This window comes from Bufo gargarizans, chromosome 5 (assembly GCF_014858855.1).
Source record: "Bufo gargarizans isolate SCDJY-AF-19 chromosome 5, ASM1485885v1, whole genome shotgun sequence".
Taxonomy (NCBI): Eukaryota; Metazoa; Chordata; class Amphibia; order Anura; family Bufonidae; genus Bufo; species Bufo gargarizans.
Genome location: NC_058084.1, coordinates 33,789,997 through 33,934,175, shown reverse-complemented (window position 1 = coordinate 33,934,175; position 144,179 = coordinate 33,789,997). Strand labels below are relative to the sequence as shown.

The 144,179-nt window shown below is 46.0% G+C and overlaps 2 protein-coding genes across 11 annotated transcripts in view; both read right to left on the bottom strand.

The window, feature by feature from the left end:
- The window catches only part of GEM (GTP binding protein overexpressed in skeletal muscle), an 11,367-nt gene extending 9,064 nt beyond the window's left edge, over positions 1–2,303 (bottom strand). The window contains exons 1-2 of the mRNA XM_044294341.1: positions 2,149–2,303; positions 622–958 (exon numbers count right to left, since the gene is read on the bottom strand). Of these exons, the coding sequence (XP_044150276.1) occupies positions 622–949 (328 nt within the window). The 5' untranslated portion in view covers positions 950–958; positions 2,149–2,303. The remainder of the gene's footprint in view (positions 1–621; positions 959–2,148) is intronic.
- Positions 2,304–68,774: 66,471 nt separating this feature from the next.
- RAD54B (RAD54 homolog B) lies at positions 68,775–142,828 on the bottom strand. 10 transcript variants are annotated; one of them, XM_044293208.1, is made up of 15 exons: positions 141,302–141,369; positions 140,162–140,301; positions 132,372–132,519; positions 115,714–115,920; positions 113,544–113,813; positions 106,754–106,916; positions 104,639–104,864; positions 103,649–103,856; positions 94,014–94,153; positions 91,268–91,558; positions 87,967–88,127; positions 84,712–84,973; positions 81,267–81,333; positions 76,633–76,833; positions 68,775–71,370 (listed from the first exon to the last, which is right to left on the bottom strand). In XM_044293208.1, the coding sequence occupies exons 2-15, from the start codon at positions 140,288–140,290 to the stop codon at positions 71,183–71,185; spliced, it is 2,661 nt and encodes an 886-aa protein (XP_044149143.1). In that variant the 5' UTR covers positions 140,291–140,301; positions 141,302–141,369; the 3' UTR covers positions 68,775–71,182. The 10 variants fall into 10 exon arrangements, 9 of the variants coding, with proteins under 9 accessions (XP_044149143.1, XP_044149142.1, XP_044149144.1 ...); XM_044293207.1 differs by having other exon boundaries at positions 141,311–141,369; XM_044293209.1 differs by having other exon boundaries at positions 140,162–140,297; positions 141,311–141,360.
- Positions 142,829–144,179: the final 1,351 nt, after the last annotated feature.

Below are 144,179 nucleotides of genomic sequence, written 5' to 3'. Positions count from 1 at the left end.
AGTTATTTTGTCCAGATACAGACAGGAACTATCAGAGAGGCCAGATTTCATCCTGTCCACTTCCCCCTGGAGATAAGCACCGCTAGATATCTAGCAGCAGCTTCTCTTCTTCACACTATTGAAATACACGCATGACCAATCCAAGTGCATGTTATGGAGGGGTCAGGTATGTCTATGGCCAGCCTATGACCCCAGCTAATAAGCTCTTGTAACAAGGTGTGAAAGTTGCCAGGCAATGTCTGAGGGCCCAAAAGGTGAAGAACTCAATCAGATAGCTCATCAACTAAGTGGCTCACATAGGATGTCCATACTTTCCAAAAGTCCCAAATTACATGGACTGTCCCTAATTTTCTGAGACAGTTCCTGCAAATTCTGGTATCCCAGGTCCATAAATGAGTGTGGCTTGTGTAAGCCTCTCCTACATGTGGGCGGTCCATGTGTGTTTGGCATGTCCAAGATGAAGCTTAGATGTCCCGAATTGCCAACTACAATGTTGACAAGTTTGGACATCACCATGCCAAGTGCAGTGACATCACTAGCCCTAGCCACCCCTACTTGGTGATGTCACTCTACCATACAATATAATAGTCAATAATAATAAGCTGTGTAAGTAAAACCTACCTCCCAGTAGGTCACTGTCCAGGGTATCTGGCACACCTGCGAATATGCTGGCCAAGGTAGACTTGCCGACACCATGTTCTCCGATGAGCACCACGCGGTAATAAGTATTGCCAGATTCGGAGGAGATGACGGAGTCTGAGGAGTCCGAGGACCAGCTGCGTCTGTAGTACTCCTCCGGTCTCATGGAGTGGTTTATGGTGTAGTTTCGATTAAGGTGGACATTGGGATTTTTTTGGACATGAATGTTCTTTCCGTCGGCCGGGATGCTCCAACGTTGCTGATTCTGCACTGCCGTGCTGCTGCGCCGCATTGTCACATTGAGGGTCATCGTATTTCCCTTTTTTTAAAACAGATAGGAAAATAACATTTAGTTTTGTGCTCATCGTATAAGCGTTTATGTCAAAGCTTTTCATTTTTCCATTTATTTATGTATTTATGTATGGAATTAATAAGCCTAAAACTAAAAGAGTTTTACAGTACGGCCTCCAGATAATGCGGATCTTTTGCCCCAAGGGCTACTTAGCTGCTCCTTGACTCCATAGCTTGTAATTACACAAAGTGTCCACTAGAGGACCATGGAAAAAAGTTCATCAAGTAATGCCTGTTAATACAACAAATCACAGCAGCCAAGCAGGTTAGCCCTGATTGTCTAAACATGCCCCGCAGCAGCATCTGTGATGTGTACCTCTTGGATTTGGAGAGCATCGTCTCCTTCTACTACCATCTTTAGTAAGATCACAGGCCCAGTGCCTAGTAATAAATGACAGCTACTTAATACCAATCAGTCCGTACTTGATATCCAGTAAATGCATAAAAAACAAATATTCTAAAATGAACTAAAAATGTATTTCAAGATTCACAATTTTCAAAATATTCTGCAGATGCAGCAGAGCTGGTTTTGTTATTTAAACATTTGGGACTGCATTGTTGGCAAATCTTCAGAATAGTAGGTTTACGTGCAGCCCTCTGCTCAACTACATTGTGATAGCTGTGCAAAATGACAAAGTCGGCTCTGCTACACTTGTATTCTTAGTATGTGGTAGTAATTTACAATTCAGAGGCGAGCGAGTATCCAGAAGTTTATAATTACAAGCTATCTATCTCATATCTATCATCTATCTGTCTCATATCTATCTATAATATACCGCTATCTGTCAGTCTGTCTGAGTTTGTCATTTGGCACAGGTCGCCATGTTATCACAATGCGGTATACTGTATGGTAACACCAGTTATCACATCAAATCAAGCTGTTCAGCTCTGCTACATCAGGACCGATTCAACCAAATTGCTAAACCACCAAAACTATTATGCTGCATAAAGAAAATAACTTTACGCCAAATCCATTCTTTTTGATCTTTTCATGCACTTAATAATTAAAAAAAATAATAATTTCTTCTCTAAGGAATTGCTTTTCATTGGTGATCATTTTGTAGCAGTATCTATAGAGGGATTACGTGGTAATAATCCAGTCTCAGTACATCACTAGCTCCTGGGTTTCCTCGTTGCATTGCAATATAGAAAACTTACCAATAAAAGTTTTGTCTGCAGCAAAGTCCAAGTCAGATGAGCTTTCTGCAGATGGAGTGGGACTCGGGGACGCGGGGTGAAGCAGATGGGTTAGGTCCTCTCTGTTACGGTGCTCTGTCTTTCTCTTAAGTCTTTCTCAGCTCTTCTGGTTTATATTAGGCACCACTGTACAGAGACGGCTCTTTTCCGTGATGTCAGCTGCGTCTGAATCTGCAAGGACCAGCCCACCACAGAGGGAAAGTAGCAGTGGAGTGGAGACATGCCGAGGGGGCTGTCAGGATAACACAAGGACTTAATCCCAATCATTCCTGTTTACCAGTTTCAGATCATGTCCTTTTTTTTTTTAAGGTTTCCAGTAAACTAATCCTGCACGATTATTCCAAATCGTAATCGCGAGATTGGAAAAGTCCCTGTCGTTAGCATCGTGTGACGGAACAAAATGCAAAAATGTCAGATCGTGAGAGATCACATATTACAAAATCACGTGTAAAGTCATTTCCCGGAGTCCAAGAGGTCCTTTCGATTGCACTAGGATAGTTCTGTGACCTTGCTGGGGATCCAAGCCTCTGTGGGCTCCTCCATAGTCTCAGATCAGACTATAGAACCTTTAGAGGTTCACATTGATGACCTGTCGTCATAACTTCCCTAATTTATGTTCACTGGTCCAGGACTGGACGAATGAGTAGAGCAGGGGTGGATTGGGAACTTAAAGTGGACCTGGAAAAAAACTAAAAGTGGTCCCATGTTGTAGGCAAGTCCGAATTGACAGAAGGCAGGACAACACAAGTCACATTAAGGCCTCATGCACACGACCATTCCGTTTTTTGCGGTCCGCAAACCGCAGATCCGCAAAAAAAAGAAGCCGCCCATGTGCCTTCCGCAATTTGCGGAACAGAACGGGCGGCCCATTGTATAAATGCCTATTCTTGTCCGCAAAACAGACAAGAATAGGACATGCTATTTTTTTTTTTGCGGGGCCACGGAACAGAGCAACGGATACGGATAGCACATGGAGTGCTGTTCGCATCTTTTGCGGCCCCATTGGAGTGAATGGGTCCGCACCAGAGCTGCAAAAAATGCATCTCGGATGCGGACCACAACAACGGCCGTGTGCAAGAGGCCTTAGTCAGGGACAACAGAAGTGGACGGGGCCAGCAATACTGTAGTCCTGCACAAAATACCGCCCCCAGAAAAACCAAATACCACAGTGCAGCATAAAATATTGCCCTATAACCGTACTGAGGACCAGGGCCGTTACAATGTGCAGGTAGTACTGTACTACTAACCCCTCCATCCACCCCTACATACAGGGTAATACAGCGCCACATACCTCTTACATCCAGTGACGTCTCCTTTGATGTAGATGTTCTCCTTCCTCATCTTCTCCTCTCAGACCTTCAGACCAGACCACCATTTTTCAGCCACTTCTCTTCTCTGCAGTTTGACAAACAAAGTCTTAGTTTACTACTTTTCCATCATCCTCCCATCTTCTGGACAAATCATCCTACCACCCCCGATACTGTGCCACTGTGCTCTCCAATACTATACTGCAGAAACAGATACGGTAGACCCCCTGATAATAGTAGTAGCATGCAGATAGTGCCCTTCAATAATTATTGGCACACAGTGCCCTAAAATAACTGCGCCCAGCAAATAGTGCCCCTGACACTAATAGTGTAAACATAACATCCCCCAAAAATAATTGTGGTAAGCTGATACTGTGCCAAGATGCCCCCACAGTAATAGTGCTCCCAAAAGTCCCACCAATAGGAATAATTCTCTGCTGGAGCGCACATGGTAGTAATAGTGCTCCTACAGTGCCCCCACAGTAATAGTGCTCCCAAAAGTCCTACCAATAGGAATAATTCTCTGCTGGAGCGCACATGGTAGTAATAGTGCTCCTACAGTGCCCCCACAGTAATAGTGCTCCCAAAAGTCCCACCAATAGGAATAATAATCTGCTGGAGCACACATGGTAGTAATAGTGCTCCTACAGTGCCCCCCAACATGTCCCCACTGCACTGTGCCCCAGAAGTAATAATGCTCCCATAGTGCCCATTCTAGTAATCATGTTCCCTATAGACCCCCAGTAGTAATAAAGCCCATCGTAATACCCCCCAGTAGTAATAATTCTCCTTATAATGTGCCAGTGCAAAAAATACCCCCTTTTAAAGCCCCCAGTTGAGCTAATGTCCCCATAGTGCCCCCATAATGTGCCAGTATAAAATGCCCCTATATAGTGCCCCCAGTCAATGCCCCATAGTGCTCCTCTCCCCCCTTCTGCATAGTGCCCCCCATAATGTACCAGTATAAAATGCCCCATATATAGTTCCCCAGTAGATGCCCTCAGTGTCCCCTATAATCTGCAAGTATAAAATACCCCTTCTTAGTGCCCCCAATAGATGAGCCCATAGTACTCCTCTCTCCCCTTCCCCATAGTATCCACCATAATGTGCCCCAGTATAAAATGCCCCTATACAGAGCCCCCATATGAAATACCCCTTCTTTGTGGCCTCAGTAGAAGCCCCATAGTTCCCCCAATAATGTGCCAGTAAGAAGTGCCCCCATAGATGCCCCCCAATCATGTGCCAATAACAAGTACCCCCATAGATGGCCCCCAATCATGTGCCAGTAACAAGTACCCCCATAGATGCCCCCCAATCATGTGCAAGTAACAAGTACCCCTATAGATGCCCCCAAATCATGTGCCAGTAACAAGTGCCCCCATAGATGCCCCCAATCATCTGCCAGTAATAAGTGCCCCCATAGATGCCCCCCAATCATGTGCCAGTAACAAGCGCCCCCATAGATGCTCCCAAATCATGTGCCACACTTTTTTATAAAGCTAAAGTGCCATGCACAATGCTGTACTTTAAGCCTCACCAATTAATTGTGCACGACAAACATGGTAGTATGAAAACAAGTAACTGCTTTATTAATACATATAATAACAGACATAGGCGATAAAATACACAGGACAAAAATAGGCACCCAATATTCAATGGAAATATTGATAAGACTGCTATCCACCTACAAGCATGTTCAAGCAAGTACTTATACCACCCCATAAGCGACAGCTTCACAGTGATAGGATATAACAAACAGCAGCAGCATGCTACATAAAGTGCCAAGTGCATATCCAACATGTGGAGATAAAAGCAGGTTGTGGTATACTAACCTTAGAAGGTCCCAGACATCCCGACGCACGTTTCACATTAGCTTCCTCATATCCCCTTGACCTTCAGAAAGTCACCTGTGGCCGATGGCCAGGTGCATAAGTACCTGATGCTACTAGCATTAATTACTACTGAGAGCATGAGATCATTATGTACCTGGCCAGTGGCCATGAGGCAGCTCGTGCCGCCCCCTGGGCAACGGCCCACTGGGGAATTGACCTATAGGGTTTATAGCCAGTCCGCCCCTACAGTAGAGGGTAATCTAAGGCGTAGCTTGCAAGCTAGACTGTGTGTAGGCATCAAGTTGCCCCACAACCTCCTTGACGCTGGATTTGTCTACTTATGACTACATTAAAAAATTACCACACAAAGTACCAGTGACTGAACATTGCTATCCTAGTCATCCGTCTAGAGGTATGTAGCGGTAAATACATTCCAAGTAAACTGGTCCCATCCCTCCCTTCCCCAATGAATTTCAAAGCTCCTGGCTTAGGTGGTCTGCTATGTCAACCACTATATCATATAAAAGCCTCTGCGGCCTCCAACCCTTAACTGTTCCACGATACCGTTGACTGTGCCAGTGCTACACAAAGTGCGCCCTATGCTCTGGACCTAGTACCTAGTGTTAAATATGGGCCTGAGGGTAGGGGGCACAGCAGCTGTTGTGGGAGTCAAGCAGCCAAGTACCGACTGTTAAAGTAGTAACAAATGTAAAGTCGCAGTGAGAGAGAATAAATGCAAGGGAAAAGTTCAGAAACATTGTTCAATAGGATTAAACTTGCAACTACCAGAAGATAATGTAATCTGCTTTACTGAATATTTGTCAGACTTTTGATGAATTACTCCTTTTTCTAAAGGGTAGAGGAGAACCACTCATGATATAACATGGAGGAGCACTTATACGCTTACATGTTATGACCTAATTTACACATTTTCCCATGGAGCATTGCCTGAAAATAAGATCATAGATCCGATATGTCTCCTCAATAAGTACCAGTATCCCCCTAAGCAGCATCCGAGGAGTATCCTCCAGCCAACTGGTAGCCGCTGTACACTGACATGGGGACAAGAACCTGTCAGGCACTTACCTAGCCATGATCCTGTCCATGTCTGTTTTAGTAGGGTTGCTATGTCAACCAGCCAAGCCCCAGCTGGTCAACCTATCTGTGAGTCTGGACACCAATCAGTGTCCAATCCCTGAGCTAGGCAGGTGATATGTCTGGCAATGTCTGTTTTTGCCTCTGATTTTGTTTTCGGTTCCTATTAGTATTGTATGCTCAGAACAGTACTGCATTTCTGTGTACTGACTTTGGCTTGTCTCTGGATTAACCTCTTATCTATTGATTTGGTTTCTATTGTCTCTGGTGCACTAAATCTGACTTGTCTCTGGACTAACTCCTTGTCTACCGATCTGGCTGTTATTGTCTCTCCTGGCACACTAAGTTTTGCTTGCCTCTGGATTAACGTCTTGTCTACCAATTTGGCTCCCACTAACTTTCCTGGCGTAGACCCTGACTTGTACTCCTGCCACTCCTTGGCATTTCATATTTCTGATACCTGTAAGCTTGCACCAGTTTTCTGCTGCCTTTCTCCAAAGACAAAAACTAGGTCCCTAGCAGCCAAGTCCAACCAGCCTCGCGGTGGGCACTGGTGAACACTTAGGGGTAGCCTTAGCTCTACTACTTGGAGTGGTGAAGGAAGATAGGTAGCAGAATTAGAGTTTGCTGGTGGTGGTCCTGGATGGTGACCCTGTATTCTTCCTCACCTCTATCTTTTTACAGAACCCCAATAAAAGGAATGTCTACAGATAGGTCAATCTTCATTTAGAGAAGTATCTGCTTTGACTGACATGAACTCACTTGCAAACTCAACATCTGTGCACACTTTAGTTCTTTGCTAAACAATAGAAAATCTTTTGGGATTGTATTACTATAGCCTTTAATAGTCAAGTCTGAGTCATTTTCGTTAACCTGAGGACTGAACTTTCAAAGCTGGTTTCATCATCGCACTGCTGCACTGAAAACAGCGTGTTCCATAACAATTATATGCTAGAAAGCAGAAAATACTTATCAAAGGGGGAAGATAAGGTATGCTGTGTACCGCATATAAATGCATTAGTACAGTCCAGCACTCTATAAAATGTGTCTACATCACATAACTACTAAACATTCTGGAAATACCTAGGGAATCAGAATGCTAAAAGAAATGCAAGACCGCACCAGTCAAGCTTGGACTGGCCCACAGGGGAACAGGTGAGCCCCTTAGCAAGCTGGGCCCCTAGTCCCCTACCCCCTGCTCAAGTGGCACATGGCACTGTAGACTGACTTATAGAAAGGCTGTCTGAGATGCTATACAGTACATTGCCTGTGTCCATATAAAAAAAAATGGGTAGTGTGGGCAGGTAGTATACACATGTAGCTTTTCAGTGGGCCCCCAGAATAAATTTTACTGGTGGGCCCTAAGTAGCGCAGTCCGACACTGGCACCAGCTATGACATTGTCACCCAGAACATTATTGGTAGCACATGGTTAAAAAAACAAAAGCCCTTATAAATGTTAGAACCAGCTAGCGCACATCACATTCAGAAATTCTCAAGTGACAATTACAGAGGAGATCATTTTTAAAAATTAGGAACCACAATAGTATTAAATCCTATGAATGTACAAAACTGAAAAACAGCATAAATCAGGAGGTTGCATGGCGTTCAAAGTGATGGGGGTAAATGCCCCATGGTGATGTCCACAGGAGGACTGAAGCTGGGGTGTGACCCTTTACTACATCATGTAATGTGATGTCATATGTAATAGTAAATACAGACTCTAGAGCACTGGGGCTTCCTACATTTCCATTTCAAGGGTTTTCTGGCTTAGAAATTACTTTAGTTTTTAGAGGTATCTGTGACCAGTTTTATATGGTCGTATCTGACGGCAACATATACTAGGGAAAGAGAGCCCGATTTAAATGTTGGCTCACTCATTTTTTTGGCCCAGTGGTTTTTTTTTTAATCCCTATGGATGAGCAGCTCCAGCTCGAGCCAAGTCCATGTCCTCGGGAGTCCGCATGAGCTTTGGCTCCCCCACTACCCCCAGTTGTTCCCCTATTCCCGCGGATGATTGACAGCTTTTTTCCTTTACTGTGTTTAGGAAGAAAGCTGTCAATCAGGAGCTGGGGGATGGGGTGGCGGAAGCAGCTCATGAATACAAGGTCTCTTGATCTTCTGCAGTACATCCAGCACTGGTCTCATACTGAAGATTATTTATAGGGATTTTAGGAAAAAAGTTAGTGACCCAATGTTCTAATCAGGACCTCTGTCACTGCTATATGCTGCTCTCCAATACGGTAGTATAAAAATAGTGACAGAGTCGCTCTAAATGGTCATGTTGAATTACTACAAGGTTCCTACTCTATAAGCTAGAAGAACCTGGAGGAACATCTGGAGACATCTAGAGATAAGGATGAATACATGCTGAAGGCCAGAACTAGAGGCCATAACACCTTTTCCCAGTTCATAAGGAGGCTGCAAAGAGAGAGATGACACTACTATATGCAGAGTCAAGGCAGATTGATGTCCACTCTGTGATAGAGGCCTGAAGCTAGTCTGGCCTGGATGTTGTTTAGGTAATGGGTGTCTGTACTGTATTTCCCGTTGTAGCTTCTATGATGGAAGCAATTTTGGTTTTCGGAACCTCTCTGGAGTAATGGTCTCACATGAGAACTAGATAGGTCCCTTGAAGAAGTAGCTCACGTATGTGCTTCCTTCTGGAACTCCCCCTCCTGGAAGGAAGCTCACTCCCACCAAGAGGGCAGGATCAAGGTGGTTAATCCTAACATAACTAACAATTACAGATACCCCAGGTCTGGGGTATTGCAGTTGGATTCAGCCACATGACATGTTGAATGCAGAACATGAATTCACTAGTAGCATTTCTGAGGCTTTATACAAAAGATGCACATTTGCCAACACCAGTTTTTGTTGTCTGTGTGTCATAAGAAGACGCAAAAGTCTTAAAGGAAGACTCCAAGCAATTACGTATCTGTGCTGTGTCCAATGCAGACCCTGACAGCGACATTTAAAGACTAACCAGGATCCCTGTTTCATGCTCCGCCCCTCAGGCCCCGCACTAGAAATAATAGTGAATCCATTTTTCACAGAGAATTCCTTTAAACCATTTTTCTGTGCACCATTTCCTACAAAATTTCCCGATAACCTTCCTTTAGATGCTGGGGTGCACCACGAATGAGGCCAGGTGAGGCGATCGCCTCAGGCAGCACCAGGTAGGGGCAAGAGGAGGGCAGCGGAAGGGACATGGGGAATAAGCACTTTCATTGTGGCAAAGGGGTTAGGTTAAGAAATTGGCATGGGGGGGCATTTTAGTTTTCGCCTCAGGCAGCAGAAAGGCTAGGTGCACCCCTGTTTAGATGGCTGTCCCACTGCAAACTGATCCATTTGCAATCTACATAATATACTTATTAAATCCCATCAGCATAGGCATTGTGGAAATGAAACTTTACCTTGAAAAATTAAATCTTGTTAATCAAGCTTTCTATTTCAGGAAAGAAAATAGAAGAGGAATTCATGGACTGGCAAAATGCATAATTCACAAGTCATCCGTAAGATGTAGTTGGCATTTTAAATCCTGCGGGTTCATCAGGCGTAAAGCTTTCCCTTTGCTTATAAAAGAATTGTTGCATCACTGCCAGTTTAATTTCATCAATCTTAATGAGATGAAATGAGAAACCACCTGTCTGCGGATAAGAAGAGCAAGAACTTAACCGCGATGGAAACTGGGGTGGTAGGAAAAATGAAACCAGAAGTAAGGAGGAGATTTGACCATATATAGGATAAAATATACCGTACTCAAACTGAACTGATTACTGACGTGCTGCTCCCCGCAGTTACCAGCTCTGTCCACTACACAACCGATGGAGCTGCGTAGTTTTACGGCTGGAGTGCGGGGTGTCGGACCCCTGCCAATCCGATTTTGATAACCTATCCTAGGGATTGGTCATCAGTTGTTAAATCCTGAAGAACCCCTATGAGAGAAAGGCTTTATGACTGGTGCCATACAGTCTTGTTCTTAGGGTCCATTCACACATCCGCAATTCCATTCCGCATTTTGCGGACCCATACATTTCCCGCACTTCCTGGTCCGCAATTCCGATCCTGAAAAAAACAGAACATGTCCTATTCTTGTCCTCAATAGCGGACAAGAATAGGCATATTCTCTTAGTGCCGGCAATGTGCGGTCCGCAAAATGCGGAACGCACATTGCCGCTGTCCGTGTTTTGCAGATCTGCGGATCCGTGGATCCGCAAAACACACACGGATGTGTGAATGGACCCTGAAAAGGGTATTCCAGTTTTAATGATTACATTTATTTATTTAGTCAGAGAAAAGGCTGTTGAACAGTTTTCTAATATAAATCTATTAAAATTTGGTTTGTGGACGTTTATTATATCCATACAGTGGCCTCTCCATAAAGAAAACAAATGATAGGGCCCATTTTAGTGCTGTAAAGCGCATCCTTAGGACTAAACATGGTGTTAGTCATGTGACCTAACTTTCCGTTAACTCTCCAGGTATTTAACAGGTGAATAGTAGCGTATTGAGGAGCAGAACATGTACAGTATTACTACCTACAGAAGTATCACATCACGTCTTTTAGTGGGACCTCCACCGATCTAATAGTTATCCCCTGTCCTGTGGATAGGGGATAACTTACTATATCTAGAATACCCCTTTAAAGACTACAGAGCTTATTACTAGAGAGAGAATTAGGTAGTACGGAGCTATAGGCTCCCTCTGTGCAGCCATATGGCGCCAAAGTGCTTCTAGGGGAGAAATCCTCTGTAAGTAATGCGGCATCTGGTTCATTTGGAATTTGAAAAAGAAGCCTCTGTATGAAATCAAGGTACAATATATCCCCACTGACTTGTATGGACACCCTATTATGTCCGTAAGGCCTTAGATTTAAACCCTTCTGATATTATTAATCCAGTTCTTCATTAATATCCTAGCTCTAGAGTATCACACAATTCTACTTGACCCTTAACACTCTGAGCGGTCATATATATAATGACATACTGCCATGAAACTGTGTCATGATGGATAATCTGGCCATGGATCATATGTCTGTTTCTACAGCATGACGATGAGTTATCTTTAAGTATGTGAGCCATAATACTTTTATATGGCTGATGTAATAATATGCAAAGAAGCAAAATGTCCCGTGACTTTAGTGACGAGGGCCACTGCAGTTTATAAATCATTCCTGACACAAGTTCTGTACTATTTTTGTCGCTGATGACTTCTGTGATGCTTGAGAGGAAGAACTGATTGGGCATCATCAACCCATTAAAGTGAGCAACTAGGATGGTAATCAAAACAACTTGAAGGTTTGTTAACGAGGCCTACAAACCCGACTGTGGAATTTAGGCCAAGTGCCATATTCTGTACCACTGGACTGAGAACCCAGACCTCCAAAAGTCCATTCCACACTTTATAACGTATCATAATTCAATGCTTTAAAAAAATACACAAATAACGTCTTTGTCTAAAAAGGTCCTTGTTTATGCAGCGTCCTGCTCCAGAGTCGCAGTGCACTGCAAAGCACAAAAGACAGGGTTAACAAAATGTGTACACTTTGATATAAATATTGCCTCTATTGTATGTATTTGCACAAGGCATTAATGCTGACAGCTCAGCCTGTCCTGGACCTGGCACCACCCAGGACAGGTCTGGGACAACTACCAAAAGAAAGCCAGATGACAGGAGAGGTTGGGAGGAAGTCCAGCAGACATAACTTTTGTGAAAAGGATTTATAGGCTCTACAGCACGTGTCCAGAAGTTAGCCTCTGGTGCCTGGGTATGCATTTAAGCAGATTGATCACTTGTTAAAAAAAACTAAAAAAGTGAAAAATAGTTTACCTGCCGTGACGGGATCGCTCTTTGGTTGCATTATATTGTCTAAAATACATACTTAATGTATGGAAGCTTATGTCAGAGTCAGGTAGTGGAGTGCAGAGTAAAAAAAAGATTATATTAAAGAGACACTTTGGCCTAGAAACTACCTCTGCAGTCGTGAAACCTGTAACATCTGTGGAAAGTGCATTTTACATGTCAACTGCCGGTCCATGCATGCTAAGAACTGTCCTGATCTGTTTTCATTTGACTTGCCTTGAACCTCAAAATTACCAACACCAAAGAAACCTCAACCATCATCAGGCAGGAGAACCCCAGACCTGGAGTGTAACCCGAATTGGAAGAACAGGTGCGCTATTCCGCATCAGTGCACGCTGGCCCAAGGAGCATCAAAACCATGAGTACAACTACTGCACCCATCCAGCCACTTTCTCACATGCACGCCCCTGCAGCCTGGTCACTGCACTTATATAGGAAAGTACACCAACTATTAAAGTAACACGATCAGTGCGTGGCCCAAGTCCAATACACCACCATAATACCACACCACTATTCATTATTTAAACATCTTTATTTCAAATAAATATATAAAAAATCACAATACATAACACAACTAATGGATAAAAAAATGGATACCGATGTGATAGTAGGTGGCGGGACAGATACAATTCGGTCATATAATCAAATACAGAGGAGATAAATAATTACTTATGTAATTCTTATATGTGCAAATGTACAATAATTACAATATCCCCCTGAGACCACATCACTCCCCCATAGACAATAGACTGCATACAAAAGTAACAACGGGATAGCAGAATCACATAAGGAGGAAGGTAGTGACACATATACACACATATATAAATGCGCAAAAGTCCAAATTACCTCCCTATGTTCTCTCCCGTATCATTCACCTACCCCACTGTGTGAGCATACAAAAGACACAAAGCGAGTATAATAAGAGGAGTTAAAAAGTCATCCCTCTCACCTGTGTCTGATGAGCAAAAAGAAGGGCAAGGTCCCTGCGATGCAGGGCTCTACAGTGAGGAAAGTGGATGGTTAGTATGAGCAAATCATGTGCTAATCATAATGGAGGAGCTACAGAGGTCAACAGACAAAAATACACAATACAGACCGCAGTACTGATGTGTCACCGCCACTTCCCCCAGTGGCGGTGACACATCAGCACTGCGGTCTGTATTGTGTATTTTTGTGGGCATGGATGTCTGACCTCTGTGAGGTTTTACGCAACTTTGAGAAATCAACACAGATGTTGAGTGGCGATGGCGCTATTATCAGCGTAACCATCCCACTTCTGTGTCTACTGAAACGCTCGCTGCTCACAATGAAGAGGTGGAAATGGGGGAAGACAGTACACAGGGTGATAGCCAGACCACCCTCAGGTCGTCTTCTCAGCGTGAATTGGATGATGATGAGCAGTAGACGGTTGCCTCCGCTACGGAGGGTAGTACCCATAGCAGGTTTATTCCATCTGTTCAGCATGGATGGGCTGAAAAGGATGAGGAAATTGAGAGTGATCCTCCTGATGAGGACAGCGAAGTCTTGTCTGTTGGGACTCCGGCACACATGGCTGACTTTATGTTAGGCTGCCTTTCCCGTGACCCTCGCGTTATACGCATTTTGGCAAACACCGATTACTGGTTGTTCACCCTTCTCGACCCCCGCTACAAAGAGAACTTCTCATCTCTCATTCCTGTGGTGGAGAGGACTAGCAAAATGGTGCAATACCAAGAGGTCCTTCTGGAAAAATTGCTCCAAAAATTTCCAGCTGACAACGCTGGCAGCAGAGTACGCAGTTCCTTGGGCAACCGAGGAGGGGAGACGAGGGTAACACACAGCAGTTCCAACAGAGGCAGAGAAACACTCTCCAAGGCCTGGGACAGTTTCATGAAACCCCACCAGCATCCTCACCCTGATGTGCGGCCTAGTGTCACAAGGAGGGAAAAGTTTTGGAAGATGGTGAAGGAGTATGTAGCAGACCGTGTCAGCGTCCTCAGTGATCCCTCTGTGCCTTACAACTATTGGGTGTCCAAGCTGGACACGTGGCACGAACTGGCGCTCTACGCCTTGGAGGAACTGGCCTGCCCTGCCACCAGCGTTTTGTCAGAGCGGATATTTAGTGCTGCTGGGGGCATAATAACTGAAAAGTGCATCCGCCTGTCAACTGAAAATGCTGACAGGTTGACTCTTATCAAAATGAACAAGGCCTGGATTGCCCCGACTTCTCTACTCCACCAGAGGAAAGCGGCTGAACATAAAGGCACTTTAAATGTGTCTTTTATGGTGTATTGAATACACTGTATTCGCATGCACTCCTTCTACCACTAAAAGGGGTATATGGTTCAATCTCCCTTTTCTCATCCTCCTCCTCCATCATATCAACATGCTTATTAGGCTGCCCTCGCTCCTAATGTTTTAGAGGGTCAGCTCAGCAGCAGACCCTCACCCCTAAATGTTTTAGATGATAGGATCAGCAGCAGACCCTCACCCCTAATGTTTTATAGGGTCACCAGCAGGCCTTCGTCCCTAATGTTTTAGATGGTCAGATCAGCAGCAGGCTCCTAATGTTTTTGAGGGTCACCAGCAGTCCATCAATCATAATTTTTCAAGGGTGTGTATGATTCCCTCCTTTAGGTGTAATAAAGGGTGTATTGGAGCGCCGGTTCAATGTAATTTTTGGCAGCCCTTTCACTTAGTGCATAGGCTTTATGAGTGTAGGAGTCCCCCTACCTGAACAATTGTACCACAATGTGAATGAGGCCCTCCTTTATGTGAAATACAGGTTGTATCGGGAGTGCCTCTTCCTTGTAATTTTTGGCAGCACTTGCACTTCATATACAAGTAAATATACAGGAAAGAATGTTTCCTAACAATTTTTCCTCTAAATCGATTTTATCTTCGGTTTTGTGTGTATTATTGTCAGTCTGTAAAAGTGGCGTACTACTCGGACAACATCGTTCCCAGCAGCGACCTGGGAGTCCAAAATGCATCCAGACATCCTCCCCATGCTGTTCCCGAACCATTTCAATGGTGTTTCCATCAATTTCTGACCTTTTCCTATGAACCATACACCCTTCCCTCTTCCTACACCTGAGTTCCACCATCAGCTTCTACATAGGGGGACTGTCACGATCAGTGTGGGGGGAAAACTCCACACTGAACACAGGAGGGAAGGGGAATAGTAACTGGGCCTGGAAACTAGGGAAGGAACAGGTCACCTCCTAAACAACCCTAATCCGGGCCCTAACCACCTATCAATATGAATAGACCTTGAAGGTAGGAATATTCATATGCAGGATACCTGGGCCCTTATTTCCCTATAAGGCTCCAGAATAAGGTTAGGACCAGAGACAACCCATTCCTCCCCAGATGGACGAATGGAAGTCTCTGTCTCAGGCCCAGATACAAACAGGGAATATAACAAACACAAACAATAAGAAAAGACAAGACTTAGCTGAAAGTAGAAAACTGGCAACTCCAGAAGCTTCACAGAGTACAACCTACCAGCAAGTAAGAAGACAGGAAGAAAATCTATAAACCCCACCTCCAAGAGTGAGAAGAGGCTACTAATGGGGAAGGTAAATTACCAACAAGTAACACCTGAAGCAAGGGGTGTGGCATTCACCAAAACACAGACACAATAAGATTCACAAAGAAACTAGTCAATTTAACCCACGTGTTGCCAGTCTCTGATCTCCTGGTACCTGCCACTGAAACGTCCGTGACAGTACCCCACCTTCTACGGGTGACTTCCAAGCACCCAGGACCAACCTTATCCGGGTGAGATCTATGAAAGGCATTCATAAACGATTGGCATTAACGTTGGATGCCGGCACCCACATCCTCTCCTCCAGTCTATAACCTCTCCAGTGGACAAGTTATTGAAGGGATCCATGGAGAACTCGAGAGGCAACTATTTTCGCTATCTCAAATTACAAATTACCGTCCACCATGACCAGGCGGGTGGCAAGGAAGATGGCTGTAAAGGTTCCACATATTTTTTCAACAAAGACCTATGGAACACATTATGGATTTTCAGGGCCTGAGGAAGCTTAAGACAAAAAGCTACAGGATTAATAATGGCTGTGATCTTATATGGGCCAATAAACCTTGGACCCAACTTCTAGGAAGGTACCTTCAACTTAATGTTTCTTGTGTATAGCCACACAGAATCACCCACTCTTAGGTGGGCCCCAAAAAACGGCGAATCACCAGTGGACTCCTGACTACGATTGTTTATGGCAAACTCTGCCAAAGACAAAAAGGAAGACCACTCCTCCTGGTTCTCAGATACAAAATATCTCAAGTAAGTCTCCAGACTCTGATTAGTGCGCTCCGTCTGTCCGTTCGACTGAGGATGAAATGCCAAAGAAAAGGAGAGTTGAATTCCCAGACGAGTACAGAACGCCTTCCAGAACCTGGAAACAAACTGAGTGCCGCCATCTGAGACCACTTCAGAGGGAATGCCAAGGAGTTTCACAATGTTGTCAACAAATACCTGTACAAGGGTTTTAGCATTAGGTAGGCCTGATAATGCAATTAAATGTACCATTTTACTAAAGCGATCAACTACCACCAGAATAACTGTCTTTCCTGAACAATTAGGTAGATCAGTGATAAAGTCCATGGATACATGAGTCCATGGTCTGGACAGAATGGGTAACAGAAGTAAAGATCAAGAAGGTCGAGTATGTGTCACCTTGGCATGTGCACAGGTAGTACAGGCTGACACATAGTCCTTCACACACTTACGCCGCCCCGGCCACCAGAATCTACGAGATATGAGGTTGGCAGTGGACCTACTCCCAGGATGTCCCAGGATGTCCTGTAAGAACCGTACAATGATGTTCCTCCAACACCTTGTGATGCAATTCTGGTGGCACAAATGGTTTCCCAGAGGGACACGAGTCCGGTGCGTCTCCCTGAGCCTCTAACACCTTCACCTCAAGGTCAGGGTAGAGGGCGGATATCACCACCCCTTTAGACAGTATGGGACTCAGATTTTCAAAATCACCACCTCCAGGGAAACTGCATGACAAGGCGTCCGCCTTGACGTTCTTAATCCCAGGACGATAGGTGACAGTGAAATTGAATCTGGTGAAAAACAGGGCCCATCTGGCTTGTCTTGGGTTCAGTTGTTTCGTCCAACTCCAGATAAGCCAGATTCTTGTGATTAGTGAATACTGTGATCGGATGAATCGCCCCTTTCAACCAATGACACCATTCCTCAAAAGCCAATTTAATGGCCAGTAACTCTCTGTTACCCACATCATAATTTCTCTCAGCGGGGGATAGTTTTTTCGAGAAAAATGCATATGGTCGCCATTTACCAGGGGATGAGCTCCTACCCCCACCTCGGATGCGTCCACTTCCACAATAAACGGTTGTGACACGTCTGGCTGCACCAAGGAGCACAAGAGAAGAATTCCTTAATCACAGAAAAGGCTTGCAACGCTGAATCAGACCATACAGAGACATCTGTCTCTTTCTTAGTCATGTCCGTTAAGTCCGGTAATAGTTGGTGAACCCTAAAAACTGCATAAGAGCCTTCAGATTTTCGGGTCGATCACAGTTCAATACAGCACTGACTTTCTCGGGATCCATTCGAAAACTCAAAGATGACAGCAGGTAGCCCAAAAACTGCACCTTGTGTACCGCAAAAACACACTTCTCTAATTTTGCTAACAATTTATTATCCCTTAGGATCTGTAACACCTGCCTGACATGATTCTGATGTGTCTCCATGTCTGGAGAATAAATAAAAATGTCATCCAAATACACGACAACAAACCTCCCCACCAGGTGATGAAAGATGTAATTCACAAAATGTTGGAAGACCGCCGGGGCATTGGTCAACCCGAAAGGCATGACCAGGTTCTTAAAGTGCCCCTCAGGAGTATTAAAAGCCATCTTCCATTCATCCTCTTTCTTGATCCTAACCAGATTATATGCCCCCCTTAAATCCAGCTTGGAGAACACCTTGGCACCAATAATCTGGTTAAACAATTTGGGAATCTAAGAAAGAGGGTAAAGATCACAGATAGTAATCTGATTGAGTTCACAGAAATCCAGACATGGCCGAAGACCTCCATCTTTTTTTTTGCAAAAAAGAACCCTGCAGCCACTGGAGACTTAGAAGGTCTTATGTGCCCTTTCTTCAAACTCTCGGCAATATATTCTCTCTTGGCCTGTCTTTCAGGTTCAGAAAGATTATACAACCTAGATTTAGGCATAACTTTTTGATGAAAAAAGGGTCCATTCACACATCCGCAAAATGGGTCCGCATCCATTCCGTAATTTTGCAGAACAGGTGCGGACCCATTCATTTTCAATGGGGCCGGAATGTGCTGTTTGCATCCGCATTTGCGGATTCGCACTTCCAGATCCGCATAAAAATAGAACATGTCCTATTCTTGTCCGCAATTGCGGACAAGAAAAGGCATTTTCTATGAGAGTGCCGGCAATGTGCGGTCCACAAAATGCAGAACGCAAATTGCTGGTGTTCATGTTTTGCGGATCCGAAAAATACATACGGACGTGTGAATGGACCCTAAATCTGATATCATGCAAAACTTGCGACAAGCACCTCTAAGTAAGAGGGTCAGAATCAATAGCAAATACCGGAATGTTTTTTTTTATGTACTTAGTGATAACCCGTGTATGCGGACAAACTGAGCATCAATCAGGTTCACCCCGGCCCCGCTGTAGATAAATACTTCAATTCCCACAGTTTTTAAATCTAGCGCCACCTCAACAGTCAGGAGAAATTGGGTACTACCAGCAAAGGACAAATACACATTCTCTGACTCCCCATTCACACCTCTGATAGTCAGATGGGATTTAGACATCCCTTTTTGGAGCTGAATGCTTGGACATATATTGATAAAATGTCCCCTTTGACCGCAAAAAAAACATACTCCCTGCTTGCGACTCCTACTTTCGCAAGCAGATCCAGGAGTTGCTCGCCCTAATTGCATGGGTTCCTCCCTAGGTATAAGCTCAGGAGTCTCTTCACCCAAAGAGTCAAAGGAATACTGTACTTTATGTAATAGAATGTCCTGAGCGAGCGGGCCCTTAGATCTCTCTCTCAGGTGTCTATCAATACGTACAACCAAAGACATAGAGGCTTCCAAAGACTCAGGATTCTCATCCGCATCCGTTGCTCCGTTCTGTGGTCCGCAAAAAAAATATAACCTGTTCTATTCTTGTCCGTTTTGCAGACAAAAATAGGCAGTTATATTAATGGCTGTCCGCGCCGTCCTGCAAATTGCGGAACGCACACGGACGCCATCCATGTTTTGCGTATACGCAATTTTCGGACCACAAAACACACAACGGTCGTGTGCATGAGGCCTTAGGGTCACTATTTTTTCTGCAGTATAGTACCTGGGACATTGGGGGGCACGACGGGCACAGTATTGGGGGTGGCAGCAGGATGACACTGTGGGGACACCAGGATGTGGGGGTTGATGGAAAAACTGAGAAATCGAATGTGTCTGTGTTACAAACTCTGTAGAGACGAGATGCGGCTGAAATAATTTGCCATGGCGGTCTAACGGAGGAGAAGAGGAAAGAGATAGTCCACATGAAAGGAGATGTCCCTGGATGTAAGAGGCATGTGTTCCTATATTCTCCTCCATGTCTTTTTTATTATACATATATGTATTTTAAATTTGGCGACCAAATTTTTCAGCTTAGGACCCAATTTGGGGTAATTTGGGGTATTTTTTTTAGTCTGAATATGTCATATGGCCTAGGAAGAGACTGTGGGGCTCACGAAGCACCGCAGCCTCTTCATACAAAAAAACTAAACTAAAATGGAGGGAGGGGCCCAAGTTGGGTAGACAGCCCTGGGCCTATCATGCACTTAATCCGCCGCCGTGGTCATCATAGATGAGAATTAAAACTCAGAAAAATGCATCTACTGGTCGGAGAGACTGTGATTCGGTCGGCAGAGAAAAAGCCTAAGACTGGGTGTTCCCTTTAAGCAACGAAATAATCACACCCACTGTCTGGCTCTCAGCCCCAGTTGAGTGTGGACGCAGCTTAAAGTACCATTTGCACACTTCCCTGAACCGAATGAAATTATCACTCCTCCCCGAGAATCTATCCGGGAGAGCAACTTTAGGTTCAGGACAAGTCAGGTAACCATTACTAGGATCAGCCAACAGTGGTCTCTGCATCTGTGATATGGTCGAGCAGGGGTCAGTTACCTCCAGAGACAGCCCCTGCAGCTGTCCGGTCAGTGCAGCGATAACATCCATGGCTGAACTGATACAGACAACAAAATGACGGTTTTTCTGCGGTTTATAATGTCACGATCAGTGTGGGGGGAAAACTCCACACTGAACACAGGAGGGAAGAGGAACAGTAACTGGGCCTGGAAACTAGGGAAGGAACAGCTCACCTCCTAAACAACCCCAATCCGGGCCCTAACTACCTATCAATATGAATAGACCTTAAAGGTAGGAATATTCATATGCAGGACACCTGGGCCCTTATTTCCCTATAAGGCCCTGGAATAAGGTTAGGACCAGAGACAACCCATTCCTCCCCAGATGGACGAATGGAAGTCTCTGTCTCAGGCCCAGATACAAACAGGGAATATAACAAACACAAACAATAAGAAAAGACAAGACTTAGCTGAAAGTAGAAAACTGCCAACTCCAGAAGCTCCACAGATTACAACCGACCAGCTAGTAAGAAGACAGGAAGAAAATCTATAAACCCCACCTCCAAGAGTGAGAAGAGGCTACTAATGGGGAAGGTAAATTACTAACAAGCAACACCTGAAGCAAGGGGTGTGGCATTCACCAAAACACAGACACAATAAGATCCACAACAAACTAGTCAATTTAATTCACGTGTTGCCAGTCTCTCTGATCTCTTGGTACCTGCCACAGGAACGTCCGTGACAGGGACTTAGTCCCTCGTTGCTGTAATGCAACTGACCTCACGACAAAAACTCTAAAAACTCACATAACACCTTAGAAGAGACCCCGAGTGCGGGAACGGCCCGCTGCACATCCCCTGCCCTTCTTCCTGGGGCTGATCATTAGGGATGAGCGAATCGACTTCAGATGAAACATTCAAAGTCGATTCATATAAAACTTCATTTGAATACTGTACTGAGCAAGCGCTCCGTACAGTATTAGAATGGATTGTCTCCTATGAGCTGAAGTTATTACTTTGTGAAGTCTCGCAAGACTTCGGGTAATAACTTCAGAAACTTCAAGTTGGAACCGAACCTGAGTAAAATGTTTTTTACAGTAGAAATTAATTTATGAAGTTATTACCCGAAGTCTTGCGAGACTTCGCAAAGTAATAACTTCGGTTCATAGGAGCCAATACATTCTAATACTGTATGGATCGCTCGCTCCGTACAGTATTCAAACTAAGTTTTATACGAATTGACTTCGGATGTTTTATCCGAAGTCGATTTGCTCATCTCTACTGATCATCTTTCCTAGGCAGCTGAAAATCAGGAAGAAGCTTAATCAGCCTATGACTGGAGTGGACATACCTAGGGTAAGAGGTCCTAGAATATACGGTCTTTAGAACCTTTATCTTTTTTGAACATACTGATAGATAATAGTAATTCCTGAGTGGCGCCCCCGATAGGTTACTTGTTACAGTACAGCAGAATTGCAAGTTTATCTAGACATACTACAAATATTGTGTGCCCAGAGTGTTTCATTCTCCATCCAGGTCATCTCAGTCAGGATCATACTGCCCACAATAAACCTGGCACCAGCCCTACACAAGCACTGTTGGAGAGGCAAGCATAATCCTTTTGACAAAAATACACTATTAAGCTATATTTATTTTACGTGACATACCCAAGAGAGGCGGTAGAGCTTAGAACAACAGATGAAGGGGGAAAGGATTATATTTTCTGATTACCCTAGAACTGTTCCCCGTCACTGTGCACGGATATCACCTCTGCGTCTAGCAGTAGGGTGTGCGCTTGTAGCAAGGCACGCTTAGATTGACAATAAACTGTTCCCATAAAACATGAATTGTGCAGTTTATTACGTATATAATGTCAAAAGCTCCGAGAAAATACTGGAAGATGATGAAAGACTCTCCAGATCTCCGTGACGCAGTGATTAATCACTAGCAAGATCCGAGCTCCTCTACATTCAATCCAATCACAAGAACATGTAACTGGACCAGGGGCGTAGCTAGAAATGACTGGGCTCCATAGCAAAAAAAATGTATGGGCCCCCCCTCCTTTATCTCCCACCCTCACATACCTCTCAGACCTCCCACCCCTTCCAGAGCTCCCACCCAAACACCCCTCCAGGACCTCCCACCCCAACATCCCCACACCCCTCCTAGGCCTCTCACACCCATCCTTAATCTCCCACCGCCAGTCCCAAGATATAACGATTCAGACATGAATGCTCCCCCCTCCTGCCTATGTAATGGTCCAGACCTCCAGGTTCCTGCTTCCCCCTACTCCCCATATATAATGGTCCAGACCTCCTGGATCCTGCTTCCCCCTACTCCCTATATATAATGGTCCAGACCTCCAGTGTCCTGCTCCCCCCTCTTCCCTATATAATGGTCCAGACCTCCAGGTTCCTGCTTCCCCCTACTCCCCATATATAATGGTCCAGACCTCCAGGATCCTGCTTCCCCCTACTCTGCATATATAATGATCCAGACCTCCAGTGTCCTGCTCCCCCCTCCTCCCTATATAATGGTACAGACCTCCAGGGTCCTGCTTCCCCCTCCTCCCTAAATATAATGGTCCAGACCTCCAGGGTCCAGCCCCCCTAAATAGAATGGTCCAGACCTCCAATGTCCTGTTGTCCCCTTCTTAAATATAATGGTCCAGAACCTCCAGGGTCCTGCTCCCCCTTCTTCTTAAATATAATGGTACAGACCTACAGGGTCCTGCTTCCCCCTCCTCCCTAAATATAATGGGCCAGACCTCCAGGGTCCTGCTCCCCCTAAATAGAAGGGTCCAGACATCCAGTGTCCTGTTTCCCCCTTCTTAAATATAATGGTCCAGACCTCCAGGGTCCTGATCCCCCTTTCTTCTTAAAGAGGACCTTTCACTACTCTACAAACGAAAAACACTAACTTGGCAGCGGAGACCGGGGCCCCCGATACTAGCAAGTCTGGGCGCCGCCCGTTCGCCAGGTTAGGTCGTGTTGCGCTCCTCTGACTGTTATTGTAGGAGGGTTTCCCTGCGCATTCTGGCAATCGCAGCGCACAGCTCATAGCCATGATGAGCTGTCGCTGCGTTTGCCAGCAGTGCAGCAAGGGAGAAGCCTCATACAGAAAAACAGTCAGAGGGAGCGCAGACACGGATCATACGGGGCGAAAGGAGCGCGCCGACTTACTAGTAAGTGTCAGGGTGACCCCTGGGTCGCTCTGCCCACAAGGTATAGTAGTTTTCGATGTAAGTATAAAGGTCCTCTTTAAATATAATGGTCCAGCCTCCAGGGTCCTGCACCCCCCCTCCTCCCCAGATATAATGGTCCAGACCCCTCCTCCCCAGATATAATGGTCCAGACCGCCAGTGTCCTTTTCCCCCCTATATAATGGTCCAGACCAGACCTCCAGGGTCCTGCTCCCCCCTTCTCCTTAAATGTAATGGTCCAGACCTCCAGGGTCCTGCTCGCCCCTCCTCCCCAGATATAATGGTCCAGGATTCCAGAGATCCCTGTAGCTACGCCACATGAATTATAAAAAAAAAAAATCCTCAGCCGGCGCTCCGGGCCCCCAGTGGCGTAGGGCCCCATAGCCATTGCTATGGCTGCTATGGTGATCCCTACGCCCATGAACTGGACCATCGCCATATAGCATACGTGGTTTCAGGTTAGTTTTCTCCATACTGTTATAGAGGCTGCTTCATAGGAAGACTACATGTCGTTGTTATATTCCGGCCCGCACTCATTATAGTCAATGGGGCGGCACGCGTCCACTAGCGGCAGCACGGATCCGGCAGGCTGTTCACCCACTGGAACAGCCTGCCGGAGAAGGCTGCCGCTAGTGTGAAAGTAGCCTAACTCAGGTATACATGACTAGCTCTAATAAACTAGCAAATAAAAAAAAAATGACAGTTACACTTTAAGGATTTTTGGCTCATCCAAGGCCTGTTTCATTTCATATGTTAATACACTTTTACAGCCATAGCTTAACATGTATTTATTGCGGTTGTTCTGCATTTACACAGTAAATGAATGGCATTGAGAGCAAAATGATGAAAACTGATGTGCCTGTAGCCACCGCTAGGGGCAGTTTAATAGCTTACTGCCAAGAGCATACATATCAAAAATTTAAGGCTAAGGCCCCTTTCACACGGGCGAGTATTCCGCGCGGATGAGATGCGTGAGTTGAACGCATTGCATCCGCACTGAATTCCGACCCATTCATTTCTATGGGGCTGTTCACATGAGCGGTGATTTTCATGCATCACTTATGCGTTGCGTGAAAATCGCAGCATGCTCTATTTTGTGCGTTTTTCACGTAACGCAGGCCCCATAGAAATGAATGGGGTTGCGTGCAAGTGCAGATGCGGTGCGATTTTCACGCACGTTTGCTAGGAGACGATCGGGATGGAGACCCGATCATTATTTTTTTCCCTTATAACACGGTTATAAGGGGAAATAATAGCATTCTAAATACAGAATGCATAGTAAAATAGCGCTGGAGGGGTTAAAAATAAAATAAAAAATAATTTAACTCACCTTAATCCACTTGATCGGGCAGCCGGCATCTCCTTCTGTCTTCATCTTAGCTGTGTGGAAGAACAGGACCTGTGGTGACGTCACTCAGGTCATCACATGATCCATAACCTGTCACCACCAGACATCTGAGAAGCTCTGACAGACATTTTTTAGAACCTCCTCCTTGAGGTTCCTTTTGTTTTGCTTTCGGTTTCTCATCTCGTTAGCCTCTCTCAGCTGTCATGTAGTTGCACTGATTGCATCCCTTCCCATACTGCATCACTTTGCGGTTTATACAACTTCCTGGAGTGTATGCATGCTGGATGCTACTACTGAGTCTTCTACAGATAAGTTTTGTTCATTCATTTGTATTTTCCTGTTTGCTGGATCCCAGGTGACCCTGACTCCCTCCGTATCAAGTGTAGGGAGCCGGTAGTCGTGGTCTTTCACTGGAGGTAGAATATCTCCGGAGAACTGTCTCTCAGTTTGAGGTGACCGTTTCTGCTTGCGTTCATGGAATTTGTTCTGAGCCTAAAATCTCGCTTCCGGATACGTTCTCCGGGGGTAGTGAGAATTTGGTTCGTTTTAGAGAGGCTTGCAAACTCCATTTTCGCCTACTTCCCCATTCCTCTGGTGATGAGGAGCGGAGGGTGGGGATCATCATCTCGCTGCTCAGGGATAACGCTCAGTCTTGGGCCTTTTCGCTGCCGGTGGGGGCACGGCCCCTCCGTTCAGTGGATGAATTTTTTTTAGCCCTGGGTCAGATATATGATGATCCGGATCGTATTGCTCTGGCTGAGTCTAGACTACGTCTTTTATGTCAGGGTAAACAATCCGCAGAGATATACTTCTCAGAATTTCGGAGATGGGCAGCTGATACTGGTTGGAATGATGCTGCACTCCGAAGTCAATTTTGCCATGGTCTTTCAGAGGGATTGAAAGATGCATTTGCCTTTCATGAGAGACCTACCTCCTTGGACTCTGCCATGTCTCGGGCCGTTCGTATTGACAGGCGTCTTAGAGAGAGAGGAGAGATCACTCCTTCCTGTCATACTCAGTCCAAGGACAGTGTGGCGGTCTCATTCAGTGCACAGGGGTCTCAGTCGCTCTCAATCCCTTATGAGCAGGGGCCCATGCAGCTGGGTTTGCTTGCCTCTGACAATAGAGGATTCAGCTCTCATAGGAAGGTTTGTTTCTGTTGTGGAGGTATAAATCATTTACAAATGTTTGTCCCTCTAGGAGATTCAGGCAGTTTTTTGAGAGTAATAAAGAAACAAAAAGAAAAAAATCCTCTAAAAACGTTCCATCTGTTACTATTGGCAAGGTTGATGTGGAAATTGAAGGTTTTCCGTTTGCTTGTAGTTCCCGTTTTTTCCTACCTGCTAGAGAGCAAGAACATTTTTTGTGAGATTTTTGTAGATAGTGGAGCAGCTGTCAATCTCATTGATAATCAATTTGCTATAACTCATGGTTTCCAGGTATGCACTTTGGGAAAGGATATACCTGTTTTTGCTATTGATTCCGTTCCACTTTCTCAGAAATCGTTAAAGGGCATAGTTCACAATATCCGTTTGATTGTGAGTGATACTCATGTTGTGGATGTGTCATGTTTCGTCCTAAGCGGGTTGCCTACTCCTCTAGTGTTGGGGCTACCCTGGCTCACTAAACATAACCCCACCATTGATTGGCAAGCGAGGCAAATAAATGGTTGGAGTGACTTTTGCAGAGAGAATTGCCTCACGACATCTGTTTCTGAGGTTTCTACTAAGACTGTACCATCTTTTCTCTCTGAATTTTCAGATGTGTTTTCTGAGAGTGGTGTTCAGGACTTGCCCCCTCACAGGGAGTACGATTGCCCTATTAATCTCACCCCAGGCGCCAAGCTGCCTAAATCTCGTTTATACAATCTCTCCCAACCTGAAAGGGTCGCTATGCGTGCTTATATCTCTGAGAGTCTGAGAAAGGGACACATACGACACTCGAAGTCACCTGTTGCCGCTGTTTTTTTCTTTGTTAAGAAAAAAGATGGTTCTTTTAAGACCATGTCTGGATTTCAGGGAGCTGAACAGTATCACAATTCGTGACCCTTATCCGCTTCCTCTGATCCCTTTAACCAGATTGTTGGGGCTAAAGTTTTTTCCAAGTTGGATCTAATAGGGGCATACAACCTGGTCAGGGTCAGAGAAGGAGACGAATGGAAGACGGCCTTCAATACCCCTGAGGGCCATTTTCAGAATTTGGTTATGCCTTTTGGTTTGATGAATGCTCCAGCCGTCTTTCAGCATTTTGTGAACAGCATTTTTTATCATTTAATGGGGAAATTTGTATTAGTGTATCTAGATGACATTTTGATTTTTTCTCCTGATTTCAAAACTCATAAGGAACACTTACGTCAGGTCTTGCTCATCCTGCGGGAGAATAAATTGTACGCTAAACTGGAAAAATGTGTGTTTGCGGTTCCAGAAATTCAATTTCTGGGGTTTCTTCTCTCCGCTTCTGGTTTTCGCATGGACCCCGAGAAGGTCCGTGCTGTGCTTGAGTGGGAGCTTCCTGAGAATTAGAAGGCGCTGATGCGTTTTTTGGGTTTTGCCAATTATTATAGGAAGTTTATTTTGAATTATTCCTCTGTTGTTAAACCACTCACTGATATGACTAGAAAGGGGGTAGATTTTTCCTCCTGGTCGGTAGAGGCGCGTAAGGCCTTTTCTAATATCAAGGAGAGTTTTGCTTCCGCTCCCATCTTGGTACAACCTGATATTTCTCTACCCTTCATAGTTGAGGTTGATGCTTCTGAGGTGGGTGTGGGTGCGGTCTTGTCTCAGGGTTCCTCTCCTGCCAAATGGCGACCGTGTGCCTTTTTCTCGAAGAAACTCTCCTCCGCAGAGAGAAATTACGATGTGGGAGATAAGGAGTTGTTGGCCATCAAGTTAGCTTTTGAGGAATGGCGCCATTGGCTAGAGGGAGCCAGACACCCTATTACCGTGTTTACTGACCATAAGAATCTGGCCTACTTGGAGTCAGCCAAGCGTCTGAACCCGAGACAGGCCAGATGGTCTTTGTTCTTTTCAAGGTTTAATTTTGTTGTCACGTTCCGCCCTGGGGTTAAGAATGTGAAGGCAGATGCCCTGTCACGTTGTTTTCTGGGAGGTGGGAATTTTGAAGACCCGGGTCCCATTTTGGCTGAAGGTGTGGTGGTCTCTGCTCTTTATCCTGAATTGGAGGCAGAGGTGAAGGTAGCCCAGTCAGAGGCTCCTGATTTTTGTCCTCCTGGGAGGTTGTTTGTGCCTCTCGCTTTAAGACACAAGATTTTTAAGGAGCACCACGATACTGTCCTTGCTGGGCACCCGGGGACAAGAGCCACAGTGGACCTCATCGCTCGGAGATTCTGGTGGCCGGCGCTTCGTAAGTCGGTTGAGGGTTTTGTGGCAGCCTGCGAGACCTGCGCTCGTGCCAAAGTCCCTCATTCACGGCCATCAGGTCCTCTCCTTCCGTTACCCATTCCTTCCCGTTCTTGGACACATCTGTTCATGGACTTCATTACGGACCTGCCTCGTTCCTCGGGGAAGACTGTGATTCTGGTGGTGGTGGACCGTTTTAGCAAAATGGTGCATTTCATTCCTTTTCCTGGCTTGCCCAATGCTAAGACGCTGGCGCAGGCATTTATTGATCACATTGTCAAATTGCATGGTATTCCTTCAGACATAGTCTCTGATAGGGGCACACAGTTTGTTTCCAGATTCTGGAAGGCTTTCTGTTCTCGCTTGGGGGTTAGGTTGTCATTCTCTTCTGCTTTCCACCCGCAGTCGAATGGCCAGACAGAGCGCGTCAATCAGAATCTGGAGACATATCTGCGCTGTTTTGTGGCGGAGAATCAGGAGGATTGGTGTTCTTTTTTGTCCCTTGCTGAGTTTGCTTTAAATAACCGTCGTCAGAAGTCCTCTGATAAGTCACCATTTTTTGCTGCAAATGGGTTTCATCCGCAGTTTGGGACATTCTCTGGAGAGGGGTCTTCTGGTTTACCTGATGAGGACAGATTCTCCTCGTCTTTGTCATCTATTTGGCAAAAGATTCAGGATAATCTAAAGAGCATGAGTGAGAGATATAAGCGTGTGGCGGATAAGAGACGTGTGCCTGGTCCGGACCTGAATGTTGGTGATCTGGTGTGGTTGTCTACTAAGAATATCAAATTGAAGGTTCCCTCCTGGAAGTTGGGTCCTAAGTTTATTGGGCCTTACAAAATCTTGTCCGTCATCAATCCTGTTGCCTACCGTCTTGATCTTCCTCAGACTTGGAAGATCCATAATGTTTTTCATAAGTCCTTATTGAAACCTTATGTCCAACCCATTGTACCCTCGTCTTTGCCTCCTCCTCCGATTGTGGTTGATGGTAATCTTGAATTTCAGGTCTCTAGGATTGTGGATTCTCGTGTTGTCCGCGGTTCTCTCCAGTACCTCGTTCATTGGGAGGGTTATGGTCCTGAGGAGAGGATGTGGGTCCCAGTGACGGACATTAAGGCCACTCGTCTCATCAGGGTTTTCCATAGGTCCCATCCTGAGAAGGTGGGCTCTGAGTGTCCGGAGTCCACTCGTAGAAGGAGGGGTACTGTCACCACCAGGCATCTGAGAAGCTCTGACAGACATTTTTCAGAACCTCCTCCTTGAGGTTCCTTTTGTTTTGCTTTCGGTTTCTCATCTCGTTAGCCTCTCTCAGCTGTCATGTAGGTGCACTGATTGCATCCCTTTAAATCCCTTCCCATACTGCATCACTTTGCGGTTTATACAACTTCCTGGAGTGTATGCATGCCGGATGCTACTACTGAGTCTTCTACAGATAAGTTTTGTTCATTCATTTGTATTTTCCTGTTTGCTGGATCCCAGGTGACCCTGACTCCCTCCGTATCAAGTGTAGGGAGCCGGTGGTCGTGTCCCCTCACTATTATAGGGTGTTCAGGTGTTATACAGTCGAGGTACGAGGATATGCGATCATCTACCATTGAGATTTTTGCATAGGCTGAGCAGTTAGGGAGAGAGTCAGGTCTGTTGCAGGGCTATCCCTTTGGTTCCTTAGTTTTGGATCCAGTCAGTCGGATCTTCATTTTGTGTCTTCTAGTTTTCTGTACACCTTCCGTGACATAACCATGGTAAAAGATCATGTGATGGATCATGTGATGACCGGAGTGACGTCCCCACAGGTCCTGTTCCTCCACACAGCTAAGATGAAGACAGAAGGAGATGCCGGGCTGCGCGATCAAGTGGATTAAGTCATGTCGCCCTTTGCAATGCGTAGGGTAAAATCCACAGCAGATCTAATGTCAAATCCAATGCAAATCTATATGATTTTGCAGCAGCACTGTTCTCCGCTTTAGTCAACCCCTACTTGTTAGACCTCATTCACATTTATATGTCTGTTTGACATCCATGAAAATATCAGTCCGTATTTCATTCACGACTCTCCTCACCTGAAAATTAATTTCCAAAGGGTCTCCTATCGGTGGTCAGTGGAAAATAGACCAAACACAGACGCCATCTTTGTTGCATCAGTGATTTTTCACAGACCCGTAGACTGCAATGGCCAATGTGACCATAGAGCACAGTAGTTTATGTCGCCGTGATTTTTTTTTTTTTACTCACACACGATAAAGTAGGTAGCACTAGAGGCACGGCTTTCTTTTCTTTTTGTAAGAAACATTGCATGGGCTATAAGACTCCTTATGCCTACTACGTGCTCTCCACAAGGGGAAACAGTACCCCCTGAACACAGTTAAGTCAGTTCTCTCTGTTCTGCACTGATGAGGGGCAATCAAGAGGTGGGCAAACTTTTTGAATCGTGGGTCACAATGGGTTCATATATTGGACCCGGAGGCCGGACCAAGAGTAGATGGATGGGGCATTTGTGTGAATTAATATAAATTAAATTTAAATTTCGTAACATTAAAGGTTTAGTTCAATTAAAGTTAGAAAAGCATAAAAGAGTTATTGTACAAAACTTTTATGCAATGTATTTCTTTCATAACATAGTATGTATAACTCACATTCAATTTTAGTGGGAACAGTGTTGTTGGTCTCCCTTTATTGCTAAGGCATCAAAGTCTGGAGTTAACTTTGTTGTTGCAATTTGCAGAATAGATACTGTGCCAGTATATAGGGTCCCCATAGTGTCCCCCATAATGTGCCAGTATATAGGGCCCCCATAGTGCCCCCCATACTGTGCCAGTATATAGGGTCCCCATAGTGTCCCCCATAATGTGCCAGTATATAGGGCCCCCATAGTGCCCCCCATAATGTGCCCCCATAATGCTTCCCCCCTTCTCCATAGTGCTCCCCATATTGACAGTATATAGGGCCCCCATAGTGCTTCTCCTCTTCTCCATATTGTGCCAGTATATAGGGCCCCATAGTGCTTCCCCTCTTCTCCATAGTGGCCCCCATACTGCTCCCCCATATTTTGGCAGTATATAGGGCCCCCATAGTGCTTCCCCCTCTTCTCCATAGTGGCCCCCACACTGCTCCCCCATATTTTGGCAGTATATAGGGCCCCCATAGTGCTTCCCCCTCTTCTCCAAAGTACCAATCCATATTGTGCCAGTATATAGGGCCCCCATAGTGCTTCCCCTCTTCTCCACAGTGGCCCCCTCAGTGCTTCCCCTCTTCTCCATAGTGGCCCCCATAGTGCTTCCCCTCTTTTGCACAGTGCCAGTCCATATTGTGCCAGTATATAGGGCCCTCATAGTGCTTCCCTTCTTCTCCATAGTGGCCCCCATAGTGCTTCCCCTCTTTTCTATAGTGCCAGTCCATATTGTGCCAGTATATAGGGCCCACGCCCCCCTTCTTGCCACAGTATACTATAAATAATAAAATCAATAAACACATATACTTACCTTATGCTGCTGTCAGTGATGCGATGCAGGCCTCTTCCAGCCTGTGTCCTGCTCTGTACGGCCTCTGATAGGCTGCAGGCCTAGTGTCTGTAGCCTATCAGAGGAACGGGCAAGGGAGACACCTCTCCCCTGTTACTCCGCACCATTCATCTGTATCGCTGTCCTAAGGACGGCGATACAGATGAATATGGAGATGAGCGCTTCCACAATGGAAGCGCTCATCTCCACTTCTGCTGCCTCCGGACAGCACTGCGGGCCGGATAAAAAGGTCAGCTGGGCCGTAATTTACCCATTACTGGGCTAGGCTATAATTTATATCTTAGGGCTCATGCACACGAACGTGCGTTGGCCAAGCCTCTGCTGCGGACCGCAAATTGCGGTCCACAATGCAGGGGCACCGACTCTGTGTCCGCTGTCTGCAGACGAGTGCCCATTAACTTGACTGGGGTCTGGGATCCACATCGATGGTCTGCACCACAAAAAAGTAGTGCATGCACTACTTATTTGAGGTGCCGGGGCACGGACAGAAACCCCACGGAAGCACTATGGCTTCCAATCTGTGCCTCCGTTCCACACCGCACCGTATCATTGGGATTGCGGACCCATTCCAGTGAATGGGTCCGCATCCGTGATACGGTGTGCATACAGCTGGTGCTGGTATATTGCAGACCCACTGTTTCCGGCTGGGTCCTCATCTGTGATACTGCACAATACCAGCAATGTAAGAAATGTCATCCACATTGTAAGATCCTCACCTGCTTTGCACTCCAGGGGAACCAAGAGGGGTCCTCGTGGAGTTGCGGGACAGGTTATGCGTGTCTCTGATGCACCAGCGCTGACCCCTTTGCGAGCCAGTGCGGAGATGCGTTCGCGTGGACATCGGAGGGGAGGACCGTCGGAGTCCCGGGGACAGAGTGGCCAGGCGAGTGACAAGACGCCGCGGCCAGGGTTGTCTCCGGTGTCTCCTGCGACTTCCGTTTCCGCATCTGGGTCCACGCGCTCGCATACTCGCGCTGAGTCAATCATGCGTCCGTGCGTACGCACGAGGGCAGGTTCGCAAAGGGATACACGGTCGCGAGTACGCGCTTCTTATGCACTTCGTCGACCAGTGGCGCATATTATACTGACTCACAAGAGCAAAGTGGATTAGGGAGCCAGCCATGGGTTAATCAACTTGTGATTGCCTTAGGCCTTGTCCTCAGGTGCAGGGCAATTTGTTTACCTATGGTAGTGGACACTTGGCACCCTGGGATTGGTCAGCAGGCATTTAAAAGGAGGTCTCTCAGGGTGATCAGTGCCCACTGTTATTTTCCCTCAACCAGGTATAGGTCACAACTCCTAGTGACTGAAGACTGGCAGGAACTTTGTCCTTACAGCGGACCCAAGATCTGGAGTGACTCGACTGCCAAGTGCACAGCATCATTCAGCACTGGTTGGGACTATTCCTGGAATCTCCTTGCCTGGTTTTTTGTTATTATTCCTTGTTACCAGCAAGTGTCCTGGACGTCTATGTTTCTGGTGAATAAACACCTTTTTGCTTTCATCACTGGTCTGTTTGTTGGTGCTTTGCATTACACACATGTTGTGAAAAAATCTGACCTGGAGTGCGTTGATTTAATCCCCAGCATGTTAAGTCATGTCGCCCTTTGCAATGCGTAGGGTAAAATCCACAGCAGATCTAATGTCAAATCCAATGCAAATCTATATGATTTTGCAGCAGCACTGTTCTCCGCTTTAGTCAACCCCTACTTGTTAGACCTCATTCACATTTCTATGTCTGTTTGACATCCGTGAAAAAATCAGTCCGTGTTTCATTCATGACTCTCCTCATCTGAAAATTTATTTCTAAAGGGTCTCCTATCGGTGGTCAGTGGAAAATAGACCAAACACAGACGCCATCTTTGTTGCATCAGTGATTTTTCACAGACCCGTAGACTGCAATGGCCAATGTGACCATAGAGCACAGTAGTTTACGTCTCCGTGATTTTTTTTTTTACTGACACACGGTGAACAAACATATTAAAATCAATGGGTACACGTGCTGTCCGTGGAAAATGCGGACAGCACGCGTCAGTTAAAAAATGGAAATGTGAATGAGGCAGCAAGTCTCCATTTTCCCTGCAGCTCCACCACAGGGGCCATTAATTATTGTACACAGCATCCATTCAAATCAATGGGCTGTCTGGGTAATGAAGGACAGGTCCTCTGGAGAGCAAGACAATCTGTAACTGCTCTCTACGGTGACCGAAGGATGAGGACCCTAAAACGGTGATCCCCTCTGTTAATTCAGAATTCCCTAATAGGTTCTATGAAAATGGATTATTTCAGTAGACAACCCCTTTAATTTGTGGCAAGAACCAGTACAGGGATATGATCTCCATCAGTGATTCACCGTCAACAAATAAGGAAAACATACTCCAGCCATTAGAATAGGATGGGAGATAACAGGTCGTTAGGAATCAGTTGGCTTCATACAGCAAAGTGGTGCCGATATTCAGTTTTGAACTTATTATTTTTTTAGCTCTGTATCATAAAAACAGACCTTAAATGGTGTAAGTGTAACCCGGGCAGAGAAAGCAGTGGGTCTAGAGCAGGGTGCACAACCTGTGGCCCGGGAGCCACAAGCGGCCCTTGATACCATTCTGTGAGGTCCTCAACCATCTGGTAACAGACATGTATGTCTATGACTTGCGGCTGCTCACTTGTATCTTCCGTGTATTTCTCCCATTAGATGGAAGTCCTGGAACTGTAGCTAGACATTTATGGTATATAGTACTGTGTGTACAATCTGCCATAAATACAGTATTTCAGTTGTTAATACACCTTTAAATGTTATTTTCAGTGCTCATCATTGGTTCGGTCTGGAAATGTGGCCCCTAACCAGAAAATGTTGTGCACCCCTGCTCTAGTGGATGGTACTGCTGCCAAGCGTGGACTCACAGCAGCAGGCATTAGTGCTGATTCTTCTGAGGTGAAGTGGACTACAAATCCCATGAGCACAATATCAGGGGGGGGGGGAGGCTAAGGAAGGATGAAGGACAGCAGCCATTTTAGAGAAAGCAGTATGGCCAGCGGATAACCCTGAACCCTGCTTTTGTGCAGACATTACAGCATAGCCCAAACAGCTCCTGTGTGAGAAGAGAAAGCTCAGCTGCTGCATTAACCCTACAGCCAAACCTGCCCCCCAGGAGGATCTTGCCCCCAACTCCTCTGCCACCAAAGCTTTTAAAAGCTGCAGCCTCCAGCTGGTTCCCGGGCAGGACAATAGAAGGGCATCAACATTAGCGTACTAACGTTTTCTGCAACCGGGCCCCAACGTTCGGACGGGGTTAATTGCTAGACAGTAGGGTATAGTAAGAAAAGACTACTTTCACACTAGCGTTAATATTTTCCGGTGTTGAGATCAGTCATAGGGTCTCAATACCGGAAAAAAAAACGCTGAGCTGAACAGAACGGAATGCTCCAATATTCATTCCGTTCCGCTCTCATACCGGAGAGCAAACCGCAGCATGAAATGAAAATAATATCATGAAATGAAAATAACGAAAATATAAAAATAATTTTCTTATATACGAAAAACGAGTGCCGTGGTCTCCTTTTACTGTAGTTTGCTTTCCGTTCTGGGATGTGGAGCAAGACGGATCCGTCATGACCTACAATGCAAGTCAATGGGGACTATGTGGATGTGGAGCAAGACGGATCCGTCATGACCCACAATGCAAGTCAATGGGGACTATGTGGATGTGGAGCAAGACGGATCCGTCATGACCCACAATGCAAGTCAATGGGGACTATGTGGATGTGGAACAAGACGGATCCGTCATGACCCACAATGCAAGTCAATGGCTATGTTAAAGATAATACAACCGGATCCGTTCATAACGGATGCAGACGGTTGTATTATCAGTAACGGAAGCGTTTTTGCTGAACCCTGCCGGGTCTAATAAAAATGCTAGTGTGAAAGTAGCCTAAGTGCTAGGAGCAGATAGCTGGGAAGATTATACTGTCTTTATCTTCCAAAGTAGAGTGTGTGTGACCACCATCACTGCTTACTATTAAGGATAGCCACCCCCTTCACCAGGGCTTTTCCTTGGACAGATTTGCAGTCTGTGCTTTGTTGCTTTCATCGCATTATCTTTATGTTCTTCCCCATTGTTCTGTTAACTCCTTCCTGGGGTGAATGTGTACTGCGCTGGGCAGGGGTTTCCCAAGTGAGCCCCTGGCAGAAGAGAAAGACCCTCCTGCTATCCTATAGAGCTCCAAGCAAGGTTTGGGTGGAGGCACTGTGCTATAGTGAGGGGAGAACCACCATACACCCTGCCTACCGAGGGCTGCCCAAAGGGGTGTTCCAAAAAATATATTTTAATTAGTGTTGAATTCCGAAGTAACATTGGGTAAAAAATTAGATATTCCCTTTAAACAGAAGCAGTCACCTCTCCTGACATGTCTGTTTCGTCACTCCTCTTGTAACAACAATTCTGCAAAAATCTATTCGTATGACTTTATGTTGTCCCATTCTTTTATTCTTCCTGCTAGAAGGTATGAATGAGTTTTTAATGCAGGTCCAGCTGGGTGTTACCAGTTGGGGGGAGTGTCCCTGCACAGTCTGACACTATCCAATGCAGAGACATGCATCTGCTTATATATGTCTGTGAAGGTTCTCATTTATCCAGGTCATGGTATATATCTGTAAAGAATAAATCAAGGCCACTGGACGTACTGTAGATTTCTTGAAAACGTTTCACTCGTTCTTCCAACGAGCTTTCTCAATTCTGAGTGACTGTACAAAAATTCTGGGAATAAATATGTAACTGAATCAACATCTGGTAATTATACCCAGCATTGGGGGGGTTAGACATGTCTTGACACCTTTTTCTGGGAAGTCTTTATCACCTACTGACTCCAATTAGAATAATGGAATCAACACCTTTGACCCAATGCTGGGTATAATTACCAGATGTGGATTCGGTTACATATTTATTCCCAGAATTTTTGTACAGTCACTCAGAATTGAGAAAGCTCGTTGGAAGAACGAGTGAAACGTTTTCAAGAAATCTACAGTAAGTCCAGTTGCCTTGATTTATTCTTTACAGATATATCTGCTTATATAATTTAGCAGCGCTCACCTTTTTATATCCAAGGTTGCCTATGCCCCGGTTGGAGCCCAGTTACAGCTACCCTGTAGGCCATTTTACGGTGGACTGTCTCCGCTCCTCTGTCGTGAAGAGGCGATGCAGTGCAGCAAGTTATTGCACGTTCATGGAAAGTTCCAGACTCCGCTTCTTAGGTTAAGATAACCTTTTTCCATCTCAATCAATGGGGATTATCTGTAGGCGCTGACATCTTGTATACATATGGTGCTGGTGATGAATATCCTCCAATTACAACCAGTAGTCTACTGTGTATGAGAACACTGCTAACGGTTATACATTTGGGACCATCAGTGTCACATGGAGATGTTACACAGCACAGCGTTAAGACCCCAACATCAGTCTCGGTGGAGCTCCCTGGACTTGCTCACACACTGCTACCTGTCACTCTGTTTTGTCTCATGTTACAGAAACTATGGTCCATCTTTCATATATATACTACCGCCTCACACCATAGAATTAGTCTTTCTTTGCAAGAAGAACTCTGATTTAAACCACTGACATACGAACCTTCACGGACACTTGAGGGGACATCTGTGCTACAAGCTATAAAAGTAAAAAAGCACAATAAATATATCTGTATATGGTCTAGTGGTAGCAGCATTGAACTTGTACAGTAGGTGACCCATCAGCTCCGTGCTACAATGAATACAATGCATTCGGAAAGTCTGCAGACGCTCTCACATTTTGTTATGTTGCGCTAAAAGAAAAATAAAAAATCCAGTTTTCCCATCATCCTGCACTCAGTACCCCATAATGACAAAGTGAAAACAGAATGTTAGAAATCTTTGCTAATTTATTGAAAGGAAAAATTAAAATCTTGCATTGACAAAAGTAGTCTGAATAATTTTGTCAATGCAAGATTTTAATTTTTCCTTTCAATAAATTAGCAAAGATTTCTAACATTCTGTTTTCACTTTGTCATTATGGGGTACTGAGTGCAGGATGATGGGAAAACTGGATTTCAGACCCTTTACTCAGGACTTAGTTGAAGCCCCTTTGGCAGCGATTACCGCCTCCAGTCTTCTTGGGGATGAGGCCACAAGGTTTGCACACCTGGATTTGGGGATTTTCTGCCATTCTTCTCAAGCTCTGTCACATTGTATGGGGACCGCCAGTGGACAGCTATTTTCAGGTCTCTCTGAGATGTTCAATTAGGTTTAAATGGTTTCTGTCACCAGAATTAACCCCATTAAGCTGGCTGACATTAGCGATGTGCTAATGTCAACTGAACCTAACTAGTCTATTCCTACTTTTATCTATGCCCCCGTTACTGCAGAAATATAACTTTTATAATATGCTAATTAGCCTCTAGGTGCAGGGGGGGTGTTGTTCTTGCTCCTAGAGGCTCCGTTCTCCCACTTCTGGCCACGCCCTGCTACACTAGAATGACAGGGCCAGGCAGTGTTGGTCTCCTACGCAGAACATAGAACATGCTGTGATTTTCACGCAACACAGAACTGATGCGTGAAAAACAACGCTCATGTACACAGACCCATTGAAATGAATGGGTCAGGATTCAGTGCGGGTGCTATGCGTTCACGTCACGCATTGCACCCGCACGGTGTGAAAGGGGCCTTATATGAACCCGTAAGAAACATTAACTGAAATTATAAGATTACAATTAAAATCACAATAATCCTCATAAGTTCTTCTACCTTCAAAGGAAATCACACACATCACATTTTTCACATACACTGGAAAAGAAAAGTCTCCTATTTTTATGGATTGTCCAGGAATTTACAGATGGTTGGCAACCTCTGCCTTGTGGTTTATGTGTTTCCATGGAATAGGAGTGACCCACAAAATATTGTTTACTTGTCTGCAGGTATTTGACTTGGTGTGACCAAATTACAGCTTCATAAATTCCAAAATGGCTGACTGTGGATATTGTCACTCACAAACTGATGCACTAAAAATCAAACTATTAAAAGGATGATTCATAAGCACAAGTAAAGTTTTATTACTTGGGAGCAAAGCTGTATATTCCATTGAGGCAGTCCATGCAAATGGTATAAGACCTTTGGAGAGAGGGAGCCAAATGTATTGGACTTTTCCCTTTTGTTATTAGGTGGTGTGAGCCAGAACAAGGTTAGCAAACAAAGACGTAAGGAGTTTGCCCGGAGGTCATGGAAGAGAGATGGAGGGAAAAAAATAGCCAGCCTCTTCTGTCGTAGAAGGCAAAACCAAAAACCATAATGAGGGACGCCCTGTTTAATCTTTACTATGGGACCCTTTTTATTCCATTTACACTATTGTTTGAGGAGAATAGCTAATTGTTTAGCCTATAAGACTCCTTACGCTGTCCACAAGAAGACATAGTAACCCTTGGATCCTGACAAAGGCCTCTCACCTAGCCAGTTTTATCTGCTTTACACTGAAGAGCGGCAATCACTCCTAAACAGCTGTCTGCAGATGAGGTACTGGCTTGACTATAATCCTAAATTATGTCTTTAGGCCTGTGTAAAGGTCAGACATTGGCTTATAGCATTGCTACCTACTATCTGGCGGCACTAGAGGCACAGTTTTCTTTTTGAAAAGAGAGATAATTTGCATACTTTTTTTCCCCCCCAAAGAGCATTGTCTGGCCCATAAGACTCCTTACACCTACTAGACACATGCACAAGGAGAAATAGTATTTCCCTATGACTTAGTTAAACCAGTTTTCTAATGAGGGGAAATCACTCCGAAACAGCTGTCTGCAGATGCGATACTGGCTTGGCTATAATCCAAGTTATTTTTTCAAGGCCTGTTTAAAAGGTTGAACGTTGACTTATAGGATAGCTACCTTCCATCTGCTGGCATCAGAGGCTCAGCTTTCCTATCTTTTTGGAAAAAGAGACAATTTGCATGCCGTAAGAAGGTACCTGGAATCATCGTGGATGGAAGGTATGCGTCACTGAGGTTCCTGGCCTCGGTGAAGTAAGACCCGGTATTTTATGTGTCAGCAGCAGCTATTGCTAATTGACACCATGAGATTTAGCATGGCTGTCATAGCTAATCTGGGACGGCTCTTACTGGGAGTAGTCAAAGTGCTGGGTGGGTGACTACTCCCCATGTTCCAGGCCAGGTTTTGCCAGGCATAAAAAAAACAGCCAGCACTGCCAGGTGGGTGGATTTACCTCCCTCTGACAGTCTGTGTGCTAGGATTTGAGGTTTTAGCCGGGCTGGAGGACTCAGGCCCATCTAAAGGTGAACGGGCCGCTTATGGACATGAAGAGGATGAACTGCTAACAGGGTGTGAATTAACACCCAGAAGAAAAGGTGACTTTTATTGTTTATGGACTTTCCTTGTGTGTGAACAAACACCAAGCCACCTGCGGTTTGTGATGCACCTTATCTGCATTTTGTTATACACCAAAGTGTGAATAAACACCGCTGTTTGATTCAAGAACTGTGTACTTTGCCTCTATACTGCATCCGCTAGTGCTAACTACCAGAGCGAATCCCCACAATAACCTTTTCCTGACACAATTTACTATTATTATCCAAAATTTCGCTATGTAGCCCTAGCCTAATCTTTAGATCAGGAGCACAATTGCTTGGCAATTAACAAAGAAAAAGAAAAGGCATAGTGTACCATATAGCTGACTCCGCACCTTTAAAATTCTTCACTGACCTCAGTCTGAATGACAGAGGCATTGGCGCTATAGCATAAGCATCCGACAGAAACTAAGAGCCATTTCTCATAAATCATGACGTCAATGGCAACACTTCATATACAGAGAAGCTGAGCAATTTTATGACTCCATATGATTCACCTGATAACAGGTCTTTCTGAGGAGTTTCCATAAACTACAACTCTCATCGGCTCAGGCAGTTCGTTTGTGAGCTGATTATAATCTAAACCTAAATATTTAAATCGCTCTATTTAGTTTTACCAGTAAAATGAACAGTTTCCAAGCATGTTATTCCAAGTGGGTGGCAGGTTTTCAGAATTGGCGTAAAAATCTCTTTATGTGTTTAAACAAAAAAATCACTATATAGAGAACACTGCATAAACGTAAAACGATTGTACAGGATTAAAAGGACATAGCCAACTTCTACCAAAACAGCGCCACACATAGCCGTGGGTTGCATCTGACATTGCAGCTCAGTCCTATTGAACTGAATGGAGCTTTATCTGCAATACCGCACACAACCTGTGGACAGGCGTGGCACTCTATTTGGAAGAAAGCAGCCATGTTTTTCTAATTCTGCACAACCCCTTTAAGGGTGTGTTCACCTATGAGAATGTGCCTGAGCAATAAGGTCAGTCTGGTCCTGTAAAGGTGCGCTACTGTGTCGTCCTAACCTCCCATGGCAAAACTCTGCCCGTTTACCGAATTGACCCTGTGCTGCTTGCTCTGACTCCTGCCTGACTTCCACACCAACCCTTTGCCACCTGCCTTGATCTTCTGCCTTCCTCAACCTCGGTTTGTCCTTTGACTTCGCTCTTGTCTGTCACCATGGTGCTGCGCATTGGTTTCTCTTGACCTGCCTGGGCCAGATGTTAGTAAACAGAGGCTACTTCAATAGGTAGCAGCCTGGTGGTTCCCCTGCAGCAGAGTCCAGATAACTGTAAAAGGTGACGACCAGGGAGGGCCCACAGATAAATCTGTTCAGTGACACAGTGGATCCACACCCACTGCGTTAAACCGTCCACTCAATACATACCCAAAATTTTTGCAGAATTAAAGAAAAAAGTGGAATCGTACAGGGCCAGATATATCTAATTAGGAGGCTGAGAAGACTTTTCAGTGGCCTTCTGATAATACATACTACCATATTTCATAATCTGCCCCATTGTTTTAAGGGCGTCTGTCAGCAGATTTGTACCTATGACACTGGCTGACCTGTTACATGTGTGCTTGGCAGCTGAAGGTCTGTGTTGGTCCCATGTTCATATGTGCCCGCATTACTGAGAAAAATGATGTTTTAATATATAAAAAAGGAGCCTCTAGGAGCAATGGGGGCGTTGTCGTTACACTTAGAGACTTTTCTCTCTGCACTTTCATTGATCGGGACAGGTGTGATGACGTTTTCACTGCCTGGTCCTGTCAATCAAAGTGCAGAGGGTGCGGCAGTTGCAGAGAGAGTTGAGCCTCTAGGTGTAATGGCAACGCCCCTGTTGCTCCTACAGGCTCATTTGCATATATTAAAACATCATTTTCCTCAGCACACCATGCAACAGGTCAGCCATTTTCATAGGTACAAATCTGCTGACAGCTGCCCTTTAATGCCAGGCTGTTACTGAGTATAACAAGCAGGCGTCTGATGTTGACCTTCATTATATCAATGATGTTTTACTTCGCTGCAGAACCCATTTCACGTGATATACATGACAAGCCAGCAGCTCTGGACCAAACAGTGTCCTGTATATGATGCATTGTGTGTGGTCTCCTGATGCAAATAGTAAGAGTTTCTATAATTAGGCATCTGTGACATTTCACTGTCCTGAAAAAAATCTACTTGTGTATGCTAAGAATACATACAGTTACACGTAAAGTTCTGGAAAAAGTCCTACAAAGGTGGCATCAGAGGCTCTGGGGAAAAAAAATGATGCTTACACAGGGTGCAATTTAAAGGGGCTCTCCAGTTTGACAATGCCATTTTTTATCTACCCAGAGTACCCCAAACACTGTATATTTGTGTCCCATATACCTGTTTTTCATGTCAGCACTTTCCTTACCCTATTCTCAGTTTCACTGCACCCTGGCAGGATGTTTACATGCAGAACTTCCTGTTTTCCTCATCTTCCTGCAGGTTTTTCTAATCAAACCCAGCATGCTTTGCTCTGTCATGTTTCTCAGAGCTTGAAAAGCCTGCCACCCTGTTCCCTCTGCAGTAGTCCCCCCACCTGCATTTCCCTTCTCTATGATAGCTAGGCAGAGCAAGCCCTGTGAAACATTACAGAGCAAAGCATGCCAGGTTTGTTTAGAATCAAGCAGGAAGCCGATGAAAACAGGAAGTTCTGCATGTAAACATCCTGCCAGGATGCAGTTTGCTGCGTTTCCGGATTATTCGGGTCTCTGGGGACCCGATAACCCGGAACAGGATGATGATCGGTGGTGTGATAATACACCACCAATCACCAGGATCATCTCCGATTGGCTGCAGGGGAGGGCGGGCGGTTCAAATTACAGCAGCGCTCCTCTCCTCCTCCTTTCTGTGTCCTGACCCAGCACCCCCAGAACCCCCTTCTGACCCTCCACAGTGCCATCTGGCACTAAAAGGTATTTAGGGAAAGGTTAGGTTAGGCAGGGATATTCAGGGAAAGTTTAGTGTAAAAAAATGTTTTTTGTTGCATCACCCTAAATTGGGTGTCTGGGGTCCACAGCACAGCTGTGTGACCCTAGACCCCCCCCCCCAGGGGTGCTGCCCCCCCCCCCCTCCCCCTACAACTTTTCTGGGGCGCAAGCAGTTTTTATTTTTTTTATTCTGCGTACGCTGACTGTGGCCGGCACTCTTAGCGTCCGGCCACTGTTAGCACATCGCACACCCCACCGCTGATCAACTTCGGACGGCTGATCAGCGAGTTAGAATTTTTTTTCACTTTTTTTATTTATTTGTTTTTCTGTTAGGTTTAGGGTAAGTACATGAACACCCGTGACCCCACACACACGCACACCAAATAAAGATTTCCACGCACGCACGCGCACACACACTCCACTATGGCCCGCCGGATGTTCTTGGCCGAGGAGGCATACGCCCAGCTTGCCTCCGAGTCTGAGAGCCCCAGTGAGGACGAGGATGACCCTACTTTCCTTTTGTCATCCACGTCCTCCTCATCATCTAGCGATAATGATGAGTCCCCAAGGCGGCGGAGACCCTGCCAGGCGGAGCAAGGGACCGCCATGCTAGGGACCCTGTGGCCCACACTAGTACGAGCAGCTCTGGGGCCCCCTATTGGTGAACTTGCATGGTGTACCCCAGAGCATTTTGAGCCTGCGATTCCTGATTTTGTAGGCCAAGCAGGAATCCAGATTCACTGAATAAGACTTTTTTTCAGTGACCACTTTGTGAACCTGATGGTGGAGCAAACGAACCTGTATGCCCAACAGTTCATTGCTCAACACCCGGGCTCCTTTTTGGCTAGGCCCGGTGGCTGGACTCCGGTCAGTATAGCCGAGATGAGGATGTTTTGGGGCCTTGTGTTGCACATGGGCCTAGTAAAAAAAAAAAAAAGAAAAAAAAACTGTCAGAAATGACTGGAGTGGGGACGTCCTCTACCAGACCCCACTTTACAGTACGGCCATGACACGTACCCAGTTTGAGGCCATCCGGAAATGCCTGCATTATGCAGATAATGCAGCATGCCCCCCCTACCGAGGTGATCCTGCCTATGACCGCCTGTACAAAATCAGGCCGGTCATCGATCTCTTCGGGGCCAAATTTTTGGAGGCCTATGTACCTGGAAGGGAGGTTGCGGTTGATGAGTCTCTCATTGCTTTCAAGGGGAGACTCATTTTCCGCCAGTATGTTCCCTCTAAGTGGGCGAGGTATGGCGTGAAGCTGTACAAACTTTGTGAGAGTACCTCAGGGTACACTTACAAGTTTCGTGTGTACGAGGAGCGAGATTCCCGTATTGAACCCCCAGAATGTCCCCCCACTCTGGGTGTTAGCGGGAAACTTGTGTGGGACCGTATGCACCCACTGCTAGATAAGGGTTACCACCTGCACATGGATAACTTTTATACTAGTATCCTCTTGTTCCAGTCCCTCGCCGCCAGATCCACATCCGCTTGTGGGACCGTGCGGAAAAATCAACGAGGCCTCTCTACCCTCCTCCTCCAGGTACCTATCCCCAGGGGTGAGACCCGTGCCCTTACCAGTGGAAATCTGTTTCTGGTCGGATATAAGAACAAGAGGGATGTCCTTGTACTGTCCACAATTCACGGTAATAGCATCACCCTTGTCCCAGTGCGAGGTACCGTGGCAACGGTCCTCAAGCCCGATTGTATCGTCGACTACAATCGGTATATGGGAGGAGTTGATATCTCTAATCAAGTCCTCAAGCCATATAACGCCATGCGCAAAACCCGGGCATGGTACAAAAAAGTCTCAGTCTACTTGGTACTGGTTGCCTTGTACAACTCTTTTGTGCTGTCCCGGAGCGCTGGCAACACAGGGAAATTCCTGCAGTTCTATAAGGCAGTCCTCAAGGCCCTGATCTTTTTGCCAAAATAGTGGCAATAAAACCGTCCTCTCATCCCGCAAAAAATGAGCCCCTACCTAAGATAATCGGCTAAAAACGAGAAAAAAAACTGACTATGGAGATACAAAATTTTTTTTTTGTTTATAAAAGGATAATATAGTGTAAAACCTAAATAATTTTTTTTAAAAAGTAGACATATTAGGTATCGCCACATCCGTAAGAATATGCTCTATAAAAATACCCCATGACCTAACCCCTCAGATGAACACGGTCAAAAAAAATAAAATAAAAACGGTGCCAAACAGCAATTTTGGGGCAAATTTTCAATTTTAAACAGTTTTTTCCAGTAACAAAGCAAGGGTTAACAGCCAAACAAAACTTAATATTTATTACCCTGATTCTGCAGTTTACAGAAACACCCCCCTATGTGGTCGTAAGCTGCTGTATGACCAAACGGCAGGGTGCAGAAGGAAAGGAACGCCGTATGGTTTCTGGAAGGCAGATTTTGATGGCCTTTTTTTGGGGCACCATGTCCCATTTGAAGAACCCCTGATGCACCCCTAGAGTAGAAACTCCATAAAAGTGACCCCATTTAAGAAACTACACCCCTCAAGGTATTCAAAACTGTTTTTACAAACTTTATTAACCCTTTAGGTGTTCCTCAACAGTTTATGGCAAATAGAGATGAAATTTCATGGTAACCTTGCCTCACAAAAATGTAATCTAGAGCAACCAAAAATCATATGTACCCTAAAAATAGTCTCAACAAAACTGCCACCTTATCCCGTAGTTTCCACAATGGGGTCACTTTTAAGGAGTTTCTACTCTTGGGGTGCATCAGGGGGGCGTCAAATGGGATATGGTGTAAATAAACCAGTCCAGCAAAATCTGCCTTCCAAAAACCACATGGCGCACCTTTCCCTCTATGTCCTACCGTGTGCCCGTATAGTAGTTTACAGCCACATATAGGGTGTTTCTGCAAACTACAGAATCGGGGCAATAAATATTGAGTTTTGTTTTGCTGTTAACCCTTGCTTTGTTACTGGAAAAATTTATTAAAATGGAAAATTTGCCAAAAAATTGAAATTCTTAAGAGGCTTCTGTCACCCCCCATTGTGCAATTTTCATTAGCCGACATTAGCTATTTGCTAATGTCAGATGTGTGCAATCATACATGTCCTACCTTTGTCTGTGCCTTATTTCTTGTTAAAAATCCTACTTTTATCATATGCAAATTTCTTCACTACCAGCAAGTTGGGCGTGTACTTGCTGGTAGCCGCCGCATCTGTCGCTTCTAGATACGCCCCATCTCCTCTTGATAGACAGGGCCAGCGAGCGCTCTCCTCCTCCCGCTGGCCCCGTCTGCTGCTGAATTCCCGCGCCTGCTCCTTCCTCAGTGCGCCTGCGACGATTACGTCACACTACACCCGGAAGAGAAGACTGCGGCAGATGCGGCGGCTACCAGCAAGTACACGCCCAACTTGCTGGCAGTGAAGAAATTTGCATATGATAAAAGTATGAAATGTTTGGTAAATTTCGTATTTTTTATATCTAAAAATAAAAAAATTTGACTCCATTTTACCAGTGTCATGAAGTACAATGTGTGACGAAAAAACAATCTCAGAATGGCCTGGATAAGTCAAAGCGTTTTAAAGTTATCACCACATAAAGTGACACTGGTCAGATTTACAAAAAATGGCCTGGTCCTTAAGGTGAAAATGAGCCCGGTCCCTAATGGGTTAAGAGGGGATTTTTTTTTGCCAGAAGCTGCTTTTTATGAAATGATAATAGCAGTTACATAAGAAGACAGTAAATGAATTAGATTATCTAAGCAACTTGAAATACATAGCAATAAAGTACTTGGAATATCATGTAAATAGGTTCATTAAGCCTGGTATATCTACGCCACACATCAAATTACTCATAGGCGTCAGCAATGTGGCGGGGGATCTGGCTGACAGACATTCTGTCACTGATCTGTATATGTTCTATAATCAGGTAGAGTATGTGTGGATACAAGTGAATTGTCATTGACTGCAGGCTCATGCATTTCAGCTTCTCTGATACATAGTTAGAACAAGAAATGTGCCGGCAAATCACAGCATATCCATCCCATTTAGGCTACTTTCACACTAGCGTTCGGAGCGGGTCCGTCTGATGTTTCATCAGACAGATCCGCTCCTATAATGCAGACGTTTGCATCCGTTGAGAACGGATCCGTCTGCATTATAACTTAGAAAAATTTCTAAGTGTGAAAGTAGCCTGAGCGGATCCGTTCAGACTTTACATTGAAAGTCAATGGGGGACGGATCCGCTTGAAGATTGAGCCATATGGTGTCATCTTCAAGCGGATCCGTCCCCATTGACTTCCATTGTAAGTCTGGACGGATCCGCTCGCCTCCGCACGGCCAGGCGGACACCCGAACGCTGCTTGCAGCGTTCAGGTGTCCGCTCACTGAGCGGAGCGGAGGCTGAGCGCTGGCAGGCGGATGCATTCTCAGTGGATCCGCCTCCACTGAGAATGCATTAGGGCCAGACGGCTGCGTTCAGGGCCGCTTGTGAGCCCCTTCAAACGGAGCTCACGAGCGGACACCTGAACGCAGGTGTGAAAGTAGCCTTAGATGTACCACATAAGTGATAAAACTCATTAAAGCACATATATCATACTGGTAGACCGCCCGTCCCAGGACGGCAACTATAATAGAAATTCCATTTACTTAAAGGGGTTGTATCATCTCATACATTGGGGGCATATTGCTGGGATGGAGGAGGGCGCACCACGCATGTGTGGCCACCCTCCATTCATTTTCTCTACACTTGACTATTTTCTGCAGTCCCATTGAAATGACTGAGAAGCGCACACCCACCACTCCATTCACTTCTATGGGGCTGATGGCAATAGCTGAGCCAGAGCTCACCTGCACTGAACAAAATAATAAACGCAACGCTTTCGGTTTGGCTCCCATTTTGCATGAGCTGAACTCAAAGATCTGAAATAATTTCTACATACTAAAAAGACGAGACGGTTTCTGCAGAAATTCTTTGGTTATGCAAACCGATAGTTGCTGCAGCTGTCTGGGTGGCCGGTCTCAGATGATCATGGAGGTGAACATGCTGGATATGGAGGTCCTGGGCTGGTGTGGTTAAACAAGTTCTGCGGTTGTTAGGCCAGTTGGATGTACTGCCAAATTCTCTGAAACGCCTTTGGAGACGGCCTATGGTAGAGAAATTAACATTCAGTGCATGGGCAACAGCTCTGATAGACATTCCGGCAGTCAGCATGCCAATTGCACGCTCCCTCAAATGTTACGACATCTGTGGCATTGTGCTGTGTGGTCTAAGGCACACCTGTGCAATATTCATGCTGTCTAATCAGCACCTTGATATGCCACACCTGTGAGATGGGATGGGTTATCTCGGCAAAGGAGAAGTGCTCACTAACACAGATTTAGACAGATTTGTGAACAATATTTGAGAGTAATGGGTCTTTTGTGTATGTAGAAAATGTGTCAGATCTTTGAGTTCAGCTCATGCAAAATGGGAGCAAAACTGAAAGTGTTGCGTTTATATTTTTGTTCAGTGTATTTTCGGCAGTCCCATAGAAATGAATGGAGGGAGGTCGCGCATGTGCGGCCTGAGCTGGGTTAGATAAAAGAAATCCAGAAAGCTGCATTTGTTACAGCAGAGTGTAGTTTGCTGAAGCTGTTTGTTTAGATTCTTTTCTGGGCTGGATTTCTTTTGGACTGGTAGATAGGTTGGAAGTGGGACCTACAAGTCCACACCCTTGCTCCAGTACGGATATTCCCCCTAGCCGGAGGTGATACCAGGTGTGGCTGCCGGGATCATTACTGGGGAATAAAAGAGGCCTCAGACTGTCAGTCTGGGTCAGAGCATGGAAGCTGGTGGACCTGTCTTCAGTGAAAAGCCTGATCTCCCTGTGTTTGGTGAAAGTTTTGGTGAGGAAACACCTATGTTTAGTAAGCACCCAGGCGGGCTGGTGTTTCTTTTGATGTTTTGTGTTACGTGGATCCTTACAAGTGACTGTGAACTTTTATTGGAGACAAAATAAACATTATTTTAGACTTTCTAACCTGCTGTCTCCATTGAAGTCTGTCATTGCCGACCCCACCACACATACAGATTCCGACAAAAGGTTATGAACCTCTTCCTGACATATACAGTCAGGTCCATAAATATTGGGACATCGACACAATTGTAACATTTTGGGCTCTCTACACCACCACAATGGATTTGAAATGAAACGAACAAGATGTGCTTTACCTGCAGACTGTCAGCTTTAATTTCAGGGTATTTACATCCAAATCAGGTGAACCAACTTGTTAAGGAACCAAATACCTCAGAACTCATTGGACGGCGCTTCACAGTGCAGATGGACAATGACCCTAAGCAACCAAAGAGTTTTTTAAGGGAAATAAGTGGAATGTTCTGCAATGGCCAAGTCAATCACCTGGCCTGAATCCGATTGAGCATGCATTTCACTTGCTGAAGACAAAACTGAAGGTAAAATCCCCCAAGAACAAGCAGGAACTGTAGACAGTTGCAGTAGAGGCCTGGCAGAGCATCACCAGGGATGAAACCCAGCGTCTGGTGATGACTATGCGTTCCAGACTTCAGGCTGTAATTGACTGCAAAGGATTTGCAACCAAGTATTAAAAAGTGAAAGTTTGATTTAGGGTCCATTCACACGTCCTGTTTTTTTTCATCCTGAAAAACGGTCCGTTTTTTGCGGATCCGTTGTTCCTGAAAATGTTTCCGTATGTCATCCGTTTTTTGCGGATCCGCAAAAAACGGAAACATGTATACATTTCAATAATCAAATAAAGTTGTTTGGATTTCTTTGAAAAAAAATTGAAAAAAAAAAAAAAAAAAAAAATTTGTTATGTGTTTCCAGGAACGGAATCCGCAAAAAACGGATGACATACGGAATGACATCCGAATGTCATCCGTTTTTTGCGGATCCATTGACTTTGTATTGTACCAGGATCCGATTTTTCAGGACAAGAATAGGACATGTTTTATATTTAAACGGACATGCGGAACGGAACAACGGAAACGGACAGCACACATTGTGCTGTCCGATTTTTTCCAGGACCCATTGAAAATGAATGGGTCCAGATCTGGTCCTGATCTGTTCCTGAAAAAACGGAACAGATCAGGAAAGAAAAAACGGACGTGTGAATGGACCCTTATGATTATTATTCTGTCCCATTACTTTTGGTCCCTTAACAAGTGGGAGGCACATATGCAAACTGTTGTAATTCCTGCACCGTTCACCTGATTTGGATGTAAATACCCTCAAATTAAAGCTGACAGTCTGCAGGTAAAGCACATCTAGTTCGTTTCATTTCAAATCCATTGTGGTGGTGTATAGAGCCAAAAATGTTAGAATTGTGTCCATGTGCCAATATTTATGGACCTGACTGTACGTTGGATGTCGGTTCTTTAAAGATGGTGCCCACTCTGGAGTAGTGTGAGCCCCATAGTAACTGGGTGCCTGCTGTTTCAAACAGCAGACACCCAAGGCTAATGTCCCCGATAGGTGATAATGCTGATAACGGACATTAAAGCCCCTCAGATGCCATGGTCAAATGTGACCACGGCACCTGAGAGGCTGAAAACCTGGAAGGATGCGATTGCCGGGCAGGAACAACTCCCCCGGGCGGAGATCAGGGAAGGCGCTCCATAAAAGTAATAAGCCAGAGCCTTATATTTACTTGTATATTACAATCCAGGCCAGCAGGTGGCAGCATTGAACTGTAATATATCGATCTTTGTATAAGGTAATGGCTAAAACTCTATTACTTTATACAAATTTAAATCTAATGTTTGCATGTTGGGGGCCTAAAAAAAGTTGGAAAAAAAAATAAAAAAGGAAAAAATTCTAATCAACCCCCTTCCCCAAAATTAAAATAAATAATTAAAAACACCTCTACTATTAAAATATATAAAAAAAACAAATACAGTGAATACGGCAGAAAGAAAAAAATGGCCGATTTGCCATTTTTTTATCACTTCACCTCCCAATTTTTTTTTTTGAAAAAGTGATGGGGGGGGGGGGGGGGTATGGGGGTCAGAATATGGCAATGAAAAGAAATAAAATAATGTTTTCAATTTTTTTTTCAGTAGAAATACACTTGAATAACTATGCAAATATGGTATCGCCATCATCGTATAGACCTGGAGAATGAAGAGCATGTCAGTTTTACCGCATAATGAACACCGCAAAAACAAAATCTTTAAAACTGGGGCAGAATTGAATTTTTTCTCCAATTCCACCATATTTGGATTTTTTTTCCAGCTTTCCACTACATTGTATGCAATATTAAACAGTGCCATAAGAAAGTAGAACTTGTCCTGCAAAAAACATGTCCTCTGCTGCTATTGAATGTACTTGAAGGTATACAAGACTTTTATATGTTTACTTCTGGGCTGATTCTTCAAACTACATTTCCACTGCAGAGAACCTCAGGGAGCAACAACCTAAGGGAGTACACCGTGACACAATACTTCATGAGGGCAGGGGCGTAGAGCGGGTGTGTGGGAGGAGCGATGAAAGCCTGGGAGTCAGCCCCAGCAGCGCAATACGTGTGTGACTGCGACATACTGCTGCTGCAAACGGCTGGATGTGACTAATCATCAGAGAACAGGTAAGTATTTGTGTTTTTTTTTTTCTTTTTATGGTGCTGGAAAGGTCACTAGCGGCCAAAGGGGGGCACAAGCAGGACATAACTACAGTGAGGTGCCACAAGGAGGACATAAACACTGTGAAGGGGCACAAAGGTGGGCATAACTACTGTGAAGGGGCATGAGGTGGGCATAACTACTGTGAAGGAGGCACAACGTGGGCATAACTACTGTGAAGGGGCACAAAAGTGGGCATAATTACTGTGAAGGGGCCACAAGGAGGACATAACTACTGTAAAAGGGGCAAAAAGGTGGGCATAACTACTGTGAAGGGGCACAAAGGTGGACATAACTACTGTGAAGAGACCACAAGGAGGACATAACTACTGTGAAGAGACCACAAGGAGGACATAACTACTGTGAAGAGACCACAAGGAGGACATAACTACTGTGAAGGGGCTACAAGAAGGGCATAACTACTATAGGCACAAATGATAAAAACCAGCATATGATAGTGTCAATATGAAACATGAAGAAAATGTAACATAAGGTAAGACCTCTAAGAATACAGACAGACCTGAATGTGGTCAAAATGGAGGGGCCAAACCTACATGAGAAGCTGGTGCAGTGGACCTGAAAAGGATGAGAAAGCGCCCAGGGCAGGTCTGTCTGTATTCTTAGAGGTCTTACCTTATGTTACATTTTCTTCATGTTTCATATTGACAGTATCATATGCTGGTTTTTATCATTTGTGCCTATTGTGGGGCAACTCAGTGGACCTGTATGTGCTGGTTACATAATATTGACTGCATACCGCACTTTGTTCTAATTGTATACAATTTTTTAATGTGTTTGTTGGTGTGTCTAATAAACTTTATATATATTTTTGATACTGATTTATTGTCGGATGTGCATTCATGGGGTGGTTCTGGTGACCCTTTCTTGGGTTAGGTTTCATTGTCTCATGCTTGTTTTCACCGCCCCTTGCACTCCGCTAATTACTTGGTGTGCCCCCTAACCTTGTTATTTCACCACACGGAGGACATAACTACTGTAAAGGGGCTATAAGGAAGACAAACTACTGTGAAAGAGGCACAACGTGGGCATTAGTACTGTGTGGTAGCACTAAGGGGAAATGCCCTAGATTACCCTGTTATACATTGGGATGGCTCAGTCTTACAGGCCAGCACAGCGCCCCCTGGTGGGGATTTCACAGGGGCAGTTACCATCCCTTACTTATGTGATTATTCTTTTTGCTCTATCAACACATGGACCTTGTTCCAGATCCAGCGGACATCACACCGACGCCAGCGACACCCTGGATGCGGTAGGACCAGTTGGTGCTTTCATTTATTGCACGGTGCATTGGTACCGCTGTGTACCCTAGGATAGATTTTATTAGGTAAGTGGTACTAGGTGAGTATAGCTATGCATTGGGTGGAGTTAGGGAAGTGGCTAGTGTGGGCACAATGCTGAATCCTTGCCCCGGGTGCTGAAAAGCCTAGCTACAACTCTGCATCAGGGCCACTATCACAGCCATCCTCTGCACCGGTTCCTCAGGGGCTAGCTGCATACGATTCTAATTGATTATATTACTGACACGAGGCTCCTCCTGTACTATTAGTAGTTTCTCTCACGCATATATTCTAGACTACAAGGTTAATGAATGAACACATGAGAGACTAATGTAATAAACTACTCTTGAGAGTTTGGGGAGGATTTTTTATTTTTGTTGGTATTTTAAGACATGCAACATTGAAACAAACACACTGCCATGATTAAGGACACGGAAGTTGTCTGAAACGAGTAGACATTGGGCCAGATTTATCATTAGCTCAAGTCAGAATAATGGAGTGAAAAATCACTAAAACTGCGCAAAAATTTGCGACTTTTTTCTGCTCTGCACTATGCTCGCCAGTTTTCTGAAAGTGGGCGTGTTTTCTTATGTAAATTAATCTCTAGACAGATTTACTATTGAGACTATTTAAAAAGTCGCAAAAAAATTGCGCAATTTCACTCCAGTGAGGACCATGCTTATCTTATGAGCCTTTTTAATAGAACATGCGACTTTTTCGTAAAGACGTGCGACTTTTTCGTAAAGATGTGCGACTTTTTCGTAAAGATGCTTACTGACGGATAAACTGCTACCGTCAAACCACATTTATTACAGTCTTAAAGGGCCGATCATAAATCTGACTTGGCTAAAACTGACTTTAGCCATATGTGAAAGTGGAGTGAGCTGTCAGAGTCATGATAAATCTGGCCCATTGTTTGTATGTTTTTGCAACCATTTGTTATGTATGGATTATCTTTAATAAAGCGGCGATTTATGGATTCTGAGATTTTCTATAAAGGTTTTTATCATACCTGGTCTCTTATTGCAGTGGGGAGGGCTCATGCCACAGCCAGTTACCTTACAGCCAGACAGGCATCTGATCTGTGGATTCTGAGGAGGGGGTTCATCTCCTATTACTAGGACCAGTTTTAGGGGGTGGCAATGGGGCGACTGCTTAGAGGCAAACGTTTCGATGGGGCTTCCCATGGACAAGATACCCAGGAGCAGCCTACATTTACTATTAACCCCTTCAATGCCTCAGACTACAATTTGAAAACTGTCTAAAAATGGAGAAGGGGGAAACCCTACTTTGCTTGTGGCCAAGGCCCCCATCTTCTATATAAACTGTCCCTGACTAGAGGAATTGTTTATATATTTAACCTTTAAAGCCTCTTACCCACCAACCCCTTCACTACCTCTTTAGCTTTAGTTGCTATAGAAACACTGACCGTCTCTCTAAAGACATTACGTGGCGAGCTAGAACAAACATAGCCGTCTTTTCCTAATAAAAATTAAAATTGAATGAATATGAAGCTTCAGTTTAATGACAGAAATCATTTCCTCTTCATTGACTGATGTTCTATTCATATCTTTAGGAAGGGGAGTCTCATTAGAGCGTCGGTTCCTGACAGACACTGGCCGGTTATTGGTTTCAGAACAAAAGTACACGGGATAATCTGGCTCTGCCGTGACGTCACACCGTGATTTTCTCCAGAATTTGACTGCGCTCTTTAATTTCTTTAAGCCCTACTAACCTATTTTGGGCCCCGTCTAATGAATAAATAACATTCAGTCGGCATTGTCCTGATTTTAACTCAGCCATTTTCATTGATATTTCATTTCCTTCAAAGCATCTAAATGTGTATTGATCCGGTTTGCTTGAAGAGACAGCGACTGGAATCAAAACCTGACATAAGTATAGGAACGTCTGTATAATGCCCCAAAATGCGTGGGCGCAACCCATATCCATTAAGCAATCACTCTTGGTACTTCCTCTTAGGTAATCACGTCTAATTCATCCAAATTAATATTACAGTGAAGACTGCTTGGTGTGAATGGAGTTTATTCCGGTGGAGTGCAATTTACTACTTCAAGTCAGGAGACAGACTGTTTCATTCATAGTGAGACTCATCAGTAAGTCTGATTTCACATGGCTGTGTGCGGTCCGCGAAATGCAGTCCGCATGACGGACAAATTTCCCAGGCTGAGTGAATTCACTGCATCATAATGATCTACGACGCTGCGAGTTCCCGTCCAAACACGGGCCTATTGTCCCGTACTCAAAAGATGCTGTGAAGGCAATAGCCCTGTAGTTGGGCTGAAATTCACAGCATCATAGATCACTATGACGCCCCTGAATACATTCGAGAATCTCCAGCATCCAAATAAAATGTAGTCTTTATTTAGTTACCGGTTAAAAGTACAGTCCCTGACAAAAGTCTTGTCGCTTGTGTACAAATTGACCTGAAGTGCCGCTAAAATAGATTTTTAATCCAGATTTTGGTACAAGAAATGGGTCATTTTAATCCCAATAGCTTTTGTAATAATGTTTCAGTGCAAAACGAAACTGACAAAAAGTATTCTAATATTCACAGCTTGGTAAAGCCCATTGAGTCAATTTATGCCAAGACATAAGTGTTGTCGCCTTGTCATATGAGCTTCACCTGTGACTAATAATGGATCAATTAGGTCTCAGGTGTGTATAAAAAGAACCCCAGTACACTAGACCTTCACATCAACTGCAACTAGACCTCTGCAAACATGCCTAAGATTCACCCGGAGACTAAAGTGTTGATTATCAAGAGGCTGAAGGCCAGATCCACTGCTGATGTGGCAGACACCTTCAATGTGTCTCAGCGTCAAGTTCAGAGGATAAAAAAAAAAAAATGAAGAGACTGGAGACGTTTTGGACAAGGCCAGGTCAGGCCGACCCCGCAAGACAACTGCTCAAGAGGACCGTTTGTTGGCTCGAAAATCCAAGGCCAGCCCATTTTCCACTGCAGCAGAGCTCCACGAGGCCTGGTCACCTGAAGTCCCTGTGTCAACCAGAACAGTTTGTCGGATTCTGTCTCGAAATGGCCTCCATGGTCGAATCAGTGCCCATAAGCCAGCACTAAACAAAAAAGACAATTGAAAAAACGTGTGGCATTTGCCAAGGGCCACAGCCTGCTAAAAGGATGGACGCTGGAAAAGTGGCAGAAGGTGGATTTTTCAGATGAATCTTCTGTTGAATTACACCATAGTTGCCGCAAATATTGCAGGAGACCTACTGGAACCCGCATGGAGCCGAGATTTATCCAGAAAACAGTGAGGTCTGGGGTTGCATCCAGTATGGGGGTGTGCGAGGGATCTGCAGGGTGGAATGCAACATCAATAGGGGTGTTACTATTGCTGGAGGCAATATTACTACTAGGGGCACTATTTTTTTCTGCAGTACAGTATTTGGGACATTGGGAGCACAGCCGGCATAGCACTGGAGGTGGCAGCACGAGCGGAAATTTGGATAAATACCGTAACTAAAATACAGCAACTCACCCTCCACCCCCCCCCCCCCAACAAAAAAAAAACAACTATGAACAGTTATGTTATATTATCCACGGAGATATCCTCAGGATAAGGCCTCATGCACATAGCTATTGCCCGGCCGTATTGCGGCCCGCAAACAGTGAACGGGTTCGCAATCCGGAGCTGTGGTGCGGAACGGAGGCACGGAACCCCACGGAAGCACTATGGAGTGCTTCTGTGGGGTTTCTCTCCGTGCCTCCGCACAGCAAAAAAATGTTCTATTTTTTTGCGGTGCGGACGGATCAGGACCCATTCAAGTCGATAGGTCATAGGTCCCCAATGCACAGAACGTCAATGTGCATGAGGTCTAAGTCATCAAGATGCAGCCTCTCCAGACAGCTGATTGCCAGGAGTCAGACCCTCGCCGATCAGCTGTCTGGAGACGCCACATTGTTCTGATGAGCACTGTAGCCTACTTGCAGCTTACCAAGCCCAGTGCCATCCATTGTATAATGGTTGTGCTTGGTACGGCAGCTCAGGCCCATTCACTTAATAACGATAAATGTTACTTCACTGGCCAAAGAGGCCTAAGTGCTCAAGACCTCTTGGAACTGCTGATCGGCAGGGGTGTCAGGAGTTGGAATCCATGTCTTAGCACTGCACAACCCCTTTAAGAATACGAAATCTATGGGTAGCATTCAGGATTTTTTTGCTCTTTGGGCAACCTCTACATACTTAGCCTGCTATGGGCCTATACTGTTCCCGCGTAGCTTGATTTTATAGGGTGACATATGGAGTTTTTTTTTCCTCTCATGGAATATGTGATTGAAAGATGCATTGCTTATCCTTGAAATAACCTTGCATCAGGATGGCACCACAGACCTGAATGGACTCCATGTGCAACTACGGCTACCTATTCATGAAGTGATTCATCCTCTGCTACCTCATTATGGCCTAACCTTGCAGACTTGATGTCTCCCATTCTAGGAAATTTATGACATGGCGGTCATATTGCTTGTCACTCAAAAAGACAGTTAAAGTGAAAAGTAATAGTTAATACTAGCTATTCCTTCCGTTGGTCCAGTGACTTCTGCTGCCAGCATTGTGCCCGTATGCTACATGTCATCATTGCTAGTAGCGGATGATTCACAGAAGTACACCGCGTATTCCAGTAATTAATGGCCCATTATAGCCGAGTGCAGATTGCTCTACCCTGTCACTGCTTATGTGATGTCTAAACAAAAGAAAGCCCAAGTTTACAATAGTTTACGAAATACTACCTGCTGAAACGAGGCGGCGGTAAGGCGGTTACGCACTTTCCAATATTAACCACTTCACCCAAAAGCCCCATTTTTCAAATTTGACTAGTCACTTTATCTGGTAATAACTCAGACCATCAGGGTGTGATCAGGCTTAGATATACGGAAAGCCTGGATGCCGTTGTACGTTGCCCAGTTGCCATCTCGACCATCGGGCCACTGCCATCACATCGCGGCGTCCCGATGGGGGAGCCCCCTCCCTCTATTAACGCCATGGATGCCGCAGGTGGATCCTGACCACTCTGTGTCCCTTGCCAGCTTGGCTTCTCCAGTGTCACAGCCTCAGTTACAAAATTGGATGTAACTGTGCGCCTGATTGCCTTAAATTACATGCAATCTGGATGTACAGTTACATCCAAATGCGTGAAGTGGCTAAAGATACAGTACAGAATAAGAAAAACATGGACAGGAGCAGCAGGGAGCAAGCAGCCATCGGTGGAGTGTGCTATTGCAGCTCAGTTTTCACTAACTCAAGTGAATGGGACAGAGCAGCTGTAATTACACCAGCTCACCTCTGCAATATCGGCGGCGAGCAGGTAAACAGTAAAGAGACAGCATTTATATTAAAAAAAATTGTGCTTTAAAGGATAACCGTCATATTTTAGCATAGGTTACTGATGCAGCAGCATTATGCATAAATCAATCTTTAGTTTCTTCACATACCACTGTTTTCCTAGAGTTTTTCCCTTAGTTACTGCTATTTAAACATTTGCAATATGAGGACCTTCTCAATATAGCTTCTTTGCTAGTTCTGAGGCCAAAACGGCCTTCCCTCACTTCCCATACAAACTTGCTGTAGCCAGCAGCTTCCTGCCAGCCAATCAGATTGAATTACTGAGACACGCCTCCTCACTCTGAAGCCTAATGCAGGGATGCAGTGTGAAGGACCGCCCCTCTGTCTTCTGTTTATAGTAAAAGGAAGACAGACAAGCCCTAGCAAAGTTCTTTTAAAGGGAGCAGTGGAAAGGGACAGAGGACATTAATGAAAGCTGTAAGGTAATTACAGATCTTTTGGCAATCATTTACAGGCTAACTCAGGTATACATGTCCAGCTGTAATAAACTAGCAAATCAAATAAAAATTATCCTATAATACTTTAAAAAATTAAAACTTTGAAAAAAAAAAAAAAAAAAAACCTTTCTTTGCACCTTAATATTCTGACCCTTACAACCTTTTTATATTTTCATCCACGGAGCTGTGTGAGGGCTCATTTTTTGCGGGGACATCTGTAGTTTTGATTAATAACATTTTGGAATATGCATGACTATTTGATTACTTTTTATCCAATATTTTTTGGGTAGATGAAACATCCGGCACAAGCCTCCCTAGCGTCACCCGCGATGCTAGTGAGGCTTGTCCGTGTCACCGCCTGCCATTAGCTGCCCCCCCACCCCAGATGTTTTCAGCCACGCATAGAGAGACGCAGCGGCGGCTGTGCGGGGACCAGCGTGACACGGGTGCCGTGGAGCCAGGTAAGTACATTGTGTGTGAGGGGCCCAGCGTATGGGGGGGGGGGGAAAGAGGGGGGCATTTCAGGAATCTGATAACCCCGTTAAAGCTCAGACTTCCGCCATACATGTACGGCAGAGGTCCTTAAGAGCTTAAAATATTCACTGGGAAAAGCTCTCATTATATACATAATGTATCCATACACACCCATTATGAAGGCCAGAAGATTGTCCTTTTTGGCCTCGGTCAGGCTTGTAAGCTTTTATACTTTTTTTTGCAAAAGTATAAGAAAGAACTTTCCTTTAAAGAAGGGCACAGCAAAAAAAAAAAAAAACACTGTATACTTTTTTTCGTAATGGCAGGCAGTAAGGCAGTCAATAGGCACCCGTTCTGCACCAGTCTCATCTGTCATACACAAACTCTTACTTTTTACAGACAAAAGTTTGATTTCTGTAAATTCTATTTTTATAAATTGATGACTTTGGGGAATGGTCATAGCCCATTGATACTTCCTCACTAATAAATTGTAGATCTCCCCTGATGTGACCTAAAATCAACACACAGATTTCACTGATGGGGCTATTGAATATGATTGCCTAGTCACTGTATTTTCCTGGAAGCTACAAACCACATCCTGGCTCCCATCTCTGGTTTTCATACTTGTACAGTTCAGTTCTTGAGATGATGTTTATTTCCTTAATCTTGTACTACACAAATATCAATTATTCATCTTTGAAGGAGGTTTATAGAAAAATACTAGAAGAAAATACGTTTGCTGCTAGTACTTTCTCTTTTTTGGCTTTTTAAAAACACAATTTACTAGGTTTTAACAGGTCAGTACAAAACAATATACAATACATTGTACAAAAGCAATCAACTAAAATGCTGTAAGAGACGGCAAAGAAGTAAGAAATGGAGAGTCATGGCCTAAAATGTTTGAGAGTGAATATTGTCGCTGATCCTTCCAATGTTTATTTGGTAGGATAGTTGCCCATTAAGCTTCTATTTTGCAGACTTACGTTATTGTCCATCTCCTTTATTTGGGGTTGAGAACTTCTCCATTCCGGCACCGTGCTCTCATTCGGCCTAAACCTTCAGGCGGGTCTGATTTACATGCCGTTCATCTGCTCTAGTCATTTATCTATTAAACCAGTTCAGTATTCTCCTCTTCTAACAGTGGGTAGCCATGAAGTTGGTTGCCTATCTTCTAATTACCCTTCTTTGGTTACCTCAGACATTCAGATCATTTGGGATGCCTACATTCATCCTAATGTCTTCCCTCTTTAGTGACTAGCTTTTTGTTAAATACAAATTTTCCATTTTTCTTGGTCCTTCTATTCCTCTTTAGATTTATGACAACCCAACCTTTCTAGCACCCCTAACGATTTTCTACAACTAGATCATCCAAGATCACAATTTGGCATTTTCTTGTCAATGCCACCATCAAACCATTGGATGTCTTCTATTGACAATTAGCTCACTTGTGTTGGTCTCTGTGCCCCCAATATGGAATCTTCCATAACTTTAACAAGCCTGAAATAATTTGTCTTCAGGTCTCCTTGCTTACTCCAATTGTGTCACCGGCCCATGAGACAATTGAGAAATCCCTTAATTTCAGAAGTGGGAGGCAGCAGCTTTGGAATAGGTTACATGCAGGAACAAATTGTAGAATATTCCCCAGGTGGTATAGATGCCCAGATATCTTGGGCCTACTGAAGGATCCTCTGGTGGGCCAGTCCGAAGCTAGATGACAAGGTAGGAGAACTTATCACCATTTCTAGAACAGCTGCCCTTAAGTTTCTAGCCAAAGAGATAGTCCCTTCATTATACAATATCTTCCAACTTGGAAACCTGTTCTATGGAGATGCAGACAACCCCCTTGCCATAGATAAGTGGTTTAATCACAGTTGATAAAAGAGTTTTCCTGCCATTCTTTTGTGAAAGCTTGCAAACAGTTGCAGAACTCTGAAAGCAACCAGGTTCTTCAAGATTTGGAGCTTTTATGGAAACGCTAATTTGATGAGATTATGTGAGCCCACCTACGTTGCACGGTTCAGAATAAAGTTGAGGTTTTGTCAGGCCATTAACATTTCTGGAGACTGCGTGTGGCGCAAACCGGTCCCATCTCTCGGATTTCTATATATAGTTATTCCGGCCGTGATCGTGAGCTGCAGGTATTTCTTACTTGATCTAACATTTATTGCTCTCTCCTTAGCAACGGTGCCTGTTTTCTCAAACACTTTGGAAGAACTCCTCCAGATCTTGTATAATACTGAGTCAGCCTCTGAGTGCACTTCTCGCCATGTCACTCGCGTAAGCTCAGACGGGGACAAATTATGTTTTGCAGATTACTTGGGTTACGGCTTCTTTAAAATTAAACAGAGCTGCAGCAAGTGGGAGTGAAGAACCAAGCAGATGCTACCAGATATGAAATTGACACTGGGATGGATGTTTTTTTAGTTAACTATGTTGACTTCAGATCAGGTTCCTGGAAGCACTGTAAACCATTCATTCTAACACGCTGCTAAAGTAAATGCAAGATAAATATTCCGCCAACTTATTTCGATAAAGGACAGCTCTGGCGGCACAGGAAGAACGACTGTAGCCTTATTCAGCGTATTACCGGTAGGAGCAACATTAGTCAAAGCTCTCAGCTGCTTATTACTGTGTCAATCTTGTAAATAATTTCCAGAAAGTAGGTACCGAGAACTTTATTTTTATAAAGGAGGACATTTTTCATTCCCTTGTAGCAACCCAAAGGGGGTGTGTTGAGGCCAGAGCGAGGGCATGACCACTGGCAAAAACGGTCATAAAACAATGGCTGAGATCGATCAGTCATAGATTTCACTCTGGTGCCTGTGCCTCTTCATAAATTACATACCTCCTCCAGCAGTGCAGTAGCGTAGCACACGCTGGCCTTGATAAATAAATATTTAAAGGGATCCCATGCCTTCAAGAGAGACATGCCACCTGTGCAGCTACATGATTGCAGACCGATGACCTGTTTATGGTGGTAACTCAGTCATGTGTACAGTGCATTTTATTACATTGGTTTTCCCTGAGCGCTAGTCTGGGAACTAGGTCAGGGTGTATGGTACATGTGGAAACAGAGGAGTGTTGGGGTCCCAGTAGTCAGACCTGCATTGATCAGACTTTTACCATTATCAGAAAATTGGCAGACGGGCCCAAATAATTTTGTACAAAATGTATTTGCCAAGAATCTCCAGAATATTTTCTATAACTATGGCATTATTGCACTTTATTTGGTTTGCAGAGTGCTGTTGCATTGTATTTTTTATTTATTTTTTCTTCCTATAAGGGCAGTAAGGTCTTCTTCATATAGCCGTTATTCTCTGAGACCAGCAACCCCTTTTATATTTACAGACAGGGTGAAAGGGTTAAAAAAAAAAAAAAAAAAGACTCACCTGTCACCAGCGCTCCGGTTCCAATGCGTAGCTCCCCTCTCCTCCACTTCTGGTTCCCACCAGACAAGAAGTGCAATGTGTTGTCGTCAACACTGCCAACCAATCAGTGGCCTCAGTGGTGATATGTGCAAAATACTTGACCACTGCTACCGCTGATTGGCCGATAGACGTCTGTAGACGGCACATCACACTTCTGGTCAAGTGGAGACTGGAAGTATAGGAGAAAAAGGGGTTCCCAGTCTCAGAGAACCCCTTATTCATATGGTTTTTAAATTTGGTTCAGTGGGGTGTCTGGGTGTTTCAGCTACAATATGAACCCTAAAACATGGCTGTATTACAGTCATGTAAAACCGGTGTAATTGTGTGCAGACTTTGACTTTAGGACTCCAGTGCTTCTAAGACAATCCTATGATGCCCTTTGTATCCATGACCGGAAAACAGGCTGCTGGTGGCACATTATTCATTTCCATATTGTAAGCTGGGTGATGTCTGACTGCGAATCCCGCAGACCTGTCCCTAAGGGTCCATTCACACGTCCTGTTTTTTTTTCATCCTGAAAAACGGTCAGTTTTTTGCGGATCCGTTGTTCCTGAAAATGTTTCCGTATGTCATCCGTTTTTTGCGGATCCGCAAAAAACGGGAACATGTATACATTTCAATAATCAAATAAAGTTGTTTGGATTTCTTTGAAAAAAAATTAAAAAAAAATAATAAAAAAAAAATAATAATAATTTGTTATGTGTTTCCAGGAACGGAATCCGCAAAAAACGGATGACATACGGAATGACATCCGAATGTCATCCGTTTTTTGCGGATCCATTGACTTTGTATTGTACCAGGATCCGATTTTTCAGGACAAGAATAGGACATGTTTTATATTTAAACGGACATGCGGAACGGAACAACGGAAACGGACAGCACACATTGTGCTGTCCGATTTTTTCCAGGACCCATTGAAAATGAATGGGTCCAGATCTGGTCCTGATCTGTTCCTGAAAAAACGGAACAGATCAGGAAAGAAAAAACGGACGTGTGAATGGACCCTTAGGCCTCATGCACACGGACGTTTTTTTTTGCGGTCCGCAAAAACGGTTTCCGTTGTTCTGTGATCCGTATCCGTTTTTTCTTCCGGAAAAAAATAATAATAAAAAAAACACCCTCGGTCATGAAGGCTCTAAATAGGCTGGTCCTTAAAAGGTTAAAATGCTAATTTGAGCTTAGCCTAAAAGCTTGTTTCCAAAGCTATTTTTGCAGAAAATATATCTTTAGTGAAAAATGCTAATGCATTCCAGACGGCAGACGTAATAAAACCCGCCTAGTGGTTTATCTATAGGTCGATGCAAAGGTCGCAGCTACACTGAAGCCTTTGACCCATGAAAGGACAGTGGTGCTATAAATGTCACGTGAGATTTGGGGGACCTCGTACAGGTTATGCAAAGAGGCAGAAAAGTTTAAACCAGTTTATTTTTTTTTCTCTACCCAGTAGGACACACTTCGAAACAGTGACTCCTGCTTACTTGCATTGCCTAAGGGGGGAGTCCAGTCGGTATGGAATCCACCTATAGTGTCATTAGAGCTGCTACTCTGTCTCTTCCATGTTTTACACTGCAGCTCTGCTCATAAGCAAACACTTATCTGTTTGTCCCATTGACATGCACATTAGCGGGTCCCAGTGACCGACACCCTGTTGTCAGTGAAAACTTCACAATCTTATCTATCTTTCTGCAGCTGACCTGTGATGTATAGGTTATGGACAAAAATCTGATGTCTAAAGCCGGGTCATGTCTTAGAAGTACTCAATTAACACTGTGGGACTTGTAGCTATAGCCAGTGCAGAGATATATCACTTATCTGACACACACAGGGTGAATGACTGAGACCAAGGACACAGACAAGAAATGCTACCATACCTTCAATACAGGGGCGGACTGGGAACTTAAAGGGAACCTGTCAGCACCAAAATGGGCCATAAAAAGCCAGCAGTACCTTACAGCTGTTGACATCAGATTTCTAATTCTGTTCTTGTATAAGGCCCCCTTTCACACGAGCAAGTATTCCGCACGGGTGCAATGCGTGATGCGAACGCATTGCACACACACAGATTCCGGACCCATTCATTTTAATGGGGCTGTGTACATGAGCGTTGGTTTTCACGCAAGTGCGGATGCGATGCGTTTTTCACGGATGGTTGCTAAGAGATGTTTTTTGTAAATCTTCAGTTTTTTATCACGAGTGTGCAAAACGCATTAAATCGCATTGCACCCGTGCAATAAAAACTAAACACGATCACAGACAAAACTGAATAAACTTTCTTGCGAAATCGCGCATTTTTCACTGAACGTATCTGGACCTATTCCGCTCAAGCTCGTCTGCAAGGGGCCTAAGATGTCTGCAGCGCATGATCACTGTAAAAACAACTTTTATTCCCCCTCAGGTCGTATGCAAGTGGGGTTCTTGAAGTCAAGGGGGCAGCGGCTTTCACACTTGAAGTCAAGATCACCCCGCCTCCTTCATGGCCCTTCACATTTGATTGATGGCCTTTTGTATTCTGAATTCCATCCTGAGATTTTGCGCATGCGCTGTATGATATTGTTTCTGGCGCCTGCGCATTGATCCACACTGTAGTGTACTTGGTTCAGCGCTCCTGATCCCGGACTGACGCTGATGCAGGGTAGTACACTACAGTGGGGATCAATGTGCAGGCGGCGGAAACAGGATCATATGGCACATTCGCGAAATCTCAGGATGAAATCGTGCCTGAAAGAATCCAAAAGGCCATCATTCAAATGCAAAGGGACGAGAAGAAGGAAGGCCAAGCTTGGCTTCAAGCATCAAAGCCGCTGCCCCCTTGACTTTAAGAACCCTATTTGCATATGAACTGCGGCGGAATAAAAGTTGTTTTACAGCGATCATGCGCCACGGACATCGTACACAAGAACATCATTATAAACCTGATGTTAACAGCTTTAAGGTACTGTCCATTTTGGTACTAACAGGTTCCCTTTAAAGAGGCCCTGGAAAAAATCCTAAAAGTGGGGGAGGGGTCCAACTTAACAGAAGGGTAGACAGGGTCAGCAATATCGACGCAAAATACTGTCCCATCAGAACCACACACTGCAGTGCAGCACAATATATTGCCCCAAAAGCTGCCCCTCTGTGGTGGCCATCAACAGCTGCCATTTTCTGTCCTCCTCCTCCAGTTGTCTCTGATTAAGATACGGAGCAGTGGCCACAGCAGGTGCGGTCACTGGCCGGGTGCATGGGTATCTGATTCTCAGAGGTAATCACCCCTGCGACAGATAAGAGGGCATCGGCCCACCAGGAAATTTCCCTTTAAGGTCTTTGGCCAATCTGCCTCTGCTTCCATACTAGGATGAAGCAAACTGCAGATAGACGGGAAGACACATGGCTGGATACTGGACACGTTTCTATGCCTTCGCTTTCCATTAAAAATTACATGGATGAATATGGGTCTGTACCGTGGGAAATACAGGAGCCTTCCATTGAATGTGATGAACACAATGTGAACAGAGTCTCACTGCATTACCTTGGTCAGCTTCTTCTCTAGTGCCCTCCTAGTCAGTACAAACTGGGAGAAAGCCAAGATACTACGTGACTTCTCCTTGCACTTGAATATCTGCTGGCCAAGAGTGGAGCTTTACTCTTCTGGGCAAAAGTAGAAAAGTTTGAATACAAAATGTGTGACTATTGTGAATTGTACATAAATAGATGGCAGTTTCTGCTAGCTTTTTTTTTTGCATCTTTATGTTCTAACATACAGTATGGATGGGGATGGGGGACACCTAAATTGGACAACCTACAGGGGTGTTACAGGTCACTGCTCTTCCGATGCGGCTCTCCATTTTGACATGCCAGAAAGGATCACTTATGGCTCGGAAACCCCGAATGCTCAAGGTTAATCGCTTGGCTAACCGCAGCCCTTTAATACTTTATCTGCTCCGACTTTCAATTTCAAGTGGCTCAAGTTTGTTTTTAGTAGAACACATTAAGCCATTTTAGTGCTATTCTTCAAAGAGGAAGACTCAAAACCATGTTCAAGAGGGTCTGTGACAGCAAAGAACTACAAGTAAGAGTGTAGTACCCCCCCCCCGCCCCCAATGATTGGAGAGCATGTCCACAAGGGCCGAGGTCTAGAAGACTGGACCGTCATAGGGAGCAAAACCACCAAATAGGAGACAAAAGCTGCATTCTCTCTACTGGAATCCATCTCAGGGTTCATATGTACGTTGCAATTGGAAATATAAGTTTCGAGTCCACGATCTGTGTATGGGGAGCTCCTGACAGATTGGGGGGGGATTTGCCCGATCCTGTTGCTCTCCCAGGAGATAAGACGCAGTCAGAAATGTCGGCTGTGGCTTTCTTCTCTCTCCCCGTTGAAGACACAACCATGCTTGGCAGAACCAAGAGGATATGAGCATCAGAGAATTTTGAGGGTCAGGAGACATCGGTCGGCTGATAGCTACTGAATGTGTATGGCCAGCTTTATGGCTCATGTACGCTAATGTGTGCTGCCCGTTCTGTGTATTGGGGACCGCAAATTGCGCTCCCCAATGCACGGGCATAATCTGTGTGGCTGGAGCAGACAGATGCAGACCTATTCAAGTTCAGATTTTTTTGTGGAGTGGACAGAAAACCTATGGAAGCTCTCCGTAGTGCTTCCGTGCCTCTGTTCCGCACCGCTTGGATTGCGGACCCATTTAAGTAATGCGCTGCACAAACAGCTGGTGCTCATATCTTCTACGGAGAACACTCAAGGACATTTAATATGTCCTTCAGAACAAAGCTTTAAAAGGGTTTCCAAGATCTTTACACTGATGACCTATCCTCTGGACCCCCGCCGATCAGTGGTAACCGCTGAGAAGACACCAGCGCTCGCAGTAGCGCCGCAACCTTCTCTCTGCTCGCCAAGCACAGTGTTGGACGTTGTATAGTGGCTCTGACTGGTATCGCAGCTGAGCCCCATTCACTTTTATAAGGATGAGCTGCTCCTAGGCCATGTGACCAATGAACGTGATGTAACATGGCCTAGGGAAAGCTGTGAGAGGGCTGTGAGCGCCGGTGCTTTCTCAAACAGCTGATCGGCAGAGGTCCCAGACGTCGGACCCCCACCGATCAGCTACTGATGACCTATTGAGTGGATAGGTTACTAGTAAAAAGATCTCGGAAAACTCCTGTAAAAGGGGCATTCCTATCTTATATAGTTCGGGATTAACAAGTGCTTGATCTATGGCAGCCTCACCAATTTGGAGTATGAAGGGGACACAGTGCCGGTGCCCCAGTCACCCTTTGTAGCCCCAATGTCCAGCTGTACCCAAGTAATTGGGGCTGGGTACCTCACATGGATCCAGAGATCTCCACATTCATTGCTCTGCTAGATTTATATTACCCTGTCAGCTTAGTGAGCTGCTGTAGCCGGTGGCAGTTGAAGGATGGAACTGAGCATGTGTATCTGTCTCTGTGAGCAGGACAGACAGTAGGAAAAGAGCAAACAGTAGGTGGCGCTACACTGATAGATTTTTAATGACATGCAATTATTAAAGAGGACCTTTCATTATATAAAAAATCTAAATTAAGTATGTTGACATGGAGAGCGGCGCCCAGGGATCTCCCTGCACTTACTATTATCCCTGGGCGCCGCTTCGTTCTCCCGGTATAGGCTCCGGTATCTTCAGGATTTTCGGCTCAACCAGGAGGAGCCTGCTCTTGTTCTCCTGGGCTTCTTCTCCCAGGCTGGAGTGCTGGCCAATCACAGCGCTCAGCTCATAACCCGAGAGAAAGGAGACGCCGGCAGGCTCCTCCCGGTTGAGCCGAAAATCTGAAGATACCGGAGCCTATACCGGGAGAACGGAGCAGCGCCCAGGGATAATAGTAAGTGCAGGGAGATCCCTGGGCACCACTCTCCATGTCTGTATACTTAGTTTAGATTTCTTATTGTAATGAAAGGTCCTCTTCTATTCAGACCCAGGTGCTGGTTTGAATACTGCAGAATATTTTTCATGGGACAACTTCAGATTATCGGCGCAAAATTTCTCCCACTGGTCAGGTGGTTCGATGTTCCTGAAACATAATGAAAATGTATAAGAATTCAGTGTACACCCACTCATCACACGCCTGCTGCTCATATACAGCAAAGGGCCACATGTCGGCAGGGTGGGAGAGGAGGACATCCACTGGAATCTCTAGGAATGCAATTTAAAGGGGGTTCCCCGGCTGTAATAGAGTTTAATGGGGAAAAGCGCGCGCTGTTTTGATGTAAATAAAGCGTAATCATTGTATAATATATTTTGCCTTTCTTTTCCTCACAAATTTTTCTGCTTGCTGTCAATGAATTAAGACATCCGGATTCTGAAAACCCATATAGACCGAGCACAGTAATAGAAAAAGCGGATCCCGCAGGACGGAGAAGACGAATCCCTTTGAATCCACTCCTGGCTTTGGCTGAAAAACCTACAGAAATCTGCCTCAAAACCTCCTCCAAAAAGCTGTGTGTGAACCTACCCTAACACTGATGGGGGTTTCCTACAATTGTATCTAGTCCAGACAATGCTCTGTGTGCTAAATACATCACCGTCTACTGCAGAAACCTCTGCTGTTGTTCTTTACAATGTATGAGGCGGAGTCCAGGCTCACAGAGGGCTGTTTAGGCTGGATAGAACTGTAGCAAACCCTCAGCTGTAGGAAGTAAATTTACATCATGCAATAATACAGCTTTACATAAAACAAGTATATAGCAATCGCTGGTTTCACTGGTCTGTCTTTCAGTCCTCCCACATCTCATACACCCTTGTGACCTAACCATATCATCTGACTAAGGCTCCCCCCATGAAGTACCTTTGGATAACTTTTAGGGTATATGCAGAAATTCACCTGCGGCGAGGAGTTTGAAATCCGCTGCATGTCAATTGTTTCTGCAGATTTTCAGAGCAGATTTCACCCTTTGCAATGCAAGGATAAGATCTGGGGCAAATCAGAGTCAAAATCCACAAGTAATGTGTGGATTTTGGTGTGGAAACGCAGCAAAAAAAAAAAACACACAAAATCCACATAAACGACACTGCTGGGTACATATCACCATAAAGCGGTTGCGCCACAAAACATATTTTACATTTTTCAAACTAGCGCCTGGATCTAAATAATATTGTAATTGCAGGTAATTAAAAATTTAGTATAGCCAGTGAGCTATTCAATAAATGTACCTGTATAGCGCCACCTGCTGTTTTCCTTATTTCTTGCCCACCTCACTAAGGTGGTCGTATGTGCTCAGTTTAACTCTTCAACTACAACCAGCCATATCTTATGTCAGAAGCTGTGGAGGTTACAGGGAAAAAGCTACAGCAGAAAACACACGCTCCCCGAGAAAGGACACGCGCTCCCCGAGAAAGGACACACGCTCCCTGAGAAAGGACACACGCTCCCTGAGCTGCCAGCATGAATCTAGAACAATTAGAGCAATGAATGGGGAGCTCTCTGGACACATGTGAGGTACAGGGCTGGTTCTAGCTTTGTTAGATAGAGATGGTCATGTACTAGATTATTTTCATTGTTATAATCATGGCATAACCCCTTTTAATCTTCTTTGAACCTCATCAAGTCCTCAGTATTTAGTGGGATCTGCTGTTTCCTCTTCTTCCCTACTATGTCCCCCAGGTCTCCAGCCTTTCCAAATTTCCTTGTCTAGTTAACTTCACCTGGAAAACTCTAAAATGGTCTAATTTGTCGTCCCATTTAGGGCTCATGCACACAACCGTTGGCTGTTTTGCAGTCCGCAAAACACGGATACTGGTCGTGTGCATTCCACATTTTACGGAACGGCCGGCCTCTGCTAGAACTGTTTTGTCCTTGTCTGTAATGCGGACAAGAATAAGACATGTTCTATTTTTTCCAGGGCTGCAGAATGGATATACGGATGTGGACAGCATCTTTTGCGGCCCCACTGAAGTGATTGGGTGCCGGATGCAGATTAAAAATACGCTAGTGTGCATCAGTCCTTACTCCAGAAGCCATCTACTAATATCCTTTGCCTGGCCGTGCAGTAGATGCACATATATGGAAAGTCTATGGATTGGAATATTTTATTATATTGTTTCCCTTTCAGTATCTCGTGTCTCCTACACAGACTTCAATGTTCTACGTTACTTCCTCGTGAACACATGTGCGTCTATATCTGTTGGTACCCTCCACATGTTCCTCGGTAGTACAGTGTGCATTTCATGTCCAATTTTATAAAACCAAAACTGAAAACTATTGAAAACCCCTCTCATGTAAAGGACAGACAGCGCTGCTCCCGTGGACTTGCAGAGGGCTGCAATGTCTCTGCGAAGCATTGTCCTCTCATGGACTACTCACACAGGGACACGTATTCAGCGCCATTAGCCGTTTGTCATGTTCTGGAAAACAAAGGAAATATATTCTTTGCCTGGCTGGAGAAACAATTCATCAGAAAGCTGATGCATGGAGAAGTGGTTCCACTGCATTAATTCAGACATGGAAATGTTCTTCTCTGCCTTCCTGCCGAGGTGACAGCTCCTGGGCGTGAAGTGATTTCCCGTGGCATCAGCTGAAATGAAAACAATGACATAAAATTTGAGCAAGGATGAAAGAGTAACCTGTTGGTACACGCCAGGAAGAGATTCACCATCCGCACACACCAGTTACAGGGCTTTACTGGCTTTATCACAGGATAACTAAAACAGTGATTAAAAAAATAAATTAAAAAAATAGTAAAAATAATGGCTGGCTCACAGTAATTTGCATACAATTTCACTATTTAATATAAAACACAATACATTAAAAACTATTATAACACTAAGGGTACTTTCACACTTGTGGCAGAGGATTCCGGCAGGCAATTCCGTCGCAATCCGGACGCAAACTGAAGGCATTTGGCAGACGGATCAGAGTGCAGATCCGTCAGACAAATGCATTGAAATACCGGATAAGTCTCTCCGGTGTCATCTGGAAAAACGGATCAAGTGTTAATTTTTTTGGGCATTTTTAAAGGTCTGCGCATGCACAGACAGAAAACCCGGATCCGTTTTTCCAGAACACATAATGCCGGATCCGGCACTAATACACTTTAAGTGTTCAGTATTTTTGGCCGGAGAGAAAACTGCAGCATGCTGCGGTATTTTCTCGGTCCAAAAAACGTAAGAGGGACTGAACTGATGCATCCTGAACGGAGTGCTCGCCATTCAGAATGCATTAGGATAAAACTGATCAGTTTTATTTACGGTATTGAGTTCCTGTTACGGAACTCAATACAGGAAAAGAAAAACGCTAGTGTGGAAGTACCCTAAAAAGCATAATTCATATCGTCCATTTCCTAAACCAGGTCCCTTTAACCCCTTAAGGACTCAGCCCTATTTCACCTTAAGGACTTGGCCGGTTTTTGCAAATCTGACCAGTGTCACTTTAAGTGCTGATAACTTTAAAACGCTTTGACTTATCCAGGCCGTTCTGAGATTGTTTTTTCGTCACATATTGTACTTCATGACACTGCAAAAATTGGGTCAAAAAAGTTAATTTTTTTGGATAAAAAAATACCATATTTACCAAAAATTTTGAAAAATTTGCAAATTTCAAAGTTTCAGTTTCTCTACTTCTGTAATACATAGCAATACCCCCAAAAATGTTGATGACTTTACATTCCCCATATGTCTACTTCATGTTTGCAGCATTTTGGGAATGATATTTTATTTTTTGGGGATGTTACAAGGCTTAGAAGTTTAGAAGCAAATCTTGAAATTTTTCAGAAATTTACAAAAACCCAATTTTTAGGGACCACTACAGGTCTGAAGTCACTTTGCGAGGCTTACATAATAGAAACTGCCCAAAAATGACCCCATTCTATAAACTACACCCCTCAAGGTATTCAAAACTGATTTTACAAACTTCGTTAACCCTTTAGGTGTTGCACAAGAGTTATTGGCAAATGGGGATGAAATTTGAGAATTTCATTTTTTTGCCTAATTTTCCATTTTAACCCATTTTTTCTACTAACAAAGCAAGGGTTAACAGTCAAACAAGACTTTATCTTTATTGCCCTGACTCTGCCGTTTACAGAAACACCCCATATGTGGCCGTAAACTACTGTACGGGCACACAGTAGGGCGTAGAGGGAAAGGTGCGCCGTATGGTTTTTGGAAGGCAGATTTTGCTGGACTGGTTTTTTGACACCATGTCCCATTTGAAGCCCCCCTGATGCACCTCTAGAGTAGAAACTCCATAAAAGTGACCCCATCTAAGAAACTACACCCCTCAAGGTATTCAAAACTGATTTTACAAACTTTGTTAACCCTTTAGGTGTTGCACAAGATTTAATGGAAAATAGAGATACAATTTCAAAATTTCACTTTTTGGGCAGATTTTCCATTTTAATATTTTTTTCCCAGTTACAAAGCAAGGGTTAACAGCCAAAAAAACTCATTATTTATGGCCCTGATTCTGTAGTTTACAGAAACTCCCCATATGTGGTCGTAAACCGCTGTACGGGCACACGGCAGGGCGCAGAAGGAAAGGAATGCCATACGGTTTTTGGAAGGCAGATTTTGCTGGACTGGTTTTTTGACACCATGTCCCATTTGAAGCCCCCCTGATGCACCCCTAGAGTAGAAACTCCATAAAAGTGACCCCATTTTAGAAACTACGGGATAGGGTGGCAGTTTTGTTGGTACTAGTTTAGGGTACATATGATTTTTGGTTGCTCTATATTACACTTTTTTGTGCGGCAAGGTAACAAGAAATAGATTTTTTGGCACCTTTTTATTTTTTGTTATTTACAAAATTCATCTGACAGGTTAGATCATGTGGTATTTTTATAGAGCAGGTTGTCACGGACGTGGCGATACCTAATATGTATACAATTGTTTTTATTTATGTAAGTTTTACACAATGATTTCATTTTTAAAACAAAAAAAATGTTTTAGTGTCTCCATAGTCTAAGAGCCATAGTTTTTTCAGTTTTTGGGCAATTATCTTAAGTAGGGTCTCATTTTTTGCGGGATGAGATGACGGTTTGATTGACACTATTTTGGGGTGCATATGACTTTTTGATCGCTTGCTATTACACTTTTTGTGATGTAAGATGGCAAAAAATGGCTTTTTTTACACCGTTTTTATTTTTATTTTTTTACGGTGGTCATCTGAGGGGTTAGGTCATGTGATATTTTTATAGAGCTGGTCGATACGGACGCGTCGATACCTAATATGTATACTTTTTTTTTTTTTTTTTAAGTTTTACACAATGATTTCATTTTTTAGTGTTTCCATAGTCTAAGAGCCATAGTTTTTTCAGTTTTTGGGCGATTATCTTGGGTAGGGTATGATTTTTGCGGGATGAGATGACGGTTTGATTGGTACTATTTTGGCGTAAATGCGACTTTTTTGATCACTTTTATTACCTTTTTTGGGAAGTAAGGTGGGCAAAATTTCAATTTTCTCATAGTTTTTTTTTTTTTTTTTTTTATGGCGTTCACCGTGCGGGGAAAGTAACATGACCGTTTTATAGATCAGGTCGTTACGGACGCGGCGATACCTAATATGTGTAGTGTATTTTATTTTTTTTATTTTTATTCAGTGATAAATGTTTTTTTTTTATCTTAACTTTTTTCACTTTTTTTTTACATTTTTTTTGACCCAGACCCACTTGGTTCTTGAAGATCCAGTGGGTCTGATGTCTGTATAATACAGTACTGTACAATATATATTGTACTGTACTGTATTTTACTTACCACCTTGTCTGAACAGATCTCTGCTTTCAGCACAGATCTGTTCAGCACCATGGACAGCAGGATGCCTGAGAAGGCGTCCTGTTGCCATGGGAACCTTCCCGTCTGCTCAGTAGTGTTCAGAACTTCGCAGACGGGGAAGGGTAAGGACGGGTCTGTCGGGGGGCTGCCTGGGAGCTCTCTCCCTCTCCCATCGGGGGGCTGCAAAGGCACAGCAGCCCCCGATGGGAGAGGGAGGGAGCTCCCTGACCTGTTAACCTTTTCCATACAGCGGTCCGTACGGACCACTGTATGGAAAGGGTTAAACGGCTGACATCGCATCACCGATGTCAGCCGTTTATACCAGGGTGCCAGCAATGTGCTGGCACCCTGGTATACCCACTAGAAGCCAACGATTATTCAAGGGGAGGCGGGCGGGGGATCGTGATCCCGCCTCCCGCACCGCCCGCACCGCCTGACCCCCCTCGGCGTTGTGACAGGATGCCGGCTGAATGATTTCAGCCGAAATCCCGTTCGGATTAACCCCCGGGGCGCCGCAATCTTATTTTAAACTCATGACGTACCGGTACGTCATGGGTCCTTAAGGACTCGGGAACCATGCCGTACCGATACGTCCTAAGTCCTTAAGGGGTTAAATGTGGACCTCACGCATGTATCAAAAATATAAAAAAAAAAAATGATAAAAAACACGGTTTCCTTAGCGTCTTCACTCTGGACACGTGGTTAGTAATTTTAGTTGTTATTTGGTTGCATTCACACAGTTCTCTTAGTTAGCTGTGGGCTTGTGAAGCTTTCCCACGATCTGTTGTATTGTTAGATGTGCAGCGCCAGTTCTCGATTAGCTGACTTATTATGCGGGTGTGTAGCCGTAGCATATCATTGTCAGTCCGCAGTGGCGCTGAGAAGACGCTCAGCAAGGAGCGATATAACCAAATTATCACCATCTAAGGCCGGTCGGAGGTAAAGCAATGCAGAATTGTTACAAGACCCTGAGTAATATACACAGCAAGTGCTGTAAAAACCCACTGCGGACTGACAATGATATGCTACGGCTACACACCCGCATAATAAGTCAGCTAATCGAGAACTGGCGCTGCACATCTAACAATACAAGAGATCGCGGGAAAGCTTCACAAGCCCACAGCTAACTAAGAGAACTGTGAATGCATGCGTGAGCTCCAGGATAACCGGCAAGCTTCCTCTACCATATTAGCAATTTTGTGATAAAAAAAAAAAAACCTCTGCCCCTTCTGCTTTCATCAGCTTTTGGAGTGTGCAGAGTATGGATCCCATATACTTTCTATGGATCCATCAGCTTCATTCTATGTCATTTTAACATCTCTGAAAGCAGTTAATGAATGAAAATATTCATTCACATGACCGTGTTGCCGTCATGACCGTGTAGCGGACCACAAACCTTGAATCCACAAAACATGGGCACCGGCCGCGCGCACTCCGCATTGCAGACATCAATGGGTCCACAATCCACAAAATACAGAGAAAGATAAGACATGTCCTATCTTTCGCTGCATATTATGGAATGCAGACCCATTGATGTCAATGGCTCTACACTGCAACACAGGCACGGCGATCCCACGGCCGTGTGAATGTGGCCTTACATCTGACCATATACAGCTGCACGGGTGCAGCTATGACGGTTGCAGAGGTATCAGTTGGCCCTGGTGTCTAAGAGGCTCAATGATCCCTGTGTGACTTAAAGGCGCTTTCTGACCTATCCTCTGAATAGGTCATTAATATCTGATGCACAACCGGTACCCGGGCCAATCATCTGTTTGAGAAGACCAGGTTGCTTACCCTATGCCAGCGACATTACGTTTACTGGTCACCTAAGCGCAGCTCAATCCCAGTCAAGTGAATTTTCTTGGGCTGCAATACCAAGCACAGCCACTATACGGTGCACGGCACTGCAGTCTCATCAAACAGCCAATCGGTGGGGGTCACGGACGTCGGACCCCCTCTGATCAGATACCGATGACCTATCCTGAGGATCAGTAATCAGTGCTGATGAATACGCTGATCACAGGGGCCAACACCAGATGTGAACAGACCCCTAACAGCAATCCTGGGATTACCTGGAAGGCGTTTTGTTACTGTACAGTCACATTCCAGCAGGTCGTGGGTTACACAGTCCGAATCTTCATGCAGAGTGAAGAGATCTCGGAGTTCATCCACGGAAAATCGAATATGTTCTGATTTCGGGGCAAAGTCAACAACCGCCCCGGAGAGACCCTGTTTACTTATCTGCCTCTGATAGATCTTTTCTTCTAAAGTCCCTGCAAAATATGGAAATGTACAGGGTCAGAGGTCACCTCTAATGGGTCACACTGGTCATGGGTGTACAAGCCTTGTACTGGTGCTGATAATACAGCAGCTGAAGGATCGCTTCCTACCAACAGGAGACCGTTTACAGCGATATTCCAGCAGATCTGATCACACTCAGCACTTTTTATACGTTGTTTGGAAATTCCCTTAAGGGTTTAACACTGATGACCTATAGCACCGTATGAGCGGTGTGCTCTCCTTCGCTCTGGAGATGGGAGCAGGTCCCACCGGTGAGACCTGCACCTACCTATATGACATTGCTGGCATAACTTAGCGATATACAGTCAATGTCTGAGATGGGTAATTTACCATTACAGTTTGCATGATCTCCGCTTAATGTCATTTGGTAGGAACCTTCATTCTTCACGCATGTTTGGCTACTTACAAGACACAGCTCTAATAAGTCAGGAACCTGCGTGTTCATCACATAACCAACATGAATTTGCATTCCCTGAAACTATACAAAGTAGGTTTCCTCTGAATGACAGCAAGCACAGATCTTGTGAGAAGGAGAACCATCTCGCTGCCGCCACCTTGCTGGAAGTGGTTCCCTATGAGTCAAAATCCGACTTTTTAACAAGCTTTGGGACATGACAAGGGAAAATAGCCAAGCCAAATATCCATCTATTTTATAGCATGTTACAAAGTCGGATTTTGACTCATAGGGTGTACCTTCCACAAGGTGGCGCTAGTGAGATACCTCTTTGCATATTGTTTTCCCATGGAGCATTGCCAATAAGTGTTGATATCACTGAGCACTTCCAATAAACCATACAAGGCTGGTGTCTTTGAAGGGCATCAGGAGATTTGTCCCTATGACACTGGCTGACCTGTTACATGTGCGCTTGGCAGCTGAAGGCATCTGTGTTGGTCCCATCTTCATATGTGCCCGTATTGCTGAGAAAAATGATGGTTTAATATATGCAAATGAGCCTCTAGGAGCAACAGGGGCGTTGCCATTACACCTAGAGGCTCTGCTCTCTCTGCTGCGCCCTCTGCAGTTTGATTGACAGGGCCTCATCATGCCTGCCTGGCCCTGTCAACCACAGTGCAGAAGGCGCTGCAGTTGCAGAGAGAGCAGAGCCTCTAGGTGTAATGGCACTGCCCCCATTGCTCCTAGATGCTCATTTGCATAAATTCAAACATCATGTTTCTCAGCAATGAGGGCACATATGAACATGGGACCAACACAGATGTCTTCAGCTGCCAAGTGTACATTCAGCAGGGCAGCCAGTGTCATAGGTACAAATCTGCTGACAGGTGCCATTTAAGGAGAGCCAGTACCCTTCCAAATTTTACCTTTGAAAGGCTGCATGGGGATTTGCTTACCAAATGATAAATGAAGCAACTTTATAAATAGTCTTCATTAAAAATTTCCAACCATTTTGATTCTGCAAATTGTGTGCGAGTCCTTCAATGAGCAGGCGGTGCTGCTGAATCTGACATAAGTCTCTCAGAGCTCTGCTCCTGTGTGGTAGGGAGAGTATCACTCCGGCTGTGTATCTGTGTAAAGATACAGAAAAGCACCCATGGCAGGTGAAATCAGACACTCCTCAGCATCAGAGCAAGGGAGAAGCGATCCCTAATCAGCTGTTCAGGGGCAAATCAGTCCAGGAATGAAGCTGTGCTGATACATGAGAGCTAGTGATGGCAACAGCATCCTGGACACACAGCCCTCACAATATGTATTACTGGGAAGGACATACCTGCATGACACAAGTCTGAGGCTAGGAGCAGATTGAAAACTGCTTGTTGGAGAGGGTGTCTCAAAATGAATGACTAAATGAAGATAGCACCTGGAAACTTAGTGCAACTTTTTTTTTTAACCCAAGTGACTACGGCTACATGTTAATGTCAATTTTAAAGGTGTACATAGTCTTTAAGATCAGGATCTAGGGGCAGAAATTGTGGATGACTTATTCAAAATTTTGCATGATTATGACCATTTATGATGTTTCTAATCCATCTAAAAAAATGTATCAACTTCTTTTTAATATCCATCAAAAACTAGGCAACACCCGAAAATTAAATTATATTTAATCACTAATCACATATGGACTAATAGGTTAAAGCCTATGGCATAGATAGAATAGCATAAACTACCTATAAAATGGATGCCAGACCGCTTATAATCAATTAGACAAATACATAAGTTAAAAACAGGTAAAGGTACAGGGAAAAAGGCCAAAATCTACTGGAGGAGAAACAGTGTGAACAGTTCATATATGTCCACAAAAACAAAAAGGGAAATAAAGTGCAAAAGCCAGCCAGCAACAAAATGTATAGGACAAGAAGCAGTTACCCATACTGTGTCTCCTCCAGGATGGCGCCAAACCCGACACGCGTTTCGGGGAACCTTCGTCTGGGGATTAGCTGTTGTTAGCAAGAAGAAGAAATAGATAGGAGTATGACGGCGGGATCAGACTACACAGTATGTTTGTAGTCTGTTACCATGGGGATGCATGAGTCTTCATAGGAGCTGTATTCCCAAACAGACATTTTGCTAACTTATGGTAGGAAGTCAATCCGATTGGCATTAACCAACCTTCCAGTTTCTGATAGAGAAGGGAAGGGCGAAGATCCTGGTGACATGCCAACATAGCAGAGGCTTCCCGGAGTCTGAACAGTTTGGGGGAGGCAGTGCTTTGTTTTATTAAAAGTGAAATATCAGAGTAAGGGCTCATGCACACAAATGTATTTTCTTTCCGTGTCCGTTCCGTTTTTTTCTGCGGACCGTATGTGGAACCATTCACTTCAATGGGTCCACAAAAAAAAAACTGAAGTTACTGTGTGCATTCCGTTCTGCAAAAAAATAGAATATGTCCTATTATTGTCCGCTTTACGGACAAGGATAGTACTGTTCTATTAGGGGCCGGCTGTTCCGTTCCGCAAAATATGGAATGCACATGGATGACGTCATCCGTATTTTTTGCGGACTGCAAAATACATACAGTCGTGTGCATGAGCCCTAACTCATCTGGACAGCTCATGTTAGCACTGTTCCCCTGCAGTGCTGGGGTCCTGGATTTGGACAACATCTGATTGGGGCGTGTGGGTTTCCCATGTGTTTTCTGGTTGCGTATCTATGAGATGGGAGCAGGGGCAGATGCTGATCTCTGTACAAGCTGCTGTCTATGTCGGTGCTATACAAGCAACAGGCAAGTCTTGGAAGTTCCCATCCCTTGGCCTAACCTAGAAACTGAGTGATTCAGATTAGATAGCTGCAATAAACTTGAGTAATCTTCAGGCTTAACCTATGTACACATTTTCTCAAGTCTCATGGTGCCTTTCCTTTGTTTAAACAGGACCTGTGACAGGTAAAACTTTGAAATCCCCCTGCCTTCCTTAAAGGGGTTGCGTCACTTCAGCAAAGGGCATTTATCATGTAGAGAAAGTTAATACAAGGCAGTTACTAATGTATTGTGATTGTCCATATTGCCTCCTTTCCATCACATTATACACTGCTTGTTTACATGGTTACGACCATAATGCAATCCAGTGGTGGTAGTCGTGCTTGCACATTGTAAGTTAAAGGACTGGTCTATGCTCACTCCTGTGGTCTTGGCCACCTGAAAGGCCAGCACTTTTTCCTATAGTGTGCAAGCACGGCCGCCGCTGCTGGATTGTAGGGTGGTTGTAACCCTTGGAAACGAGCAGTGTATAATGTGATGGAAAAATGAATCCAGCCAGTAAAGGAGGCAATATGGACAATCACAATACATTAGTAAGTGCTTTGTATTAACTTTCTCTACATGATAAATGCCATTTGCCGAAGTGAGACAACCCAAGTTTTACCAGATGACAGGTCCTCTTTAATCACTTGAGAGTCACACGCTGTCAGCCTTCCTTGGGTGATGCAGGTCAATACAGGACTTTCAGTAAGACCTCCTGTGCACCTTTATTAGAGGGCCCTTTACACGGGACGATGTACAAGCAGATTGTCGGAAGAAAGCGTTCCTCGCTAGCGGAGGAGACTGATGCATTTACATGCAGCGATCTCCTCCAGAGTATGAGGAGGAGCGATCACTAATCCCACAGCTATTCCCCATAAGGACTCGTCGTTTGCCGGCAGCAGATCGTGTTTACCCGGCACCATCTGCTGCTGGTAAACTATATTTTTAGCATGCGCACAATAGGAAAAACAAAACAATAGGATTACCCGATGAAAGAGCGTTTTGCTTGTTCATCCGGTAATCAGCGGTACATTTACGCCGCTCGATCATCGCTAATGAGCGTTACTATGAATGCTCGTTAACGATCATCTGTACGATTCTCGGCCCGTGCAAAGGGCCCCTAAGGTGAGCTTTAGTTATCCATATATAATATGTATGAGTTCTTACAATAACGCCCCATCTCTAAATGATATCAGTTCATCCCTTCTCACCTGTGGTCAGGAGCCGGTATATATGGACAGTGCGCTGCTGGCCATCTCTCCACACACGAGCCATCGCCTACAACAAAGAAAACCCCTTTTAACATGTAGTCACAGACTGACATCCAATCGTATCTGTCTATAGAGATCTCTACTAGACCTTTTAGTCTGGAAAAGAGAATACATTTTGCTTGGAGTCTTTAAGTCGCTCTAGGGCAGGGGTGCACAACCTGCGGCCCAGGGGCCACATGTGGCCCTCGATACCATTATGTGCGGCCCCCAGCCATCTGGTAACAGATATGTATTTCTATGTCTTGTGGCTGCTCACTATGTATTTTTCATGTATTCTCCCATTAGATGGGAGTACTAGAAGTGTAATTAGACATTTAGGATATATACTGTATGTTCAATATGCCAAAAATATAGTATTTCAGGTGGGAGTAACTCTTAAGTTTTATTTTCGGCCCTTGGAATTGGTTTAGGCTGACAACGTGGCCCCCAACCAGAAAAGGTTGTGCACCCCTGCTCTAGGGGGTAGTTCACAAAGAGGCTTCTGTCTACAGAACTTGTCGCAAATTCTGAGCCAGAAATCAGGGGGCAGCCGTATGGTAACCATCTCCCCTGTTCTTTCTTCACATGGTCTGCACGGACATTGTTAAAAAACTGTGGCAAAGACAATTTCCTCCATGTGAACTCTAATAAAGAAACTTCTTGAATTCCTTTAAAGCCAAGATAAACCTGTCAGAAAGCAAGCGTTACAAGTAAGAAGAGGATTACAAGTCATAAGAACAGGAGAACAGTGTCACCTAGTGGCAGAAGTTCATATGACTCCACAAGTGTCATGGAGGTGGCTTTAAAGGGAACCTGTCATCAACTTTATGTTGCCCATACTAACGGCATTATAAAGTAGACAAGTGAGTTGATTTCAGAGGTCTGTCATTTATAAGTTAAAAGTAAGTGGTTGCCGCGAACCAACATCACAATCATTGCAGACTGGGCCTGGAAAAGAGTCCCGGCCACCTGAGAAGAGTCCTGGTTATTCATGGATTCCTGCTCTCCTGCCCACCTGCTGATGGCTGACAGTCTTCTACCTAGTTTTCTCCCTTTCTCTCTAGGAGAGAACTGCCAGTCATCAGCAGATGGGGGAGAGCAGGAGATTATAATAACCAGGACTCTTCTCAGGTAGATTTGACTCTTTTCTAGGCCTGGGCTGCAATGATTATGATGCTGGTTCTCAGCAACCACTGACTTTTAGCTGATAAATGACAAACCGCTGACATCAGCATTTCTGTCACTAGTTTATACTGCGCTCAGTGAGGTCAGCATAAAGTTGATGACAGGTTCCCTTTAAAAGTATTTAAAAGGGTTTTTCAGGCTTGTAATATTGATGACCTATCCCAATTTCAGGTCAGCTGTACGAGGACAAGGCGCATGCAGTGTGCAGTCTCCCGTCTCTCTTCCTGTTCACCGCTGCTTTGCCATAAAGACAGCAGCAGCGGACTGGAAGAGGGACGGGAGACAGCAAGTGCGCACGCCGTCTCCTCATACAGCTGATTGGCAGGGGTGCCAGGTGTCGGGCACTCACCGATCTGATACTGATGACCTATCCAGAGGATAGGTCATCAATATTAAAAGCCCAGACAATCCCTTTAATATACACTCACTGACAAAAAAAAGCCATAACACACCCAGATAGAAATGTCAGTTACCTTCAAAACTGGGCATGCAGTTCTGTAAATGACTACTGGTGTGGTCTGGGTCTTGTCACCCTATGCCCTATAAAAAGGCTCTCAGAGGCTACTTTTGGGTAGTGTACCGCTTGGTGAGAGATCATTGACTGCATGACATGCTTCTACGACACGCTCAAAGACATTTTGACCAGCTGACAGCCTTTGACAGGGGCAAATCACAGGCCTGAGAGATACAGGAGGGTTGTTTTGAAGAACTGCCCGCCATCTATGCTGTTCTGACCTAGCTGTTGGGAGCAGAGGTTATGCAAGGGCACACATGGTGAACAGGCTCCGGATGGCCCAGACAGACACCAGGTTGAGAGGATCGTTTCACCTGCCGACAAGTACAAACAGCTTCCACGGTTTCACTGTGCATCATCCAGACACAGGTGGCACCTTCAGGACACATCCCTGTCTCTGCCCGCACCATTTCTAGGAGCTTAGCAGAAGAGGAAATTTGGTGTCATGGTGCACATTAGGTGTCCGGCCATTGACAGCCAGCCACCATCAACTTTGTTTGCAAAGGGGTCATGAAGCAAAAACTTGGACTGCTTCAGACTGGAACCATATGGTCTTTAGCGACAAAGCCAGATTCTGTTTGGGATCTCACGACGGTCCGGTTCTAGTATGGAGGTCTCGTGGGAAGCGCTTCAATCCTGCGTTTGCTGTGGAGCTACACACTGCCCCAACTGCTGGTGTGATGATCTGGGGGCCATCGCATATGACAGTCGGTCACCCCCTAGTAATGAAACGAGGGACACTAACGGCTCAGCGATATGTACATGATGTCCTGTCGCCACACATGATCCTCTCATGGCAGAGCTCACAACTGGCATTTGTCAGCAGTATACACAGCAAGGGTTTCCCAGGAATGTCTCCTCCAGATAACAGCACTTCCTTGGCTGCCCGGTCACAAGTTCTATCGGCAATCCAGCATTTATGGGACCAGCTGGGACATCCGCTTCATCAACCTAGGAGTGTGCAGGATCTACACGGCAAATGTGCCGCAGGATACCATACAGAACCTGTATACCTCCATGCCCAACCGTATCTCATCTTGTATCCAGGCTACAGGCGCGCAAAAAGGTCCTAGAGCCTCCCCTCAATTGTACAGTTTTCCCCAATAAACTCTTCCCCTTTCTCTCTAATATTGTAATCACTTACATATCATTACATTCACATTTAGAAGGTTCAACATCTTCTTGGTGCTTTATTTTTTTTTGATCAATAAATGCATTACATTGTTTGCCATTTCAAGGTTCCAGTATCACTGTAGAATTGGCATTGAGGTCTCCTGTAAAGCTGTGTGGATGAAGAAAAGCTTTCCTCTGACGGGATGACGGTGGCACAAAACAGGGGCTCCTACTCCTACCACTGGATGAATGAAGCCTAGTTGTGGGGTACTCAACAAACTTATCTGCACCCTGAAGGCACTGGGGGAATTAGTACTAATAGATACCGTATACGATAACCTCTGGCACTCCAGATGTGGTGAAACTACGACTCCCAGCATGCCCTATTCATTTCTATGGAGTTCTGTGTTTGTCTTGAGAGTCGTAGTTTTACCCGAGCTGGAGTGCCGGAGGTTAGCCCTCACAGCCGTATACCATGACCTGGATGAATGAAAATCTGCATAGACAGTGTAACACCCACTATTCATATTTTAGGCATTAAGAAAAACAGCTAAAAATCAGAGCCCAAGAAAACATCAATCAACATGAAAATACCTGCATGTCATTAGCTGGATTCCAGTCAATGTCATATAAAATTAAATGGCAGGCTCCGATCAGGTTCAGCCCCACACCGCCCGCTTTGGAGCTAAGTAGGAAGATGAAGTCTGTTGAATACTTGCTATTAAATCCGTCCACAATTTGCTGCCTGTGTGTGACCGGCGTCTGTCCATCCAGTCTGGTGCACTTATATCCATGCCGCTGACACACGTCTTGTAGTATATTTAAGGTCTGAGTGTAATGAGAGACCAGAACCACTCTGCAAGATACAACAGTCTACACATTAATCAACTGCAGTCAAACAATGCCGAGAATCGCAGCAGAACTCCACACCACTGATCACACCTGGTCCTTCAGACCACACAGCCTAGCACAGTGTTGGCGAACCTATGGCACGGGTGCCAGAGGCGGCACTCGGAGCCCTCTCTGTGGGCACCCGCACCCTTGAAAAAGTCTTTGTTGTACTAATATGCCTTTGATTTGTCCTGTCCTTCATCAGCACAGTGCGTACTATGAATGGCACAGGCAGTGCATTGAATGTAGGCAGGCTATTATAGCTAAATGATACATGGAAAATATACTATATTGCTATTCAGGTTAAATTGCTGGCTTGGCACTTGGCGATAAATAAGTGGGCTTTGGGTTTCAGTTTGGGCACTCGGTCTCTAAAAGGTTCACCATCACTGGCCTAGCACCTTATCTCCTCCACCTCAAGAACATCTCTCAAAACTGATCTCTCTTTAGATTCAACTCAAGTGAAATGGCAGTGTATGATCCTCATCATTTCCCACCCAGACTACTGCAACATCTTTTTCTGTGGCCTTCCATCTTGTGCCCCTCAAAACCACCTTCAACTCTGCTCTTCATTGAATCCACCAATCCCATCATTGTCCATTGCAGAGCGAATTCTTTTTTAAGTCCACAACCTGTCCCTTGCATACCTCTATCTCCTGATATCCCTCCACATGTAATCCCTGATCCCTCTATGACCTCCTCCTTTGCTCTCCTCGTCTGCATCCCCCATACTCTGGATCTCACTTCCCCAGCACATCAGGCTCTTCCCTTTATCCTTTAAAAAACACACAAAAACGTCCAACTTTAGAAAAACCTACAACTCCAAATTTGCCCTCTGTCTCCTTCCCTTCCTCCCAGATTGTAAGCTCCCAGGGCCATGGTCCTCAACCCCTCGGTATCAGTCTGTGACCGGGTAAGCTCATGTTTATTGGACTAGATGTTTTGTCGTCTTATGTTATGCTTTTAACCCTTTTTACACTTTACATGTTCAGTGCCCTGAAACTGAAGGGGTTGTCTGAGAGTAAAAAAGCACAAACTAGCTGCAAGAAATATAAAAATTCTAAGACACTAATGTTACTCCCCTGTTCTATCACCTGCAGCTCCAGCGCCGATGCACCAGTTTCCCTCCTTTTTTTTTTTTTAACGTTGTCCTTTTCTCACGTTCCTGGAGCAATGATGACTTGTACATACAGGTAACTGCTACAGCCGATCGTTTACCTCGGCTGTCACATACTGAAAATGCTGGTGTCATCTCTAAGGCCAGTGATTGGCTGCAGCAGTCCTGTGCATGTACAGCATCAGGAAAATAAACAGAGGCTGATGGCAGGCACTGGATCAGCGGGGCAAATAACAGGTGAGGGCAGACTACCCTTTTAAAAGGTTTCTGCCACCAGAATTAACCCTATTAAACTAGCTGACATTAGTGATGTGCCAATGTCAGCTGAACCTAACTAGCCTATTCCTACTTTTATCTATGCCCCGTTACTGCAGAAATATAACTTTTATAATATGCTAATTAGCCTCTAGGTGCAGGGGGGGCGTTGCCCCTGCGCCTAGCAGCTCCGTTCTCCCACCTCTGGCCACGCCCTGCTACACTAGATTGACAGGGCCAAGCAGTGTTGGTTTCCTACCTCCGTCCCTGTCTGCCGTGTAAATCTCGCGCCTGCGCCGTCCTGTTCAGTATTTGGCGCAGGCGCAGTGAGAAGGGCGCCCGCCGCCTGCCTTACTGCGCCGAATACTGAACAGCGCGACATTTCCCCAGCGCACAGGGCTGGCAGTTAAAAAAGTATTATAAAAAGTTATATTTCTGGAGTAACGGGGGCATAGATAAAAGTAGGAATAGGCTAGTTAGGTTCACTTGACATTAGCACATCTTTAATGTCAGCTAGCTTTATAGGGTTAATTCTTCTACGCTGCACAAGGCTGGGGTCACAAAGGGGTTGTCTGGGATACAGATATCAATAACCTATCAGAAGAGGTCACCAATATCGGCTCAGCGGGGTCCGACTCTCCCACTGATCAGCTGTAGGGAGCAGGAGCAGAAGGCTCTATACACTGTATAGTTTGCAGTGGCAGATGCCTAAACCAACTGATTGGTGGGAGTCGGACCCCCACAGATCTGACATTGGCATGTATGTACTAGAAAGTCTTAATATCTTACTTCCACGCTGAGATATAACTGTTTAGCAAGAGGCTGCACCACTGAGACACATTAACCATACAAGGTATCCATGGCAACTCAAACCCTGACAGAATTCAACAGGGGAACATACTGTATAGTCGTAAGCATCTCAGTAGTGCAGCCCCAGGCTTTCGGTCTGTAAGTTTCATTCTCATTCATATCTCAGCAAAGAAGATACATATTAACAACTAGTTTTCACTTTTTTAATGTGCCCTGAGGGGCCTTTAAAGGGAATTTGTCACCAGCGACCTACCTATCCAGCTGTTTGCATAGACACATAGCGGTGGTTCACCAGATTAAAACGCTGTTTTTCTTTTCTTGATCCGAGGGTCTGTTTCCGAATTATGATACTTTTTCTTAATATGCAATTTTCGCCTTTGGTGCAATGAGGGCATCAACATTGCACTTGTTGCATCCACACTCTCCTGCTTTCTGTGACCGGTCCCTCCCTGGCTGCTTTGATTGACAGGACCAGGCAGTAGTAAAGAAGCCAAAGAGGAGCTAGGCACAGAAAGGAGCGGAGCCTGGGTGCAAAAAGAATAATGGTGACGCCCTCATTGCACCAAAGACCTCATTTGCATATTAAGAAAAAGCATCATAACTCAGGAGCAGAACTTCGGATGAACATAATAAAACAGCGTTTTAATCAGGTGAAGCACAGCTATGTGTCTATGCAAACAGCGGGACAGGGAGGTCGCTGGTGACAGAGTCCCTTTCATACATGGCTTCTGGTAAGTCTCCTTCAGACTCTTATTAATAAGCTGCACAGAACTCACCTCTCGGAGGGGCCGTGCTCTCTTATGGCTAATAATAATTTTGTTAAAACCTGCAGTTTTCCGGATTCGGAAGCTGTATGTGTGCTATAACCGCAGGGAAAGAGCTCGGCCAGAGTTTCATAGAAGCTCTGCTCCTCGCAGCCCACACTGGTGCTCTTCTCCTGGAAGAAGAAGGAAAGGAAAGACATTAGAATATCTACCAAGGGCCTCTTCCTCACAAGTGTATTCAAATCAGTCTGTATTCCAGCTCCAGAATGCACTTGGATTCCAGATAATATACAGTACCATCAAGACTGTCATCAATATTGCTTCCGTATTTACATGCGCACTCCTTCCTTGCTGCATTTTCGAGCATTACCATATACTATAATAGGCATATTTGAAAGAAAAAACGCACAAAAGTAGGACGTGCTGCGGATTTGAAATACTGATGGAATATATCTGCTTATTTGAACAGACCTACTTATTAACATTAGCAGCGGATTCCGGTTCACTAAACACATGATATATGAAAGAGGCCTAGAAAATAAAATATTCATCATGACTGCAACATTTGTACTTTCCCCACTTTTCACACAAGCAAGTAGCAGGAGCCCAGGGGTGCACCTAGCCGTTCTGCTGCCTGAGGCGAAAAACTAAAAAAGAGCAGCCCCCCTGCCTAATGCCAATTTCTTAACCTAACCCCTTCCCTTCAGCCCATGGCTCTTTGGCTGCATCCCCCCCCCCTCACCCCACATGGTGCTGCCTGAGGCACTCGCCTCACCTGGCCTCATTGGTGGTGCACCCCTGCAGGAGCTGACTGATCAAGGTTTGAATCAATGGACAGACTTTTTATTTTTATTATCATGGTTTGATAAATCATCAAGGCAACTAGAAGAGCGGTCCTGATGGAGAAGGCTTCCTGCCAGCCATATCCGGCTGAACACATGGAGCTAATCTGTCACTGGCAGCACCAGTCAGTCAACCAGTTAACCAGTCAACCTACCCTTGGGTTTATTCACATTGGAAGTATACATCAGGAGGATTTCACAACGTACATCTGACGGAACCCTTCGACATGCCACTGTACAGCCAGTCGTAAAGTGAGGGACGTTATTCAAGACTCTTAGGTGAAAGTCGAAAAATTAGAATATCGTGCAAAAGTTAACTTATTTCAGTAATGCAGTTTAAAATTCGAATTCTGTGAAAAGGTTCAATATTCTAGGCTCAAAGTGTCACACTCTAGTCAGGTAATTAATCCATACCCCCTGAGCAAAGGGACCCGAGATTGTGACTTTGGGGTTTCATAAGCTGTAAGCCATAATCATCCAAATTATAACAAGTAAAGGCTTGAAATATCTCGCTTTGCATGTAATGTATCATATGTTAGTTTCACCTTTTAAGTTGCATTACTGAAATAAATGAACTTTGCACAATATTCAAATTTTTGGAGTTTCACCTGTATGTTTTAAACAAGTCTACGCCGCATGGTATATGCTGCTGTACAGAATAGTGCGGCAGAATGTGCTATTCCATAGAGCTGAAGAAAAGGTATACCAACATACACCAGCCCGACTGCAGATTAGGCCTCATGCACATGACCATTGTGTGTTTTGCGGTCCACAATTTGCGGAACGGCACAGATAGCCATTGATATAACTGCCTATTCTTGTCCGCAAAACGGACAATAGGACAGGTTATATTTTTTTGCGGACCACAGAACGGAGCAACGGATGCAGACAGCACATGGAGTGCTGACCGCATATTTTGCGGCCCCATTGAAGTGAATGGGTCCGCATCCAAGCTGAAAAAATTGCAGCTCAAATGCGGACCAAAACAACGGTTGTGTGCATGAGGCCTAAAATGGACAATCTTTTTGGATCCATCAGGCATATACAGTCAGCAGCACATCTGTGGAGCATACTTCAGACACTGGCCCAGGTTTACTAATGTGTCTGCGCCCTGTGAACTGGTACCGGTTTCAAGTTTTAAAGTAATTTTCCCACTTTAAAAATCAACTACCAAAATTATTCAACTAAGTCACGCGCGAATTCGTGAAAAACTAACTTCGGTTCATCGGAGCCCATACATTCTCTTACTGCACGGAGACAAATCTCCAAGCAGTGCTATTCCGAAGTCATGATGTAACACCCGAAGCTCGCTTTGCTCATCTCTATCTGCGCCTAAAATCTGTCCCAAAGTGGTGCAATTTGGTACAGCTAGGGTTTCTACACTCCCCCCCCCCCCCCCCCGACTTACACAAAAATGGGGTGTGGCTTAGTGGAAAGGGCAAGGCTTTGTGTGGAAAGGGGTGTGGCCTAAGACAATTTTGTGCCACAATTCTGGAATACAAATCTGTCTGAAAGTAAGCTAACCAATGGTTGGTATACAGTCAGAGAAAAGCATCTCCCCCTGCAGCACATGTGTCCTCCAGCCTGGGCCCCTGTGATAAATCTGCTGCAGGTCTGAACCGCCTGTGTAAGGTTGAACAATAATGGTAAAGGCAGCTCTCGCCTCTTCCTCTGCTAGACGAGCAAGGATACCGCACCTGGTTGCAGTTGAACAAATATTGGAAGGAATAACATCCAGCTCCACGTCTAAGCAGGAAACCCTTTTTATTGATGCGGTTAAAATCTTCATACAGGATAGTTTCATCAACGCGTTTCAGACCATATGACAATGTCATTAAGGACCAAAATTGTCATATGGTCTGAAACGCGTTGAAGAAACTATCCTGCATGAAGATTTTAACCGCATCAATAAAAAGTGTTTCCTGTTTAGACCTGGAGCCTGTGTAAGGTTACACCGTCTATAATCTTCGTAAACCAGGGCCATTATTGTATTTACTGGGGTGTAGAGGGAAGATACTGAAGTGACTACTGTTAAGGGTGTATTACACAGCCCGATTTAACAGGCGATTGTCGAGAAGGAAGCATTCCTTCCCGGCAATCGTCTGCTTGCTAGCGGAGGAGACCTGCTATTACATGCAGAGATCTCCTCCTCAGTTTGGGGAGAAGTGATCTCTAATACCATCGCTCTTCCCTATACTAAATCATTGTTTGCAGGCAGCAGAGCGTGATTAGACCCCACGATCTGCCGTCTGCAGACGATGATTTTTTTAACCTGTCAAAAGATTTGATATTGCCTGATGATCGCTAATGAGTGTTACTACGAATGCTCATTAGCGATCATCTGGGACTCCGTTGGGTGAAGCAGCGAGTCTGAATATTTGGCTGTCACCTGTCACCAGCAGATCACAGAAATGCTGCCATATACACACATACGGATGAACATTTATAAAACCTGCACATCTCACACTGACCTGGATGGTTTTATAAAGCAGATACGGGTGGTTGCAAAGTTTCTTCAGTGCCCCAATGCACACGAGATGAGGACTACTGTCTCCTGAGCCTTGCAAACAACACTTAACAAGACGAGAGCTCAGAAGCCTTTTGTAAAGATCAAGCTGGAGCTCGGAGGGTCTGCAGAAGACAATGCTCTCAATTTTAGGAGGGAGAAATTTATTAATGACCTCCTGGGTTCTTCGGAGAACACATAGGCCTGTTAGACGTCCCAGTTCTGTGGCTCTTTCATCTCCTAATTTTTTTTCCTCCTAAAAAAGAAAGAGATGCATGACATACCTTTAAGTAAATGGGAAACACTAACACATAGCCTTTCGGCAGGGGGGAAGGGGGGGTTCACACTTGTGTTAAACGGATCTGGCAGGTTCACTGCCAGACCCCATTGACTATAACAGGACCTGGCTGCTTCCCGGCATGAGTGACGGGTTTCGGCTGGACAAAAGCCATTGCATGCAGTCTGGTTAAAAGATAAGGGTCATGAACAGGAGGACCTCCAACTAGATTGTTCAGCCGCTAAAAGGATTCTTTTAAATGTCTAAAATAAAAGACATGATCCCCCACTTTATGCTCGACACAGAGGAAATGACCACTCAGGTAGCAGAAAAGGGATCAATATGGTAAAGGCCTATACAAATCACCTCCAAATAAATAGAAGAGGATAATATTACTATTCATTGTACAATTATAGCAACCATAATGTGAGTGATTTTATATGCTTTATCCTATATGTGTATGTTTTAAGAAACTGAAGTCAAGTATAATCCTGTAATCCAAAATTTTATTCATGATATATAGAATTAGATGAGGGTTCCCATGTAATCTTGTTGAGTGTGAAAGAAAGACATTTGGAGCTAATTACCACATGTCTAAAGAATGTGTAGATAAGAAAATCAAGTATTTAGGGAGAGTTTGTTTAAAACTCGTATATTTTTGAAGCAGACTAGATGTCTGAAGGGTTGATATACATTAGTGTCTTTCTTATCTTATTTAAAGCTCTGTCTAAGACTTTTATCAAAGGGTTATCTTTTGTCAAACTAAAAGAAAATAGAAGAATTAAGTGTAATTACACAAACTGTCACATAGAACACTAGTGTCCTCTTGTGGTGGTGGTGAGTAAGAGAGAAGTGGCAAATTGATGCACTGTGATCTCATTAGTCACGTTGAAGACCAAACCAAGCCCACCTTCCGGGATAAAAGTTAGCAGAAGCCACCAAGACAAAGACACACAAGAGAGAGGAGAGATCAGAAGGAAAATAAGATCTGATCTTACTTCACATTTGAACCTTAACGCTGATTTCTTCCAGACGGATTCTCTGGTATAGTATACATTTTGTCTGTATATTAGGCAACTGATTAGCCATATACACATATATATATATTTATTCAAATAGACCATATTGTTCCTTGTAGGATCTGGATTGATTGGAGGAATTGCAGAATCAATTGTGCCTTTTCAATCTAGGGAGATAAATCTATACAAATGATATATCTACAATTGTGTGATCTCCAAAGAACAGATTGTAGTTCTAGTCAGATGGTCTAATTGAATTGATATACATTACATAACATGGTGGAAGCTTAATTTTATTTGGGCTGTAATCTAGAGTTATAACAATAACAAAACTTATGCATGATGAGATAAAGTCATCATGCATCATTAAAGGGGTTGTCCAGGTTCAGAGCTGAACCCGGACATATCCATAATTTCACCCAGGCAGCCCCCCTGATGTTAGCATCGGAGCATTTCATGCTCCGATGATGCTCTCCCTTGCCCTGTGCTGGATTGCACAGGGCAAGGGCTCCTTTATTTACAACACCACACTGCCAGGCGGAAGCTTCCGCCCAGCAGTGTGTTCGGTGACGTCACCGGTTCTGATGGGCGGGCTTTAGTGCTGCCCTAGCTGTTTTACAGGCTAGGGCAGCAATAAAGCCCGCCCAACAGTGCCGGTGACATCACCGGGGCCACTGCTGGGCGGAAGCCTCCACCTGGCAGCCCTATGGAGAGCCCGGTTAGTCACAGGAACTCCAGAAAATGCCTTTTCACGCAGGGAAAAGGAGAGCATAGGAGCAAGAACTGCCCTGATGCTCAAGTCAGGGGGGCAGCCTGGGTGAAAATAGGCTCTGAACCCGGACAACCCCATTACATTTTAATTAGGAAAATCTGTTCGCTGGGAGAAATCAAGTGTCAATTTATTTATTTTTATTACTAAGATACCTGTTTAATTATTGATTATATCAATATCCTATAGGTTATTTTGTCATATTAATTGCATGTAATTATTATTCTTGAATTGTCACCAATTTTATATCTTATATTTTATTTTTTTATTGCACTAAAATATTAATATATATATATATATATATATTGTACACAACCCTCTTCCTTTTGTCTTCAACTTAGCGCAGATAATAAGCTTTTGTTAGTGCTGGTTTTGATTTGTGGAAATAAGTCGGAATCTCTTCTATTATAGATTCTAGCTTGTTTTCCCATAAATAAATTAAGCTGTTTTTCAGAGCAGTATAAATATTCTGACAAGACAGCGCTAAACCAGTACTTACGTCGTGTAATTATTAGGACTGGCAAGGACCCCAGAGGTCGGACTACCACTAATAATAAAATGATGGCATACCCTAGCTTTATCCCATCACTTTATACAATGGGAACACACCTTTTATGCATCACAATAGGGTGGTTTATACAATTACTTTATTTGCTGAAGGCTCGCGGGATCTAATTATTGGCTCCTCATATATTTTTCTGTAAGCGGACAGAGCGCCAAGAATTCCTGGATTTACAAAGTCGATCAATGCATAAAACTCCTGGAGATCGTTCTGAATTGGAGTGCCTGGAAAATAGAAAGTTCACTCATAACTTTTAAACGCATTTTTATTTAGCATTATAAATGATCAATCCTAATGGGTAAGAAAAACAGTAAGAGCGAGCTGAATGTTCTTTAAATCAGGTCGATATGTGCTGAAGAGAATATTGGGCGACAACTAAATATGGCTGACTTTACTGGTCCTAAATGCCAAATCTATCTAATTATATCTGGAGACAATTACTTTCCAAATTTCCTAATATCATACAGAAAGACCCCCCACTCGGGATCTCCCTCCCATCAATAAGATAACATGGAGAGTGACTAACCAGAAGCCCCTAGTGGATCCAGTCCATCCAGGTGTTACGTGGACGTCTATTCATTTGGATAGCCACATGTTATACTACATTCGGCCTGTAGTGGTCACTTCAGAAGAAATGAGCAGTCAAGAGCAGCTATTTGCCAAGGGTCTCTGGCACTTAAAGGCAAGCTCGGACTGGCCCACAGGGGAACCCTGAGAAAAGTGGGCCCACTGTCCTCCAGCACGGCATCTCAAATAACCTATATTAATATAAAAATGTAGTGTACGGGAGAGTAATACCCCGTCACTACAGAAGGGTCACTTGGGTACTGTCGTTCCCCCTGTATTTATGGGGAGGTTGGTATAAAATATCTTGTTAATGTAATGCTATGTACTTCCTGTTACTGTGAAATGTGCATGTGCAGGCCGGCTAGGGTGTCATTCCAGCTCTGAGTCACTAGAGGGAGCTAGGGAACCCTAGTTTATATAAGGCCCAGTCAGGAAGTAGTAAGCAGGCAGACAGTGGGAAAAGGAGTCAGAGATGATCCTGTGTCTGAGTCAAGGCCAGGCTATGGGCCTGTGAGAGTAGTGCAGGCCTGAAGCCTGCCGACTAGGAGAGGGTAGTATAGGCCCTGTAACCGGGTTCCGGATCCAAGGAAAAGGTTCCCCTCCTGAGTCATCATTCGTTTAGCTGAAACATCATAAGCAAGCAACCAGCCGGGACACAGAATACCACAGAGGCCGATCAGATAAAGCAAGAGGTACTCAAGGTAACAGAGGAGGTACTAGATAAGGACAGCTTCAAGGGTACACCAGCTATAGGGCATTGGACCTTGGAGAATAAGTCACATGTTTCAGGACCAGTCAGGAATAGTGTGCAAGCCGCCTGTACTGCATCTCCTGTAATTAACACTCTGTAAAGAACATTGCTAAGACCGGCCATTCTGTACTTCTAAGAACCAGCTGTATTCAAATAGAAACCAACTGTCTTCCATGGAACTGCGCTTCCAACTGCGTCCATGTATGATTCTCACTGACATTCAGTAAAAAGTTCCCGTTTTGGTTGGCTAACCCGTGGTTGCTTCATTTTTCTACATTACTATACACGGCGTGTCACCGTTTAATTGACACTGGCGTCACGAACATTAAATACCTGCCTGTTCCAGTATTAGCCCCGATTGAAGACGACAGTGGATCCCAGGTTAGTGGGTTAATCTGCACTACAAAGCCCAGCATACACTACTGACCCCCTGGGACACTGCAAAAAACTATCCAGTTTATTATTATAGATGCATTGGAAAGATAAGATGGCCTCTCGGAATAGAGGCAGGCCAACCAGTATCCTCTCTTCCCAGGGACCCACCATTTGAAGTTGTTGCAGAAACCCCCATAATCAATCATCTTGTAGCGTGTTGTTGCCTCTGTGTGGGCAGGTAATATTTGCATGTCGCTGTACAGTGGGCAACCAGAATGAATTTCACTGGTGGGCCCCTAGGCATTCCATTCAGACACTGCTTAAAGGGGTTGTCTCACATCAACAAATAGTATTTATCATGTAGACAAAATTAAAAGTGTTGTCTGTTTTTTTTTTTTAATATTGATGACCTATATTCAGGGTAGGTAATCAATTTTAGATCACCGAGGCCCAACTGCTGTCACTCCCACCGATCAGCTGTTTGTACAAGCACTGCCTTCTCTTCACGGTTTACCTACGTGTAATTACAACATTTACGCAAGATCATCTCTGACGGAGATGTGAATGCAGCCTAAGGCTCTCATATTAATGGGGTTGTCTGTGATGATACAAACCTTTCAAGTAGACTATAAGGTTTGATTGTCATTTCATCCAGGAACAGCCAATGTGGGTAAAGAGGACCTTTCAGCGCTCCTGACATTCCCGCTGTAATAGCTTCAAGCATTCCCCATGTAATAACAATTCTAGAACATCTATTCTTATGTCTGTATGTTGTGCCATTCTTTTGTTATGAATGAATTGCTAGCAGTCTGCAGTAAGGGTACAGGGGGGTGGTAACTAGTCGGGGGGGGGATGTACCTGCGCAGTCTGAAGATGGCAGACGTCACATTAATATTGACACCCCGTCTTCAACTACCTATCACTTGCACGTCTCAGTGGTGCACAGCCTTGACAGTATGCATACAAAAATGGGGAGAGGAATAGAAGAGGCAGCACTCACCGGCGTGGTTCAAGTACTTTATTCGTACAAAAAAGGTAAAATCTTCAGGCTGGAGCGTATGGTGCGATACAGTTGGAGTCAGCGGCGACGGCCGTTTCGCGCTAACTTGCGCTTCTCCCCGGCGCTTCTTATACCAGTCACTGCGTCTGGTTGTCACAGCAACCCAGACGCTTAGACTCCTATGTACCCGACCGCACGATCCAGTCCAGCTGAACACACCGATTTATAAACAACATCATGACAGACAGATTAATGAGCTCAGGTCATTTCTATCATTAAGTCCAAGCGGATATGTCGACGACGTGTTTATGATCTGGTCGGGCACTGAGATGCAATGCAGGGAGTTCGTGTCCTATCTCAACAACATTAACAATATGAACATGAGATTCACCCTCAATTTTGGGGGTCAGTCTCTTGAGTTCTTGGATGTATATGTTGAGGCTGGTGCAAAAGGTATGCATACTAGCGGTCACCGAAAGCCTACAGCCACAAACTCCCTTCTGCATCACAGGAGCTTCCACCCGGAGAGTGTCAAAAAGGAGATTTTTGTATAACTTACCAGTTAAATCTCTTTCTCGCTCTTCCTTGGGGGACACAGACCTTGGGTATAGCTCAGCTCCCTAGGAGGCGTGACACTAAGTAAAACTGTTAAGCCCCTCCTCCATCAGCTATACCCTCAGCCTGGAGATAGAGGCTACCAGTTGCGTGTCCAAGTAGTGAAAGGATAACAACCAATAACGGAAACAACCAGCCAGCAACCCAACGGGGCGCCAGACCATAACCCTGTAACCAAACACAGAAGGGTGGGTGCTGTGTCCCCCAAGGAAGAGCGAGAAAGAGATTTAACTGGTAAGTTATACAAAAATCTCCTTTTCTCGCCCATTTTCCTTGGGGGACACAGACCTTGGGACGTTCAAGAGCAGTCCAAGAAGGGAGGGACCACAAACCCAAGGCGGAACACCACCAGAGCATCAGGAAACCGCTGCCTGCAAAACCAGGCGGCCCAACGCAGCATCCGCTGATGCATGCGTATGCACCCTATAGAACTTTGTGAAAGTGTGCAGAGAGGACCAAGTGGCTGCTTTGCACAACTGTTCAGCCGAGGCCCGATGCCTCTGCGCCCAGGAAGCTCCGACTGCTCTGGTGGAATGAGCAGTGACGCCAAAAGGCGGAGGTCTGCCCTTGGCTCGATAAGCCTCAGACACCGCCAGTTTAATGAAACGGGCAATAGCCACCTTGGAGACCGCCAACCCTTTGCGCGAACCCTCCGGAACCACAAACAGGGAGTCCGTGCGCCGAAAGGACCCGGTGACCTCCAAGTAAATCCTCAACACCCTGACCACATCCAGACGGTGCAGTTCCCGTTCTCTGGGGTGGGAAGGAGAGGGACAGAGCGACGGAAGGACGATGTCCTCATTGATGTGAAAGGCGGAGACCACCTTTGGCAGGAAAGTCGGGACAGGCCGAAGCACAACCTTATCCTGGTGGAAGATCAGGAAAGGTTCGGAGCAAGAAAGAGCCGCTAACTCCGACACCCGTCGGAGAGACGTGACGGCCACAAGAAAGATGACCTTGCAGGACAGAAGGCGAAGGGAGACCTCCCGTAAAGGCTCGAAGGGGGCTGATTGGAGCGCCGAGAGCACCACATTCAGGTCCCAGGAAGGAATTGGAGGGCGGTACGGCGGAACAGAGTGAGCCACCCCTTGTAAAAAGGTCTTAATTGGCCCTAGAGGGGCCAGGGGACGCTGGAGAAGAATAGACAGCGCCGAAATCTGACCCTTCAGAGAACTGAGGCACAGCCCCAGGTCCAGACCCGACTGGAGGAAGGACAGGATTGTGGGAAGAGAAAACCGGAGAGGTGGGATGCTCCGGGACTCACAGAACCCCAGATAGGACCTCCAAACCCGATAGTAGATCCTAGAGGATACGGGCTTACGAGCCCGGATCATGGTGCGGACTACGTCCGCGGAGAAACCCCGTCGCGTTAAGACGGCGGTCTCAATAGCCACGCCGTCAAACGTAGCGAGCCTAAATGCTCGTGGAAGATCGGTCCCTGAGAGAGAAGGTCTTCCCTGGAGGGCAGTGGCCACGGTGCGTCTGCCAACAGCAACATTAGGTCGGCGTACCAAGACCGGCGGGGCCAATCCGGGGCGATTAGAATCGCGGGGACGCCCTCTGCCGCGATCCTCCGAAGAGCCCGTGGCAGGAGGGGAAAAGGAGGAAAGACGTACAGAAGGGAGAATTCGCGCCACGGAAGGACGAGCGCGTCGGCGCCGTATGCCTTCGGGTCCCGTGCCCTGGCCAGGTATAGGGGGACCTTGTGGTTGAATTTGGAGGCCATGAGGTCCACGTCGGGGCGACCCCAGCGAAGACAAAGGGCTTCGAACACCTCTGGGTGCAGGGACCATTCTCCCGGGTCGATGGTGGACCGGCTGAGGAAATCCGCCGCCCAGTTGTCCACCCCCGGGATGTAAATCGCAGATAAGGCCGGCACGTGCGTCTCCGCCCAGAGGAGAATGAGGGTCACCTCTTGCATCGCTGCGAGTGCCTCCCTGATGGTTTATGTATGCCACAGCCGTGGCATTGTCCGATTGGATCCGAACAGGGTGGCCCTCAGCAGATGGGTCCAGTGTCTGAGGGACAGAAGAATCGCCCTCAGTTCCAGAATATTGATTGGAAGTCTGGACTCCGATAGAGACCAAACGCCCTGGACGGACCGGGGAGGGAAAACCCCCCCCCCCCACCCCCGTAAGCTGGCATCTGTGGTAATCACCAGCCAGTTCAGTGGAAGGAAGGACTTCCCCCTTAGAGGGATATGCAACCACCAGCCGAGGGAAGCTCGAGCCAGGGGAGGCAGAAGAAAGGTCCTGTCCAGACTCCTCAGTGATTTGTCCCAGGCCGACAGAATTGCCCTCTGAAAGGTGCGGGATCGGAATTGTGCGAACGGCACCGCTTCGAAACAGGCAACCATCTTTCCCAACAACCGCATGCTGGATCTGAGGGAAGGGCGGTGATGACGGAGGAGACTGCGAACCGACCCGCGAAGGGCCAGACGCTTGTCCGACGGAAGGCGGACCTCCGCCAACTCTGTATCCAGGAGCATCCCCAGGAAGATCAGCCGTCTGGAGGGGGTAAGGGAAGATTTGGGGTGGTTGATAATCCAACCGAACCGCGTCAGGGTCTCCAGAGTGAGTTCCACACTGCGGGATGTCTGAGAGAAGGAGGGTGCCTTGACCAGGATGTCGTCCAAGTATGGGAGAAGAAAAACACTTCTTGAACGTAGAAGGGCCAAGACAGGGGCCAGGACCTTGGTGAACACTCGAGGAGCAGTCGCCAGACCAAAGGGAAGGGCGACGAATTGGAAGTGATCGTCCCCCACCGCAAAGCGCAGGAAGCGGTGATGACATGGAGCAACCGGAACGTGGAGGTATGCATCCTGAATGTCGATTGAGGCCATGAAATCCCCTCTTTCCAGGGAGGCCACTGCGGACCTGAGAGACTCCATCCGGAATCTCTGCAGTCAGAGAAAACGGTTCAGGCGTTTTAGGTCCAAGATCGGACGCACTGAGCCTTCCTTCTTGGGAACCACAAAGAGGTTCGAGTAGAACCCCCTGAACCTTTCCGTCGGAGGCACGGGGGCGACGACACCCTTGTCCATTAGAGAGTGAATGGCCGCGAAGAAGGCGGCCACTCGTACGGGATCTCGCGGAGGACGGGATCGGAAGAAACGGTCTGGCGGAATGGACGCAAATTCGATTTTGTATCCGCAAGATACAATCTCGAGCGCCCATGCATCTGAGATGTGGGCCCGCCATACGTTCCTGAATAGGAGAAGGCGGCCCCCCACCCGGGTGGGTGGGGGCGCACCTTCAGGCAGAGGGCTGCTGGCCTGTGGGAGCCCGTGCAGGCTGGGACTTGCGCCAGGTAGGTTGCGTCCGAAAAAACGGCTTCTTGCGTCTATCCTGGGCTGGGCCAGAGGAAGAAGAACTGGCCGCGGGTCTAGACCCGGTGGGCTTGCGAAAGGACCGAAAACGGGACGAACCAGCGCGACCACGGGGGGCGCCCATTGGCCTGGACTGGGGGAGGTGAGTACTCTTCCCACCCGTGGCCTCTGATATAAGTTCGTCCAGACGGGTTCCGAACAGGCGGGAACCCGTGAATGGTAGGCCGGCCAAAGAGCGTTTGGAAGCGGCGTCCGCCGCCCAAACCTTCAGCCAGAGTTCCCTCCTGACAGAAACTGCCAGGGCAGAGGAACGGGCAATGAGGGCACCCGCATCAAGGGAGGCCTCACAGACGAATTTTCCGGCCTGAACAATTAGTTGGGCTAAGGAACGGAGGTCCTGAACAGGGACGTCCGACCCTAACTCCCGTTCCAGTTGCAAACCCCATTCAGAGACCGCTTTGCCAACCCAGGCGGAGGCAAAGACCGGTCTAAGGGCCGAACCAGAGGCAGTAAATATGGCCTTGGAGAGGGATTCCGTACGACGGTCCTCAACAGACTGGAGGGAAGATCCGTCCTGTACAGGAATAGTAGTGCTTTTGGACAGGCGAGCCACGGGAGGATCAACCTTAGGCGGGGATGTCCACGTGGTCACAGAATCCGCTGGAAAGGGATAACAAATGTCCAGCTTTTTGGGTGTAATAAAGCGGACGTTAGGCCGAGTCCAAGCCTTGGATACCACAGAAGAAAAATCAGCGTGTATGGGAAAAACCTTGGAGGCCTGTTTGGGGCGGAGAAAGGACACGCCGGCCTGTTCAGAGCTGGGGGGGTCATCGTGTAGCTGAAAGGTATCACGGATGCTAGTGACAAGATGCCCCACCGCGGACGCCAATTTGGACGGAAGCTCTGAGTCCATGTCCACGTCCGAATCCGCCAGTTCTCCCTCAGAAAGCGTATCCCTTTGAGAGGATAGACTTGACTGAGCTCGCACGCATGGCGGAGAGAGCGAAGCATCTGGAGAAGATGTGCGCTCAACCCTTGAACGTTTCTGAGTATGCCGGGCCCTGGAAGATTCGCTGGGAGGCAGGGAACCAGTGGGGGCGGCAGAAACGGTAGTCCCAGCGGGTGCGACAGGGATTGTGGCAGCCTGCGGGAGAGGCGGTCTATCCACGAGACGGCCCACTACGTGTGTAAGGCTTTCCACCGCCTGAGACAGAGACCTAGCCCAGTCAGGGGGTTCAGAGGCACCGGGGGGCGCAGCGGGAAGCGGGCCCTGCACCGGGGCCTGACATGCAAGGCAATGCGGCTCAGATTGCCCACGCGGAAAAAGTTCCTTACAGGCGGTACAGGCATGGTACCAGGGTTTGGGGGCACCTGTGGGATCTGACATGCTGAAGTGTGGTTGTACTCTAATATAGAGACCACAAAGGGTTATAGCAGCTATGACCAGGAGGGTTAGGAGAGGGTTAACTGTCCTACCAGTGCCTCAGAAGAACGTCAGGAGATGGCCCAGATCAGCAGCAGCAGAGAAGCAGTGAACAGCAGTGAGCAGCAGAGAGCGCCCACAGAAGCCGAGCGATGTACACAGGAGGTTAGAGTCCCCCACCGTGTCCCAGCTTCCTGTCAGGAGTGAGGAAGCGCGGGAAACCTCAGCAGAAAGCGCGGGGAACAAGCTCCGCCCCCTCCAGCGCTTGAAATGTCTCCTGTGAAGGAGAACGTAGCTCCGCCCCCAAAATGACGCGCGGAAGCCCCGCCCCCTGCCGGGACCGCTAAGCCCCGCCCCCCGTTCTCGGCGGGAAGGGGGAGAGAGAGAAGAGAAAAATGGAGTCAGCCCCGATGAGGGGGAGGGGGGGGAGAAAGATAGCAGCGTGGGGGGGAAAAGCGTGGGGGTGCTGAGGATGCTGCTGTGCTGCATTGTCCTGCAGATGAGCGCTCAGAATGAGCGACCACGGGTGCCCCCCTTACCCAGAGGGGTAGATGCTGCAGATAGGGACGGGGTATGGGCTGGAATAGCCATCTCACCGTGCGACGTCTTCACCCTCAGTCCTTTCCAGCAGGGTCGCCCCTTCAGCCACTGGCACCGCAGTGGCAGGAAGCTGGAAGAGGGGCTTGGCGTGCGGGCGACCCCCTAGCTGGCGGGATGTAGGGGAGCCATTGCTGCCCAGATCCTCCTATTGCTTCTGTGGGGGAGGCAGCAGTGCAGATAAGTTGGCACTGGCGCAGCTCAACCCCGGGAGAGCAGAGAGGTCAAATGCGTCTCTGGTATCCCTAGGAAAAAATAAAATAACAAAATTAGAAGAAAAAGTAAAAATAACAAGGAGAAAACAGCCCTGCAGTAGCAGGGAGTGTCTTGCCTCCTTGGACACTAAGCTAAAACTGGTAGCCTCTATCTCCAGGCTGAGGGTATAGCTGATGGAGGAGGGGCTTAACAGTTTTACTTAGTGTCACGCCTCCTAGGGAGCTGAGCTATACCCAAGGTCTGTGTCCCCCAAGGAAAATGGGCGAGAAAAAAACAATACCTTATGGCCAGTTCATGCGGAGAAGCCGCACGTTAGCGCGAAACACCCGTCGCTGACGCCAACTGTATCACTCCATATGCTCCAGCCCGAAGATTTTACCTTTTTTGTACGAATAAAGGACTTGAACCACGCCAGTGAGTGCTGCCTCTTCTATTCCTCTCCCCATTTATTTTTATTTTTTTATAAAAAAGGCATATTGCACAAAATGTTGGTAAATTTCTGCGCAATGCCCTGATCCCCTTTCCTGTTTTCATTGAGCACAGATCACCGTTGAGATGCCCAGGTGGTCCAAGCACAGTGAAGCTGCTGGTAACAGAGCAAGGACGCAGCATGCCCTGCATATGGCAGCCTACCACATATTCAGTATTCAATGAAGCGGATCCCCGCTGCCGTAAAACAGACTCAGCTTGCCGACAGGTTCAAGAAAGCCACAGAAATCTGATTTGCTTCCCCAATCTGCTTTATCACAAGAATTACTTATTGCAACAGATGTTAGAAAAACTGCTAAGAATGCAATTCCCAATAAAATAAAAAGCCTAGTGCCAGCAAAAAGAAAGAAAAAGTTACCGGACAGGATGATCCTTCTGCTGCAAGACAAACTGCTGAGCGCCAAAGTTGTTTTTATGGAGCTGTTCTTTAAGCGATGGCCCTCGTCACAGATGATGAGATCAAAGCTCAGGTTCTGGAGTTGTTCTAGAGAGCGTAATAGCATCTCATAGCTGATGATGAGCACCGAGTACAAAGGAGAACTGACGAAGTCTTCCACCTTGTGATCCTAAAGAGAAAGACACAAAAGGATTCGTTGCTATTCACATGACTACGTGCTATGATTATACAGTGAATGGGTGCAAGAAAAAGCTCGCAACCAGTCCCTAACCCCCAGGGTGTGCAAAGCCAAACTTAGTATGCACTCCCCTTTCCAATAGAATTTTTGCTGAATTTATGATTCTTTTATTAAGTGGAGGAATGTTTTAATTTTAAAAAGTCACACTCTGCTTGACACCCTTGATTCGACTTCTGTCGACATGTTTCTCAATGTATTTACATCAGAAAACTGGTATAAATACAGTAATTACTCTACTATGTACAGATCTAAATCTTGTGCTTCACTGCAGTACATAAGGATGCCTGTCTGCTGTCACCACTAGGGGGAGCTCAGTTCACAGGAAGTTATTCCGGTGCAATTGAGCTCAATGGAAGCAGCAAAATCTCTTTGCACCCAAGCTCCCCTTAGTCGTAGCTGTAGAAAAATGCTGTGGTTTGTTGTTGAGAACAGGAGGAGTTCAGCACCAGGTCTCCTCTCACCATGGGCCTCATAGCAGCCTTCTGGTCTGCCTCCATGATGAGTACACACCACTGGGTGAAGGACAAGAGGCCACTCCTCGCCAAAGCTTGGGGTTGTCTATGGCACCACTAATGCATCCCTCTAGAGTGGGCTCCATGTGAGGTAAGGAACCTAAAAGAAACATCTAGAGATAAAACCAACTTTCCCATCTAGATGGTTTTGAATCCATGCATTCCGAAGGAGCAGAAATCACGTAGCTAGGTTGTCATTACCTGATCCACTGCAAACACTCTCATTCTCTCAGTTCCCAACCACTTCTGAAACTCTTTCCTCCAGTTCTTCACCAGACTCCCTGGGGTCACAATCAGCGCTCTCTTGAAGACAGGCTTCCCTCCATATGGACCTTGGCGTAGAAGAGTCCAGATCAAACAGATACACTGAAGCGTTTTGCCTAGGCCCATCTCATCAGCCAGGATAGCTCCAAATTGTCCACTGACCCTGAGCCAAAAAAAAGTTATAATTAAAGGGGACAACTCATTTCCATATACAATATCTCACAAAACTGAGCAAACCACAGACATTTTTCTAAATATTTTATTATATCTTCATGGAACAACACTGAAGATCTGACACTGATGCAATGTTGGGCTACTTTCACACCAGCGTTTTCGCTGGATCCGGCAGGGTTCAGCAAAATCACTTCCGTTACTTATAATACAATCATCTGCATACGTTATAAACGGATCTGGTTGTAATATCTTTAATATAGCCAAGACGGATCCGTCATGAACTCCATTGAAAGTCAGAAAAACCTGATCCGTCCCCATTGACTTGCATTGTGGGTCATGACCGATCCCAGGACGGAAAGAAAACTGCAGCATGCTGTGGTTTGCTCTCCGGTATGAGAACGCAACCAAGCGGAACGGAATGCACTTTGGAGCATTCCGTTCACTTACGTTTTGTCCCCAATTGACAATGAATGGGTACAAAACCCTATGACGGATCTCAATACCGGAAAATAAAAACGCTAGTGTGAAAGTAGCCTGAAGTAGTCAGTGTACAGCTTGTATAACAGTGTAAATTTGGTGTGCCCTCAAAATAACTCACACAGCCATTAATGTCTAAACCGCTGGCAACAGTGAGTACATCACTAAGTGAATATGGCCCAATTGTGGCCAAAGTGACATTATTTTGTGTGGCCACCATTATTTTCCAGCACTGCCTTAACTCTCTTGGGCATGGAGTTCACTAGAGCTTCACAGGTTGCCACTGGAATCCTCTTCCACTCCTCCATGACGACGTCCCGGAGCTAGTGGATGTTGACCTTGCGCTCCTCCACCTTCCGTTTCAGGAAGCCCCACAAAAGGTCAATAGAGTTTAGATCTGGAGACATGCTTGGCCAGTCCAGCACCTTTACCCTCTTTAGCAAGGCAGTGGTCGTCTTGGAGTTGTGTTTGGGGTCGTTATGTTTGAATACTGCCCAAATGCCAGAGCACTCGGGCTGTAAACTCACCATCTGATAACTAAACTAATGTGGATTTTCACATTCAAACGCTATGAACACCTTTGCATTGATTATTTTAACCCTCATTTGCTCCCTAAATGCAAAACTAAGAAAACTTCTTTAAAATCGTTCTACCATTTTGCCTCTGCAGCGTGAGTATAAGGCTACTTTCACACTTGCGTTGTTGTTTTCCAGCACTGAGATCCGGCAGAGGATCTCAATACCGAAAAAAAAACAAAAAAACGTTTCCGTTTAGTCCTCATTCATTCTGATTGGTAAGAGATCCCTTCAGGGTTCATCAGGATGTCTCCCGTTCCGTCAGCATTACGTTTTGTGATCTGACACAAAACCGCTACAAGCTGCGGTTTTGTGTACAGTCATAAAAATGGAAAAAAAATGGACCAGTTTTTTAGGAGCCTACATAAAAAAAAAAAAAAAGGAATCGTCACCCATTGACTTTGAATGTATTTAGTGACGGATTCGTTTTTTTTCCCGTTTTGATTTCACACAACCTCATCCTAATGGAACGGATGCATCCTGATGTGCAAAATCAAAATGTTTAATTCCGGAAGGGCAGCTAACAGAGTCAGGAAGAAGAACACAAACAATGGAAATTTGCAGGGAGAAGGTAGCAGTATCCTGGACACACAGATCCAGCATTATTACTGGGAGACACGTGTTCAAATGAGGAAAGTCTGAAACTAGGAGCAGGTAGTAAGCCGTATATTAGGTGGTCTAAAAATGAATTAAAGGAATAAAAAGTGAATCCTGAAACACACACAAATCCTGAAAAGCACAACTATCTGAGGATAATCACTAGCACATGCAAGAACACTTTTCCCAATGTCAATGGGCTTTAAATGAAAAAACCCTCCATTCTTACCTCATGCCCATCACACACTCATAGAGAAACAGAATCCCTTCTTTTTGATGGGGTCGTAGATGGACTGCCACATATGGATCCACCACCACATCTACAACAGGATAGCCGCTTTTATTGAACATTTGCTGGTGATATTTCGATGGTCTCGGCATTACAATAGAGTCTTCAAAAAAAAAAAAAAAAAAGATGGAGACAATTTGCTTAGAGGAAGAGTTTACTGAGGTTTAATTCTGCATACAGTGCTGCTCTGTGACTTTGAGGTTTCCTTCTTCATTCCAAAACTTAAAGAGGTTCTCTGGGCTTTTTCATATCGATGATCTATCCTCAGGATAGGTCATTATTATCAGATCGGCAGGGGTCCGACGCCTGGCACAGGTCTGATCAGCCGTTTGAGGAGACGATGCGCAGAGTGCGCACGCGCCGTCTCCCTTCTATCTTCCTGTCCGTTGCTGTTCCATAGACATACAGCTGCGAGCAGTTAGAGAGACAGGAGACGGCACGCGCGTACAGCATGCGCCGTCTCCTCATACAGCTGATCGGTGGGGGTGCCAGGTGTCAGACCCCTGCCGATCTGATATTGATGACCTATCCTGAGGATAGGTCATTAATAAGAAAAAGCCCAGAGAACTTCTTTAATTCTGCTGTCTGCCGAGTACCAGAGAGCAGCGCGTTGTGGGAGTTCAGATGACAATTACACAGCCAGGCCTACGCTACACATACAATTTTTACAGCATCTCTCATAATGGAGTGGGAATAAATTGTTATTTCCAAAATAAATATAATGAAATTCAGCATCCATCGGACCTGTCAGATTATTACATATTCTGCATTGTCTGGTAGCAAAAGAAAAGCATCTAAAGCTTACTCCTAAGCAGCTGGTGGACTGGGAACTTAAATGGGGTGGTGCAGGGGTTGTGCACCCGGCAGCCCCCTGATCAGCGATTTGAAGAGGAGGTCAGCGCTCCACGCGTCGTCTCCCTTCAAGTGAATGGAGCGAGTACTTGTAACTACGCTCACTTCCGAGACGACGCGCAGTGTAATGAAGAGGCCTCCTCTTTAAACAGCTGATCGGCGGAGGGGGCTGGGTGTCGGACCCCCTCCAATCAGATATTAATGACTTATCCTGAGGATAGGTCATCAATATAAAACCCCTGCACAACCCCATAAAAGTGGCCCTTTTTCGCAATGTTGCAGGTAGGTCCAAATTGACAGAAGTTGGGGCGTCACAAGACAATGGGCCCAATACAAGTTGCCAGGATCAGTAATATTATAATGTATCACAGAATACCATCCCACAGAACCTAATACCACCAAGCACAACAAAGTACCTCCGCAGAAGCTGTCCCTCTGAGGTGGCCATAAATAGCTGCCACGTTATGTCCTCCTCCTCCAATTATCTCTAACATGGAGATGGAACAGGGGGCTTAGTAGGTCAGATGTGGGCCACAGAGCCGGTCCTACCTTCAGCATGCTGCCTGGACTTCCTCTAATAAATGACTCCTCTAGTTCCCCCAGTAGTAGTACCCGGCCAGCAGCAGTGAGGGCGGCTCAGGTTGCCTTATGAGCATCGGCTCCGGGGAAAATTCCCTATAGGGTCTATGGCCAGTGGCTCCGCCTCATAAGACTGGGGAATCTTTAGGAAACTCGCTCTACTCTATACATACACCAATCTGTCACAATATTAAAACCTTAACCCCTAACCTTGCGGTAGGACCCTCTGATCTGTTGAGGCATGGAGATCTCTGAAGGTGTCCTGTGGTATCTGGCATCAAGACGTTAGCAGAAGATGCTTTAAAGTGTACCCAAACTTACAAATTAACTTTATTGAAACTTACTCTAAATGTGACTAAATTAATTTTTTTTATTTTTCTTTTAGGCAAATAGGCCCCTGAAGTTGAGGTGCCTATTGCACTTTAGAATCACTGCTGTGTAAGGGATCCGAGGCCGCAGTGCTGTACAGGCAGCAGCTCCATTGCACATGGCTGTTCTGCTAAAGCCTGGCACAGGTGGGATATATCAGGCTTAGCAAATGGTGCACAGGCAAAGAAGCAATGTACTATGGAACTCCTGCCCTCCGCTCGCTCATAGCCTGTACTGTACTCAAAATGACTGGATGGAGATCTGGGAAAATAGTCAACCTTAAGTTGGAGTCTTTGTGATGTTTCTCAAACCGTTCCTGAACAACATCTGCAGTGTGACCGGGGCATTATCCTGCTCAGAGAGGCCACTGCCATTAGGGAACACCACTGCCATGATGGGAGGTAGCTGGCCTAGGGTTGAGCGGTAAACCGGTGTCCACGATATACCGCAGTATTAAGAAACGGTGAAATGGCGATATCCCCGTTTCCAAATAACCGCGGTATTTGGTGACATCATAGGAGCGGTCATATGCGTGCTGACGGTACACATGGTGCATATGTGTACCGTGCATATTACTTCCTGCAGCGGCTGGCCCCGTCTCCTCCTCGCTCCCATATTCAAGTCTCCGCCCTCCGGCCGAGCACAGGAGCGAGGCGCGCAGAGTCGGTCAGCAGTCTGTGTCCAAGCCAAGGTCAGGAAGAGGAGTGAAAGACCCTAACGGCCCAGGCGTCAGAAATAAAGGTTGTACTGTCTGTGTCTTCTGCGGCCCTGGCCCTGCCTGCAAGCTGCGCTGCACATGGTGATGGCAGCCATACAGGAGCAACAAGACGACATTACTGTATGGGGGCCACAAGACATTATTATACTGATGGCGGAGGGGTTACAAATTGTTGTCCCATACAGTATAATGTCACCTTGTGACCCCCTTACAGTATAGTTCCTAAGTCCAGACAGTATAATGTCTCCTGGTGGCCCCATGCAGTATAGTGACTCTTGTGCCCCGCTGCCTGCCGACCGGCCAGCCCACATAGTATATAATGTCTCCTTGTGCCCCGCTGCCTGCCCGTACAGTATATAATGTCTCCTTGTGCCCCGCTGCCTGCCCGTACAGTATATGTCTCCTTGTGCCCCGCTGCCTGCCCGTACAGTATATGTCTCCTTGTGCCCCGCTGCCTGCCCGTACAGTATATGTCTCCTTGTGCCCCGCTGCCTGCCCGTACAGTATACGTCTCCTTGTGGCTGCCCCCGTACAGTATATGTCTCCTTGTGCCCCGCTGCCTGCCCGTACAGTATATGTCTCCTTGTGCCCCGCTGCCTGCCCGTACAGTATACGTCTCCTTGTGGCTGCCCCCGTACAGTATATGTCTCCTTGTGCCCCGCTGCCTGCCCGTACAGTATATGTCTCCTTGTGCCCCGCTGCCTGCCCGTACAGTATACGTCTCCTTGTGGCTGCCCCCGTACAGTATAACGTCTCCTTGTGGCCCCAAGTGTTTTTTTCTTTTAAATGGGTATTTATCTCGATAAATTTCTTAATATCGTTATCGTGGGAATATTTTTGATATCGCCCAAACCTAAGCTGGCCTGTACAATGAGGAGGTAGGTGGTTTGTGTTTGTTACGCCTGCCCATTTTTCCTGCCTCCGAATCATCATTATCAAGAACTTCGATGCAACACAACTGCCTCCTAACGGAACGGATGCATCCGGATGTGTTAACGTCAAACTGAACCGTTTTGGTCTGGTTTTGAGAACCAAAACGCAAGTGCGAAACCGGCCTTCTAATGACCAGTAACACCTCTGTATAGATAAAACTGGATCCATCATTCATCATAGGTCAGGGATGCCCAACCTGCGCCCCTCCAGCTGTTGCAAAACTACAACTCCCATCATGCCCGGACAGCCTACAGCTATCAGCCTACAGCAGTGAATGATCAGCTGTTGTAAAACTACAACTCTTGAGGGCCGCAGGTTGAGCATCCCTGCCATAGGTGATATCACAGCTTATCTCCTCCCTCATGACCTCTGCACAGGTCACAGAGCATGCCTAGAAAAATCTCCCATAGAAGTCATTGAGGTCACACCCTGTCCATGGTGTCTATTGCCCATGGGCCTGCTCTTAAAAGACAGTAAGTTGTAACATAGTTTAGGCCTAGGTGCCAATGCGAAAACTGCAAGAATATATAGTCAGGTCCATAAATATTGGGACATCGACACAATTCTAACATTTTTGGCTCTACACACCACCACAATGGATTTGAAATGAAACAAATAAGATGTGCTTTACCCGCAGACTGTCAGCTTTAATTTCAGGGTATTTACATCCAAATCAGGTGAACGGTGTAGAGATTACAACAGTTTGCATATGAGCCTCCCACTTGTTAAGGGACCAAAAGTAATGGGACAGAATAATAATCATAAATCAAACTTTCACTTTTTAATATTTGGTTGCAAATCCTTTGCAGTCAATTACAGCCTGAAGTCTGGAACACATAGACATCACCAGACGCTGGGTTTCATCCCTGGTGATGCTCTGCCAGGCCTCTACTGCAACTGTCTTCAGTTCCTGCTTGTTCTTGGGGCATATTCCATCAGTTTTGTCTTCAGCAAGTGAAATGCATGCTCAATCGGATTCCGGTCAGGTGATTGACTTGGCCATTGCAGAACATTCCACTTCTTTGGTTGCTTTTGCAGTATGCTTTGGGTCATTGTCCATCTGCACTGTGAAGCGCCATCCAATGAGTTCTGAAGCATTTGGCTGAACATGAGCAGATAATATTGCCCGAAACACTTCAGAATTCATCCTGCTGCTTTTGTCAGCAGTCACATCATCAATAAATACAAGAGAACCAGTTCCATTGGCAGCCATACATGCCCACGCCATGACACTACCACCACCATGCTTCACTGATGAGGTGGTATGCTTAGGATCATGAGCAGTTCCTTTCCTTCTCCATACTCTTCTCTTCCCATCACTCTGGTACAAGTTGATCTTGGTCTCATCTGTCCATAGGATGTTTTTCCAGAACTGTGAAGGCTTTTTTAGATGTCGTTTGGCAAACTCTAATCTGGCCTTCCTGTTTTTGAGGCTCCCCAATGGTTTACATCTTGTGGTGAACCCTCTGTATTCACTCTGGTGAAGTCTTCTCTTGATTGTTGACTTTGACACACATACACCTACCTCCTGGAGAGTGTTCTTGATCTGGCCAACTGTTGTAAAGGGTGTTTTCTTCACCAGGGAAAGAATTCTTAGGTCATCCACCACAGTTGTTTTCCGTGGTCTTCCGGGTCTTTTGGTGTTGCTGAGCTCACCAATGCGTTCCTTCTTTTTAAGAATGTTCCAAACAGTTGTTTTGGCCACACCTAATGTTTTTGCCATCTCTCTGATGGGTTTGTTGTGTTTTTTCAGCCTAATGATGGCTTGCTTCACTGATAGTGACAGCTCTTTGGATCTGATCTTGAGAGTTGACAGCAACAGATTCCAAATGCAAATAACACACTTGAAATGAACTCTGGACCTTTTATCTGCTCATTGTAATTGGGATAATGTGGGAATAACACACACCTGGCCATGGAACAGCTGAGAAGCCAATTGTCCCATTACTTTTGGTCCCTTAACAAGTGGGAGGCACATATGCAAACTGTTGTAATTCCTACACCGTTCACCTGATTTGGATGTAAATAACCTCAAATTAAAGCTGACAGTCTGCAGGTAAAGCACATCTTGTTAGTTTCATTTCAAATCCATTGTGGTGGTGTATAGAGCCCAAAAAAATTGAATTGTGTCCATGTCCCAATATTTACGGACCTGACTGTACATTTTTAAAATACAGATAGTGACATGAAAATAAATAAAAGGTTTAACATAAAAATGTGATTTAAACAATAGATAATTTTCTGATGACACATTTCCTTTTAATGTTTTAATATTATGGCTGATTGGTATATAAGAATAAAGAAATGAACTAGTATCAATGCAAAAAGTGAGGCAAAGTATGAAAAAAATTATTTCAACCATTCATATATTTAAAAAAACAAACAAAGCTGAAGCAGTGTTTCTGCATTAAATAGGTTTTCCCCTCTAAGAATTTATCTCCTACGCACAGATTAGGATATAATCTGATGAGTCGGGGTCGCTCTATTGAACTCTATGGGACGGCTGGATAACGCTGTACGCGGCTTCTCTTCGTCACGCCCATAGAGGTCAATGAAGCTGCATTGTGTGACCACTGCTCCATTTTCTGCAGCACCTCATTCCTGTGACCAGTGAGGGTCCTAGCGATTGGACCCTCACTAATCAGATGCTTGACCCTTATCCTGTGGATAGGGAATATGTTATTATGGCAGGACAATGCCTGTAACTTTCCCAAATCGATGGATTTATCAGTAACTATGGAATTAATATATCAAGACTGACATGTACTACAGCGGTCTTGATTAGGCCTGCGCCGCGGCATGTCGTTTATGCCTCCTCCGGCAGTCCGTGGGCTCCAGGTGTACATTTCAGTCATTATTTACACCAGTTTCTGGAGTAAATGAGGATGAATTTGCCGGGGCCAACACCATATCTTAGCAAACTGGCGAAGGCGACATAAAAACACCAGCTGATACTAAAGTTATTCACAATGGTGTTTAAAAAGTCATAAAACATGGCGTAGGGGAATGATCAATATGTCTGATATGAGAGGTCCAACAAAGTGGTTTGCCAGTTTTATGAATGCTTGGACTATTTAACATACTCCCCCCTTCTTGCTTGCGGTCAGTGAATAGAAGCTGAAAACATATCCAGCTCATGTGCTTCGTACATGAAAGGGCTCTGACACACTAACAAACCACGACCCTGTGCGAAGCAGCACGTTATCAGGACAGGTTTTCAGCTTACGTCTGAAGTACATACAGGGATGGCACACATTGGAAATGTTTAGAAATGTATACTTGGTGCGCTGGGATCGTGTCGAGGTTTGCAGATCGGGAGGTCTCTTGATGCGCCTTCTTTGCTCCCATGTTTCACTGGGTTGGTGAATGGTTTCGGTGGGGCGTAATCTGAAGGTGTCTGGGTGGGCGCCATCACTGACGAGTGAAAGCACCTGCCGCTGCTGTAATCTTCTGCTGAGATTGTACCCATCACCTCAATCTCCTTTCCACCAATCATCAAGGTGTGGCCTTCTTCCAAGCTTTCCAGATCCTTCAGCTTGTATCCCGACCCTGTGAAGAATGACCGTGTGTTTATGTAGGAACAAAATGAAGATTGCAGGGCCCCCACCCCGACCAAGCACTGTCCACTAAACCTCAGCACCTCCTTCAGGGAAGTGGGGGGCATTTACAAAGCAAGCTCTGATTAATTTGGTGTCGTTTCTGCCCGCCTGTGGTGTATCCCTGTCAGACTGGGTAGGAACACACCCTATGAACAATGGGAAGGGTAAAGGTACATTTTTAGTGGGGTTTTCCGGGAGTTAGATACGGATGGCCTGTCCTCAGGATAGATCATCAATACCTAATTGGTCATGGTCCGGTCACTTCTTTGGGTCTCGTTCACACAAACGTGTGATGCCTGTTGCCGTAGGGCGGACCACATTTGCAGATCCGCAATACACGGGCACCGTTCGTGGCCATTCAGCATCACGGATTCAGACCCATTCATTTCGATGGGTCCACAAATCCGGAGATGCGGAACAGAACGGTACACTATGAAATGCTTTCTGGGGTTCCGTTCTGTGCTTCCGCACCGCAAAAAGATAGAATTTTCTCTATATTTTTGCGGAACGGAAGGATCGCAGACCCATTCAAGTGAACGGGTCTGGGATCCCCATGCGCCTGCCCCACGGACGGTGCCCGTACATTGCAGCCCGTAATTTGCGGTCCACAGCACGGACACGGGCTTCACACATTCATGTGAACGAGCCCTTGGCCGGTGACGTTATGTTTATCGGTCACATGACCTACGTGAAGCGCAGTCCCGCAATACCAAGCACAGCTCCTATATGATGATTGGTAAGCCGTGAAAAGGAGCAGTGTTCACCAGAGCGCCGTGGCCTCTTCAAACAGCTGATTGTCGGGGGTGTAGGGAGTCAGAACCACTCCAATCAGATAGTGATGATATATCCCAAGGATAGGCCATCACTACTGAACCCCTTTCATTTCTCCCTCCCTCTCCTTTTCTCTCCCTCCCTCTCCTTTTTCTCTCCCTCCCTCTCCTTTTTCTCTCCCTCCCTCTCCTTTTTCTCTCCCTCCCTCTCCTTTTTCTCTCCCTCCCTCTCCTTTTTCTCTCCCTCCCTCTCCTTTTTCTCTCCCTCCCTCTCCTTTTTCTCTCCCTCCCTCTCCTTTTTCTCTCCCTCCCTCTCCTTTTTCTCTCCCTCCCTCTCCTTTTTCTCTCCCTCCCTCTCCTTTTTCTCTCCCTCCCTCTCCTTTTCTCTCCCTCCCTCTCCTTTTTCTCTCCCTCCCTCTCCTTTTTCTCTCCCTCCCTCTCCTTTTTCTCTCCCTCCCTCTCCTTTTCTCTCCTCCCTCTCCTTTTTCTCTCCCTCCCCTTTTTCTCTCCCTCTCCTTTTTCTCTCCCTCCCTCTCCTTTTTCTCTCCCTCCCCTTTTTCTCTCCCTCTCCTTTTTCTCTCCCTCTCCTTTTTCTCTCCCTCTCCTTTTTCTCTCCCTCTCCTTTTTCTCTCCCTCTCCTTTTTCTCTCCCTCTCCTTTTTCTCTCCCCTCGGCCTTGATTGCTCCCAGGATGTCCTCTTCCGTTTTTCCGCCTCAGGAGCCAGTGGTGACCTGCTCCCCTTTGTGTATTTGGTATGATGCAAGGGGGATGTAGGTGAACACTGCCGCCAGCAACACATGGTTTCACCGTTAAGGTGGTTCACAGGGCATGGCATTTTCAGTAGGAATAACAGAGGGGCAGCAAAGTAGTCAGGTTAAGCATTGAGGAGAAACCTCCTTATATATTGGTAAGGATCTAGACAAGGTCTCCCTGACAATGGGCCACGTTGTCGTCAGAATCTCTTAGTAGTGCAGCCTCAGGCTCTAGGCCTATGACCTGGAGATGTTTTTCACATCCTTTCTGCAGCGCTTTTTTTCTCCTTTGAGAATTTATCTGTACATAAACCTATATTCACACTACCTTTTCCAATATCTTTGCCTTCCAGGTCCTTCAACGTCACTGATCTTCCTCTCGCGATGAGAACAGCGTCTCCTTCCCATTTCTTGTGCTTCTTCTTTGACGCTTTGCCCCAGACCACGCTGAAGTACTTTTGGGGGCAGCTCGCCTCTTCCTCCTCGCTTCTACCATCCACCATCTGATTTGCTGCTCGGAGAGGATCGGCCAAACCTACGGAAACCAATGAGTCAGTAGTTATCAAACTGAGAACAGACCCCATGCAATATGGAAATACACAAAGGACAACAACCTGATGGGTCTGAATATATATATCTATAGCCACCACCTTCAAGATTGTTAATGGAGGCTATCAATGCAAGAGGCAAGGGGACAAGCAAACCAAGGGTGGAGGACACAAACCCAGAGGGCCAATATGGAAAGGCAAGAATGGAAGAAAAAGGAAAGAATAGGAATCCTCCTTGGCATCAGTCCAGCAGCTTCCATTACAAGATCCTGCAGGATTCTTCCCAGAAGAACCTGCTGACAAAGACAATGTCCAGGGAGAAGATGACGGAAGATCTCCAATCCCCTATACCAGGGATCAGCAACTTCCGGCACTCCAGCTGTTCTGAAATTACAACTCCCAGAATCCTCCTTTCACTTCTCAGAGTTACAAATACAACTGAATAAGTGTGCCTGTTGGGAGTTGTAGTTTCACAGCAGCTGGAGTGCCAAGGTTGCTATCCTTATCACTAGGTCAGGGGAGGGGGGGGGGGGGGTGTGTCTCCGCATTTGGGACAAAGCTGCAATACAGAGCCCCACCAATCTAAATATGGGCAGGTTTATCAGGCCCAGGGATGGTCTGACAGAGAGCTAAAGGGGTTGTCTCACTTCAGCAAATGGCATCTATCATGTAGACAAAGTTAATACAAGGCATGTACTAATGTATTGTGATTGTCCATATTGCCTCCTTTGCTGGCAGGATTCATTTTTCCCTCACATTATACACGGCTCGTTTCCATGGTTATGACCACCCTGCAATCCATCAGCGGTGGCCATGCTTGCACACTATAGTAAAAAGTGCTGTGCAAGTGCACATAGACCCATCCGGGTCACCGGAAACCAGCAGTGTATAATGTGAAGGAAAAATTAATCCAGCCAGCAAAGGAGGCCATATGGATAATTACAATGCATTAGTGCCTGGTATTAAAGGGGTTGTCTGCTCTTACTACATTGATGACGTATCCTCGGGAAAGGTCATCAATATCAGATCGGTGAGGGACAGGCTCCCATCACCCCCGCCAATCAGCTTTTTGAAGAGACCGCAGTGCTCATCTGAGCGCGGTATTCTCTTCTCCGTTTACCTGCTCGCTGTTGACATTACAATTCTGCCTCCCCATTCACTTCAAAGGACGGCTCAGACCTGACCCCAAGATTTCTACTGTTTTTCATTGTACATGTCGCAGATCCGTTAATCCAAGCGTGGCCATCACTCCCTGTTTTCACGTGGAAACTACTAGAATTGTGTGATGCAGATTTTCACTGAATGAACTACAGCGTAAATTTCCATTAAAAATCAACTGGCGCTTCACATTAAACGATTTTTAACACAGATTTTGGTGAGGATAAAGGGCTGAATACCTCTTTAAAAACTCTGCCCTGTGAACCACCTTAACGGTGAAGCCATGTGTCGCCACTGCAGCAAATTGCTGGCTGCAGTGTTCACCTACATCCCCCTTGCATCATGCCAAATACACTAAGGGGAGCAGGTCAACACTGGCTCCAGAGGCGGAAAAACGGAAGAGGACATCCTGGGAGCAATCAAGGCCGAGGGGAGATCGAGATGATAGAGAGACGGGGAGCAAGCCAGGCTTATTTTCGCAGGTCTGCCCAAGAGAGGAGATTCAAATGTGAAAAACTGTGACATGCAATGGCGTGCAGTGATCAAACGACGTACATTTTTCAGTCCAATTCACAGAAAATTAACGATTACTAGTCGCCCCCTTTTCCTATTACAAATCTGCAAGTCAGTAGCAGTGCTCTAGGGGCAACGACCGAAATAATGAGCAAACAGCACAAAATATTTAGCGATTATTTCACGTAACTGAACATTTAAAAAAGAAAATCTGCCTGAATGGTACAGAATTCAATATAATATGGGAGGCATACAGTGAAGGCCCCATGCACTAGAACGAGACCGCTGTTATGGCTCCATTAGGTGGATTTACCAATAATCGGGCAGATTATCGGGAACGAACATTCGTGCAAAGCTCGCCTCCGACAGTCTGCCAGTCTAGAGGTGCAGCTGATCACCCGATGAACGAGCAAAACGTTGGTTCGTCTGGTGATCCGGTCGTTTGTACAGACACATCAATCATCGTTTCTGGGCAGCAGATCGTGTGATCTAAACAGAGATCTACCGCCCAGAAACAATGATTCGGTATGGAGACAAGGGATGGCAATAGTGATCCCCCGTCCTCCTTCTGTGGAGATGATCGCTGTTTGTGAATATCGAGTCAAGGAACGCTCCCTTCATGACAAATCTGCTGCTCCTCGGCCCATCTAAACCCACTTTAACCCTGGGTTCAGACCTGAGCGTTCCGAGAGGAGCGCTCTGTATGCGCGCTTGTACGGGCGTTTACAAGCGCGCATACAGAGACAGCCGTGCACACATTGTCGCGCGTTCCCGAATATCTATGTGCGGGAACGCGCGACAAACGCCCAAAAAAAAGCTCAAGCACTTGTTTGAGCGTCGGGCGTTTTACAGCGCGATCGTACGCGCTGTAAAACGCCCAGGTGAGAACCATTCCCATAGGGAATCATTGGTTCTTGCCTGTTGTGCGTTTTACAGCGCGTGGGAACGCGCTGTAAAACGCTCAGGTCTGAACCCAGGGTTAGGGCTCCACATACGGGCCACAAAAAAAAAAGTGCATGACCCCTAATAAATTACATCAGTGTTTGACCAGCGATTAAGACACAAAATGGGTTCCAGATTGTTCCATTACAGCTCATCTCCACGCCTGGTTCAGGGTAAGGGCTCATGCACACAACCAGATGTGTTTAACGGTCCGCAAATCGTGGATCCGCAAAACATGGATCCCGGCCATGTGCATGCTGCCATTTTTTTTTTTCAATTCAATAGAAATGTCCTATTCCTATCCTTGTCTGCAAACCAGACAGGAATAGGAAATGTTCTATTTTTTTTGCAGCCCCATTAAAATGAATGTGTCTGCATCCGATCTGCAAGAAGTATGGATTGGATGTGGACCAAACATGCGGTCGTGTGCATTAGCCCTAATATTCACTAATAGTAAATCACTGATCAAACTCTGAGGCATCACTCACATTTCCATTTTTGATGGACGTGTGCTATCCTCATTTCCCACAGACAGCACACGTACTCATTGATTTGAATGCGTTTGTTGATGTGAACTAAACGCCCATTGAAGTCTGTGGATCTGTGAAAAACCCTTACAACATGGATGACATGACATCCTCTGGAAATGAATTTTAAGCCTGACAGTGTCTGTGGAACACAGATGACACACGGACCAAACACGGATCCTTCATAAACACGGAAAAAACAATTTCCATGCACATCAAACGGACACGGAAATGTGACCGAGGTTTGGCTGTGTGAAGGTGGCCTTACAAAATGGAGCCGAGATGGACATTGTGGAAGAATAAAAGAAATAAATAACAAAAATGTGAAACTGCAAGAATTTTTATTCTTCAGAAAAAAAAACTAAAAAACTTAGAAACTGGAATTTTCACATTGTCAAGAACAGAATAAAATCACATTTCTTATAAAAAAATAAAAATAAACGTCAAAATCTATAAAGTGGAAATACAAGAATTTGATGATTTCTTCATAAATAGAAAAAAAAAAAAAAAAAGGATGTGAAGATGTGATTTATTGTAATGTTTTCTGTACTTGTATCATTGATTTCCAATAAATACTGCAAAGATCGCTCAAAAACGAGGTGCTGGTCACCAGGACCAGAGTGGATTTCATAATTTTGCCCGTGAGACACAGGATTTAAAGGGGGTTCTCTAAGGCCCCTTTCACACGGGCGAGTTTTCCGTGCGGGTACAATGTGAGAGGTGAACGCATTGCACCCGCACTGAATACGGACCCATTCATTTCAACAGGGCTGTGCAGATGAGCGGCGATTTTCACGCATCACTTGTGCGTTGCGTGAAAAATCACAGCATGTTCTATAGTCTGCGTGTTTCACGCAACGCAGGCCCCATAGAAATGAGTGGGGATGCGTGAAAGTCGCATCGCTTCTGCAAGCAAGTGCGGATGCGGTGCGATTTTCACGCACGGTTGCTAGGAGATGACAGGGATGAGCAACCCCGGACCCCATTAAAGTCTAATCACTGTATTATTTTCCCTAATAACATGGTTACAAAGGGAAAATAATAGTATTCTTAATACAGAATGCTGTGGATTGAGGTTTTAAAAAAATAAATAAATAAATGTACTTACCTGTTTCAATTGATCGTGCAGCCGGACCCCTCCTCTTTTAGGACCTGCAAAAGGACCTTTGGTGATGTAATCGTGCTCATCATGTGTTGAGTGTGATGACATCACCAAAAGGTCCTTTTACAGCCAGGTCCTGCAAGAAGAAAAAAGACGACTATGCCGGATGCGCGAGCAAGTGGATGAAGCGAGTTACTTTTTTTACCCCACAATGGACATTTTACTTAGCATTCTGCATTAAGAATGCTATTATCTTCCATTATAACCATGTTATGAGGGAAAATAATAAAATCTACACAACACCTAACCCAAACCCGAACTTCAGTGAAGAAGTCCGGCTTCAGGTCTGGGTACCACAGTCAGTTTTTTATCACGTGTAAAATGCATTGCACGCATTGCGCGATAAAAACTGAACATCGGAAAGCAATCACAGTCAAAAGTGACTGCAATTGCGTACCTACTCGCACGATTTTCCCACGACTCACCCGCATCCTATCCGGCCCTCACACGTGACGCCCGTGTGAAAGAGGCCTAAGTGTGCCAAGAGCAGATCTCTGGTGACCAGGCTTACAACACACAGCTGTTTGCATAGGACTGCATGGCTCATCCACGGGAAGCTCAGAAACCAGAATGTATTTTAAGGAATGAGGGAGTAATCTACTTTTCTTTAAATACTCAGAGCACTAAAAAAAAATACTCCCCATATGCCCGAGCCCCTCACACTGATTCTACTTACCTGGCTCCCCGCACCGCCGCTTCTCCCTGTGCGCGGATGAAAACATCTGGTGTCAGGGGGTGAGCCTCCCTAGCAGCCAGATGTGTCATCCGCGCACAGGGAGAAGCAGCGGCGGCCGTGCGGGGACAAGGAGCAACAGGGGGAGCTAGGCAAGTAGAATTAGTGTGAGGGGCCTGGGCATATGGGGAGCATATCTTAAGTCTCCGATAACCCCTTTAATGTTAACCATGAATTGTAGAAGGTTGGATTCCTGACACTTCACAGTTATAACCAATAACATTTCAGTAACTTTATTTTGAGTTAGGGCTGTTTCACACGAGCGTATACCGTGTGTGACATCCGCTGCCGTGAATGACAGCCAAGACCCGATGCGGACAGCAGAGACACGGAGCAGTAACATGACTGATAATGCTCCGTGCCTCTCTGTAACCTCTTTACTACGAAATCACAGTGACAACTTTATCTCCCTGTGATTTCGTAGTACAGAGATCACAGAGAGGCACGGAGCATTATCAGTCATGTTACTGCTCCGTGTCTCTGCTGTCCGCATCGGGTCTTGGCTGTAATTCACGGAGCGGATGTCACGCACGGCTCGTGTGAAACAGCCCTTAAAGGCTATGAACACCTTCAATGTTTTTTTTTGTTTTTTTACGATTGAAATTTTACTCATTTTGGCTTTAAAAAAAAAATAAAAAAATATTTTTTTTAAATTGGTCTTTATTAAACATTTTCAGCAGTTTTTTCCTACAGGTTTAGGTTCCGGCCTGGATGCAGAGTATCTTGCTTTCCGTTTCACACTGAGCTTAGATGTCTAGCCATCATCTCTGAACTCCTGACAGCTCCATATTGTTAGCCTATTTTCACACTCACGTTTTAGGCGGACCGCATGCATCCGTCATAAACGGATCTGTCCCCATTGACTTACATTGTGTGTCAGGACGGATCCGTTTGGCTCAGTTTCGTCAGGCGACAGCAAAACGCTGCAAACAGCGTTTTGGTGTCCGCCTCCAGAGCGGAATGGAAACGGAACGCAGGCAAACTGATGTATTCTGAGCGGATCCTTTTCCATTCAGAATGCATTGGACCGCTTGTGAGAGCCCTGAAACAGATCTCGCAAACGGAAACCAAAACGCCAGTGTGAAAGTAGCCCTAGCAGTTTGCCGATTTAGCTGTGTTTTCATGAGCTGTCAGGAATTCAGAGATAAGGACTACACGTCTAAGCCTCAAAGCAGCAACATGACAGCTGGAACTTAACCCTGTAGTAGAACAAAAAAATGTTTTTAGCCCGTGAGCCCAAATTTAGCAAAATGCAATCATAAAAAAAAAGTTGCCCCAAAGGTGTTTTTTCTTCTGCTCCCAAATTCTGCTGGCTCCCTGTTAACAGAGCAATGCATTGTGGGAGAACAAGGGGCAGCTAGGCTCTGCTCACATCACAATGGGGATAGATGCCTAGATTTCCTGATGTACACCATTATATCGCCATATGAAGAAGACACCACCCCAATAGAGGCCAAAAACACACTTCCGTCCTCCACTGGGCAAACGGTGCCCTATGGCTACATTCAGCAAGCAGTATGTGCCGGAAACCTTCCCAATGCATATGCCACATATTACTTACATATGGCGGTGTGAACAGAGAAAACCGCTCGTCTCCCATGCAAGGTCAGATGTTCCTATCTGCTGAACATTGAGACTGTCCACATACACATGACATTGCTGGCAGAACCTGCCTGAGTGGAGCCCAGATAAACCAGCAGAATTTTGAAAGCAGGTCTGTATGTGAATGGATAACATAGCATAACATATAGATTTCTAACGCGAACTGCTCCTGAAGGTGGAATAATATTAGGTCAATACCCCCAATAGCACAGCACAAGGCCTCATACACACAACCGTATCAGTTTAGTGCTCCGCACAATACGGATGCGGTTTGTGTGCCGTCCGTAATTCTAAAAAAAAATTGTGGTCCGTATTTTGCTAACATATTCCTATCTTTTTGCGGAACTGACATATAGATGTGGAAAGCACATGAATGATCCGTGTACTTTCCGCATCCGTATGTCCATTTCACAAAGAAATGGGACATGTCCGATACCTGATGGCAAAATGCAGACCACGGATCTACAGAAGTTGGGGTTTGGAACGGTAACTAAACAATCAGCAGATATTAAATGCAATTTTTTTTTGCTGAATTTCAACCTCGTATGGGCTCCGATGAGGGGAAATTCGTTATTGCCGAAATTTCGCGAGACTTCGCTGAATAACTTTGGCCATCGATTTTAAAACTTGAAAACCATTTTAAAACTTGGATCCGAAGACTGCTTTGGTACCGAGGTACCGGCTGGTACAGAAGCAGTCTTCGGATCCAAGTTTTAAAATGGTTTTCAAGTTTTAAAATCGATGGCCAGTTATTCAGCGAAGTCTCGCGAGACTTCGGCGATAACGAATTTCCCCTCACTGGAGCCCATACAAGGTTTTGAACGAATCAACTTTGGATCTTGGATGACCTATCCTCATCAGTGTCCGATCGGTGGAGGTCCGACACCCAGGACTCCCGCAGATCAGCTGTTTGAGAAGGAAGCGGCACACCAAGCACAGGGCCATCCATTTGATAGCAGCTGTACTTGGTATTGCAGCTCAGCCCCATCCACTCCAATGGGGAGGAGCTGTGACTAGGCCAAGTAACCGATATGATGTCACATGGCCTAGGCTAAGCTTTGAGAAGGTCATGGCAGTATTGCAAGTGCCAGTGCCTTCTTAATCAGCTGACTGGCAGGGGTCCCAGATGTCGGACCCCCACAATCAGATACTGCTGATCTATCCAGAGAATAGGTCATCAGTATAAAAGTCTTGGAAAAACCACTTTAACCCTGCTGAGACCTGCAGTTCAATATCAGAAGGAAGATCACAGTCCGGTGTATCGCTGCAATATCCAGACGCACGTGTGGCCGCGCCTACAAGTTACTGTACTCCGGCAGATCCCGCCGTAATCTTAATGCCTTGAACTTCTCCACTTTGATTTTGGCTTTCAGCAATTCCTCTTCTAGATGCTGCCTCCTCTTCAAGCATTCCCGCTTCTCCTTGATGTAAAGTCCGTATTGCTTCTGGTTGTGAAGAATGAGCTGATGCTCTTTCTTTACCAGCTGCAACGTCTCAGGACTGCAAGCGCAGGTCGTCCTTAGGTGCGAGCAGCTCTGGCTGAAGCATTCTTCTATCCTAGGAAGCGGCGGAGACATGGACAAGTTCATATCCACCGAGGAGAGGGACGGAGACACCGACCTGTCCAAGGTGTGCTCAAACTCCAGATCCTCGGCATCTTCCGACGCTACCTCTATCCGCGGAGGCACGAGCAAAGATGGAGGGGGCTTCACGTCGTCATCGTCTTGCTCCAGCTCCACGGTGACGGCCGAGATGTGCTCCGGTAATGGCGGCGGCAGGAGGTTGTTTATGGACTCCGGCTTCGAAGTCTTCGTTTCACTGAAAAGAAAAGAGAATTGAGTTTGCCTGGGCATCTCTCAGTAAGACAGCAGCCCCGACACAGGCAACTGCCCCAGGGGCAAATAAACCGCCCCTGTACAGGCAACAAAGCCCAACACCAAGAAAGGGTTGCAATATTATGGGCAACTCGCTGACTTGGCGCTACTATAATCACATTAAGGGTCCATTCACACGTCCGTTGTGTATTGCAGATCCGCAATACATCCGGACGGTAGCCCCCATAGAACTGCCTATTATTAGGACATGTTCTATTGTTTGCGAAGCTGTGACCCGGAAGCTTGGGGCCGCGGCACGGAAATGCGGACAGCACACTCCAAAGCGGAATGGAGACGGAGGCGAACTGATGCATTCTGAGCGGATCCTCATCTATTCAGAATGCATTAGGGCAAAACGGATCCGTTTTGGACCACTTCTGAGAGCCCATGACGGATCTCGCAAACGGAAAGCCAAAACGCCAGTGTGAAAGTAGCCTTATTCTGTCCACGATGGGGACGCAACCAAACAGAACTCATTCTGGTGCACTCCGTTTCATTCAGTTTTGTCCCCATTGACAATGAATGGGGACAAAACTGAAGCGTTTTCCCCCCGCCATTGAGAGCCTATGACGGATCTTATTAGCAGAAAGGGAAAGCGCAAGTGTGACAGTAACCATATATTGAAAGTATGTGTGTGTGTGGGGGGGATGGGGGGCACTCAAGAACTGGGCCCCACCAGCGCTCGGCTATTTTTCGTAAGTCCCATTGCAGTGAGTGGAGGTGCTACCCGCACCTATAGGTCCATCTGTGGCATATCCTATTGAAACCCCTTTAAGGTGTAGTAATGCCCAGTAATACATAGACAACCGCGTCTGGAAGGGGGGGGGGGGAGTCGAATCTATTGAATACACTGTTTCCTTGCTGCTGCACTGCGAGTTGTCAAGCACTGCTTCACATTAACCCCTAAGTGACAGGCCGGTGTAATCAGCTTGTCCATCACTACACTAGGCTGGTGTATTTGAGAATGGTTTTTAGACTGGCGCACAGTAATGCATTCAGCGCTTGCGCCTATTTCAGTAAAAGGTGCATCTGGGGGACGCCTGCTGTGGAATTGCGACTTTTAAAAAAACAAGAACCTCTACTTGCCACTTTTTGAAGTGTGCAGAATCCTGGGGTGCAGGGCTTGATATAACACCCCCACAGGGTCAATGTGGCCCTAGAGGTCTCGTCTGGCTACGCTCCATTTTTACGGTCACATTGCGGAGTGCTACCTCTCAGGACGCGGTGCGTGTATACACCTACCTACACGTCTATTCCGGTCTGACTACGCGGACACAGCTTCACGGTGTTGCAGAGGGTCCACTATGGGCTATGCATCTCGGCATCTGTCCACGGCTCTGCAGACTTCTGCCATTTCTTAATTTTAAAAAGGTTCCCCTTTGTAGCAAAGTTGTATGAAGGTGCCCATAGGTGTACAGCGCAGTGTATGGGGGGGGGGGGGGGGGGGGGAATATGACTTTATTATGTATTCTACTTTAAAACTAAATGGTTTATGGACCCAACAGGGAGAGGGTTAAACTACCGCACTATGTGACAGTATACGCTGCAGTGATATCTGCAGCAGAGAATGATTTTGCAGGCGTAGGATCCCGGAGCAGGGAAACTCGAGGATCTCCCTAGTACTACCCCCATCCTCCTCTCAGTGGCTGAGAACAGCAGCCGCCGCCCAGCGCCGGGATTGGCAGGCTCCTCCAGCTTTATATCCTAGGACTGGAATTTCAGGTTTGGACTGGCGTGGGGGATCCGCCGTCTCCCCTCTGAGTGCGGCCTTTCAGTCCCTCGGCTCCCCCCATTAACCCCTTCTGCTCTGTCATTTGCATGAGAAGGGTTCTCTGCTTTGTATAGAAGACCCCAGCCGCCGCCGTCACCCTCGTCTGGCCGCACACTGCAGCGTTAGACCGCCCATCCCGGAGTCCCTGCGATTAGCCAAGGGGTAACCAGTCAAAGATGTAATGTCTGCTTCTGCGCCGTCATGCAGATTTTCCAGGTCGCTGACTAACCAGATTAGAACAGAGGCAGATAAGACAATCAGGGCCCTAGAAAAGCTGCAGGGAGTCGCCCTGACTCTAAGCTGTCTGCTGCAACAGTGCCAGAAACCACCACCAGGGGGATGGAGCTCAGGCTTTATTAATGCCATATGATCGTATCCAGCGCTGCAGTTTAACAGAGCTGAGCTGCAATACCAGATACGGCCCTCGGAGAGGTGTGGCGCTGTTCCTTAAAAAAAAAAAAAAGCTGCAAGGGTCAGCAAACGCCACTTGTTGCAAAACTACAACTCCCAGCAACCTTCACTCGTCGTCCGGCTACCAATCCCAGTATGCACACTTGCTCTGTTCTCCCATACAAGTAAATGAAGCATGCCGGGAGTTGTAGTTTCACAACAGCTGGAGTCTATATCACGCTTAAAGGGTTCTCGGACTCTTGTTGGCCTACATGCAACTTACATGGCGGAGTACGACGACCCGCTTAGGCGCCGTGTCAAAGCACTATCGCCCCCACTGGTGGGAGGACCATGCGACCATTTGCCTATTCTCTACCTAGGACAGGGAATCCGCAACCTCCAGCTGTTCCGAAACTACAACTCCCAGACTGCTCCATTCACTTCTACAAGAACAGCCCAGTTGGGAGTTGTAGCTGTGGCTGGTCGGCCCATGCCGATCTGTGAGGCGCCAAGGCAGGCGTTACTGCGCTGGTGCCACCTGTGGCTCGTTGTCGCCTCCAGTGGTGGGAGGACCATTTACCTGGGAGATCATTTGACTTTTCTCTACATAGGACAGGAATCAGCAACCAGCTGTATCGAAACTACAACTCCCAGAATGCTTCAGTCCAGTAAGCGTACATGCTGGGAGTTGTAGTTGTGGCTTGTCGGCCCATGCCGATCTGTGAGGCGCCAAGGCAGGCATTACTGTGCTGGCGCCATCTCTGCCTTGTTGTCGCCTCCAGTGGTGGGAGGACCATTTACCCGGGTGATTATTTGACTTTTCTCTACATAGGACAGGAATCAGCAACCTCCGGCGCCCCAGCTGTATCGAAACTACAACTCCCAGAATGCTCCAGTCCAGTAAGCGTACACGCTGGGAGTTGTAGTTGCACACCTGTCGCCCCCGCTGGTGGGAGGACCGCCTAACCACAGGCAGCTGGACTGTGATCACGTGACTACTCTTTCTAGCCCTGGTCCTAAAGTTTCCTTAATCTCAGGCCTAACCCCCCCAGCACTTACTTGGCAGAGCCGTTGACGACGCTGCCGAACTGCGGGATGATGTCGAGCAGCTTCTTGGTGGCCTCGGTGAGGGTGGGGTCCCCGGGGGCGGCCTTGGCCTGCAGCAGCTCCTGCTTGCCGTGCTCCTTCAGCCTCTTGTAGAGGGTGCGCAGGCCCTGCGGGGTGCGGGGCGGCCTGCCCGGGCCCATGGCGTTGTACTTCTCGGCGATGAGCTCCCAGCAGTTGTTCTTCTCGATGATGACGGAGTGCTTGTTGGTGTGCTCCTCCAGCACGCTGATGTACGGCCGCACCAGCTCCAGCAGGTCCAGCTTCTCGAACACCGTGAAGTTACACGAGCGCGCCTTCATGGTGCTAGGCCCCGGCCCGCGGCACGCACAGACCCCGCAGCACGAGCAGGCTTAAACTAGGTTAAGTCTCGCTCAGGCCTACGCCTACGGGAGGGGGGAGGAGGAGGGCTCATTGCAAATTCCTCCGGCTTTAGTCTGACGCCAGGAAGTAAGGCTTTAAGACCAGGCCTGGCCTACAGAGGGGGGGCCGCTCCTGACACGGGGGGAGTGAGGTAATAAAGCGGCGGACGTAGCCTTGAGAGCGCCCCCCCCCGGAGCGCCGGCCGTGGAGAGCCCCCTAAGCGGGGCCCCATCAGCCTGTGCTCAGGCTCGCCTCATTTGCATAATGCTGGTCCTGCTGCCAATCAGGGGCGGGGACGCTCTGTACGTCACGCCCAAGGCTTAGACTGCTGTACAAAGCTCGGCCCGAGCCGACAGGGGGAGGGGGTGTTTAACCCCTGGTGTGCTCAAACGCAGCAATGTGTATGAAGCGGAGGTGAAGGGATTACCGCACCTATGGCTGATCATCGTGTGCATGAGGCCTTAAAGGGGCTGTCTCACTTCAGTGAGTGACATTTATCATGTAGAGAAAGAGAATACCAGGCACTTACTAATGTAGTGTCCATATTGCTTCCTTTGCTGGCTGGATTCCTTTTTCCGTCACATTATACACGGCTCGTTTCCATGGTTACAGACCACCCTGCAAATCCATCAGTGGTGGTCATGCTTGCACACTATAGGAGAAAGCGTCAGCCTCTCTGGTGGCCGGGACCGTGGGAGCGCACGTAGGTTGGTGCTTTTTCCTACAGTGTGCAAGCACGACCACCCCTGCTGGTCTGTAACCATGGAAACGAGCAGCGTATAAAGTGGCTGACAGGTGCGGGTCCCCTATAGGACGGAGCCCGCCAAGTGAAATAGACAAGTGTTGAGCGATATCTAAGAATTCTGTTATGGATTCCGCTACCACGGACCACAACTTATGATCCACCGTAGCGGAATCCAAACCGAACGCGAACCTTGTATGCCAAACCTGAAAACACAAGTTCACTCATCCCGAAAGTAGAGCGGACTGTGCATGGGTGGCCGCCCTCCATCATTTCTATGGCAGCGCCAAAAACAGGCAAGCGCTAGCTGGGTTATGTCGGTCAGCCCCATAGAAAAGCGGTGGCTGCGCGTTTCACGTTTATTTCAATGGCACTTCCGAAAATAGCCAAGTGCGCTGCTCGCCTATTTTCGGCAGCCCCAAAGAAATGAATAGACGGCGGATGCGCATTTGCGGTCCACTCTACATCACAGGCTCCGTTCTAGAGATGTACACTGACAGACATTGGAGGCTTATCCCCGGAATATGCCCCAATGTATGAGAGGGACCAACCCCTTTTAGTGGTTTTCCAAAGTGTTTTATACCGATGGCCTATCCAAAAGGATGGGTGGGGGTCTGGGACCCCCGCCAATCTCTCCTGTGAGCACTAGGACCTCCTTGCAGCTTAGCAAGCACAGCGCCATACATTTTATAGTGGCTGTCCTTGGTATCGCAGCTCAGCCCCATTCACTTCAATGGATTGAGCTGCGTCTCTAGACCATGTGACCGCTGAATGTGGAGCAGTCTCTTCAACCAGCTGATCGGCGGGGGTCAGACCCATAGCTCAGTAATACCAAACAGCAGGACAACCCCTTTAAATAACGTTTAGCCAAACCTGAGAGCAAGAGTAAAAAGTAGTAGGGTACACCACCATTTGGTTCCACACGGACGGTTGGTATAACAATATATTTATTAGTCGTGATATACAATATTAAATAAACATGCTAAAATGTAATACTCTAAAAGGAATAAAATTAATAGTAAATTATAATGGATTGTAGTAGTTCTCTGTATTTTAACTAGAGCTTCAGGGTCTTTTATATGGTACAGTAGCGTCTTTCCAAAGGGTTAATTAACCCAATCAATATCCCAATAGATAATACTTCAATAGTGAAGGTGGGTCTGATATTCACATACAGTCTTTTAAATAGTCACTTGTATCTTTGCGGCTTGGTCGCCACTTCACATATATTATCGCTACAATGTCACTGCCTGTTTGCAAGAATAAGCCGGAGCGGTTTTACTCACTGTTTTAGATGGAGAAGTGCCGGTTTTTATTGCATCACTGGTGGCGTCCCACGTGTGATGGAGCTCTTTACAGGCTGCGATGTATTGCGATTTAATTTCCACAGGACTTATAAAGGACTCGGGATCCTCGGTGATCGTCCTGTGGAAATTAAATCGCAATACATCGCAGCCTGTAAAGAGCTCCATCACACGTGGGACGCCACCAGTGATGCAATAAAAACCGGCACTTCTCCATCTAAAACGGTGAGTAAAACCGCTCCGGCTTATTCTTGCAAACAGGCAGTGACATTGTAGCGATAATATATGTGAAGTGGCGACCAAGCCGCAAAGATACAAGTGACTATTTAAAAGACTGTATGTGAATATCAGACCCACCTTCACTATTGAAGTATTATCTATTGGGATATTGATTGGGTTAATTAACCCTTTGGAAAGACGCTACTGTACCATATAAAAGACCCTGAAGCTCTAGTTAAAATACAGAGAACTACTACAATCCATTATAATTTACTATTAATTTTATTCATTTTAGAGTATTACATTTTAGCATATTTAATATTGTATATCACGACTAATAAATATATTGTTATACCAACCGTCCGTGTGGAACCAAATGGTGGTGTGCCCTACTACTTTTTACTCTTGCTCAATTTTTAGAGGATTGGGTGAATCCTCTCTGTAGGAGCACCCATATCATTCTTGATTAGTAGGTGAGCCCTCTCTAATATTTACGTTTAGCCAAACCTGCCAGTTTCAGTGGGACTGTCCAACCAGTTAGGCTCCATTCACACATCCATTTCTATGGGGCCGCACGACGTGCGGCCCCGATACGGAATTGCGGACCCGCACTTCCGGGTCCGCAATTCTGATCCTGAAAAAAAATAGAACATGTCATATTCTCTTAGTGCCGGCAATGTGCGGTCCGCAAAAGGCGGAACGCACATTGCCGCTGTCCGTGTTTTGCGGATCCATGGATCGGCAAAACACACACGGATGTGTGAATGGACCCTTAAAGTGTATGGGGCTTCATGACTGCACCCTGAGGTCAGGAGACATCAGGATTGGGCAGTTGGGGTTGAACATGCCTTTTTGTTCCTCTAGGACACATGCATGCCTGGCCAAGTGTGCATGTGTATAGATTAGGTTCAGGATAGACGGCTGCCGGTTGGCTTGTTCGGCTTATAGCCAAGTATGATCTGGTATTGTGGGATTCTGCCCCCAAACAGTGGGAGTCTAATATGCTGCACATCAGAGGGATTTCCAGATCGCGTGAAGAAAGGACATTTCCCTTTGGCTTCTGGCAGAAATCGTGACAGATGTGGAAGGGGGCTAAAGTCGTGAGCGGATCCACCGCCTTCAGCATGTCCCATCAGGTGACCCTTTTCAAAAACCGATCAGCTGATGGTCCCGGATCCACTCCAAGCCCCTTTAGCAAACTGATGATTTTGCCGGGGGACGCTGGGGCCATCAATGCAATATAAGGGCCAGTTCACACCGAGTTTTTTTGGGGGGGGAGGTTTTGAGGCAGATTTTCCTGCAGGTTTTTAGCCAAAGGCCAAAAGGAATCAGAAATCTAAAGTAAGGACTGTGACTTCTCCGTCCTAATGGATCTACTTCTGGCTTTGGTTAAAAAGCCTGCTTCAAAACGTGTGTGAAAATACTCCTGAGGGCTCATGCATACGAACGTTGTTTGTTTCCGCATCCGAGACGCTTTTTTTTTTTTCCAGCTCGGACGCGGACCCATTCACTTCAATGGGTTCGAGTTGCTCCGTACAGTGGGGCCGCAAAAAGGACATGTCCTATTCTGGTCTGTTTTGCAGACAAGAATAGGCATTTCTATTATGGGCCACCCATTCCGTTCTGCAAATAGCAGAACGCACACGGGCGGCATCAGTGTTCTGCAGACTGCGGTCGTGTGCATGAGCCCTAAGGCTGCTTTCACACAGCTGTGGCTAACCTGACCCGAACTCACAGCATGACCAATCCCTAAGATGCAGAGTGTTCCGCTCACGTGAGCCGCAGTTGGTCCTGGAAATGCGGACTACAGACGGCCACGTGAAAGCAGCCTGATATGGTGGCTACGTAATACAAGGACAGGAGCCCCTCTCCGTTCTGGCTCATAGAGGATAGGTCCTAAGACGGGGGTTCCCTCTGTGATATGTCATCATAGGCCTTCTGCATGACACAACTCCTTTAAATGGAACTCCGCCTTTCAAGTAGGCAAAACGATAGGACATCAAATAAGCATAAAGGGTTAACCTCAGCCCTTACCAGTCGGAGGTCTGAACCTGGAGACAGCAGCGACTGCCGGCTTCTGGGGGGTGACAGCAGGCGGTGTAGCTCCTACTTCTCCAATACAAGGCGAGGCACCCCCGCAGCTCCTTTCACGTGTGTCTGGAGATACGAGGTCCTTCTTGGGCTTCACCATCAAAAAAGAAAAAGGATTATTACATTGGGACTAAGACAGAAACGAATCTATCCATGTAGAGGGGACACCACCTCTACCAGGGTCTGTCTAGAGACGCCTCTTGTTATGGACTATTGATACAAAATGGATACTTGCTTGTTGAGCTAAGATGGCGGCCAGGCATTCTGCCAACACCTATAAACTAGAATCTTACTTTGTGTTTTTATCATGTGTTTCTTTGTGGTTTCCGTTCAGCTCAAGCAAGCAGTTACAAAGAAAGAAGTAACAGTTTCACCCAGGAACAAGGGGGGGGAGTGAGGAGGAATTTCCTCTGGCCGTCAAGGTTACAGAAAAGTAGAGAGTTCATAGCCAATAGAAAATATATACTTTATCTTTCACCCCCCCTCACTCCCTCCTCTCGTGAAAACTATGTATTGTCTGTTTTCTTAGAAATAAACCAGAGATCCTTTTTAACTCCATGTAGTGAGTTGTCTGTCTGATCTCTCCGTGCACGTATCTTAATTGATTTGGAGCAGTACATCAACTGAACTGACAGCTTTGTCAGAACCAGAACAATTTTGGCGCCAATCGTGGGGCTCGAGGATTGGACCCTCTGTTCCCGTACCCCCAGAGACCAGACGAGGAGAGGCGCACTAACGGACACCGGGGTCGCAACCCGTGATATGAGGTAGGAAAATTGAGTCATCTTGCCTATAAAGTGTCCCCTGGTGTAGCCTCTTGGTGTTCGTCTGAGGGAGGGGTGCGGAAGCAGTCTGGGACGTCCTCGAGGGCATGAAAGTAAGAACCCCATATGTTTTCTTAAAGTCTTGATGTACTGTGTTGTGCCTATAAGTTGTGAAGACCCTGTTGACAAGTATCATTGACTGAGACACGGAGTTCTCCTGTGTTCCTGTATCGGAGTTCAGCCCGGTGTCTGACTCGAATCTCCATAAAGGGGACGATCACAGATGGGTGGAGAGCGGTTCGCGGTAGCCCAGAGTGTGCTGACCGGGACTCAAAGGTCTTCACGTCCAGTGATTACTCTATGCAGAGGTCTTTAGGCGGCTTCAGTAGGTACGAGAGATAATGGGAAATGAGGAAAGTGTCCCGAAGGGTTACTGTTCACCTGAACAGTACGTGGCGGACAGGAGAGGCAAACGTTTCATAAAAGGATTAAGTAAGTTGGAGAAGAGTTAAAGGTGTCTGTAAAGGAGGCATCCTATGTAGTGCTACCTGGCAAGTGTTGTTAAACGAGAAGAGAGGGAAGTTAGAAGATGATAAATTGACAGACATGGTCCGTGTGTGGTTGGACTGTAGTAAAGAATTTGAACAGACCGGGGGGAACTAAATTTTGATGAGAAAAGACAGATATTTCTGTAAGCCTGGTGTTGCATTGATACATGACTAGCCACCACCCTATAATGGCGCCGGGAAGAAAGCAGGTGGGTGGACCTGCAAAACATGCGGTCAACAGAATCCCTCCTCCCGTGATACGTGCCTTCCCTGTGGGGTTCCCCACCCACAAAACCACACCTTGGTAACTACTCCCCGGCACGTCCCATCACTTCCCGTGTTAGCTACAGCGCCATCTTGTCCCCAGGCAACGCCCATGAACGGACCTTTAATATCATTCGGTCCGGACCCCCCCCGTCACTCCTATGTCACCCTTGCCCCTTCCTACTACCTTGTACCCGATGATAAACCCGGACGGTACATTCATGCTACCCCACTCACCTGCCACCCTTACTCCTATAATGGTAGGGGGCAACCTGATGAAGCAGAACAGGGGGATGCAGACGGTGCTGCAGAATCCACAATGGGCATACAAAATGCACCGGGTAATATGCAGACTCCTTCGCGGGGTACCCCGACAGACTACGGGGATCCGCCAACTTTACCCCTGGCACCACAGTGGACTGTACCCATGACCGTGCGCCCATCACGACGTTCACAAGATCAAATACTGCAGGGTCAGATTACAGAGTTACAAAAGAACTTACAGAAAATTGAGCAGGGAAACCTTGAGACACTGAAAGAAGCCCTAGCACTTAACCGGCCTCAGGGACCACCAAAATATGTGTCTTTCACCCCACAACAGTTATTCACCATAGTGAATTTACTGCCTGACCCTGAGACCCATCCCATGCCCTTTTTCAGGACACTGTCCCAAGTGCATCAAACCTATGGGTGCACATGGTCGGACCTGCAAAGTATAGTGGAAAACAAGACAGGTGAATACTCCACACTGATAATGGATCAAATCCACATCCCTGAACTTAAAGGTGCTAACTTTGACCCCCGGGATCATGAGTCTGGAGAATTCTTTATAGAACAACTACAGAAATGGACAAAAGCTAAATGAGCAGATCATTTCACCACACTGCAGGACAGCTGCGGGGGATCAGTTGACCCCCACCTTTTTTTTTTCTCACAGAAATGTTAGTTTCTGCTGTGTTAGTTTAAGCTCCTCTTTCTGATAAGAAACTGTCTCGCTTCTTGGTCTTTGTGGTTTTCACTCAAATTATGTGACACCCACAGCTGCCGGATGTCTGACAATAAAATTCTGCACTGATTCATATGAGCAAGGGGATTCGCTGCAAACCATTTTGCACCTCATCCCCAATACTCTCTGGGCCAGAGGACCCCAGGATATTGGATACCTCAATGTCCCACCAGTCACTGTGACCCTGTAGGACCCCAAAGTCCTACCATACAAAGAGACTGGACCCAGTAGCCAGAGAAGCCCCTTCCTGTGTCAGCGCTATCCATGCTGCCAGCTCTCTTCTAAACGTCACATCTGACGTTGTGCTGGGTCATCCCCTCACTATTCTGGCTCCCCATGACATTTCTGCCATCCTCCAGCAGACTCAACCTGAACACCTCACTGCACAGCGCCACCTCCGGCTTCAGTGTAGTTTGCTTCTGCCAGATAATGTCACCATTCAGAGGTGCCACATCCTCAATCCTGCTGCACTCCTTCCTCTTCCAAGGGGGGAGTATACTGGAGAATCTGAAGATTTTATTGATCTACAGGCACACTCGAGCTGACACCTCTGAAGCCAGAGGAAAAGCCCTAGCTGATCCAAGCTGCGAAGGAAGCAGCAGTGAAAGAGGAAAGAGTCCAGTCAGACCAGATTATGATAACACAGGAAGACCTGGAACAAGAAGAAATCACATGGGACCTCCTGAAACAAATACAGAAACAGGTACACGCCACAAGAAAAATTGGATTGGCTAAAAGAGTCAGCCCAAGAAGAGAAAGAATCTGGACTGTGGACCCAAGGAAGGAGAGCATCTCTGCCCAAAGCTCTCTATCCTCTGATAGCTTCAATAGCTCATGGGCCCACCCATCAATCTAAGACCATCATGAAAGAACTAATAGACAATGGCCCCAGGTATAACCCCTGTCCTGGTGAGGCATACTCAGTCTTGCCTCATCTGTGCGCAGTGCAACCCGGGAAGACCTGAGCCTACACCAACCAAATGTCTCCCCAAAGCCCAGTACCCGTTCCAACGGATTCAAATTGACCACATCCAGATGCCAATGTACCAAGGGTTTCAATATGTGCTAGTAGTGATAGACTTGTTCTCTGGGTGGCCAGAAGCCTACCCCGTCCGAAACCAGACAGCAACCACTACTGCAAAAAAACTGATGCAGGAGCTTGTCTGTAGGTTCGGAGTACCTGAGGTCATTGAGAGTGATCAGGGCCCAGCATTCACTGCTAGATTAACCCAAGAAGGCTGGAAGATGGTAGGGTCACACTTAGCCTATCACACACCCTACAGACCCCAAAGCAGCGACAAAGTCAAACGACTGAACGGGGTACTGAAGTCCAAGATGCTGAAAATGACTGGGGAGACAGGGCTCAGTTGGGTACAATGCCTGCCAATAGCACTATTTTCAGTTAGACACACCCCTAGGCCTCCACACCAAATTTTGTTTAGGACACGGCCTAGGATGGGACAGTACTTCCCACAGCAATTGCAAATGCATTATGAATCTGTTGCTAAATATGTGATTGCCCTGAGTAAACAATTGTCTAACATACGTGCACAAGTTTTCTCTTCCATTCCAGATCCTGACTCCCTAGAGGGAATACACAATCTCAAACCTGGAGAGTGGGTGGTGGTAAAGAAACACGTCAGAAACACCCTCGAACCACGATACGAGGGGCCGTACCAGGTGTTGCTGACTACCCCGACCTCTGTGAAACTCGAAGGGAGGCTTACCTGGATCCACGCCTCACATTGTAAAAGAGTAAAGGCTGTCCCGACGACCCTGGAACAATAAGCCATGAGGATTCACATACTGATCATGACTTTGACAGTGGGCATATCAGCAGTGTTCACACCACTGGGTGATGAATGGGACACTGGGCTAATGTCACATGTTTTCCTAGCTGGACACACTGTTATTGCCTCCAAGTACAAACCAAAGGTATGACATTTAGTCAACACATACACTCAGGTTGCAATGATTCAAAAACAGACAGCCACGTGCAGTGTATTGGTGTAGATGCTGAGAACGGAAAGGATCTGCCCTGTAACAACCGTACTGTACAGGATCTCCGGACAGGTATATTAGCTAACGACACCGAAAGTCAGTCAAAAGGATATGAGTTGGTGAAAGGGACACAATTAGCCAAACTAATTACCCGATTATTCAATGGCACAGCAGTAGCAGTTCCAGACGACATATACTTAGTTTGTGGACACAAAGTGTACAAATGGTTATCCCAGAATGTCACAGGACTGTGCACCATCGCCAGGCTTACTCCTGCCACCTTTATAGGACCACACTCTGAAATTGACATAAATGCAGTACCTAAACACACCTTGTATCGTAGGGCCAAAGATAACACACCCAGACCAAATGGCAAGCCACATGTAGTAGAGACGAGCATTACCAACAAAATTGTTAGTTCCATCTTCATATATCCCATGATAGTGCAGATGTGGGATCATCTGGTAGTAGCAACAGACTACCTGGATGACCAAATATGGGAAGTGATGAGACTTATGAATACCTCAAACATTGTGCAAAACCAGTTAATCATTGTCACCAACCAACACACATTAGTTCTAGACTATGTTACAGCTAAAGATGGAGGTATGTGCCAGGTTGTGGGACCCTCTTGTTGCCATTACATAGACCCGCAGGGTAATTTGCAAGTTAAGGTGGGTATAGAGAAAATGGCGGATTTAAGAGATAAATGGCTGGATGCACATAAAGCTGATAAAGATACATGGTGGTCTGATACCTTCTCTTCCCTTAACCCCAATAACTGGTTCAAAGGTATTGGGGGTTGGCTCATGGGAATTGTCCAGGTAATATTGCAGGTAGCCCTAATAATATTGGTGATATATGTAGTGATTAAGCTCGTTCTTATTTGTGTGACCCGCTTTTCAAAAAGAATGAAGAAAACTGATGAACGACCTATTATGCTCCTCTACGATGAGGAAGGACAGAAGGAAACATCGTTCAACACAGCTCCCCCTCCTCACAATGATGCCTGGCTGAGATAGGGTGAGATGAATCCCAGGGTATTACCACAAGTCCGAGCAACCGGGAGCCTACCTATAAGGGGTAGGTTGTCGCCACTGCGGGTGAAGAGGATACGAATGGTATGCCCAGGGGATTCGCTAGGCGAAGGGAAAGTCTACAATCAAGTCTCCAAGGGGGGACTGTTATGGACTATTGATACAAAATGGATACTTGCTTGTTGAGCTAAGATGGCGGCCAGGCATTCTGCCAACACCTATAAACTAGAATCTTACTTTGTGTTTTTATCATGTGTTTCTTTGTGGTTTCCGTTCAGCTCAAGCAAGCAGTTACAAAGAAAGAAGTAACAGTTTCACCCAGGAACAAGGGGGGGGGGAGTGAGGAGGAATTTCCTCTGGCCGTCAAGGTTACAGAAAAGTAGAGAGTTCATAGCCAATAGAAAATATATACTTTATCTTTCACCCCCCCTCACTCCCTCCTCTCGTGAAAACTATGTATTGTCTGTTTTCTTAGAAATAAACCAGAGATCCTTTTTAACTCCATGTAGTGAGTTGTCTGTCTGATCTCTCCGTGCACGTATCTTAATTGATTTGGAGCAGTACATCAACTGAACTGACAGCTTTGTCAGAACCAGAACACTCTCACGGCATTTTCATGTACACAGTATATACAGCAATGTGGATAACATGGGGCAGCCGTGCAGATCCTTTCACAGAAAGAACTCTCAAGTTTAAAGGTAAAGGCGACGCATGCGCAGTAAAGCAGGGTCCACTCATCCCTGGCTTCAGATCCTCTTCGCCAAACTTCAAGCGTGAACATATGACTAGAATGTGAGCGCGTGGAGGAGGCCGGAATACAAACGACCAGCTATGTGGAGCTACACAATGGCGCATGCGCGGAGATCCCTGGAGGACAATGAGACGTTCCCAGCGCTGGACATAGTTGGTCAAAGGAGAAGGGTTTAGGCAGAATTATCTGCCGACCTCCTCGTCTGGAAACCGCTCATTAGCATCCAACAGGAGCGGGGAATAAAGGCCATTTTTAGTGCGTTCAGAAGTAAAGATAAAAGACTAAGAACAGCTCCATAACACCCCACGGAGCTTCACACCGAGGTTTGGGGGCAGATTTTCCTGCAGGTTTTTCAGCCAAAGTCAGCAGTGGAATCCCCTGACTAAAAAATCAGACATCATACAGCCCATGACAGTCTCTTTGTAACAAAGCTAGAACCAGCCCTGGACCTCACATGGATCCAGAGATCCCCCCATACATTGCTCTGCTAGATTTATATCAAGCTGGGAGTCCAGAGGGCGCGCCCTTTCCGATGCGGCCCAGAGGGCGCGCCCTTTCCGATGCGGCCCAGAGGGCGCGCCCTTTCCGATGCGGCTGGTGGCAGTTGAAGGGGTTGTCCAGTTTCCCATAATAATGACCTGTCCTCTGCATCCATTTGTCCATTCCGCAGCCCCGCAAAAATATAAAACATGTTCTTTTCCTGTCTGCATTAGGCTTCATGCACACAACCGTTGTGTATTTTGCGGTCGCCATTGATATAACGGCCTGTTCTTGTCTGCAAAACAGACAAGAATAGGACCGGTTATATATTTTTTACGGAGCAACGGATGCGGAAAGCACACGGAGTGCTGTTCGCATCTTTTGCGGCTCCATTGAAATTAATGGGTCCACATCCAAGCCGCAAAAACTGCGGCTCTGATGCGGACCAAAACAACGGGCGTGTGCTTGAGGCCTAATGTTCTATAGAAGCCAGAACGTTCCATTCCGCAAAATGCAGGATGCACACGGCCGGTATCAGTGTTTTGTGGACCAGAAAAAACGTCAACGATCGTGGGCAGGAGGCCTAAGAGATGAATGGAGAAGAAAATGATGAAAGGGAAGGCTAGGTTTAAATGCATCAGTGTAGGAACAAAACAATGGAATCACTGGATCTAGCATATTCCGGACTCCACCAATGTCCGACGGATAGCGATAGTGCGGTCCATCAGGTGTACGGTATGGATCCCCGCATTCTGCCCTTTTTTTTTGTCTGAACCTCTGCTGCAGATCTGAACCTAGCTTACTGTCTGGGGAATGTTGACGGTAGTGGAGTCCGAATATTTCTACGTCTCCATAGAAAACAGCAGGCAGTGGGGCCTTTACCTCTAATGTCGTCGTCCCATTCCCCACCGACACATATGAAGATGGAGTCACTTTAACTGGTGGCACGAAGCGAGGCCTTTTAGCTGCATTTCCAGCGAGTAGTTGGCTTGGGGCTGCTGACCGCCTCATGCTGGCGCTATCTGAAAGAAATGGTGGGGCCCCGTTATACTACAGATACAATTATACCGTCATATTGTAAAGGATGCGTACCTCAACAATCAGTCGGCTTTTCCCCACAGGAGTCTAATTAGGAAGAGCTCTTCCCCGGGAGAGGCTGTCCCCCCACAGGCAAAGAAGCGCCCACCTGCCTGTTGATTGACAGGGTCAGATATCTAGCCCGGACTTACAAATTGGGGGACATGAATGGCTCCGCATGCGATCCGCAAAAAAACTGAATGGACACAGAAAGAAAATACGTTCGTGTGCATGAGCCCTAATTCAGAAGATACAGGCCGGGCAGGGACACACAGCATTATAAATCATTATAAGGGCTCATGCACACAACTGCGGTTTTGGTCCAAATCAGATATGCATTTTTTGTGAGTCGGATGCGGACCCATTTACTTCAACTTACGAGGCTCGGCCCGGGGGCCCTACCGTTTACGAGGCTTGGCCCGGGGGCCCTACCGTTTACAAGGCTCGGCCCGGGGTCTGTAATATGTAGGGGATTTGGCCTGTGATGTGCATTTATATAGGGTCTGGTCTGGATTCTAAACCTATTTAGGGGGTCTCGGGTCTGCTGTCTGCATGGTTAGAGATCTATATTTTGTAAGAGAGCTTAACAGGGGGGGTCTGGATTTGGGTCCATATTTATTTAGGGGGATCTGGTCTGGGTCTCTATTGGTTTAGTAGGTCTGGGGTCTGTACTTAGTCCCATATTTATTAAGGGGGGTCTGGTCAGGGTCCTATTGGTTTAGTAGGTCTGGGGGTCTCTAGAGAATGCCTGACCCCCTGGTATTAGCTGTGCGACTATGGCATATCTACCATTCAGCCCCTGATACTATGAGGCGTCACCCAGCTTATCCAGGCTCTGAACAAAAGCACAGGCTGTTTTGCAATGTGACAGGCATTCCTGTGAGGGTGGCACGACTGTCAGTTCATTGGGGGCTCCGTGTAAAATAACGTATAGACAGTATGTACCGTACTCACAGCCGGGACCGTCAACCAGCTGCCGGTGTTCACCGCTCAAACCTCCCTCTCTCCCGGCATGCACCACGACCCGCCAATTCTCTTCAGTCACTAGTAAGCAGTGAGTTGCACTCTTTTGCTCGCTAAATAAAGTTTATTGAATGAACAAAGAAACAAAAAAAAAATCCGCGTTCTCTAGTTGCTATAGCAACGGAGAGCGAGGAGGTTGGGTAATCCGCTTGTGTGAATTTTGGTGCAGCAGGGAAGATAAACAGCTGTGCAAGCGCCTCTAGTTGCATAGCAACAGACAGACCAAGGCTGTATAAAGTTTATTGAACTAAACAAATCAGTATTCGCTATAAAAAAAATAAAGAAAACGGTACAGTGCGGAACTAACCCCGCCCCTAACCAGCCTCAGTCTGTGTGCTGGCACATGATCACGTGACCTGAACCTCCCGGGAACCCGTAACTAGCAGAATGAGACGCTTATCAGTGCAGACCTCAACCTAACCTGCTAGCCCAATAAGCCCAAGAATGAGTGAGCCCAGTCTGCCATTACCAATGTATGATGCAGACGAATTATGTCCCCCTATAGTATTGCCTATTTCACAGTACTTATTAACCCCTTTCAGCAGTGCCCCTTAAGGCCCCTTTCAGACGAGCGAGTATTTCGTGTGGGTGCAATGTGTGATATGAAAACGCATTGCGCCCGCACTGATGGGTCTGTGTACATGAGCGTTGTTTTTAACGCATCACTTGTGGGTTGCGTGAAAATCGCAGCATGTTCTATATTCTGCGTTTTTCACGCGACGCTGGCCCCATAGAAGTGAATGGCGCTGCGTGAAAATCGCATCCGCAAGCAAGTGCGGATGCAATGCGTTTTTCACGGATGGTTGCTAAGAGATGTTTGTATACCTTCAGTTTTTTATCACGTGCATGCAAAACGCATTAAATCGCATTGCACCTGCGTGATAAAAACCGAACAACTGAATGCAATCGCATAAGAAACTGAATGAACTTGCTTGCAAAATCGCGCATTTTTCACTGAACGCATCCGGACCTAATCCGCTCACGCTGGTCTGCAAAGGGTCTAACAGTAATTATTACCCGCTTTAAGCAGCAACCCATTCACAATAGTTATCCCCCTTCCAACAGTCCTTCGTTCACAGTAGTTATTAACCCCTTTCAGCAGCCCCCCCACGTCACAGTAGTTATGCCCCCTTGCAGTAGTGCCTCCCTCTTTCCCCCGTACTGTTTATAAAAAAAAAAACACACAAAAAACCTGTAAATATTCACCCAGGCCGTTGCCCCGATGATCGGAGCACATCCTTTGTGTGGTGTTACCGTACTATGCTGCTGCTGGGGAGCGCCGGCCGTTGAGTGAAATGGGGCGCAGACGGCTCCCAGCTTTACCATTGCAATTCACTGTCTCTGTGTCCTAAAGACACAGACAGCCGAAAGCGGGACATACCTTGGACCTCCAGAGACCACGGGACAGCCATTGAAATCCGGGACCCGATGAGGGACAGTTGGGAGGTGTGACTTTTATCTTATCTCCAGTTCAATTCAGTGGAAAGACCGAGTGCTCTCATTCGCCTCAGGAACCGAGACCAGAGCCCCATGAAGGGTTCCCCACCAGTGCCAAGAAAAATGGGCCCTTAACACTCCTTCTCTTCCGGGGACCATGTGTTGTTCCAGACCAGAAACATGTTCATTTGTTTGTCAGCCCCATCCAGGTCTATGGAGAGAGAGTGGTGCTCCTGACAGTCAGCAGTTTGAAGCGGCGTCCCCGTACCAGGTGGTGCTCTGCTCTCTTAGTGGCGCCAGTGTCTGTATTTTTATCTGTGTCACATTGAATTGAACGAAGCCATAGTGAATTGTAATACCAGGCGCAGGCGCTACTAATGGTACCAAGCACAACACGGACCCACTCCTGCTGGATCCCCACTGATCTGATAGTGATGGCCCCTCTTTCCAAGTAAAGGCGTTTTAAAGTCCCAGAGAACCCCTTTAAGGATGTAATATGAGACGCCCAGAGCTTGTGTAGTATACAGAAATTAGGCAACTTGTACTCTGCAGCTCGCGAGGTATTACGAGACTTTTATGATACTCAAAATGTGTAACTTCCTCCTCTCAACAGAACTGTTGTGTGACAGTTTTGGTTCTACTGTTTCTATTGACTTCTATGTAAAGTGACTGTTCCACGCCGGTGTTGAATGTCTCAGAAGTTTCTGTACACTATGTGCCTTGGTGCCCGTGTCACAGAGACATTAGATGCAGTCACAGGCCAGTCAAGATAAGGCTCTGTTCAGATCTACGCTTCTCATCACTATTAAAATAATGTCCGTGATGGGTCTGTCACAATATGGCCACCTACAGTGCCCGACAGACCCCATCGACTAGGATTTTAAGGTAGTTTTCACAGAAATGGAGCCTCCAGCCCAGAGGTGATGTCCCTTTTTTCATCTTACACTAAGCAGACTTTATAGAATACCTGTCCCCTGACATGTCGGTTTTAGTAACTATTCGCATCCCCCATGTAATAAGAATTCTGGATCAACTATTCCTATGACTCTATGTTATTCCTAGCAGACAATGCAGCATGGTCCACTTCTGACCTTGATTTCCAAAACTGCATCAGGAATCCTGATCGTGTGGCCGGACCCTTAAAGGGGGTATCCAAGACTATAAAACTGTCCCCCATATGCCGGGCCCCTCACAATAAATATACTTACCTGGCTCCCCGCGCCGCTCCTAGTCCCCGCACCGCCGCTGCAGCTTCTCCCCGTGCACGGATGAAAACATTCAGTATCGGGGGGAGCAGCCAATGGCAGGCGGGGACGGGGACAAGCTTCCCTAGCATCGTGGGTGGCGCTAGGATATGCCCCCA

What these genes read in the sequence shown, in the direction of transcription:
- RAD54B (XM_044293208.1), bottom strand. Translation starts at nt 140,290, where the DNA reads ATGAGGCGGTCAGCAGCCCCAAGCCAACTACTCGCTGGAAATGCAGCT. An exon ending in ATGGGACGACGACATTAGAG is followed by an intron (nt 132,520 to 140,161) that starts GTAAAGGCCCCA and finishes TTGATGGTGAAG; the next exon opens with CCCAAGAAGGACCTCGTATC. An exon ending in GCGAGCCTTCAGCAAATAAA is followed by an intron (nt 91,559 to 94,013) that starts GTAATTGTATAA and finishes TTTCTTTTTTAG; the next exon opens with GAGGAAAAAAAATTAGGAGA.